At 37.7% G+C, this 139267-nt stretch overlaps 2 protein-coding genes across 3 annotated transcripts; one reads left to right on the top strand and one right to left on the bottom strand.

Moving 5' to 3' along the window:
• Positions 1-35692: 35692 nt before the first annotated feature.
• On the top strand, positions 35693-116279 carry MS3_00006167 (uncharacterized protein; the record flags this gene model as incomplete). Its single annotated transcript, XM_051214282.1, has 5 exons — positions 35693-36187; positions 61957-62047; positions 64728-65157; positions 115015-115086; positions 115990-116279. Exons 1-5 carry the CDS (start codon positions 36027-36029, stop codon positions 116277-116279), a joined length of 1044 nt encoding a protein of 347 aa, XP_051067434.1. The 5' UTR covers positions 35693-36026.
• Positions 116280-127318: 11039 nt separating this feature from the next.
• Positions 127319-132148, bottom strand: FKBP5_1 (FK506-binding protein 5; the record flags this gene model as incomplete). Of its 2 annotated transcripts, XM_035731303.2 has the most annotated exons (7): positions 127319-130708; positions 130742-130918; positions 130950-131186; positions 131215-131301; positions 131334-131653; positions 131687-131824; positions 131858-132122. In XM_035731303.2, the coding sequence occupies 7 exons, from the start codon at positions 132120-132122 to the stop codon at positions 130640-130642; spliced, it is 1293 nt and encodes a 430-aa protein (XP_035587312.1). In that variant the 3' UTR covers positions 127319-130639. The 2 variants fall into 2 exon arrangements, with proteins under 2 accessions (XP_035587312.1, XP_051067433.1); XM_051214281.1 differs by having other exon boundaries at positions 130950-131301; positions 131858-132148.
• Positions 132149-139267: the final 7119 nt, after the last annotated feature.

Raw genomic sequence — 139267 nt, 5'->3', positions numbered from 1 at the left:
AACATAGCATATACTTTGATCAATGTAACCTTCAGAGATTGAAAAGAGTAAATTACAATAAAAATGTCTCATTTCTTTAAAATGGCTCAAAGGTTAAAATAATCATTTTTATCTATAAATGTTCTTGATTGATTTTTAACTTTCAAACAAAATAACTAGGTGTTCAAGATAAATTTTAACATTTTAATGAATCAAACTCAAAGTTAAAATAATATAAAATTAGGTCAATGGTTGAAAAGTGTTCTAATGACATATAGGACATGTTCTTAAGATCTGTTTTATTATTTGGTAATAAAATATTGATTTTTTTATTAGTTGGTTTGAAAGATCCATTCAATTTTGGAGATAACATTGAAACTTTATAACATTAGACAAAAGCGACTATACAAGAAATTAAACTTGAACTAATCATTTGGAAAGTAATGCTTCATAAATCCAACTTCATTCAATTTACGATATATTACAATAATCATCTATTAATGTTGATGTTAACTGTCTCGATCCTGATACTGTTAACGATCCCTAGACTAAAAAAAGAATTAAGTCTCCAATGCTACTCGATTTTTAATGACTAGCCATTGAAGGTCAGTCCACGACCGAAACTGTCTAAGAAATATTTTAATCAGAGAGGGGTTTTGTGGATATTATCTTGATTTAATAGTTGAATTTATGAGTCAAGTGAAGCTAGACAACCATGGAAAAGCCGAAAGCACTGGATAACCGTTTCGTCCCATTGTGGGACTCCTCAGTAGTGCACATCCACGATCTCGCCTCTCGAGACTCGAACCCAGGACTTATCAGTCTCGTGCTCCAGTTTCACCGTCCATTGCTTCCAGGTTTTCCATGGTGGTCTAGCTTCAATCGACTTATGAATCCAACTATTAAATTAAAAGTATTTATTAGAATATTTGATTAAAGAAGCTTAAATACATTATAAATCGTATGTCCTAGATATATAGAATTAATTTTCTCCAAACAAATCTAACTGTTGGAAGGAAGTGTGTTTAGAAATATTTTAAACGTGGAGTAAGTAATAGCACCTATTCTATTCAGAGTTCTATTGAACATTTAAATCCAAAAAATGAACTTCTCGACAACTCATTGAAATAGAAGGTTGTTGTAAAATGATAAAAAAGTATTTACACGTTAGATGGGTACTTCCGAGGATCTTTGCGTTTTCTGAAGCTCATTGGTTTGATTACAAGCAGGAAAATAAGTAGAAAATATCAATAACATAGATGTATATAGTGTAAGCAGTGATAATGATTGGACAGTATGATACATTTACATCTCGCTGATTTTTTTTTGATGCAATCAATTGAATCCTATTTCAGGTCAGCTTCATTTGGTAACAATGTTAGTTACGAGATAAGATTATCAAAACTTGAACACCCAATTTTTTCAAGCTCAAATACATGTCTTCCCAACAAGCACCAGCAGATATATTAAAACCCTAATCTAGAACGTTCCACTGATTGTCTCAATCCTCTTAGCGCATAGGTAAAGATACCAATTTACACACAATCAACACATATCGCAGAAAAAACTTATCAAAACTCAGCAATGACTGTCGAAAACAGAATGATTAAAATCCTTAATGATAATAATACTACAAGCATCAGACCCCATTAAACAAGTTAGTAACTAACTGAATTCAGTAGCTCATTTGATCATCTACTGGCCACTAGAATTGGAAAGTACTGTGTGAGTATCAATAGAGTGAAGTTACATCCAGTTAACTAGTCCTGTATATATATACGAACGAAAGCGCGATTTAGATTCTGTTACTATTCTAAAAATCATCGCTAAACTATTTGATCAGAATATTGTTTACAAAATAAAAAAAACACAGCTTTATTCGATTGATCATCCGTTCCTACTGATTAGATTACGCTATTCACATGTAATCACTGTAGCCGACTGTGGACAGTTTTTTTATTACCTGATCTAATGTTTTGATAAAATATCTTTCAATAGCTTAATAAAAAGACGAAGATTATCAAAACTATGTGATATATTATTGGTAATATAAGCTTATTATCCAGAGTGATGGGGTTCCTTTATTATCCTTGTGTCCTCCTACCTTCTATTTCTAGTCTAATTAACCTTTTATAAATGTTCTTAACAAGTATATTATGTGTGATCAGATTGTTCGTAATGTATTGCTCTAATATATCATCATATAGTTCTGATAATCTTGATCATCTTATTAAAGGGACTAATTGCTTTAAAATTTCTTTTTTAAAATAAATAAACTAAGTAGACAAATCAATAATGAATAAGACGTATATATAACCTTTTTTAGCCTATTTATGTAATTTTATTTAAATTATGCATGGGGTTTTTTAAAATAATTTCAATAGTTGAGATCATGAGTCAAATGAAGCTAGACCACCATGGAAAATCTGGAAGCAGTGAAGGGCCGTTTCGTCCTATTGTGGGACTCCTCAGCAGTGCACATCCACGATCTCGCCTCGCGAGATTCGAACCCAAAAATTAAAAAATTTTTAATGCGTTCTATGACATAATCACAGCGTTTTCAAAATTTTTTAATAATCCTTACATGCCAGAGATGAATAGAAAAAACAAGCAATTTAATTCCAAATGAGAAGAGACAGTGCCTCATAAAAATGCTACTGAAGACGGATATAATGTCAAAGATGCCGCATTTCTTATGGACGTGAATTATTAGGCCAATGGAAATATTAAGAAGAAAAAACAAGGTCATCAAATAAGAGAAGCTGTTAATTTTGTGGAGGAATCAATGGAATTAAATCCACTCCTGACAATCTCACAAATTCGAAACAAAAAAAATACAAAATATATTTCCTATAAATATATTCATTGAATCTATAAGAAGAATCATTTTTAAACTGTAGATTATACTTTACAAAAAAGGTTTGGCGAATGAATTCAATGAATCATTTATAAGTCTCATTACCAAATTCAATAAATGAATTAACCATACAAGATATACATGGTTATTTGAGACATTATACATTGAAATTTTTAAGCAAAGATGGATAGTGACTAGCAGTGAAATCCAATTTGGACGCGCGTTTCGTCCTATTCGGGACTTGTCTTCAGCTGGATGAAACCGCATCCGAGTTGATGTTCACTCTGGGACTCGAACCCAGTACCGTTCGCTTCAAACGCCATCGCGTTATCCACTTAGCTACTGATTCATGATAGCCATTTTCTTGTGGAATAGGGCGAAGTTTAAATTCACTTGATGTTTTTTTAATTGTATCTCCCTATTGAAAATTCAAAAAAAAACCGATTTGAAATACCATATACTTAAACAAATCAAAAATTAAATGTTGAACATTGATTAATAAAGTTAACATGGATACTAATTATTTTTGATATAACATAAAATGATAAATATATATATGGATAAAATCAATATTTGGCAAGCTAATAAAGTGTGAAATATTGATTAGTTAAGTGAAGTAAATCTAAAGGAATACATTTAGAAATTATTATAAATAGATGATTATAGATATATTTGTCTTATATTATTATTGTAAGTGTTCATTATGAAATAGAAGAAATATTAATTGTTCAAGGACTATTCAATAAATAACATATATAATGTATATAGTCGTCTTTCATATCATTTGGCTTACATTTAATATACAAACTTTGTAAAAATTAAAAAAAATAAAAGAAAGGCTGCAATGAAATTTGTTTTGTTGTCTATTGAACATTTGAGATAAGATGGTGGTTGGAGGTAGTCAGTAGGACACCATGGTCTGGGGTTTCGTGCTACTTAGTACTCTTCAGCAAGGTGTTCCTGTAATCTTGAGAGAACTGATGCTCCCTGATGGATTCGATCCTGTGTCACCTAACTTCACAGTCAAAAACTGGTGGCCATATCGCAAATTGGTCGATAGGATTTGATTTGTACTAAAAAAGCACTGATATACATGACATTGATCACCAGGGATCAAGCAACTGTGATTAAACATTTCATATCATTTATGACTGGAAAAAAGAGTCTGGGAGAATGAAATAATTTGGAAGAAATTTCATAGATTAGAAATGTATTTATACTTTAAAGTTGTAATCATTGAACTTTTGAAGTATTGAAAAAAAACTAAGCTGATGAGTAGACTTATTCAATATTAGTGATTTGTCTAATCACTTTAGTTGTAACCCTGGAAATCTGATCAATATAATTGAGAAACTGTTTATAATCCTTCTGGACAAAATCATGAGTGTATATTTTAAACAGTAGTGATAATTTTAAGAATAATAATAAGCCTGTACGGTGTCTGGTTCCTCTGCTAAACGAGGTTGAGCTGTACTGTTTGGGTTTTTACGTGAAAGTCCGGATGGTGTCTGGTTCTCCTGAAAACCAATGTAAAATTACCCTGGCCCACAAGGGTATATTATATAACTGTGAACTGCTTATTCCACAAGTTTATTCGAGTAGCCTTGTTTGTGATTGGTTGTATTTTGGAATTTAATATATGGTTTTGTATTTTTATTCATTTTATATGTGTTCTTTATGAAATTTATATGCATGAACTGAAAGATTAGTTCCTTGTCGATGTATCTATCACCTGGTTTCGGATTACACTTTTAGAAATTCACTGATGTATCTAGAATTCTTATAAACCAGTATTTTTGTATTTTTTCAATCACATACATATCCCTAGTTGCCTACAAACATTTACTTAGGCTTAATTGATAATCTAAGTTCTTATTTAGATTGATGAAAACGACGTCCACTTTGCAAGAAATAATACTTTTACGTAGTTCACGCAGTTTACCTTTTAGGATAATATATGAATAATTAACAGGTGTGCTTGATCTATTTTTGTGAAAGGTTTTCTATTAAGTCATATGAAGTGAATCAGATCGTGAAATTGAGATAACTATGCTTGGTTTCCTGAGGACAACCAATATTCCTTCTAGGTATGTGATACATGTCTTGATGTCAAGTATATCCATTTTTATTAATTCGAATAGTGTACACTGTCATTTACTGGATAACTCGAGTGTTGTGATGAAACTCAGGTTGCGACGCGGTAAAATGGTTACGAACTTAATACGACTTATAACTATTGTCAGTCTGCCTTGTGTTTCATCACATTATCGGTACCAAACCATTGAAAACTGTGGTTTACATCTTCTTAATCTACTCGTAGAGAATTTATGTTTTCAGATAAGATGGAGCAAAAGTTTTTTGATCTTATAAAAATAATTAACCTATAATCAACTGGTTATTATCCAGAACATTTGTTTATTTTCTGAGAATTCTGACGATTAATGTCATGTGCAGCAATACATTAAATAAAATGCTTGTTGTCAGTAAATATTCACCGTTTTTACCTCCAAATGTAGTACCTATTTACATGTACATAACAAATTATATAAATTATGGTAATGAAAACTAATATTCACATTATTTATTTATTTATTTCAATACATAAATATTGGTACAAGAGGGCACCAAAAATAAATGCGCCACACGTTTGTGTGAGGGCTGTGATACTGCCCAAGTGCCCAGACCAAAGCAGGTGGTTTTCTTAGAGGGCCACACCCCGAGCCTTTGACCTAAAGGTCTAACCCACAAGGCAGTGGAGCATCGTGAGGAGATGCAATCCCATGGTAGCCAGTGACCAAAATTTGGTTCATACGCCATTTTTCCCGCAGGATACTGGAGCCCATGTGCACCATTGGTTTGGGATCCGGGTAAAGCACCGGATATTCGCTTTTCGTAAACAACACCCCCGCCACGAGAAGGCAGTGAGGTTATATAGGCTATATATATATATAGGCTATATAGGCATGGCCGTGTGAGAGCGTTTCGAGAGAGAAGGAGGGAGGACCCATTTCACTCTCGGCCATACCAGGGCATTTGGGGGCAATATTCACATTTCTAAGCACATTCCAGAAAAATTGAAACTAAAGGGTCAATACACCTTTAGTAGTGCAATAGCTTGTCATTTACTTAGTAATAGACACGAAGCAGTCTTAAAAATCATCCGAAATTATTCATAAACATACAACTTCTTACTCGTTACGTCTTATCAAAGCCATTGCTATCAAAAGATTTGAATAGGATTTCAGCACATAAAAATGGTATTGTTATCATTCATATCATTCTGATGACTTTAGTTTCCTAGGTATAGTTGAGCAAAGTTTTGTATTTAAAATTATAAATACATCTTCATTCTTTCATATTTCTTATCTAAGCATAAACAAGAGTTTGAATTTACACTTCGTTCATGTTATGGACTGTACTTGATCAGTCCCTATTGATATTCAGTTGACGAATCCCAAAGATGATATATAGATCTTGAACTCTACTATTAGCCATAATTCAAATTCTCATTAACATAGCTTGACTACTATTCAATTTGACTTTTATTGACATACTATTAAACAGCTATTTTTATTTATTCCTACCTCAAGAAGTGCAGTTTGAAACATGTTGCTCGAAGTTAGTTAATACTTCTACTACTTGAGCCGTCTTATTCAAACAACAAAGATGAAATAATATTGAAAACAGGACAATTGTTTAACTGAACGATTTGTGGAGATTAGTAAATCGTAAAGTTTACTTTGATTACACAAAGATAAACTGGACGATCGTTACAAAATATTGACATTTGATTGAAATTAGATATATAAACAGCTGGATTCCAATTCAGTGGTCTGAAGATTTCTTATTCACTATGAGACCTAAATGTATTGGTATAGGTCTCATATCGGATTGTGGGTGTGCACTTCTAAAGCGTTCCAGACTAGGGGCAAATATTCAGGAGTCTATGGTTTCTGATGACTTTCCAGCTCAGTTCAGTCATACTGCTGTGGAGTCCCACAATAGGACGAAACGGCCGTTCAGTGCTTCCAGGTTTTCCATGGTGGTTTAGCTTTAATTGACTCATGATCTCAACTACTGAAATTACTATAATATCCACAAAAACCCCTTCTGATACTAAATATATGTATTTACTGAACGACTTTTTTCTACCTCATCGTTTATTCTGTTCTTATGGATTTTGATTGGCAATTAACAACAATAGTGTTGTTATTGTATGGACATTTATGGTGATTATCTTCTCCTCTGACATAATCCCTGACCTTGCAGTTGTTTTTCATTTTTCTTATTGGCTGATAAAAATACAGCTTGTTTCAAGATGTCTACAGATTGACGAGTGACCTTGTTTTCTTTGGTCGCCATAACCTTTGTTTTGCATAGATTTATTTAGGGTATGTGGGTTACACCTCTACTTGGCGCTCTTAATAGTCTGTTTGCAATCTTGAAAATGTTTGTTACTTTGAGTAGGATTATCTGCTTGTTAATTTCGTTGATTTTAAACTTAGCGATGAATTAGACGCTGGAGGTGAATAGGACATACATTGAAGAAACCACCAAACTGCATCATAAAGCAAGAACTCACTTGGAATTCTCAGAGGAAGTGCAAAAGAGGAAGGCCAAAGAACACACTACATCGGAAATCAGAAGTAGACATCGAAGAGATGATTAGTAACTGGAAAGGATTGCTCAGGACAGAGTTGGTAAGCTCATTTGATTCGTGGGTTGGTATAGCGAAGATAGATAATCCTCTTTAATAAGAGGGACTTTTTGTTTTACAAATATGAATCCCTAGTGCTATTCACCCATATAGTTCACAATACATGAACTTATGTTTTTTTGTATAGTATGCTGTGAATTGACAAAAGCCTTCAAAGTATAAATGTATAAGAACATGGAAACTAAAACGCAGACTAAATGAATCAAATTACAAGAAATCATGTTTTGGTTCTTAAAAATCAATAACTGGTATGGAAAATCGACATGCAGTGTCCAATCTGTCAACAATTTCTGACTTTATTAAAAGAAAGAATCACAGGTAGATCAGAACTTTGAGTTTTTTGCGTAATACTTCAATGACTTAGCTGTAAGTTGCTCTATAAAGTATAATATCCAAACTATGAGATTTCTTTATTACTTATCAACAAATTATACCTACTACCTTTGAAGAGTTCACATTGCCTCATTAATTTGTGTCTGCGTCAGTCCACACTACTGTTATAGCCACTGCCATGATAATTTTCCAATTGTAATTGACTAACAAAGATTATTATGTACAAACTAGTAATAGAATGTTAATCAAAGTTACGTTATCTACTTAGTCATGATCAAATAAAGTCTATAAACTTAAGATGTCACTATTACGCTAAGAAACTTGTAAGTCGTGGTGCAATTTATTCTTATGCAACACGACTAGGTACAAATGAATAATGTAGGCCATAATATTGAGTAGATAGTATGGTTACCCAATTACTGATTAGTATCAATAATTCAGTCCTACAAAAGGTTCCTCTTAGTTCATACATATCATTGCTAGAGTTTACGACAGTGACACCAGGATAGTAACACCAAAACATTTATTCCTTCAATGTCACATATATTCTCTGTTGATAATTGAGAGCCAGCCTGAAACGTTTATCGAAGGAATCTTCTTCTTGAACATCATAATTCAATGGTTAAATCATTAGGTCTTAGGCTCGAAACCTACTCGATCTATTTCAATTTCTTCATCAGAATAGTATCCGCAGTCTTGAAATAAACTAAGGTGTACCACTAAGTTTATTCAATCAATTAACACTAATGAAAATCCAGTACATTATCTAATAACCTCACTTGTTTGCAACATTTTTCACATGTTTAATAAAACACTAAAATCCCTATGGTAATATATGATTTAATCTTTACTTTATATCCATAAACAATCATGTAATTCACTAAGATTCATTATAATCTATAACAGTTATTTATTTATGATTGTAATGTTACATTTCATTTCAGTCTGGTTACTTATATTCTTATTGTAATTGATCGAAATTGTCATAGTCATACTACACAAAACTACTGGAAACATTTAAATTCAACCTATCGATTATTGAACAAAAACAAAACAAATCACACGGTTACTGATATATGTATATACTTACTAATTTAGCCGAATACAATGAGAATTTTTGAACTAGAAAAAAATTGCATAGAAACAATTTACTAAAGGCCTTGTTTGATCTACATTTTGTACTGATTGGATTTAGCCATTATAGTTTGTTAGAAATAATAAAGAGACTATGGCTTTGTTAGAAAAAAAATACTCCATCCCATTTCACTATTCTATCAGTCTATAAGTTAAAGGTCAATGTATCATATAGTCAAAGATCAGGTTACCAGAGGAATTAACGAGAATATAGATGAATATAAAGTTAATTAAGCTTATTATAATAACCAATCACAAACCAGGGCATCAAAAGCACACTGATTTTTAAAAAATATTACGCATATGATATATATCAGAAGTTTTTGTGGATATTCCAGTAATTTCAATAGTTGAGATCATGAGTCAATTGAAGCTAGACAGTCATGGAAAACATGGAAGCACTGAACGGCCGTTTCGTCCTATTTCGGAACTCCTTAGAAGTGCACATCCGCGATCCCGCCTCTCGAGATCCCAACCCAGGATATATCAGTCTCGTGTGCGAGCGCTTAACCACTAGACCACTGCGCCGACCGGCATGCAACGGTGTTAATGTCAATCTTTGACCAATCCACGAAATTGAGCGACACATCCACCATTGTCTTCAGTGAGTTACTATCTCACAACAGACCCTGTTGAACTCGATTGGTCACTGCTTCTCACTAGAACCCCAGGAAATACCTCTTGATGCCAGTCAACATATGATATAGTTCAGAACAATAATTAAGCTATCATTATTAGTTCTTCTAGTTAGAGAATTTAAAGCAAAATAAAAATCCGTTGGTTCTTATTTCTATCCATTCACAGTCATATAAGATAAATATGAAAATATATTTCAAATTTTTTACCTAACTTTAAAACATGATGTTCAACAAAAGGGATCTTCTTTAAACGAATTCTTTATCAAGCTGTACAGTCGTATAACATATATATAGGAGATTAATCATAATCATAATGATTAAATGTGTTCATTTCTATCAATAAAGAGTAGAATATGAAATTTCTCGATTCTTAAGTTCAACAATCCTCACGTTACTAAGCTTACTGTACCGTCTATTAGTTAGTTTATCAACGAGAAAATCGAAATGATTTCTAATTGAAGTAAATCTCATACTCGTTGCAGTAGTGAGTGTCTATCTGAATTTAATTGGATAACCCGATGATATTTGTAGCATATAGAACTAGGTTCGTGTCCCGAAGTGAGTATCAACTCTGAAAAGTTGCTTACGTTTCATTTACAAAATAATAGTACTTGGAAATTTGACTGTGGAATGTCAACAGGTAACAATAGAAGTTGCTAATTTGGATTCCACTGAAATCCAAGTTAGGATAGTGTAATTTCATAAGATATTATCAATCTGTAATGTTGAAGTAATCGATTTATAGCATAGTAATGACAATCCACCCCTGTCTATGCAAATATATAATATTTAATCACAGTTGTGAAAGTCGATGATTGTGTAAGATAACTGTAGTGAACAGAACACGAGTGGGGACAATCGGATGTATTTAACACAAATTACAGGACATGTTAATAAAATCTAACAATCATAAAGTAAATGTTTAATTTGCAAAATGTCCATCGATTGTCTCAAAATAACTCAGACTTCATTGTTCTTGCATTTTCACACAAATTGAATTCTGTTTCCATTCTTCACTGTTTTATCCTCTTGTCTCTTTGCTGTCAGACCTTCTGTTCACGACTGACATCATATACTGCTTATGTCAATATAAGTAGCACACACCACATAACTATTTGACATTCAATGAATCATTCTAGCTGCTGAAACTATATTCATTCACTAATCATTTTTAATGAATATTTTAAAACTAGAAACCATAACCAGTCACAATTAATAAGTCTATTAACAATAGATACTATTGTTAGATTTGAAAAGCTTCATTTTGAACTTATTTTATAGGAACAGCTGATTTCTTATTCTAGGCCAAAGTACAAAAAGATACTTTGTTGTAATTATTAAGAAGGTTAATAATCGGGTTCATGACATGATTTTATCAGATGAGCTAACTGACTTTATACTCTATTGATTAAATCACAACATTCAACTCTTGACTACATCACCGTTTTACTGAAGTCATTAATTTATAATTGTTAAGAGAGTGAAAGATAGTTGATTATTTATACTTGGAATCAAACTGAATGAGATCAGTTTTGCAACTGTGTTATGAATAGTTCGATTCAATAAATCTACTAGAATTTCTAATACTGAATTCTTTTCGTTTTCGAATTAGTCACTAATCCATTTCCCTCATTGGACCATTATCATTTTAATATCCTGTTCGGTGTTGCTGTATATTTCGAACAACATTGTAAACGTATTTATAGATAGTAGTTGTTAGATCATATTTTCACAACGATCTATTCTAACCTGACTTCTGAATTAACTGGTGGCTAATCAAGAAATTAAATAGATTATACTCGTTATTCCAAATCATAAGCATTTCATGCTTATTATCAGATTAACTCATGATGACTTATTCAACTCTTTGATTGGGTCCTAATTAGGAAACGGAGCTAACTAATAACACAATCATAAATGATGTAATATTCTGTTGATAACAAAAGTATGATTAATATAGTGTGATTTAACTGACATACTTGTCTCCTGTAAAACTGAAATCTAAATATTCTTATTCGACCGTAGATTGAAGGTCCTGGATTCATGTCCTATGTGCGAGATCGTGGATGTGGATTGCCGAGGGATCTCATACTATGACGAAACGATCATCCAGTACTTTCAGGTTTTCAGTGGTGGTCTAGCTTAGATTGACTCGTGAATTTAGCAGATATATGTAATAATGTAGAGAGGTCACGTTCTGTACAAATAAATAAATTTGGCAAAAGATTCATCACTATTTATCGACTTCCATCCCATTCGTAGATTAGTTGAAATGAACAATATTTATTTTACGCAGTCAGAATTACAAGGCAAACAAATAAATATGGCATCTTGTAAAAAATATGTTATACTAACTAGTACTGGATAATAGTTGAATCTAATACACGGTTTTGAAATTCTCTCGAAGCATAAGTCTATGTTCTTTTTGTTACTAATTATAATGACATCTGAATTTAACAATCGTTGTTTAGTGTAGTAGATCAGTTTTGTATATTTCTGAGTGCATCTCCAATAATTCAATAATTGTGCATTTTTCAGATTTGTTTGTGTGTATCGGGAACGATTGAGAATATTATCCTCACTTCCTTCTACTGTTAACTCCTATTCGATATGCCTGTATGTTGTCTTGGTACCAACGAAAAATGTTAATTAGCATATATGTGTTACTGTCGCTGTCGTAACATTAATAGATATTAGTATATTCCGAGCAGGCCTAGGAAATACTCATGGATAAGGGGATCACATACTTTTTTACTTGGAGTCAGATATGATTAGTATGGTACCAACAATGTAAATTTCAGACACTTCCAATTATTCTAGTTAGTTGGGATGGATACTTCATGCCCCACAGGTATCAGCTATGCTTTCTTCCTGTTTCAAGATTAGTGAATGACCATAAACTAAATTTTCCGTTGTGTATAAGATTTGAAAAGCTGTATTAAGAGTGCCATACTTTAGAAGAATATTCCTTAGTAAAATCAGTTTTATATTTATTCAGTTAAAAAATAAACTTCATTGGATCTAATCCAACGTGTAGCAACTAACTTTTATCCACCAAAAATGTAGTTGCACTCCTGAAAATGAATAACAACCAATCATTATCATCTACACAGAATAGTTTTTACCCAAACTTTAGATATTCACTTTTCTATTGAAGAACTGATGGGTTTTCACTAGGACAGTGAGAATCGCCTCTCGAAATTAGTCACTGGTAAACTAATCATAAAATGATTCGCGATAGGATATGTCTATGAATTGATAGCGCATCCGTTTCTGAATGTTTAATATGTATGTAGTATCAGGCACTTTAGAGAATTTCTCCGTTTATTCAGTGGGTGAGTGATACAAATAAGAGCATTATTTTGACTGAATATTTCAACTGAACTCTAACTTACACCTTCTTTGCCTTTTATCATCCGCCAAAGTAGTATGCACTACATTGGTGTGCCCATAGAAAACATGCAGATGGTTTTAAATGATTAAAATGCAATCCCCGATGTAAATTATACTCTTTTAGGCTGCACTCATCCTCCAAATGAACGGGAACGTGCTTAAAAGTGCTAGACATTGTAATGTTTTGATACTAAAAAGGGTAGATAACCTTGCGAATAAGATTCTGTTTAAACTACCAAGGTGTACAGCCATTGACCCGTTTTCAATCTAATCACCCAACGTGAAAGTAGGAGCTTGTTAGTTATTTGCCTGAAAATTAATTGAATTTTAATTGTTGACCGAGATCTGAAAAATTTATATGAGCTATCGACTACATATTAAGCAAGGACTAATAGCCTACTAAAAAAATTATCTGCTTGTCAGTATGATTTTCCAATAAAGATTGTTGTCTTGAAAAATGAAGAAAATGGTAACATTTGGTTTTACACTCTCTTGAGGTAGGAAACCAACTAGGAACAAGTGTTTCTCAGATATTCACTCTCAAATAAACTGGAATCAGACAAAGTTGAAAGTGTTTTATTAAATAATTGACATAAAAGAGTATAACTGCATGAACTGATTCACTGTGATCACTAAAATAGAGACATCGTTGAATCAGATTCTTGAAACTGTAAGTATGAAACAGATTCAAGAATTATTTAAGAGCATATAAAATAAGTTGACTTATGTTACGGATGGATGAGTATTTGTGTCAAACTTGTTGGGACTTTGAATATGAAGAAAACATGAAAATAATCTGAACACGTTTATACACAGAGTATTTCTTTTAGTGGACAACTATCCTCTTATTGGTTGTCCATGGAAGGTAAGCTATCATCGTGTCACCAATGATTAGTACATAGGGAAAATAATACACTATGACTAATACAGTTTTGTATTTAAGATAGGTTGTGAAATTATTTGTAATTAGTGTTGAATGTGATCAAGTATAAAACATAGAATGAAGATCAACTCAAGATGAAGTGGTTTGTTTAATCTCGCTGTTGATATTTTTGACAGAAATTTGATCAGTCTTAGTTGTCATATCAGCACATTGTGCTGTGTATATTTATTATGATACAAGTTAATGCAGAATTGATGGAATGAAATTAGCAGTGAGATCCAAAACGCGTATTTCGTCCTATTTGGGACAGACTATATGAATGTATTTGCATCCCAGAGTTGATGCTCACACCGAGACTCGAACCCAATATCGTTTTGTTCAAATATCATCGCGTCATCCACCTAGCTAATGCGTCTAGGTTGGTGAGTCCCGAACTGGACGAAACACACGTCTTGGATTCCACTATTAGTTTCATTCCATCTGTTCTACATCAACTTGTATCATAATAACTATATTGAGGCAATCAGCACTGGATGCCGATATACCGGTTAAGACTGATCAAATTTTAGTTAAATATATCAACAACGAGAAAATCGAAATGATTTCTAATTGAAATAAATCTCATACTCGTTGCAGTAGTGAGTGTCTATCTGAATTTAATTGGATAACCCGATGATATTTGTAGCATATAGAACTAGGTTCGTGTCCCGAAGTGAGTATCAACTCTGAGACGCAGGTACGTCCGGCTGACGAGTACCAAATGGGATGAAACATGCATCCTGGATTACCTTACAAGTTTCATTCCATCTATTATACATCAAGTGAAATGAAGGATATTAGAGCGAATTATTTCGTTTCTCATAAACTAGAGCTGAAACAAATTACCAAACTATTATTGCTAAAAATTTATGATGTACGTTAAACAGTTTGCCAGTGATAAAGTTAGGCTTTTAAATAACTAAAAAAACAGGACTTTTATAACGTGAATAAAAATGACACTGATGAAAATCTCAAACGAAAGTGACGAGCTATAACTAATACAAAACCAACTTCATCCACAGATTGCTGTAGGTTTTCTTCAACCAGCCAACATCGAATCAAATCCCCCTTCACATCGAATCGCTTGACCTAAGTAATCGCTTTGGAACTTGATCAACAGAATGCAATCAGAATTTCCGATTAGGCTTGTTGGGGTGATCTAGAAAACTTCTCGCAAAAGCCAGGGAAGACTCAGTAAACACTAAGAAGCATTTTATCCAATCAGCGTTCAGTAGAAGTTTAGCCAGAAACATCAAGAAAGTGAAGCCACATGCAGAGTTTCTGATTGGATGATTACCATACTGCTACTATGTTTAGTAACCCGAGGACATCTAAAATACTACAAAAACCCTATAATTTTTGTACTAAAACGAACTTTGGAGTAAAGTGCTTCTTGAATTTTTTGCGCCTTTTCTCTCGCGTTCAGGTTGCTGTATAGTTCTAGCTTGGGGGTTACGAGCATAGCTTAGGAACCGAATATAGCGTTCAACTAGTAAGACTTATCAGGTTATATAGCTTGGTTACCAACCAGATACCGGTGTCAACGTTTCAGTCTCATAGGAAGTCAGTTGTGGTCCAAATGGCCAAATGATAACCTCTTTGGCTGTGATTACCAGGAAACAGTTTCTGATGAATAATAAACAGTGTAACCAACACCAAATGGTGTTCCTTGTCTATTACTTATGACCACCTGTCATCGAATTAAGTTGACTAGTCGGCTATAATCAACGTAAGATCAAGTCAAAATGTGGTTATCTCAAGTTGTCATACCACGTGAGTACGACAAGAGGAAATTTTAAAAAATGAGCAGTAAATGAGTCAATATTATGTAATGCAAGTGGTAATACGAAAGGCGAAACATTAAAAACATAGTTCTAAAACTCAGAAGGGAAATGTATGCATGAAGGCATACTGGAACTCATGAATTAGATGAAGATATAGTCGTATCATCTAACTTTTCCAATCACTGCTCATAACTATCATGAGAACTCCAACCAGATAGCTTGCATATACAAACATTGCTGAGACAAACAGTTAATGAATTTATGAACTGATAATGCGTTTTAGACTGGGTGACCATGACGTTTCTACAACTTACTCTTACACTGGCTAACATTGCTCATCGAAGTAAACGATAGTTAGAAATACATGACACGTGTTCCAGACAATTTAGCTAGTGAATATTCACAACTTCATTAATCAATTTGCCATCTTCGCCTAATGCTGAATGCTTAACAACAGTATTATTCAGTTAGTTGTTTCATCATGAGTGAGAAGTGCTTTGTATATACCCATAATCGAAAACCTCCAGCCTACTCTTACCTTCCAACTATCAAATAGAATGTTTTTCAGCTATAGAGTAATAGAGGGAGGACTGATATACACCATACTTTCACTATATTTGACAAAAGGATCTCTGAACTACTCAATAAGTTAAGTAATTTGTCAAAAGTCAGTCGAACTATCTGGATCCGCGCCTTCAAAGCGTGTGCATCTAGATATTCAATCATTTAGTTTAATTAGCTTCACTGCAACCTAATCAATTGAATTCAACCAACACTTTGGACAACACAATATGATATTAGTAACTACTTAGTGACCGGTCATAGTAAATTAATATCTGTTTACTTATTCGGATAATTATTTCATTTTAGTCTGTTAACTAAACAGCCAAATAAAATGATGGTTAAATTAATGGATCAATTTTCATTGTGTTTGTTTGAACATTATTATAATTGCATAACCTATCAGTCAGTTGGTTACTTAATCAATCAATCAGTTAACTGTTTATGTATTCACTTGGCTATTAAATTCCATTTTTAATAAATCAGTAAGTTAGTTGTGTGTTTTTTCTTTCAATTATTAATCAGATCAAATCAATTTACACTGTATAAATCAATAATGATGTATGAAAATTAGTCATATAAACAATAAACATTCATCCTAAGAAACATATTTCATATCAATATTGAATTCAGTTACCAAGTTTATTATTGAAAACAAATAGTAGTTAGACAGTCGAGAATGTTTCTAGTAATTGGAGTGTTTAGTATTATTGTTGTTTTGTATTCTATCTAGTTTCTTATATTGCCTTACAACTAATGAAGTTTCAACTATTTTCTGTGATATTGTCCAAATGAATCACCTACAATGGATGAGATATTGATAATGACGATAGGGTGATAATAATGGATATTATAGCCTCATCGATTATATATACTTATGAAAATTGGGTACAAAAACATCTAACACTTATTTTCATTGGGATATTTCGAATCAATCAAAATAGTCCATATTTTTTTGTTGTCAATAATGAACATGATTTCCAAGTGTTTTTTCTTCTCTTTTTGTAGTCATGGTGATTATCGGTAAGTATTTATTGCAATAAAATAAATAAATAAACAAAAATCAAATAATCACTCAAATAAATGGCATCACGAAATTATACCTACTCATGAGATATCAAGTAACGTATTTAAAGTGACCTTATATTGTTTAAACGAAATATTTTATTCTGTTTGAATCATCTATTTCTTTTCTAACAAAACAAATTATACCATCCCAATGGTTATTGATTGTATCCTTGTTTACTATTATTTGAGAAAATTCTCATATTGTGATTTAGAACTATATATATGCATGTGAATAATATTGTTTTCGATTAGATCCTCATCAGGCTTTATCCTAGTATACAGTAATAAATGATTTTATTTATTATTATTTTCCATACTCTTCCTTCATTGATTTTTCTTCACCCGTCCCACCCTTTTCTTTCTTCAAATATACTCTTCACTCTTCAGTTATATGAACACTTTGTTGTGGTCGGTATTTAATATAATCCTTAAAATTCATATATTGTTCATCCTCATAACCCTTCATTAGATAACGGTGACGCCCCAACGGTGTATTAATCAGAAGGCGAATACGAAGTGTTGATTAAGTTTATTATTGTGCCACGTACAGATCACCGAAAGTACAGGTATGCTAAGCAAGCGTGAAAGAGTAGTGCCGAAAAGCAAATGAGCAAGTGAGTGAGCGTGCGAGCAAGCGAACAGGATTAAAATGTAAGGTGGTGGTTGGAGGTAGTCAACAGGAAACCTTGGACCCGCGTTTCGTGCTACTTGGCACTCGTTAGCAAGGTGTACCTGTAATCTTGAGGGACCTGATGCTCTCTGACGGATTCGATTCCGTGTCAACCAGATTCACAGTCAGAGACGTTACTGGGACGCGACCGACCTCCTGTAGGACTGAGATGTAATCACAATTGATTGATCACTGGGTGGTGATCAATGTCATGTGTGTCAAGTCCTTCTTAGTGCAGATCGAATGCTACCGACGAACTTGCAATGTGGTCACTAGTCCAGGTGACTCGACATTACATGCACTATGTTGAGATAAGATGGTGGCTGGAGGTAGTCAACAGGAAGCCCAGTGATCAGTGAGCTGCTATAACTTCTTATTACGTAATCTTATAATTATTATGAGTGTTATTTCAGTGTCTAAACTTTTCTAATCAATGACCTATTTACCTTCGATAAATCTTGATAATGTAATAAGAAGACGAAGTTTATCTCAACAAGTATATGTGTGATCAGATTGTTCGTAATGTATTGCGCTAATATATCACATAGTTCTGATAATCTTCATCTTCTTATTACATGATCGAAATGACCTATTTCCTATTATGTAACATTGATTCAACCCTTTATTATTCTTATCACAATTAGTACAGTTGTTATCGCACTATTAATTTGTACTTTTTACTTATTATGTTTATTTATGTAATTTATTCCATTGTCATCACTGATTGTCTTGATTGGTTTAATAATTTCGCATATGCATATAAATATTACAGAATATTAGGGTAAAGCCTGATGGAGATGTAATCAAAAACAATATTGTTCGTTTATATCTATGTTGTTATTATTATTTGTAAAATGTATAAAACTGGAATAGAGTATGACATTTCACAGTACTCCATTCAATAATCTTTTATACTCTATCGATTATTGAGCTATGATAGACAAATTCTATTCATTGTTTTTAGTAGAATTTCAATAGCGCCTAAATCAAGAGAACAAAAGAAATGCAATCATTTACATTTCCCTATCCAATCTATTGCTGTATGTTTTTTCCTCTATAGTTCCTAATTCAAATTGAGTGGGTTATGCAATGTTGAGACGAGGTCGTGGATGTGCACTGCTGAGGAGTCCCACAATGAGACGAAACGGCCATCCAGTGCTTCCAGGTTTTCCATGGTGGTCTAGTTTCAACTGACGTATGATCTGAACCATTGAAATGTTGAGACTGTTTGTTGAATAACTTTCAAAGTAAACTGTAATATTCCGAACTAATAACAATGTAGAAACATACCAACAAGATACTTGTAAGAATTAACGAAATTGAAAGTTGTAATCAACAGTATATTGTTGCACCGTTTAATAATCACAAATTAAAACAAATACTGATGAAACTCTTGAAGTGTACATTAATTCAAATACTCATTCACTACCTAGATTCTAATGGTTTTAGAAGGTTCTTGAAATCAAAGGTTCTGCATAAATTAACCTTGTTAGGAACATTGTTTGATAGTCGTTTAATTAAGATAACGGGAATATTTCATGACAAGACGTTTACACAAATAAAGTTTATACATATTTTAAATACTGACAATTAAAAACCATCTAACAGTTTGATTAAAAATCTCTATAGAATAAAATTTATGTTATAGTTAAGAATGAACAAATGAAATCAAACAGTTGTTATTAATCCGGAAATCTTAGTTAAAAGTAGTGACGGATCAAGTTCAGAACTATAGGGAGTAAGATATATATCACCAGTGGGATGGGATAGTAGTTAGACTATATTATGAATTAATCAATATTGGAAACATGGATTGTTTATTGACAGATCAATGATTTAGAGTGTAAGTTTTCATTCACTACGAAACCTGACCATCCTACATTGGATATATTATAAGTTTGTTGGCGTATTCTATTGAAGTGTGTTTTAATAAGATGAAATAGCTGTTAAGTTCCTCTTGGTTCCTCAACTTATGTCAACTCGCGACGAAACTGGTACCATGAATCGGTATTTAGTGAGTGGTAAATCAAAGTGGTTTGCAGTAACTGAAGATATGGTGAATTTTATAGTTGAATTCATGAGTCAATCGAAGCTAGACCACCATAGAAAACATGGAAGCACTGGATGACGGTTTCGTCCTAGTATGGGACTCCTTGTCAGTGCGCATTCACGATCCCGCCATGCGAGATTCGGATCCAAGACCTATCAGTCACGCGCATGAACGCTTAACCTCTAGACCGAGTAATTTCAATCTTAATAACTCTAAATAAACTTTATATATAGATATATTTAAAGTATATATTGCTAATTTTACATACTGTCGCAACCCCCTCTTTTAGTCTGCTTTTTTTTGTAAAATGAGTCTAGATTATTTGGACCGTGTCTTCCTGACTATATTTATCTATCAAAGATGGTTTATAATCATACGATTGTATGAAATTTCTATCAACTTCGTATCCATACGTAATCTCGTGACATATTCATTAACTACTTCAAATAGACCAGTTAAGTGAATAATTATTAATGACTAAAGTTAGTATTATTTCTTCTTTGCTGAATTGTATTCAGTCTGATAATTAATTACATAAAGTTGATACATTGATCACTCAACATGAAAACATAAAGCTTGCGATGTTCAGTAACTTGGACTAGTGGCCATACTGCAATTATATCAACAGAGCTTGATCAACACTTATTGTATTGATAGGGTAAAAACATGGTACGATTCAATTTGATTCAAGGCAACTAGACGTCCGTTGATTTTAACATTCCAAACAATACGTACGCGAAGACTGGAGTTTTATAAAGTAGTGTGAAAAAACAGCAAAATTTATTATGTAGCATAACTGTACATTTAGGTTAATAATAAATTTTGAGCTGTATAAAACTAAGTCAAAATTGAGAAGATATAATAATCAATAAAAGGAGAACAATAGTCATTATATATCTGAAAGTGGACTTCCAACTGATGAATGCGTAAATTTAAATTATGAAACTACAGCTCTTCAATGGATTGCTAATTCATTGAAGTTTTCCCCCGTAGGTTCGAATCCCATCCCCGTCGCCATTGATAAGTCTTGTCGATTGAACGCTTTATTCGTTTCCTAGCTATTCTGGTAACCCGCATGCTAGAACTACACAGCGACCTGAAACACCAGAGAGAAGACGCAAAGTATGAGAGAAATACTTTATTCCAAGGTTCGTTTTTGCACAGAAAACATGGGTATTTATAGATGTTAACGTTTGTTAAATCAACATCATATTTCGGCTAACCCGTTAATGACATATTATGCTACTGACCAATAGTAGCACGGCACGTTGGAATTCTAGAATGCTCCATCATGCTCTGATTGGCTAGGACTCTTCAGCTCCTTTTGGGCCTCTGGAGGCTCCGTTGAAGTTCTCCGAAAGCGGACTCAACAGCATTCTCATTGATCCACAGTTGTAAGGTCTTTAGTAACTAAAAGACTTTGACTAGCATAACGTATGATATTTATCTAACAACCAATAAGCTTTAAAGGAGTCATTCTATTCCCCCTCCCAAAAAAAATTTAAACAGAACCGAACAACAAATTTTATTATTAAGTAGAAAAATGATGTAAAACTAGACAAATACCAATTTCTGTGCATCTTTGTCAATATTCCAAAATGACACATGGTATGTTGACATTCTTATACAACTGTGTTGATGTGTATGCGTTCGAGTGTGTCTACATATTTGTGCATATCTATATCTATACATATATTTGCCCAATGTCGATCCAAGTAACAACAAAAACAAACATAAAGATTGAAAAATAAGGAGAAGAATTAACATAGTTATTTGTTTATCGTATCTTTTTTTTTAGAGAAAAAGGAATTCTTTCCTATTGATTTACTCGATATTTGAACGTGTTTGTGGGAATTAAAATGGAAACATTGTTTATTCGGACAATTATACATATATGATAGTTTAAATGTTATGGCTAAAGTACTTCTTCTTTATGTTATTTCCAGATTTTGTCTTAGTCAAAAGTAAATTTTTAGGTAAGAAAAAAAGAAATATAGATTGATTTTTCTTTGCTTGTAGAAGAAATTATCAGTGATTTTTTCTTAGTGAAATATATTGCAACACTATCATTTCAAAGATGGATGCTGGCTAGCAATATAAATCAGGATGCACGTTTCATCCAATTTCCTAACGTTTCGTGACTTAGTGTAAGCCACTTCTTCGGAGTATAAATAAAAATGAGATATTGAAAGTTAACAGAATCACAGTTATTCATTGTTCGGCTTTTGAGAAGTAGTAGTAAAGACAAATGTTGATAATAACGTAGAATAGTTGTTACTGAGATGAATATATTTGGTGATTCTCTATTCTCCAATTTGATCGAAGATTTTATTGTTTTTCTAGGCAATATTATTGGTGTCTACTTCAGTCAGGATTGGGCATTTTAATATTTTGGATAATGCAATGAGAAGACGAAGATTATCAGAACCATGTCATATATTAGCGCAATAAAGTTCGGACAAACTGATACCACATATAATTGTTAAAAGCATTTATATATAAAAATAAAAGGTCAACTAGACAAATAGAGGGTAAGAGAAAACCAAGACATTTTACATTCCTTCAACACATGCTATCCTTCCATAGACTTCACTTTAGAAAATGATATGTCTCAATGTGTGTGTGATGAGGAGGATTGATGGTTCCTTAAAAAAGTCCATTTACAGAAAACAAACTTGGAACGGCCAGCTGATTAACTTCTATAGCTCAGTTCCATTAGGCAGAAAGAGGAATCTTATTCACTCCTTATCTTACCAAATACATCAGATATGTAGCACTAAATGGATTGGCAAAGAACTCACGCTCCTAAGGAAAACTTTAGACGAAAACGGCTACCCAAACCTCTTCATAGAGAAGAATATGAAAAAAAATTCGGTACAAGGAATTTAGTAATTCCGTCTGAAAGAAATAACTTTATACTAGTCTGGAATTTAAAGGTGACCAAAATTCTGATGTAATTAAAAGTCGGTTGACGGTAGTGATATAACGAACGTTCTATGCACCTACTCAGGATTTTAGTTTACATGGCACACTGACTTTAATTAGATAGTCGATAAAAATTAAGAAGCAATGGTCTGTGTTTCATCCCAGTATAAAACGTTTCAACAATGAACAACTATTTCACTAACAAGGGTCGAACCCATGACTATAAATCTTTATGTAGAGCAATATATCCCTAGACCACTGGACTCACATCCACTAAAAATTAAGATTGGTTAAGATAGTAATATTTTTCAATGGAAGCTCTCCAAGAAAAAAAATTTCTTTGAGTTTTATCTAACGTTTATAATTGAACAAATTCTAAAACCCTTATCAAATGAAGTTACATATAGGTAGTTATCAATATTTGTAAGAAAAATGTAACTGACATTTGATGATTCTCTTCGGATCTGGGTTATAATCACATATACATTTTCCACCGAATAGATTAAAAGTTATAAATGGGAAACCATTGAATGACAACTCAGGTAACATAATAATCGTAGGATCTAAAGTTCCTATATTATATCTGTGGTTGGATTGATGGTACATTCTGGTGAAAAGTTTCAAACGAGAAGCTAAGAGATATTCTATAGTTTCTGGTTTTCAATGGTTGTCGATGTACATTCACCTTGTGATGTATATTATCTTCAAAATGAGTAATCTTAAGAAACTGCATATTATCACTCATAAGATTCAATCCTTTGAAACCGGACTGTAATTATATAGTGATATTCATGATTTAAGTTTAAGAAAAATAGTATGTTTAATGTATGTGTCTCAATAATTAATTTGACATATATGTGTCAAATTATAAAAAGAGAAAGACAGTCAGCCAATTTTTAACATGCTTTTACTCCCTAGATTACATTAGAAATAAACAAATCCTTACTTTAACATCACGATTCCTTATATTCTGTCATAAAACTTTAGGATTTATAAAGTTAGGATAATATAACGACATTTATATACATATATCGATAGATAGAATAAACTTTCTTAATACTATAGTAAGCTAGTTTTTTCAGTATTGGTTTATTGTATATTTCTTTATTTGTCTTATCAAGAATGGACTAACATAGAAAAATCAACGACTTTTGATCTAAACATATCATCCATTGAATTCAGGTTTATCGAAAGTTATCTACGAATGACGAAATCTGTCAGGCTGAAAATATGATCTCCCAACATATATTACAATCTTATAAGTTATCCCAATTTAATCGATAATATCATTGAGTTCTCTGACTTACTTAGTTGTAAACATTTTTTTGGATTATTTCCTTAATCATTCAGTCCTACCCCCATCAATATTCATGAATTTTCAATACTGTTAACTAATTAACTGTTGACTGGTATTGATTTTATCATGAGCTATATATTAGTATAGAACCATGAATAATGAATATACTGTTCATTGTTGAAATGGAAGTTTTAAGTTTATTCCAGTCTGAACAATTAGAAATCTCAGCATCTCATTTCTTTTAAGATTGACTTTTCAGTAGGACTCCGAACATTACAAATAACAAACTTCTATCACAATGAAATAAATCTCCAATAATTCTAATAATGAAGTTTAAATAGAGCAAGAACAAACATTGATGCAGAATAGTATGAATTCATATTATTTCGAGGTTTCTCGTCAGCTGCTTACAAACCAATATTATAATAGAATTCTTTACATGGAGATAGTGTGAAACAATTCTATCATAATATTGGTTTGTAAGCAGCTGACGAGAAACCTCGAAATAATATGAATTCATACTATTCTGCATCAATGTTTGTACTTGCTCTATTTAATTTCATAAAAGGAACCAACTGCATAATGATGAAGTGTCAGAGTTCACCTAAAGAAAGTTTTGCAGACCATTGTTCAAAACATATACAAATTATTATTACCTCATACAAGCTCAATATAATATATTATGCCTTATGTACAATTTCAAAAGCATTTAAACGAATTGGGAATGATCGGACGGCGAAATATTTAGAATGCTTGTTGAAAATATAAAATTCAAGGGAAAAAACCACCAGTTTTTGATAGGTAGGTAATTTGTTGTTATTCATGAAAGCTTTTAAGGATATACATTAGTATTCAGTGAATTTTAGCAAAAAAGAGTCATGAATAAACTAAATTGAGCAGTGATAAACAGAAATTATGAAATATTTGATCTTTCATACAACACTGAACCATATACTATTTAGTGATCCGTCAAAGTTATTTGTTTGGTAGTTCAGTTTAAACAAAGGAACTATAACTCATCGATTTTTACTCTGTTTTCAAGCTGGATCAGAAAGAGTAATTACTCAGTGTCTTTTTTGCTTTCCTACTGTCTTTTTCACAATTTGATAAAAAAGAATAATTTGTACTAATTACAAGTGTTCTGAGCACTTAGAAGAGGTATATAAAGGTTTTTATCATCATGAATGCAATTAGACCAGCTGAAGGAATGATTTTTGTTGAAAAACCATACTACTTGCAAGTAACATAATTAGTAAAATAACAAATCATGTAGAATAAGTGCTTGACGATTTCAGTAATGATCTAGTAGAGTGAATGAGGAAAATAATAATAATTCTTTTACTCAATATTACGTGTCTATAGTACAGCATGGAACTGTTAGCACAAAATTCTTCAAAAAGTTGTTATTATTCTTTGTGGATTTGTAACAGCTAATTCTACTTTATTTCACTCCAATAGATGATATCCTGTTAGAATAGTGTTTAAACAGGCCAGTTCTCCTAATAATACTATGAATTAATTCGAGAATATTCAAAAATCAGAACACCAGTTGTTGGGATAGTGTATTGTTATTAATTGATAAAATCCTCAAGAACACGAAAGGCAGGCACATTCGTAAGCGAGAGAGTGTGTGAGTGTCGAAAATGTCCAAATATATTAATGAGTGTTAACTGATTGTGGGTAAGTTATTGATTGCCTGTGTAAACGAACAATGAAAGGATAAAGATTGATGTGCAGACATTCGTTCAATCAGACTCAGACACACAAGCTTACATAGTGAGTTTGTTATATCCAGAGCTTAGATTTCTAATATACTTCGTATAACTTGAGCACTTCAACGCTAGGACCCTTCCAAGTCGCAAATGAAAAAACAGAAGACAAGTGAAAGGAATGCTATTCCGAACAGTGTCAATTATTGTATAAAATTGTCAAGTATTTGTAGTTCTTAATGAAAACTAAACCATCATTATAGTCCTTTAATCCGCATACAAAGGGTTATTAGCATTTGTCCAATAAGGAAGCTACACGTAGAGATTCTGGTATATTCTTTCAAAAGATGATTGGATGGAATATCTTCGGCTTTTTCTGAGCTTCTTAGAGCTTCCTTGAGTTCACCCGTGAGTCATCCTTACAGAATTAAGTGTTTAAATTACAGCAAGTAAACAAATAATAAAAAATCTTCTACGGGCTTACTATAGATTTCATGAATAAGCCATATGGATTTTTCATAAAAATATTAATCTCATTAGCATACTACTGTAGTAAACAAGAACACCAGTGGGGACAATCGAATGTATTTAACACAAAATTACAGGACATGTTAATAAAATCTAATAATCATAAAGTAAATCCTTCATTTACAAAATGTCCACCAATTGTCTCAAATGACTAATACTTCGTTGTTCTTGCATTTCACACAAATTGCATTCTGTTTCGATTCTTTACTGTTCGATCCTCTTGTCTCCCTGCTGCCAGACTTTCGTTTTACGACTAACATCATCTACTACTTATGTCAATATAAGTAGCACACACCACACTACTGATAAAATGATACACCATCTAAGTTTCAAGAAATATATTTCATTCAATTTTATTCATTTACCAAACAAACGAATTTCCATCGCGAGAAAATAATTTTGGGAATGAAAAACTTTGATTACAAAACCTTGAACAACTTATTCATTGTGTAGAAACTTTCTATAAGTTTCACTGTCCTGATAACAGTTTGTTAACTCAGATAATGGTCATCAAAATTTCAAATTAATTCTTGCATCATTCAAAGCTGATAGTATAGTATAGTTTTACTCATTTGAGAAATTACGTTTTCATGGATGAAAACAAATGATTTTACATGATATTTAACCAGGTTATTCATTATACCAGCATTAGACCAGCTCATATATTTCTTGTTAAGCAATTAATGTAAACTAACATAAAGTTTGAATTATTCAACATCTTACATTAGTTATCATTTTTCGATCTTAACAATGATATCCATTTATAAGATTTTAATTTATATCACATCTATTATCATTGTCATATGTGTTATAACGGATCTTATAATTAATTTTCTTAGTTTTCTAAGAATTCCTAAGTTAAAATGACATTAATTCTAAATTATTTTGTCGTTTAAACTAACAATTTTGAAGTATTTAGTTAGTTAGTCAGTCAGTCAGCTACAACGTGGGACCAGCTACATATGTGCATCGGTTCAAGTTACCATACCTCATCAGCACAACATGATGAATACCAAATTCATATAGTTACTTTAATGATATTAATATATAAAACAAAGATTGTATATAAGGATATAATACAGGGAGAAAGAATTAGTTCGTAGAGAGAAAGGCATAAAGCAATTTTAATCTCATGGTTTAAGACAAGACAAAGAGTGTATACACCTACACCACTGTGGCCGATTCTGAGCCATGTCACCCAGAGTCTCCAACTATTGGTTACGATAGTCACGCGGACCCCAACCAAGTAGTCTGCATCTACCAACATGGCTCAGACCAGAAGTTAGTGACTTTATGGACTGATGCCACGTTTTGGTTTGGCCGCCTCTAAATTTCTTCCATCAGTCTCCAACACTAGTCAGCATTGAGCGTCGTGGTAATCGGTGTTCATGCATACGTAAAACGTGGCCAAACCATCTTAGTCGATGAAGATTCACAACCTCATCAACCGATTTACCATCGTGACTCCCTAACACCCTGCGTCTAACCTCATTATTACCCGGTGATCCCAGCAGATGCAAACAATATTTTAAAGACATCTGTGATCAAATACTAGTAATTTACGAGTATCTTATACTCCTAATGGCCACGTATCGCAGTCGTAGGGTAGAACAGAACGAAATGCTGTGTAGTATACTCTTCCCCTAATTGATAGACGGATATCTCGCCTTCGCCATAGGTGACGTAAGTTGGTAGAAGCCAAACGAGTTTTCTGAATCCGTGCTGAGATTTCGTCAAACACCAACCCATTAGGGTTGATCAGAATTCCAAGATAAGTGAAATTTCTCTGGTTGAAATCCTGAGTCAATTGAAGCTAGACCACCATGGAAAACCTGGAAGCAGTGGACGGCCGTTTCTGATAATAATAATCACCTGCTCACTAGTGACTGACTTCAGGAGATAATCCTGGAGTTCTAGTGAGAAATCGTTACCAGTGGAGTTCAAGCAGGTCTGTTGTGAGATAGGAACTCACTGAAGACAATGGTGTACGGTGGCGCAACTTCGTGGATTGGCTGAAGTTAGACATTAACACCGTTGGATGCCGACCGACTCAGTTGTCTAGTTGGTCGAGCGCCTGGCGTGAGACTGATAGGTCCTGGGTTCGAACCTCGCGGGGGCGGGATCGCAGATGCGCACTGTTGAGGAGTCCCATACTATGACGAGACGGCCGTCCAGTGTTTGCAGGTTTTCTATGGTGATCTATCTTCAAGTGACTCATGATTTCAACCAGTGAAGTTTCTAAAAAAATTTCCACAAAACCCATTCTGATAATAAGTGAAATTGTCGACGCGTTCAATTATTACACTCATTATCCTTAGTTCAGATGTTGACACAGGTCAGTCCTGAAACAACGATTTGCATTTCGAGGAAGTGAAATGCAATCCCGACATCCTGTCATTGTTGTTCAGTGCTATCAAAAGATTCTGAATTTTGTCAGCGTTTTCACTAAACAAGTCTATGAGGTATTTAATATTATTGAAACGGCTCTACTTTATTCAAAAATAATATTTCCTTGGGAATTATATTAAAATAAAATTTGTCTATTCTTCTTTTTGGATAACTTAACAATGAATTCATAAGTGAAAAACTCACGAAATATTTCACCTTATAAATAGTTGATTATTCACTTAATTAGGGTGGAATAAAAAAAAGATTTTAAATCCCTAATATAAGGGTTCCTCATTTAATAATATAAAGCCGATGTTTGTTTATAGGTATTAATTTAGACAATAATCAAATTTCTAAAGTTTACTATGAAAGATATTCAGGTTAAATGATCCGAATATTTTCTATTGACTGATATGTTTACTGAAATCTTGTAAGGTAGTTAGATTTCTTAATGTTTTATTCTAATAAAATTATTTGTCTAAATGGAAATAAGCTCATATCATTGAGATCCATTCCTTACAATGATGTTTCTTGCAGTTCAGAGCATTTTGATATGTTGAAGTTAGTGATTCTTTGATCCCTTTCTAATTGTCTTGCATTGTAGGTTCTTCTTCATTGAATGAATCTTTTAAGGATTGGAACCTATTGTTGGGAGTTATCTTGAATTGGTTGAATTTGTTAGTATATTGAAGGAAGACTGTATTGAATATTTGCACTGCTGTTTCTCCAGCTGTTTCTTTAGCTTGAGTTTCATCTCGGGAACCATCAGGTAGATGATGATCTGAAGCTATGTCAGCTCCTCTCCTAGTTCTCACATCTATTGACTTTTTGAACTTTTTTGCTGATGCAATTATAATCTATCCGACTCTGTGTAGTGTGGTCCGGCGAGACCCAAGTAGCTTTGTGTATGCGTTTGTTTGCAAATACTGTACCACATGTAATCAATTTGCTAAATACACATAGATTTGCAAATCTTTCTTCATTTTTGTTCCTTCCTCATCGTCTGTGTCATCTCATGATATCCGGTGTTGTTAATTCCAACTTTTGCGTTTAGGTCTCCTATCAAGATTGTCAGGTACTTACTTAGACACTTCGCTGTAATCGATTGCAGCCTCTAATAAAACTGATCTTTGTCGCCGTTGTTATCGTTGGTGGGTGCGCAGCACTGGACAACATTCACTGTAATTCCCTCCCTCTTTGTTTTGAATGATGCCTTGATGATTCCCGGTCCGTGAGACTCCTATCCCATAAGTGCATTATGTGCTTATTTAGACAGCATCGGAGCAACTCTCTGAGTGTGTGGAGCATTTTCCTCTTCGTGACCAGAGTACAGCAGCATCTCTACCGTATCTAGTCTTTTCTGTTCAGCTTGAGTTCAATGGGTTTCGCTGATTTCGAGCACTGCCAAATTGTACCTCCTCATTTCCGCTGCTGTTTGACTGGTCCTTCCGGTCTCCCACACTGTTCGGACGTTCCATGTACCTATAGAAATTTTTGCTCTGGTTGTTAAAAGTGGTATTGACCTCGTGACTTCCGAAGAATCTCGGTTTTCATCATGAGGCGCTATAATTCTTTCTTCAAGTGTCAGGGAAGATTCTAAATGGTTTAAATTATTTATTCTCGTTAGCGTTTTTTAGAAAAGTTGTTTTCTATAGGATAGGGTTGCATACCCTATTCGCAACCCTCCTCATTTACCTGAACTTTCAACCGGCAGTAACCCTAGAGGATCTACAGGCGGATATCATATAGGTGTCTGAGGAAACATATATTAGGCTCAAGCTCTAGCATCATTATCAACACTCGAGTCCAGATACATTTGAATAAAGACTATCTAGAAGGAAGAAATGCATTTCCTGGATTTCACTGTTAGCCGTCAAACAAATTTAATAAAAAAATAAAATACCGCAAACATTCTGCATATTATTTTTAAATTATGTGATAAAAATTTATTTGACCCACACAAAATCATTCTTTTCAGAATGCTCTCGAATCTTACATATACAACTCATTTAAGTACTGTGAAATTTTTCTCGATTCATTTCAAAAGAGGCATATTCATTGATTGAAGTCAAATATATACACCATTCGATACCAGTTTAGTGGTCTAGAATGTGAGTATTCACACTCGAGAATGAAGCTCCTGGGTCCGGTTAAAATTAAGGTTTTTGGATGTATACTATTGAGGACTCTCATACTAAGATGTAACAACTGACCAGTGCTATCTGGCTTTCATTGATGACATAAATAAAATCAGTTCACGATTTCATCCATGAAATTGGTATCCGGTTGTCTTTATCCTTTGTTACATATTTAATTAGTGAATATTGTGTAACAATAGTTCACCTGTTATTGCATATCAATTCTTTCAACTAATTAGCCTTATAAATATCAAGTCAAATGATTTTATCATTACAATATGTTTCATTTTGTGGAAATTAATATAAGTAATTCATTGTTTGTAATAATATTATTACGAAGAGTTTATACCTGTTACCACCCTTATTCAATTAAGTACGTTTTTAAAAAGATAGGGTGTGTTTTATTTGTTCTCATGATCTTTTTGTTTACATTTATTACTTTATTTATATTGATAATTCCATGGTAATGTGATAACTTTTTACTTGCATATTCAATGTCTTGATGACATGTTTGCATGACAGCATACCATTATATATATATAGACTACATATAATCGATTCTTCTATTTATAAAGATGATGACATTACTTTTTATTTCACCTTTTGTCATTTAATAATTTCTTGGTCCAAAATACAGATATATCGAAGAATTTCGGAGAATTTCTTCTGAGTAAATTATGTTGTAAACCATAGTAGACCAATGAAGTTATCGGTTTCATAATGTGATTCAGAATGTTTAGTCTTAGAATTTTCCTTCAAAATCTATGCTTTAAATCTGTTTTGTATTACAAACCTGAGACTATTCCTAATTTCAAATCATAATTGGCCATAGAATACTCTATTTGCTGAAATTAAACTTATATATATTTCACTTATATTACATGACCTATATGTGGAATTTTATGTTAGTGATAACCACTTTTAATCTGTTTACCTTAATGATAAGAAATGATTTGCAATCCATAGAATCCTCCAAATAATCATTTCCTTTTCTAAACAAAATTTGTCACATTATTATCGATTTAGCAAGTATATAAAATGCTAATAGTTGAGATTATGAGTCAGTTGAAGCTAGACCACTATGGATAACCTGAAAGCACTGGATAGCCGTCTAGGATGGTCTAGCTTCAATTGATTCATGATCTCAACTATTAAAATTACTGTAATATCCACAAAACCCCTTTTAATGTATAAGGCTGTTAAACGTATAATTTAATAAATATATATCGATGACTATGTAGTCTTTTCAATCAACTGTTTGTAAATGAATTCATATTTGTTGAAATACAAGAAAATGTTTAGCATTAAATTCATTCGGTATTGTTTGTTTGAGTCTTCCCATTAATGTTTAGGACTGCAATTGTTCAGCTTCTTGATAATGTATGTGCATTCTGTGTAGATTGTCTCGAACACAGGCATCATCGTGGTACCAATATGATGATTAGAAGTATTCAAATTAATATACGAACTAGGAATTCTTGAAATAGTGTGATTTATAGCAAGATTCAAACAAACAATATCAAATGAATTTTAACTTTACCCCATTGCTCAAGCAAGTGGCTATCAGGACTCAGTAGTTAAGTGGATAACGTGATGGCGTTTGAGACGAACGGTACTTGATTCGTGTCTTGGGGTGAACATCAACTCTGGGATTCAGGTACATTCAGCCGACAAGTCCCAAATAGGATGAAATGAGCATCCTGGATTCCAGTGTTAGTCACTATCCATCTTTGCTTGTAATGCTTAGTGTTAAAGAAAATGTCAATAAAATGAATTCATGTATTGAAAAATATGAACTTACTTGTGCCTCTTACCCCTCGCAGAGGAGTATAGGCATAGCATAGAAGAAATTAATTAGAAATTTCCAAGTATTGTTTGATTTTACTGCATGATTCTTATTTGTAATCCGTTCTAAGTGATTATTCACCAAGAATCAATTTTGAAAAAGCGACTTGAATACTCAAACAGAAACATTTACTAATCAATAAAAGTGACAACGAACGTGCAAAAAACACTAGTTTCATTTTGATAAACAGAAGACGGAATACTTTACTGTTTTAGTCAATTTCTATGATCAAAAATAAATCATATGAGTCACATGACAACTGTCGATGCGTTTAGTTAGAATGTAGACACTAATAATGTCTATTAATTTACGAAAAGTGGTTTATATTGTTATAGTTACTTTGTACGGAGATTCATTCTGTCTTATGATCCGACAGTATCTCAGCAAATATCAAAAAGCCGGGAGCGATGAATAAATTAATCGTTTTAATTTTTTTACAACTCAGCAATGAACATTCACGAACTAATAGGCAATCGAATTTACAAATTTCAGGTTTCGACTGATATCACTAAATAAAAATTTATTGATTCATATTCCCAGTTATCACTGGCTTCTTTATTAAGTCTCCACCTGATTTTTAGTCCACATAGAGAAATTAAATTATTCTGTACAAACCATCATACGGAGTTCTTATGATGGATTAAACTGCAAAATTGTGCATGGAGGACAGTTGACCAAATCGTTCGAAGTAAAGACCGCTGTATGGCAAGGTTGCCTGCTCTCACAACTTTTACTTTCTCCTGGTGATCGGCTGGATCAGGAAGACGTCAACATCTGAGGGGAAGCATGGGACACAGTGGATATCTAGGACAAACCTGGACGATCTAGACATTGCAGGTGATCTGGCTCTCCTATCGCACACCCGAAAACAAATGCAGGAGAAGACGACCAGTGTAGCAGCAGTCTCAGCAGCAGTAGGTCTCAATATACACAAAGGGAGAAACAGGATTCTCCGATACAACACACCATACACCAATCCAATCACAACTGACGGAGAAGATTTGGCAGATGTAAGTACCTTTACATATTTGGGCAGCATCATTGATGAACACGGTGGATCTGATTCAGATGTGGAGGCGCGGATCGGCAGAGCAAGAGCAGCATATTTACAACTGAGGAACATCTGGAACTCAAAAGGACTGTCTGTCAACCAACACCAAGATCAGGATTTTCAATACAAATGTCAAGACAGTTCTACTGTATGGGACAGAAACCTGGAGAACTACGAAAGACATCATCCAGAAAATACAGGTGTTTATTAACAATTGTCTACGCAAAATACTTCAGATCCATTGGCCGGACACTATTATCAACAACGTACTGTGGGAGAGAACAAACCAGATCCCAGTGGAGGAAGAAATCAGGAAGAAGCGTTGGAAGTGGATAGGACACACATTGAGGAAAGCACCCAACTGCGTCACAAGACAAGCCCTCACATGGAATCCTGAAGGTCAAAGGAGAAGAGGAAGACCAAAGAACACATTACGCCGGGAAATGGAAATAGACATGAGGAAAATGAACAAGAATTGGATGGAACTAGAAAAGTAGGCACAGGACAGAGTGGGTTGGAGAATGCTGGTCAGCGGCCTATGCTCCATCAGGAGTAACAGGCGTAAGTAAGTAAGTATGGAAGTTACAAACCATGTGAATAATAATTATGTACCTACTGATAAGTAACGTAATAGTAAGTTTTCAAGATTTATTCATTCATAATATAATCAGCCATCTTGTTTTACTTCATAAACTACATAAGTTACTAGAAATTCTGTAAACCAACTGGCGAGACTATAATTTATGGACGACCTTTGAACGAATCTTAAGCCAGCTTGAGAAATATTAGCCAGTCAGCGAAAAGCCAGTATAGAGTAGAAATATATTATACAAAACCAAAGAAATAAAGTAGATACACTTCTTTTACGTGGTTCAAAAACTTGTCAAGGTTAAAAAGAGGTTCAGAGGTTCTAAAATCGTAATGCATACAGTAGAGGAAATCATCCATACGGCTACAGAATAGTCGGCCTCTGGAGCCATGATAGTCTCAAATACTCTTTCAGCCTCGACCACATAGCTTCAATATTGCTTATGTGCACTCCCGTTGTTGAGTGCACAAAATGATACTTGTGGATAACGACACGATGCACATAACCAAGCCTATGTAGGAGTCTGTACGCTCTCCAAACACCCGTATATATTATAATACCTGGCTGCAGCCAGTGTTACTGGTGCTTTTATTATCCAGTTCGCGATAATTGTCATAATTTGCCTTAGTTAGGAATTATATATGGGGTTTTCATCACGAACTGACATCAGCTCTAATGCCAGAAATTTATTTAGCCAAATGGATGAAAATCCGAGATCTATTATCTTATACCCGATTGTTTCGCCCATAAGTTATAGTCACGCCGTTTTATTTGTTATAGCCGCTCAATTATAACGTTTTGTACAAAATTCCCTGTGAAACGATCGTACGTTAGCACTAAGCACTGAAGTTGGTGCCATAACCTTGAAATCTCTAAAACGCCTCTGATTGGCTCATCCATAAATTAGAGTCTCACCAACTAACTTTTAATCTAATCACCAGTATAAACATACAATTCACATGATTCATGTGTAAAGACAGTTATTATCAAGGACTATTAGATAAAGTTACAATTCCTTAATTTCTATGTATCATTTCGAAAACATCATTCTACTGAATTAGAATTTAAATAAACGAGTATATTAAAATCACTTTTTAAAAACAAAAACGAAACATTCAGATTGGTTCAATTTAATTTAGAACATAATAAAATCAACTTAAGTTTTCTTATTGGCTAATATATAGATTGAGTTTTATTCATTGAAAGTCATTCTACAATAGATTCTATTATCTAAGTGCTAACAGGAGATATCTCTTAGTCTCCAAGAAAAAGAAGAGGTGATCAAATGAAACTTTAGAATTGTTATATAATAACTGTAGTGTATGGTTAAAATTATTGACAGAAGATAAATGAAAAAAGCAAACAAACAACATTCCAGTGAACTCATTTGATTGTTTTTGATGATAAACAAATATATATATTATTATTGTTTCTTAATCATCAATTGAAATGAATTCCTGGTATACTATTGAGACAGAATTTATGAAATTTAATAAAAAATATATTTTATGGATTTTATTATTAATGATTAGTAAATTTACTCATTTCCCATTTATTGAATGTAATGCATTTCAAAGTCATTTAATTTATTGGGATCCAGATAATATTGTGTAAGTGTATTTTTTTTGAATTTATGTATAATATTCATAATTTAATATATATTGATGATGAAACTACAATTTATGGACGAAACAATCAGGTATAAGGATTTTAGTGTGAAATTCACTCATACATTTGCTTAAATAGAGATTCGGGATTATAATTAATGTTAGTTCGTGATGTAAACTCTAAATTTAATTCTTAACCTTAACCATCAATTGTAAATTATAACCCTTGTTTAGTCCTAGTTATTAGGTGGACACTCCCAAGGTTAGTTTAGTGTCACTCAAAGATCTTCCATAAATCATAGTCTCATCATATTGATTATAATATTCAACTGCGTTAAGAATACAAGTATGTAAATATAAGTAGTATAAACAGTGTTAAATGATGGTCGCACAATTTTGTGAATTGGTTGAAGTTAGACATTAACACCGTTGGATGCCGACCGGCTCTGTGGTCTAGAGGTTAAGTGTTCACGCACGAGACCTAAGGTTCTGAGTTTGAATCGTACGTGCGAGGTCGTGGATGCACACTGTCGAAGAGTCCCATACTAGTACGAAACGGCTATCCAGTGCTCCCAGGTTTTCACTAGTGGTCTAACATTCAACGATTCATGATCTCAATCGGAAAATTGTTAAATGGAATCAATTCTTTTTATTTCATGTGAAGTTACAAAATATATTTCCGTAGTAACAAATACACTCTATAATTTTACAACTTTTACTTATTTAGAAACAGAAAAACTTTAAAAAAATGGTTTGTGACATGGTTAATTACAGTGGACATATGTGTTGCCGATCAGACCAAAGAAATGAAGAAATTGATGTCAATTGTTGAAATAATTATAGCCGAGTTATAATGATAGTGACTGTGATAATGCTAATGAATAGTAATTGTTCAAAGCAATATGAAAATGTAAAGAAATGGCGATGGTTTAGATGATTAAGCAATGGTATCATATACATGTAAACATAAGTAAATAACGAATGTGCTATTACAATAATATACCAGAGAGAATAGGACATGAATAGAAAGTATGTATTGACAATATTTAAAAACTAACGTAAGATAACCATAACGAGAGGCATGTTTACCACATACATTTTCTAAAAGCATAGGTTCGATTTAGAAACACAAACCATCTCTAATACTGCTAAACGTAATAGTCTGTTATTGTCCCGTTTGGTGATGATCTGAAATTCTGTATCTGGTTCAAAATTTATACCAGTGTATGTAGTATCTCTGTTGTTTGTAATAATGAGTTATATTTACTAGCTGCTAAACTCATTGACTCATGTTCAGATATTCTTTTAGATGAAACCATTTTCATTCCTCCAACTTTTATGTTGAATAACTCTTATTGCCTCTAAAAACTATTGAGCGACAATAGATGTTGGAATTGCTACTCATCAAGATTATGTTTGTGTGCAAATATTTACTGGGTAGGAGATTTTCTGTAACAAAAGTTGTCATCCTCTTCAGAAGAATTTGATTTTCTGGCGAACATTAATATCACTGTTATCAATGACTGAATAATAGTTATTCAATCAAAGTTCAAAGTAAAGTTTAAGGAGAATATATATCATGCAAAAAGTGAAACATTATCCATTCAGATTAGTTTAACTATCCGGTCTGTTCATGTATAAAAGTTATGAGCTCAAATCTTAACTGATTTCAAAAATTCCCTAGAATTATAATGACGCGAATTCAACTGTTGAAGACTAACAAATGATTCCCTTTTTGGTTAGACTTATTCTTATCTAACAATTTTACATCGTTCTGTTCAGTTATTACGGAATTAATTTAAAAAATCAGGTTGTTTTAAAACTTAACTGAGTGGAATTATCCTTATTTTGTAGTAAACATCTCTGAGTTTTCTACTTGTTCATTACTGACTTACTTAGGCCTATTACCATTCGTAAAGGAGCATAGGCTGCCCATCAGCATTCTCCATTCAACTCTATCCTTGTCAATCCTTTCTAGTTGTTTCCAGTTACTATTCCTTCTTTCGGTATCTGCTTTCAGTTCTCAATGCAGTGTGTTCTTTGGTCTTCCTTTTTTCCACCTGAAGCTCTTCTAAAGTTACTGCTAATCTCAAGCCCATACAAAAAAGAAGGATTAAACATGGGAATAGCATTCCCATCTTGTAGATAACAATCATGCTTTGAAAAAAAAACACTAACCAGAATAAACAAAATTATTTGTTCATAATTATTGTAAATCTTTTAATACTGTAACTTACTGGTAAAATAATTATGAATTTATCATCTTTTCTATCATACAAATTCCTGTCACTAAGATAAACAGATAACTTCAATATTATATGGTATCTAGTCTAAGTGATGTATCCCACAGTTTATACGTTTGATATTTATTTATTTGTATTATAAAATTAACAAATTTACATGTCAACTGTTAGGGAAGTTAAAGAAAAGATATCGAATAGATATATATATGTGAACTTATCTAGCTAGTTCAAACATAATATGATTGATCAAGGACACTTTTTAATAATATTGGAAATTCAGTCAAGAATTCATGTCTAAAATGAAGGATTTCTTTATGGAATATACTTTACTTCAGACTTTGTTTTTGTTTTTCTTTCTTTTAAATTATAAGTATGTGAATGTTCTTTTAGAGTGAAAGTAACAAAATATAGACCATCAAATAAAATGAGTTAACAGTTTAGGCGTTGTGGAGATTGTTAAGTTTTTGATTGAAATCATGAGTCAGTTGAAGCTAGACCACCATGGAAAATCTGGAACTACTGGACAGCCGTTTCGTCCTAGTGGTGTTAATGTCTAACCTCAACCAGTCTACGAAATTGCGCGACCATTTTACCATGTGCTCACTAATGACTAGCTTCGTGAGAAAATTCTTGGAGTTCTGGTGAGAAGCCTTGACCAGTGGAGCTAGTCCGTTTCGCGTAGAAACAGGTGTCTACCTCAGTACAATTGAAGATGGTGGCGTAATTTCGTGGATTGATTGAGGTTAGATATTAACACCGCTGGATGCCGGCCCAGTGGTCTAGTTGGTTAAGTGCCTGGCGTGAGACTGATAGGTCCTGGGTCCGGATCTCGCAGGGTACGGGATCGTGGGTGCGCACTGCTGTGGAGTCCAGTACTAGGACGAAATGGCCTACCAGTACTCCCAGGTTTTCCATGGTAATCTAGCTTCAATTGACTCATGATTTCAATCAAAAATGAGTTAAAACCGTTATTACAGTGTATAATATATAAAGTATTCTAATATCATTATTGATAAGATTTAAATTATTCTATTTTTTGATGTGCTGAACAGAATTTTTATCAGTCTTTGTTGGTATATTTGTACTCCTTATGGATTACTTCGAAAATACAATAGAATAGTTGGATAGTAACTAAGAGGAATCGTTTATCAGTTAGATGTCTTTATATACCAGTGTTTATGTTGACACATTGACTTGAATTCACTACTGCATTTGACCATCAGTGTGAACATGAACACTAAGATGAAGGTATATTCAACTGACGAGTCCCTAATGAAATGGAATATCAATCCTGGATTTCATTGCTAGCCATATTCCATCCATTCTATACAGCTAGTTATTGATTAGGGAACTGATAAACAACCTTTTAAATTCTGTATGAAATATGCTAAAATACTGGATCCACAAATCCAATCATTTCGTTAACTGGAGTCAGTTTTTAGAGATGAAGAACTTAGTTTTAATCAGTATCATTATGTATGTGTTTATAGGCAGTTCGTTTCAGTTACATAATAAACACTCTCTATACGTATTTCACTACTTTTCGTATGTTTATTGATCAGTAACACTATGAATAAATATAAACAGATCACAAAAAACAAATGGAAATGCTGAAGGAACATTAAAAAATAGGAAGCATTATACTTTGTTTCATTAAAGTTTCCACAGAGATGATCCCACCAAAGAAAAAAACACAGTAGTTCAAAGTTTTTTGGGAAACACGGTGCTTTCAAACCACGGAACAATAGTATCCCAGTCAAAATTCGCTCAAATCGCTGTACAGATCAAGGAAAGCCCAGTTTCTTTGATGTTACTTACATCATTTCCTTCACAGTTGAACTACACCAATCACTGATTCTCAGCAGAAATTTAGGAATTATTTTCTAACTTAGTTACTAGTAGACACATGACTACTTCATAGGACATGGGTCATTTTTATGTTTTTCTTTATCACGTTTAAAAGAAGTCACCGAAATTTTAACTACCAGATTCGAATTAAACAAAATCTGAACTAACCACGTATCTATAAAATGAATCATATTCAACCAAACTATAACTTACAAAGACTTTTAAAGCAACATTTTGAAGAGTTTGTAGAGGCTAATTTCTCCTATATCTGATTCCAATAAATAGTATCCCGTTAACTGAGTATTAAATGCAAGCTAAATCTTCTAGTAGGATTATTGATTTACTCGAGATTATTCAAAAGCCTGAACACCAGTTATAGAGATAGTTTATTGTTAAAGATTGGTAAAATCCGCAAGCATACACGAAGCAAGCACACATGGAAACCAAGAGTGTGTGTGTCTGTTAAAGACTCATATATATTTTTGAGTGTTAATCAAGTATGGATAAATTATTGATTGTTTGTATATTACAACCAATGGGAGAATAGATTAAAATTGATGTGCAGACATGTATTCAATCATACTCACACAGAAATTTACATAGTGGATTAAGTGTCTAAATTACAGTGAGATTAATAATACAATAGTTGAATAAGCTTACAACAAGTTCATGGCAAAATTGGAAAATAACCAACTCAGTTCGATTATTAGTCGGTTTCATCTATACGTAAGATACATGGACGACACATTTGTCGTTTGTGATGACAATTAGAAGAAGATATCTTACACTTCTTCAACACTTGCCACCCTTCCATAGACTTCATGTTAGGAAGTAAGCGAAACCAGTCAATCCCTTTTCTTGATGTACGTCTGATAAGAAGGAGTAACGGTTCCTTAAAAATATCCATATTTAGAAGACAAACATGGAATGGCCAGCTGACCAACTTCTATAGCTGGGTTCCTTTAAGCAGAAAGAGAGACTTCATTCACCCGTTATGTCATCGAACACATCGGATATGTAGCACAGAATGCACTGACGAAGAACTCGGATTCCTCAGGAAAACACTGAAGAAAAATGGCTATCCAGATCTCTTCATATATAAGAATCTGAAAAGAAGTAGTTGTGACAAGAAATCTGATCGTTCCGTTCCAAAGAAAAACCTCTATATAAGTTTGGAATTTAAAGGTGATCGAACTTCTGATGTAATCATAAATCGTTTAACGACAGCGATTAAAAAAACATTCAATGCGGCAAAACTGCGAGTAACGTTCAGTAGTAGGAACTTATTTTCTGCATCCATAAAAGATAAGCTTCCCCGTCTGGTCGCCTCCATGTGCATCTACCAGCTCACCTGCTCTTGTGGAGCATGGCACATTGTCCGTAACTAGCAATTGCTTTCAACTTGAATACGAAAACACGTCCCAGTTTGGTTCTACAAGGATGATAGGAACGCAGTTAGGAGTTCTATACTTAAACACTTAATCGACTGTAATCATTCTACAGATCCACAGTTTAATTTTAAGGTTGTATATACGATTCGTTCAAATCTACCTAAATTTCTTCGTATCCAACTCCTGAAAATTAGTCTAAGATCCCACCATCCATGAGCTCAAGCCAGAACTATACATACAAAGGAAGTACGTCCTATCGTTATCGTTACCTTGGCCTTAATTATTATTATTATTACTGCGTTCCTCCTTTATTTATGTCTCATATTCTCATTGTTTTATTCATAAGTACTCATAATATAACTTTATTTATCCTTTTTACACCTCTACGACCCATAATTATTGTAACGAAAACATTTTAGTCATTTCACTACACTCATGTTATAATTCGTTACCAATTTACTAAGTCTATTGTTATTATTCATATTACGTAATCTAGTATTATAATCTTTCTATTAAGTCATCTTAGTTATTCCTTGTTCACATTTTCTCACGGAACTAGTACTTTAACAAAAAACTTTTAATGATTGAGATCATGAGTCAATTGAAACTAAACCATCATGGAAAACCTAGAACAAATGGACGGCCGTTTCATCCTATTGTAGGACTCTTCAGCAATGAAGCTTTTACAGCTTGATAATAAATTCATTGAAAAAGAGTTCCCTTCACTGAACTTCATATTTTAAAGAAGTTCAATTTAAATGAATCTAATGTAAATCATGACATTATAAAATAACTAAATATATATGTTTCTATATGGAAATTATTTATATCCATATTGTTTAACAATGAATTACATATTAACTAATTAATAAATAACATATGATCAATTACCTTGAATGATTGTAGGGTATCCACCTGATGTCCTGTATCAAGGAGATGTTTGGTGAGTGCACTATTTAGAGTTTTACTTTCTCTTGTCCTGATCAATTAACAATAATTAATTAATCTAAACAAAACAACCTTATTCCCTAAAGAAAAAATTTTAAACGAATTATTCAATGATCAATTAACTCAAAAATTTCAGTTCTTTTTCCTTTTTTTTATGAGTTGGATCATTTATCTTCTTTATGGATTAAAATATGTGGGCAAAATTTAAACAAAAATCAAAAGAATTTTGAAAGAAAAAAAACAAACCAACAAAAAAATATTCTAAGCTATTTAATGCTGTCGTTATAGAGTTTATTGTTTAACTATGTATTCTAATGAATAGCTTCATAGTAACAGGATAGACTATGAAGCTGAATCATATAGATTCGAATTTCATAGAAAGTATACATTTCGTTGTGATTGTAGGTATATTTAAATGATAACTACTACAAAACTTAAAACTTGAGCTTCTTGTCAGATACCTACCACAATTGAATAATACTACTATGGTAAATAACACCGTAAATAGTATCATAAGAAGTGGCAAATATTCAACCAATATGTTTTGAACGCTTAGATCATATGTTCTTTTATAAGGGTATTTATGAAAGAAAATTGAAAATATGAATGATCAACACATATCACGATGAAATATAAATTGCATAACTCTGGATACTAAATAAGGTTCCAGATTATCAAGATGAGTATGATAAAAGTAAAAGTAAATTTTAAGTTGTTTTTAAAGCTACAGCTTCAAGGAACCTAAATATTTGATGACTTCTATACAATAAAACAAGAGCTGTGTTAAATCATTTCTAGTGTAGGTTTGCCAACTTTGTCTTTGACAGTTGAATTCATGAGTCGATCTAAGCTAGACCACTATTGAAAACTTGTAAGCACTGGACGACCGTTTCCTCCTAGTATGAGACTCTTTGGCAGTGCACGTCCACGATCACACACATGGGACTCGGACAAAAGACCTTCAGTCGCGCGCGCGAACACCCCAGCTCTAACGCATTACTGAAGTTCCATATTAGGATGAAACGACTATCCAGTGCTTCCAGGTTTTTAATGATGGTCTAGCTTAGATCGACTAATGAATTCAATTGTTAAAATTACAATAATCTCTACAAAACCCTATTCTATTAGTGATTTAAATTTGTCAAATGAACTAAATGTTTTAAATTGAGCAGTTTTAAGTTAATTTCATCTTACCGATACACATTTTCATCATAATAGTAATAAAAGCATACACAGCAAATATTTACTTAATCAACACAGTAAAAGATATTTTAAATAGAATTAATTGTAACCATAGAACTCTGTTTGCTGCTTCTTACTAAATAGTTTTAGTTAGTAGTGAAATATGTTTCTTAATTAATCACATCTTTACAATCTTTCAAGGTAAATAATTCTATTACTTAGCAATGACTTCATTTGAAAGGATCTTGTAGAGTCTTAGTGGAAAGATGTAGTCCGTTGGGCCGACTATATTGTAATTAAAGCAAGTTTGCATTAAGTATGCGATAGGATGATTATTTTATTAAATATACACGAGAATAGACATTTGCATATCATGTTTTCTTTGCTCCAGAATCTGAATGTTCCATGTTTTATTAAGTAAACCCATAATACTAAAGAGCTTTAAACTTAAATGAAACATAGTTAGAGAGCATTCGAGTTCATAATGTCTTCTTATATAACACTATTCCATCTATCTCCCAATTGAAAATTTTACTGAAACCGCCTTATAGTTCGATATAAATGAGACAACGGATGGTGAATGCAAATAGTATGATCAATGAACTAAAGTGTATAGTATTATTTACAAGGTTATATAACATTTCAAGTAAATATACTTCATTATTCCATAACGTAAACTTCTAGATTCGGTAAACTTGCCCATTCAGAACATTGACATTGTTTAAATTAAATATCGTACAATAGTAGTTAATTTTTATACCATCTGAATGAAAACTGTCCAGTTACCACACAACATTCATTCAGTCAAATTAAGTATATGTGACGAGAAAATGAAAGTAAGTTTCTATAACATTTAGCCAAAATATAAAACAAATTCGGGGTGAAAATAACCAAAAATCATAGCTGATCAAAACTAGAGGTAGGAATCCAATAAAGAAATAGAGAACAGAATGATTGATTTTAATTTAACAGAAGTTCAGATTGTGTAAAATGAAAGATGATATATTAGTGAAAAAACATTGTTTTAAGTAGTTTGGCATTCTCAGCTGAACTTGAACGACTGTTGTAAACTGGAAAGTAAGAAACAGTCATTTTGTCCTACTATGGTATTCCTAGGCAGTGATATTCACATCTCAATAAGGATGGAACTCAGGATATTCAGGCCTTATAGAGAGTGTTTAATATTCAAACCACTGAACTGACATTCAATGATTTACATCTGAACCGTCAGTTGTCCTGTACTTTCTTGTTTGTAACAGCTGTCTAACTTAGGTCAGTACACGATGTTAGAATACAAAATTCAACAACTATGATGTTATAATAAGGTTATTTGAAAAATGAGTGAGAAAAATTACAAAGTTTGCTTTGTAAATGATAAGTGACTACGTGTTCATAAGATCTAAAATAGTCGGAAAATTAAGATATGAAAGTGTTAGATTCGAAACAGCCATAACACATTTGAATGCGCTGACAATGAGTCGACCAAAATAATGTTTAAAACACCAACTGAAGAATATGCACCAGATATGTTAGAAACTTGGTAGTTTGACGGTTACATGCGAGAGAATGAAGTGCAAATAGCAAGGACTGTGTATTTATTGAGTGATAGTCAGTATGAAAGATCAATTTCCATAACGTAGTTAATGTATCAGTGTAAGTTACATCTTTCAGTTAATAACAATAATTCTGTAGACTCAATAAATTTGTGGAAGATATAAATGATAGCGAAATTTATTCACAAATGGAGTCTAAATTACCAGTCTCAATCAACTTTAGATCAATCAAGGCAATTTTTTAATCAGTAAAAACAGTAATATAGATTATATAACTAATAATGATAATCAAGGCAAATGTTTAATATTCTGGTTGCCAATAGTGGACTCAGTAGCTAAGTAGATAACGCGATGGAGTTTGGAAAGAACGGCACAGGGTTCGAGTCCTGGAGTGAACATCAACTCGGAGATGCAGGTACAGGTACTGATTACCGATAGAATAATATAAATGACGTTAACTAAACTTGTTAGCTAACGCTTACGTGGTTTTTTCTAATAAAATTTCCAAATTAAGGCATTACGGTTCATCATAGAAGTTGAAGTCATTATTTTCTTTTAATTAGTTGAATTAATATTTTTGTTATTTGGACAAATGGTACAACATTAATAAGGTAATGCAGTATGAAAATAATTAAAGCGGTGGTCGGTATTTAAATATTAATGTAGTGAACGATAATTCAGGTGGGAAAGATCAATTTATTGTTTAATGCAAAATTGCAGTTTCTTCGTAAAATATGAAAACCATATATTAAATACATAATTTGCACATCTTCCATCAGTTGTCCTTGATGTGCTGTCTGATTCTTTCTGTTCTGTTATTATTACGATTACTTGAGGTCCCTTTTTGTTATCTTCAATTGGATCTTCTGAACCTTCTGTATGCATGAGTTCGACCCCGATTAGTGCTACATACTACTTATATTTGTCAAGATAAATAGTATAAACCACACTAAATGAATTATCAGTAACCAATCTGTAATTTTATCATAAATAACATTGAGTTAGGAGTTCAGTCATTGAACTTTTAATGATCAAATCAATTTTAAGTTCAACGTTCCTCTCTTAAATTTAATTACCATACCTCTCTCTTACCTAATGAATTATTCTCAAATTTTATAAGTGTAACATAGAGTAAGTGGATTTCATTTGACATTTACATTCACCCGTAATATTTCTTGCTCTTCTGTACTTAAGCGGTCTGTTTGACATAATTAAGATTGTATGAATAAAGAAATATTCCAAACCGATTATTAAGGAAAGTAAAAATAAATTGACTCTCTGGTTTACATTTCGATATTTCCAACTACTGTTCTAATGATTTGGCTAATTTCATTAGCTTCTTATTCTTAATTTTGGTGAAATTTCATCAGTTTTTACATTTATTTACATTGGTTTGAGAATTACGAAACAAACGTCAAGGTATCTTTTATTACGTGTCAATACTGTTGATTTATCGGAAGGAATTATCGAAATCTCAGAATAGTAAAATAACTGATGTTGGTATAAGATGGTGGTTGGAGGTAGTCAACAGGGAACACTGGATCTAGGTTTCATGCTACTGAACTGATGGATTCAATCCCGTGTCATCCATCTTCCTAGTCAGAGACGTTACCACTGAGCTATCCTGGCCGCAACTGACCGAATCCACCAGGGAGCATCAGCTCCCTCAAGATTACAGGTACATCTTGCTGACGAGTGCCAAGTAGCACGAGACCCACGTCCAGGGTTTCCTGTTGACTACCTCTAACCACCATCTTATCTCAACATAGTGTACGCAATGTCGAGTCACCTAGACTTGTGACCATAGCATTCGATCTGCACTAAGAAGGACTTGACACACATGACATTGATCATCACCCAGTGATCAATCAATTGTAATTACTGTTGGTATTTATCAGTAAGATTTATATGCAACGGCGAGAAGTACTGTGTTCCCTATAAGATTTAAATCCAATCTATCCGATGTAGTAATCAGAAACACTGACACTGATCTGTTTTAATGTATGTGCATTGCGATATTAAATGAAATATCAACATGACTGTATTCCAAACCTGTTTGATATAATTTGTGTACCGTATAGGATAAGAAAACATAACATTGGTTGTTATTCCAATTAATTATTGTATAATCCATCACTAGATTATCGTTAACTTAAAATCAAAGAATAATAAATATAAAATTTAAGATTTCAGTACAAAAATCCAAATCTTAGTGTATTTACATTTAGAGCCAGCTTCAATAGTTTTATATTACTCTTGAACATCACTTCTACCTGAAGTTTGTGTTGATGATGTCGTTCAGAATAACGATAAAACCTCAACGACTAAACTATCCAACTCAAAGAACAAAACTCCACCAAAATCACCCACTTGAGCTACAAATCTTCTTCACCACCTCAACATCACTAAATACTCAAATGTTAATAATAATTCTGATTTCATGAATTAATAATAATTGTATCCGAAGTTAACAATATATCAGTTTATAAAATGTTACTAGCTTTGCTCCACAAAGATAACACATTTATGAGCTTCTTACAGGTTCTGAATAATGAACAACTTTTCATGTCATATCACAAGTAATGCACATATTTGAAAGAAAATGACAGAAATGAGAAACCTAAATAGTTTACATTTATTTATTTAAACACACAAACACTGGTATAAGGAAGGACCAAACAGATATGCGCCACACAAGTCACTTGATTTGCGTATGGCTTGGGATACTGCCCCAGATGCCCAAACCGGAACAAGTGATTTTCTTAGAGGGCCACATCCCGAAACTTCGACCTAGACGTCTGATCCACAAGGCAATCGAGCAACGTTACGAGATGCAGTCTCATGGTAGTCGGTGACCAACAATTGGTTCACACACCATTTGTTCGCTCAGGATCTTCGAGCTCATGTACACCATTGGTTTGGGACCAGGATTTTTCAACTCCTCTAGATGGACTCTCCGTGTCTACCAACCGGGTTAATGTCCCGGACATTCGCTTTTCGTCCTCTGAATTTCGTAAATAACAGTAATGCCATGAGAAGACAGTGAGTAGGACTTCCTCGATAGTGGTTGTATGCACGTGGCCATGTGAGAGCATTTGGAGAGGGAGAGAGAACTCTCTCTACTCTCGCCCGTACCAGGGCATTTTGAGGAGAGTTTACATTTAAAAAATATAAATAAATAAAATTCCACAAACTAACTTCCAAATATTTATTTCTTATTTAATTGTCTGAGGTCATGAAAGCTTCATTGCATAGATGATTGAAATCAAAGAAATATGATATAAATATACATAAGAAATAGGTTATATATCTTTTTAAAGTAAATAAGCGAAATCAACAAAACAAGAAAAGGAAGTTTTATTTTGTAAAAATGCATAAAAGTAACAAAGAAATAATAGAGCAGAAATCGATTTTCGGAAAATGAAAAAAAAACAACAGTTCTTCATTTTAATAATTAGTTCGTTAGTAGCTGGTATTAGAATTTCGAATGTGAGATTCATTCTGTTTGAATCACGTCAGCTGGATGTACTTTCAAGTTCTCAATCAATAACTTAACAATCTCCACAACCCTATACTGATATTTACCATGTGCTCATCAGTGACTAACTTCATGAGGAGATTCTCGGAGTTCTAGTGAGAAGCCGTGACCAGTGGGGTTATTCCGTGTCGGATAGAGACAGGTATTTACCTCAGTACAAATGAGGATGGTGGCGCAACTTCGTGGATTGATTGAGGTTAGACATTAACACCGTTGGATACTCACCGAATCAGTCGTCAAGTAGGTTAAGCGTTCGCGTGTGAGACTGACGGCCCTGAGTTCGAATCCCGCGAGCGAGATCGTAGATTCACACTGCTGAGCAGTCCCACAGTAGGACGAAACGGCGGTCCAGTGCTTCCAGGTTTTCAATGATGGTTTAACATCAATCGGTTCAAGATCTCAATCAATAAAATAATTTTATAATCGGTGTTCACTCTTCCTTGGTAGGAAATTGTATTTTATTAATTATTAGGTAACATATGATTTTAATTATATAGCCATTCTTAGAAGAGTTCCTCACTGATATGTCTAAATACAGAGAGACGAAAATCTGCCATCGATTTTTGAATTTCATAATGACCATGATGCATAGTTACGGCAGATGTTTTTTGTAATATTGCGTTCTCTGACTGAGCTGTTCGATCTGAAGCTTTTATAGTCATTTCAGACATCTTAAAAGTTCATTTAATGTACATGTGAACATATCTCTTATTGCATGTGACTTAATCCAGCATACTTTGATAAATTTGGTCGTGGCTGCTGTTTCTCGTGAGTTTCATTGCTTTTCTGTGTCATTACGTTCATGATGACTATTTAGTGCATTTGAATTTGATGAAACTAGGTCTCTTAAGTTAAATAATTTCATTTTTAGGATTTCACTCTTTTTAAGTAACACTGAAGCAAGCTTTGAAAAAACGCTACAGAAATTATCGGCCTGAGGTAATAGTATTTGTTGCCATGTGTTTAAATAACCCCCGCGTGGTTGATCAAAGCTTTTAGTGTGGATTAATAAGCTGGATCCATATCAGTATGCTTACCGATCTTACATTGATCTTAATGTCGTAGTTACAGAAGTTCCACACCACTCCTATAATTTCCTCCATTCAGAATTTTGATGTTCCCGAAATCTAATTTGTGCTTGTAATCTCTTCATGAGTCAACGTAAGCTATACATGTACATTTATGTAATGAGAAGACCTATTTTGTCCAATGTAGTGCCTTTTTTAGTTAAGAGAGTTTATTCGGTAGATAATGTTAAATTTACCTCCCTTCTCTGTTTCTTTTCTAACTCTATAAAATGAAATGCAGTGATTTTGTTAGCTTATGAACAAAGATCATTTCGATAGCCTTTGAAAATTCTTTGATAATTCCTGAACTGTTCTTTAAACATGGTTAAACGATCTATCTTCTGGTTTACAAAGTGAATTCACGATGGTATGGCAACCTTCCAGACATTTGGTGAAGTTGGGAAGGTAATTATTTGTACGAGAGAGGAAGAGAAAATGGGTTTTCTTAATTATACGTTTTGACATTTTTGCTTAGTGTCAGTATAAAACTTGATTGGTGTTTTTTTTTATTATTCGGACTCCATATAAACAGCGTTGCCATCAAACCTCTGCCTACACATCCTATCCTATTGTATCAACTAGGAGTACCAATTTTTTCTACGTGTTTTCGGTTTGAAGCTCAAATGCAATAAACGTTGTTAAATACCTTATTAGCTAACCATAGAATGTATATTTATGTCCGCCTGGAGTCCCTCCGGAGGCTACTGCCGGTCCCAAGCCCGGATAAAGGAGGAGGGTTAGGCATGGGGTTAGCGACCCCATCCCGTGGAAAACTAACTCGCTAAAAAAACGCTAACCAGAAAAAATTATTCAAACCTTTTAAACTCTGCCCTGGGAGTCAGAAGATCTTCATTTAGAAGAATTATGACGCCTCATGATGAAAGCCGAATTCCTTCGGAAGTTATGAGGCCGATGCCCCTTCTGACAACCAGAGCGACCATTTATTTAGGTACATGGAATGTTCGTACAATGTGGGACACCGGAAGAGCCTTCCAGATTGCTGCGGAAATGAGAAGATACAACCTAGAGGTACTTGGGATCAGTGAAACACATTGGACACAAGTTGGACAACAACGACTAGCTTCAGGGGAGCTTCTGTTATACTCCGGCCATGATGAAGAAGATGCTCCACGTACACAAGGAGTTGCATTGATGCTGTCCAAACAAGCGCAAAAGGCACTTATAGGATGGGAATCTCATGGACCAAGGATCATCAAAGCCTCCTTCAAAACAAAGAAAGAGGGCATTTCAATGAACATCATCCAATGCTATGCGCCTACCAACGACTACAATGAAGACGCTAAAGATCAATTCTACAATAGGCTGCAGTCAATCGTCGAGAAGTGCCCAACAAAGGACCTGACCATTCTGATGGGAGATTTCAACGCCAAGGTTGGAACGGACAACACTGGATATGAAAACATCATGGGACGACACGGACTGGGAGAAAGGAACGAAAATGGTGAGAGATTTGCAAATCTATGTGCCTTCAATAAACTGGTCATAGGCGGCACCATATTCCCACATAAACGCATACACAAAACCACATGGACTTCACTGGATCACTCTACACAAAACCAAATTGACCATATTTGCATCAACAAAACGTTCAGGAGGACTATAGAGGACGTGAGAACCAAGAGAGGAGCTGATATAGAATCAGATCATCACTTACTGGTCGCCAAGATGAGATTGAAATTCAAGAAGCACTGGACAACGGGGCAGACAGTATCCCAAAAGTTCAATACGGCCTTTCTTCAGGATACTAACAAACTCAACGAATTCAAGATAGTCCTCAGCAATAAGTTCCAGGCCTTTCATGATCTACTCAATGGAGAAGGAACTACTATGGAGAGCAACTGGAAGGGGATCAAAGAGGCAATCACTTCAACATGTCATGAAGTCCTGGGTCACAAGAAGCACCACCACAAGGAATGGATCACTGTCGATACACTGGATAAGATTCAAGAAAGGAGGAACAAGAAGGCAGCGATCAATACCAGCCGAACAAGAGCAGAAAGAGCCAAGGCACAAGCTGAATACACGGAAATAAACAAACAAGTGAAGAGGAGCATCAGAACCGACAAACGTAAATATGTGGAAGATTTAGCAACGACGACGGAAAAGGCTGCAAGAGAAGGAAACATGAGACAATTGTATGACACGACAAAGAAACTCTGGAAATCGCCGCAAACCAGAACGACCAGTGAAAAGCAAGGAAGGCGAGGTAATCATCAACATTGAAGAGCAACAAAACAGGTGGGTAGAACACTTCAAAGAACTCTTGAATCGACCAGCCCCACTGAACCCACTCAACATCGAAGCAGCACCCACGGACCTCCCAATCAATGTTGGCCCACCAACAATTGAAGAAATCAGCATGGCCATCAGACAAATCAAGAGTGGCAAAGCAGCAGGACCAGACAACATCCCAGCAGAGGCACTAAAAGCAGACGTAGCGGCAACTGCAAGGATACTCCACATTCTCTTCAATAAGATTTGGGATGAGGAACAAGTACCAACAGACTGGAAAGGACTCCTGATCAAAATACCGAAGAAAGGCGATCTCAGCAACTGTGATAACTACAGGGGCATCACTCTTCTCTCAATACCGGGAAAAGTCTTCAACAGGGTATTGTTAAACAGGATGAAGGACTGTGTAGACGCCCAACTTCGTGACCAACAGGCAGGATTCCGTAAGGATAGATCGTGTACAAACCAAATCGCAACACCACGGATCATTGTGGAACAATCAATTGAATGGAATTCATCACTCTACATCAACTTCATTGGCTACGAAAAGGCATTTGATAGCGTGGACAGAACAACATTATGGAAACTTCTTCGACACCACGGCGTGCCTCAGAAGATAGTCAGTATCATACAGAACTCATATGATGGATTACACTGCAAAATCGTGCATGGAGGACAGTTGACAAAGTCGTTCAAAGTGAAGAACGGTGTTAGGCAAGGTTGCTTACTCTCACCCTTTCTCTTTCTCCTGGTGATCGACTGGATCATGAAGACGTCAACGTCTGAGGGGAAGCGCGGGATACAATGGACATCTAAGATGCAGTTGGATGATCTAGACTTCGCAGATGATCTGGCCCTTCTATCCCAAACGCAACAACAGATGCAGGAGAAGACAAACAGTGTGGCAGCAGCCTCAGCAGCAATAGGTCTCAATATACACAAAGGGAGAAACAGGATTCTCCGATACAACACACCATACACCAATCCAATCACAACTGACGGAGAAGATTTGGCAGATGTAAGTACCTTTACATATTTGGGCAGCATCATTGATGAACACGGTGGATCTGATGCAGATGTGGAGGCGCGGATCGGCAGAGCAAGAGCAGCATATTTACAACTGAGGAACATCTGGAACTCAAAAGGACTGTCTGTCAACCAACACCAAGATCAGGATTTTCAATACAAATGTCAAGACAGTTCTACTGTATGGGACAGAAACCTGGAGAACTACGAAAGACATCATCCAGAAGATACAAGTGTTTATTAAAAATTGTCTACGCAAAATACTTCAGATCCATTGGCCGGACACTATTATCAACAACGTACTGTGGGAGAGAACAAACCAGATCCCAGTGGAGGAAGAAATCAGGAAGAAGCGTTGGAAGTGGATAGGACACACATTGAGGAAAGCACCCAACTGCGTCACAAGACAAGCCCTCACATGGAATCCTGAAGGTCAAAGGAGGAGAAGAAGACCAAAGAGCACATTATGCTGGGAAATGGAAATAGACATGAGGAAAATGAACAAGAATTGGATGGAACTAGAAAAGAAGGCACAGGACAGAGTGGGTTGGAGAATGCTGGTCAGCGGCCTATGCTCCATCAGGAGTAACAGGCGTAAGTAAGTAAGTAAGTAAGTAAGTCACAAATTAATAACGTTTAATTAGCTTTGTTTCAGAATTCGTAACCAGTTTATTTATTTCAGTAGTTGAGATCATGAGTCATTTGAAGCTAGACCACCATGGAAAACCTGGAAGCGCTGAACGGCCGTTTCGTCCTATTGTGAGACTCCTCAGCAGTATGCATCCACGACCCCGTCGGTCTAGCTTCAATTGACTCATGATCTCAACTATTAAAATTACTACTATCTCCACAAAACCCCCACTGATACCAGTTTATTGATCTTGGAAATACTGATTAGATTTCATTTATGACCCTATTCCAAGTCAGTTAATGATCATGCAATTCTTTCTAAAGAGGATATTTACAATGTGACTAGTATATGTACAAATATATTTACTCATATATGCACAATTTATCAAGGTTAAATGTTTGTTTGCTCCTTTTTTGTACAAAGATTTATTTCAGTGATATATATGATCAATGTTTTATCTGAAAGTTTATCTGAATAAGAAAAGATTGAGACCTGAATATCAATTAATTGTCAGTTAACATTACTGAACTCATAAAATGTTGATTGAATAAAATATAATAGATTCATAGTGAATAAGAAATATGAATGTTTGTTATAATGAAATCTTTGTTACAGTGTAGAAGATTTGTAGTTTAGGTAGATGATTTTGATGGAATTTAGTTTTTCTCTGAGCTCAGTAAATAAAACTTCTTCAAAATCTTTGTTACTTTTTTGCTTTAGTATTTAAAGAGTAATTTCAATACATACAAAGCACAATTAGAAACTTCATTATTTTCTGAATAGATCAACCATATCAATGGTCAATTTAATTCAGAAAGATTTTGGCAAATAATATTTTATATTGATTTATTTATGTATTCGAATATTGCTAGGAAGGGGCACCAAATACATATGCGCCACACAAGTCACTTGATTTGCGTATGGCTTGGGATACTGCCCCAGATGCCCAAACCGGAACAAGTGATTTTCTTAGAGGGCCACATCCCGAAACTTCGACCTAGACGTCTGATCCACAAGGCAATCGAGCAACGTTACGAGATGCAGTCTCATGGTAGTCGGTGACCAACAATTGGTTCACGCACCATTTGTTCGCTCAGGATCTTCGAGCTCATGTACACCATTGGTTTGGGACCAGGATTTTTCAACTCCTCTAGATGGACTCACTGTGTCTACCAACCGGGTTAATGTCCCGGATATTCGATTTTTGTCTTCTCAATCTCGTAAATAACAGTTATGCCGTGGGAAGGCAGTGAGTAGGACTTCCCTGACAGTGGTTGTATGCACGTGGCCATGTGAGAGCATTTGGAGAGGGAGAGAGAACTCTCCCTACCCTTGGCCGTATTAGGGCATTTGGTGGTTAAATGATATTTTACAACCACTGTACCCATCCGATCAAATAGGGTAAAATACCTCTTCAGCTTATTATGTAGTATATAACTATCTAATAATATAGCTTGCGGGAGTTTTGTAGAGATCAGCCTAATTTATAGGTAATGTTCATTTTAGATTGATTCGAGGTTGAGATGCTATTAAGAATCAGGAAGGACTAAACAATTGTTTCATTTTAGTATTGAACTCCTCTGCAGTCTTTACAAACAGCTTCGTCAAAATACGAACACAAAACCTTTAGGTCTCCTATCCTAGTATCTAATGAAACGATTCCAACTACAGCTAACTCATCATATATCACAAAGACCATCTAATATCATTATTGATGACTGTTTTACTTCCGATATCTACTAATCACAACTTTTCATTAAAACCTCAAGAATATCATCATAAAGTAAAAATTCTGAAAGATCTTTTTTCAAACGACTTCAAGTTTTTTAGTTAGGATCTGTTTATGAAAAGAGAAAAATGACTATTTCCCTGAATATGATATTTTATTTTCATTAACTATTCATACAATACTAGTTTATTTAAAAATTCCGGTTTATTTTTAAATAATAAAAATTATAAAAAAAATTGATGTCAAGTAAAATGTTTTGTCGTTGATGTTTTGAGTTTGCTCTTTTCTTAACCTATCGAATTCATTAATAAAAAATTAAAACAATGACATTTCAACCAAAGTTCAATACTCAATCATAGTTCAATCTTGATATGTAGGTTTTCTTTTATTTGAACATTATAGTTTGAAAACTATCTATGAATGATGCAGTTGAGTATTGTCATTCTATTTTTTGAAGGAAAAAAAAAGGAAATTTTAGTAAACTAGTGAAAAAAGTAACTGCTAGGCTTACAGATGATTTTTGTTTTATTTCAATGCTGTTTATGTTAAAAGAAATATGAAAGAATAGAGACATATCATAAGGGGTTTTATGGATATTATAGTAATGTTAATAGTTGAGATCATGAGTCGATTGAAGCTAGACTACCATGGAAAATCTAAAAGCACTGGATGGCTGGTTCGTTCTATTTTGGGATTCCTCAACAGTGCACATCCATGATCCCGTATCGCGAGATTCAAACCCAAGATCTAACAGTCTCGCGAGCAAGCGCTTAATCAGGTTTTTCATGGTGCTCTAGCTTCCATTGATTCATGATTTCGAATATTGAAATTACTATAATATTCACAAAACCTCTTCTGATACTAATCAACATATGCTCACTAGTGATTGACTTCAACAGGTATTTCCTGGAGTTCTAGTGGGAAACAGTGACCAGTGGAGTTCATCCAGGTCTGTTGTGAGATAGTGACTCATTGAAGACAATGGTGAATGTGTCGCTCAATTTCGTGGATTAGTTGAAGTTAGGTATTAACACCGTTCGATGCCGGTCGGCTCAGTGGTCTAGTGTTTAGGCGTTCGCGCGCGAGACCGATATGTCCTGGGTTGGAATCTCGCAATGCGGGATCGTGGATGCGACCGCTGAGGAGTTCCGAAATAGGACGAAACGGACGTTCAGTGATTCCAGGTTTTCCATGGTAGTCTAGCTTCGATTGACTCATGATCTAAACTATTAAAATTAATGTAGATTCGATTGGAATAAATTTTGTACTAAAAAAATAAGCACCGGTTTAACTTTGATGTTTTCAAAACCTTTAGATAGAACAATTTTGAAGATTATTTCTAAGTTAATGTTCATATTCCTCTGTATCTATAAATAATTCAGTCAAGAAGAACAATAACAATTTAGTGGTCTAGAAATTATATAAACGTTTTCTCTAAACTCATCTATTTAAACTACATTTCAATTTTGTATTCCAAACAATTTACTTTCTCTGATGAACAATTCAATCTTTACTTTGCTAGTTCACTAAAATTAAGCTTATAAGTCTGTTAGTAATTAAGTATAAAACAACAAAATCCATAATAAACTCGACAAGCATGGATATTCTCGCTTTTTTCAAATATTTAGTCAGAAATGTTAAAAAGTTCTAGGTTCGACTTCCTCTTATTATAGATATTGTAAGATTTGTTTAAGATAGCGTTCTTGTTGAAGTGAGTAGAGTTTAGTTTGATGAAATCAGTGAATTAAATATTCATTGATAGATAATGCCTATTATTACAATAGGGGCAATTAGTAATTGTCAGTGACAACTAATTATCGATGTAAGTCTTTTAATGAGCTGTTATTAAATCCAGAACGACAGATTAACAAACATTTATATACTAAAAGCGAAGCATAAAACACCGTCACTAGAAGTTACTTGAAATATGAATGATTGGAAGATGTGGATTTCATATGTTACCCAATTTCTAATAATTAAAACATAGTGCATGCAATGTCAAGTCATCTAACCTGGTGGCCACATCGCAACTTGGTCGATAGGATTCGACCTGTACTAGGAAGGAACTGGCATACATGACATTGATCACCACCCAGTGATCAATCAATTATCTCGGTTCTACAGGAGATCAATTGTGGCCAGGATAACTCAGTGGTAACGTCTTTGACTATGAAGATGGATGACACATGGATCAAATCCATTGGGGAGCATCAGTTCGCTCAAGATTACAGGCACACCTTGCTGACTAGTGTCATGTAACAAGAAATCTAGGTCCAGGATTTCTTGTTGACTACCACCATCTTATCTCAACTATTCATTTAACCAATTTTATTATTCACTATTCAAAAACTGTAAATAATTCTTATCATTCAAAATAATTAAACATTAATCATTGTCATGTTTAAGTATCATGAACAGAATAGTGTTTCGTTTGAATATTCAATCTACAGAATAACATCTCATTTTCATTCACATTCATATTATTTTTCCTTCTCCCGTTTATTGCTTATTCCTTTAGTTGTGTAATTTTCCTTTTTTTAATTATTACACATTGTATATGTGTAGACTTAATAAACTCTAATACCGAACATCATAAATACCCTCTTCAGTTTGCCTATTTATTTACCATCACTAAACATTATATCAAAATATATATGTAGTTGTGTTATTATTTTTTTAAGAATAATAATAAATTACATTTACAAAAATCAAATATATAAATCACAATAAGTAAGAACTAGTGTGAGTAAATTGTTGACTTACTCTTCCTCGATCTCTCAATGTCTTTCACTCCCCCCTACCCTCTGTCTCTCGCTCTCTCACACTCATCATGTCTATATGTTTTATGTTCTCTATCAGTTTGTTCTCTATTCTTTTGTATATTTCACCAACTGTTTTCTTTTAAATTTTTTTTGTCTACTTTTCTTTTCATTAATTGTTTTGTTTCAATAAACAAAAAATAGTATATTCCTTCCTACATTATTTGTGTTACTTTTTTTAAAGAAAAAAATTAAATGTTCAATACACGCTAATCTGGTGTTTATCAATTATTGTTTCATTATATTCTCCTTAGTTCATAAATAAGTTTGTTTATTTTTTATTCTCAACGCTCCCTCTCACACACACACTCTCTCGCGCCCTCTTCTGCAATAGTAGTTATGCAACACCAGTTTCAACATTTAATTTTCTCCACTTTTTAAAAAATAAAAAATGAAATAACAACTTTTGAAAATATTCAAATTTAGTGATGGTTAGTTGATCATGAAAGAATTTGGTGAGGTATACGTTGGGAATAAATAATAATAATAATAATAATAAAGCAACACTAGTAACATTACAAGAACTCGGAATGTTTGTTGTTGTGAGTTGGGTTTTTTCATTTCAAGGGGGAAAAGTTTTATTTTACTTTGACATTTTAGCTATTTTTTTTATTATAATAATAAAAACATCAATGGGAGTAGTATTAGTATTACTGGTAGTAACAATAGTAATCGTAACGATAATAATAATAGTAGTTCTATATATGCAACATATAGAAACCTACAAATAATGACAATTATATTTATTTTAAATGTAATTTAAATAATGCATCTTTTGCGTGTCATCTTAATATGACTTAAAACAAGGATTACATATGATAAGAACAGATTGTATTTAATTTTTATAAAGAGAACTTCAATTCTAATGTTAAGCAAATTTGGATTCAATTTGAGTATAATAAAATATTATTGAAAGAATAGTACTAAGTATCTTTCTATCATATAGACACATTTATAAATATTTGGTTCATATAATCTTACGAAACAAAAGTTAAGATACATAATTTAATACTTTCATCACAAATAGTTTTAATTCGTTCAAATACACTTGTCTATATTGTTTCATTGTTTACAACAACTTCAGAAGTCATACGTTTTATTCTTGTTGTTGTTTCATTTTTTATCGCCTTACATAACAGTTTTGCATTTTTAGAACATATCTAAATAAGAGGTATTTATATCCGGTGAATAGGTTGAGAGTTCGAGCTATAACTTACTTACATACTTACTTACGCCTGTTACTCCTAATGGGGCATAGGCCGCCGACCAGCATTCTCCAACCCACTCTGTCCTGTGCCTTCTTTTCTAGTTCCATCCAATTCTTGTTCATTTTCCTCATGTCTATTTCCATTTCCCAGCATAATGTGCTCTTTGGTCTTCTTCTCCTCCTTTGACCTTCAGGATTCCATGTGAGGGCTTGTCTTGTGACGCAGTTGGGTGCTTTCCTCAATGTGTGTCCTATCCACTTCCAACGCTTCTTCCTGATTTCTTCCTCCACTGGGATCTGGTTTGTTCTCTCCCACAGTACGTTGTTGATAATAGTGTCCGGCCAATGGATCTGAAGTATTTTGCGTAGACAATTTTTAATAAACACTTGTATCTTCTGGATGATGTCTTTCGTAGTTCTCCAGGTTTCTGCCCCACACAGTAGAACTGTTTAGATATTTGTATTGAAAATCCTGATCTTGGTGTTGGTTGACAGACAGTCCTTTTGAGTTCCAGATGTTCTTCAGTCGTAAATATGATGCCCTTGCTCTGCCGATCCGCGCCTCCACATCTGCATCAGATCCACCGTGTTCATCAATGATGCTGCCCAAATATGTAAAGGTTTTTACATCTTCCAAATCTTCTCCGTCAGTTGTGATTGGATTGGTGTATGGTGTGTTGTATCGGAGAATCTTGCTTTTCATTTTGTGTATATTGAGACATACTGCTGCCACACTGTTCGTCTTCTCCTGCATTTGTTTTCGGGTGTACGATAGAAGAGCCAGACCATTTGCGAAGTCTTGATCGTCCAGCTGCATCTTAGATGTCTATTGTATCCCGTGCTTCCCTTCAGACGTTGACGTCTTCATGATCCAGTCGATCACCAGGAGAAAGAGAAAGGGTGAGAGTAAGCAACCTTGCCTAACACCGTTCTTCACTTTGAACGACTTTGTCAACTGTCCTCCATGCACGATTTTGCAGTGTAATCCATCATATGAGTTCTGTATGATATTGACTATCTTCTGAGGCACGCCGTGGTGTCGAAGAAGTTTCCATAATGTTGTTCTGTCCACGCTATCAAATGCCTTTTCGTAGCCAATGAAGTTGATGTAGAGTGATGAATTCCATTCAATTGATTGTTCCACAATGATCCGTGGTGTTGCGATTTGGTTTGTACACGATCGATCCTTACGGAATCTTGCCTGTTGGTCTCAAAGTTGGGTGTCTATGTAAGCTATAAACTTCATGACAATTATGCTGAAAAACCTCTATAGCTCAGTTAGCATATACATTAGACTAAAATGATGCATTTAGTAATGGTTATTTGTTTATTTATAAGATTACTTGCAAGGGTTTGTATTTTTCAGTTCTTGGTATTAAGGGCTGTAAATAACCACTATCTATTGGTATTTCAGCATATTAGTCGGTTTGTCTAGACATAATCGTTTAGCTACAAGTTTTAACACATTTAGATTCTGGTTATCAGTAGACCCAAGGTCAAGCACCCAGCCCTATCTAGAACACCTTACGCGGATATATTTAGATCTCTATGTTAATGCTCATACTGATAATCGAACCTGGCACCTATTACTTTGAATATCAACGCTCTATACAATATGACCTTGATTCTGTAAAACAACTAACTTCCTCAGCTTGCATTAAATTATCTGTAAGTCTGCATTTTCCGGTATTTCACAATGACGATAACTTGGCAGCGTTTGAAGTGATTGGTACTAGTATACATTCTCAGTATGAGTATCAACAATTAGATTCAAATACACCGAGTTGACTAGTCCTAGATAGGAAGAAACGCGCCTCCTGGATCCTACTACTAGATATATTCTAAATATCATAGTTTGTTTTGTTAAAATCAAATTTCATGAAAAAAACTGAGTACTTTAACTAGTACAAAGAAGCATGATTTATCGATAAATCTTATTTACTTTTAATGTATAATTAATGAAAGGAAAAAGGTGTCTTGGCCAATTGATCAAAAAGATTAACTTTAATGACTAAAAATTTATAAGGCTGTACGATATTCGGTGTTTACCCACGGAAATGAAAAAACCTATTCTATGATATTATGGTGTATGATACTTATAAAAACATATGTGTCGAGAGTTGGAAGATTTTTACTGACAGAAGAGGAACATGAGACGAAGAAAGAGAAAAGTAAAAACAGTTAGAGTACCAACAAGAATGAGAGAACGATGGAGTTTGTAAAAGACGATTCAAGGAAGATGTACAAATGGTGTATTCATTGTGTTGTTTTCATATTTTACAAATGTTGTGTATAATTTTCCTTCAATTATTAGTATGCATATTTTCTATTATTTAGATTTCAAACAAAACCTGTACCACTTCTTCGAGTAAAACCAAAAGATGAAATTATTTTTGTTTGTGCCCAAGAATCACTTTACATATTATGGGTAAGTTAATTTTGTGTCATTTGAATTGTAATAAAAATCCTTAATAATTTTGTGTTGTGTATTAGATGTTTAGTCAATATCTTCAGCATTAGAAAGGGTTTTTGGAGATTGTAGTAATTTCAACAGTTGAGATCATGAGTCAATTGGAGCTAGACTACCATGGAAAACCTGAAAGCACTGAACGGCCGTTTCGTCCTATTGTGGGAATCCTCAGAAGTGAGCAACCACGACCCCGCCCCTCAGGATTCGAACCTAGGATCTATCAGTCTCTTCAGTATTACCTAGAGGAAATCACAAGTTGAAATCAATCAATATTGACTTTATATAAACTGTAGAAAATATAAAAAAGATTAAACATTGAGAAGGGTTATAGTTTTATGTTAACTCGTCAAGGCAGTATTACGTGAACTATAAAACTGTTTTTGAAATTACACATTACATTTTAAACAATGAATCACTACTGTTTCTGCAGAGTGGGATAATTTGTCATTGATCTGTTTAGAACTATTCAAGAAAATACTCATTAAAATGTACAGTAAGAAGAGTATCGTTGATTCAACTAATAACGGATGTAGTGAACAAGAACACCAGTGGGGACAACCGAATATATATGATACAAAATTGCAGAACTTGTTAATAAAATCCAACAACCATATAGTAAATGCTCAATTTGCAAAACTACCACCAGTTGTCCCAAAATGGCCCAATTTTCATTGTTCTTGTATTTCCACACAAATTGCATTCTGTTTCCATTCTTTACTGTTCAGTCTTCTTGTCTGTCTGCTGCCAGACCTTCTGTTCACGACTAAAACCATATACTGCTTATGTCAATATAAGTAGCACACACCACACGGAGACTGGTTTACTGTCATTACGTAGTCTACTAGAACGAAAATCTACTGAACATAGTCAAGAAACGTTGGACAGCTGTTTTTTTCAGAAATTTAAAGATGTACTTCAGTGATTGTATTCAACAAACAACTTTGTTTTCTATGTTACTGAATTCATTCCATTTAATAATGAGAAATATCTTCTTAAACAGAGGTAACTTAGCCATTGAAGAATAAACAAAACAATGCAGTGAAGAAAATTTTCAGACAGACGGTACCATTCATTTGAGACCTAGATTACATCAGTGTACAACAATAAATTTGCTTGTTCTTGTATCCAAAGTTATATTGGGTGCACGAACCCAACGCTCTCTAATTATATCTTGGAACATTAATAAGAGCAATTTTTTTAAAAAAAAAGAATGAAAATCAATCATCAACTCAATATAATAACATCTCATCAATTCCAGTGACGTCTCTGAATTAGCATTATCTTTCAAAATCATCTCTGCAGTTAAATGGGTTGGTCTAAAATGAATCACATAAAAACTTTGGTAATCCAAACGTTCAAACGTGAACTCTGTTTGTAAAAGTAGTATAGGTAATCTTTCATTTTACCATATTCCGAACATTCCTATTAATTTTACTTACTCAATAGTCAGTTGTTATTACCCTCTTTTGATTTTCCATAATTATTATTCAGTCTTTATTATCACCACGTTTGCCATTACTTCCTTATATCTATCAGGTGTATGATTATTTCTCATAGTTTGTTCCGTAAATTATTTTTTTATTTTACTATTTTTTTGTACGTTAGAATCTTACATAACTTTCTTGTGATACATGACGTTTCCGAACACTAAACGATACAGTCATTTTTTAGTAGAGTGTTATGCTTGTTGAATAACTACAAATATGGTCATACAGACCCAGTTGATAATATCGCAAAAACTTCGACTTTCTTGAGTGAATTGTTCTTATTTCTTCTTTAACGAAGACCTATTTATGTAATGTGGGTTTTGTAGTAAATGGATTATCCATCTAACCTATCCGCTATTTATTTGTCTTGAACTAATGGTGATAACTCCTAGCTTTGTTTCGATATCTAAATACTGAAATTCCTATTTCGTTTCTAGCAGCAGTTATATGTACAATGATCTTGGAATTAGGTCTTAAAAAAGCAACACGCTTGAAGAACCGTGGACTAATAAGAAAGAAGCTTCCTCAAACACAGTAAAACTAAGTTATAGCTTCTGTGGGGAATTTCGGTACGAAAAATGTTAAGCCAAATTTACGAGATAATCAATAGATGGTTTTTTGGGGAATGTAACAACCTTTACAACTATGCAGTGTTATCATCCTTAATGGGATGAAGGTTTATAGAGAATATATGACTAGAAATTTGTTATATTTGGCTGACAACCATTCGAAAACAAATGAAAAATACAAACTTAACAAGTTCCACCCAATCCCATTTTAATAATGAGAGTGTAGTCACAAGTAACTAACATGGACGTTGGTACTGGTACGAAATGGCGACCCTGTAGTGGCAACTACATGTGGAATGATACTTTTGGATGACCGAAGTTGGAAATATAGGATACCGTATTCCAAATCAATTACTCCAGGCTACTACCACAAGATTTTAATAGCCTGAGTTTCATCGCAGATAGAACCGTAGTTATATACTGATGAAGAAACCTAAACTAAAACGATCTATTCGATACTCTTTGATCTATGATACTTCATAAGTTTCTTTGCTTTTCACAATAAAGTATAATTTTCTTTGAAATAAACTCTAAAGATTTAAGTTCCCGTAAATGTTTTATTATTTTTTCTTGTCTTCATAGACTTATGAATTCAAAGTATTTGAATCATGTTCAATGTGGTTAAATGATAATCTAATGGTTAATCTTTTATTAAGATGTCCAGATAAATCAAATCGAAAATTACAAATGCGTCAAAGTACTAATAACATTCCAAAAGATAAATTAAACTTGAAATATTCCCAGAATTCATTCATTAAAAACCAATCAAGTTTAATGGGAAATAGTTCAATAGTTGAAAATAACTATATAAAATCTAAAAAATATTCTAAACGTTCTACAAAAATATTCAATAAACGATCGTCATCATCAACATCTTTGAAGTCATTAATTTCACATTCTCCATTAATTGATCGTAAAAAACATCCATCACAATTTACGTTATTAGTAGAAGAATTTGCATGGGCTAATGGAAATCCAAGTTTTCCTGTTAATCGTCCAGTTTATTTTCTTGGTAAGTATTTACATTTTCAACCTCATTAATACTATTTCACTATTTTATTCTTTATTTTGTCATTACATAGTAGTAGTAATAGTCAATATCATTTTATCAAAAGGGGATTTTGTAGAGATTTTAGAAATTTCACAGATTGAAATCATGAGCCAATTGAAGCTAGACTACCATGAAAAACTTGGGAGCACTGGACGGCCGTTTCGCCCCAGTATGGGACTCCCCAGCGGTGCGCATCCACGAACCCGCATCGCGGGACTCGAACCCAGGACTTATCAGTCACGAAGTTGCGCCAACGTACACCATTGTCTTCAGTGAGTTGATATCTCACAACAGACCTGGTTGAACTCCACTAGTAACGGCTTCTCACTAGAACTCCAGGAGTATCTCTTGAAGTCAGTCACTAGTGAACAGATGAATGCTATCAGAAGCGGTTTTTGTGGAGATTCTAGAAAGTTCATTTTTGTCTAGACTTTAACATTGATCAAATTCTATCAATCAAGTTATCATGTGGTTATATCAGTTTATGTCATTCAACATTGTGTAATGTTAAGTGATTAAAGGAGATCGAAATGAATCACTAAACCTTTATTTCATGTAATTTAGCACTCACTAGCAGGACACATCAATTCTCTTACAATTTTACATACACTTGATAAAATCTAGTTTGATGAGTGAAAGCAGAATGAATATGTAGGTCAACTGAGTGTTATTAAAGTCAGAAAATCAATAATAATAAGATTGAAGTTAAGAATTCATAATCTGTTCATAGCTTAACACCATTATCATAATTTTTCGTTGAATTACAAATGAAGAATTGTTAAAAATTCTAAAGATTTTGAATGACTGGAATATTTCATACAATTTGTATTAGCTAAACTAGACTGATCCATAAATTGACTATATTCACATTCACACTAATAATAAGTAATATTCGTTTTAGATATTTTGTTAAATATTTCATTTTCAATAAAATTATTTATCATTATCCAGGAAAAGCTTTTGTTTGCATATCCTAAAGTTAACTAGCAAAATATGCCTCATGCTAACAACATAACTTTGTCAATATAATCTCTAGGATCACGTGTACAAACCACACTAAATTGTCTTCTATATAACTTATATATTATAATTTAGTGAGTTGTAGATTTGTAGAAGTAGGCAGTTTAGCTGAAGAATCCCATTAGGAGATTTAATTTGATCGCAAAAGGAAATTATTCAACGTCTAAATGACCTTTTTAAGTAACGATGGATAGTGGCTAGCAGTGGAATCCAGTTTAGACGCGCGTTTCGTTCTATTTGGGACTCGTCAGCTGGATGTATCGGCATTCTGGAGTTGATGTTCACTCTGGGACTCGAGCCCAGTACCATTCACTTCAAACACCATCGTGTTATTCACTTAGCTACTGAGTTCTAGTAGCCACTTGCTTGAGCAATGAGGTGACGTTTAAATCCACTTGGTGTTGTTTTACTTGTATCTTCCCATTGTTATTTAAGACTGCTATTGGTCAGTCTCATGTTGACATATGTGCATCCATCTTTGCTTAAAAAGCTTGTGACTTAAGGCTCTATCGAGACAATCCACTCAGGATGCATATATTCCAACATGAGACAGATCAATCGCAGTCGTAAATAACAATGAGAAGAAATAAGTAAAACAACACCATGTGAGTTTAAATGACCTGTCAATAGAATGGGATTCACAGGATATTGCGGTCCGATTACAGTAAAAGTCATTTTTAGCTCCATTTTTCGATAGATAATCCTAAAATATAATTTAGCAATAGATTATATTTGCTGGTCAATTTATTAGTATTTTGGAGAGAGCGGACTTGATTTTAAGACTGTTTCTACACAATTCAAACTATTCGTCCAAAAAATAATAAAATTAAGAATTCAGTGTTGAGGTTGTCAAGATTGCTGTATTTCATTGAGATCACTAACCAATCGAAGGTTAACAACCACTGAAAACTTCGAAACACTGGATAGCTATTTTGGTTCATTATAGATGGTCATCCACCATTCTGCCACCGAAGGTCAAACACAAGAACTTCAGTATCACACCTGAATTTTAACCTCTGGATCACTGATTTAGTGGTGATCCAGTATTGTATTAATCTATAGCATCTGAGTTTTCAACGGTTGTCTTACTTAAATAGATTTGTGATCTCAATAAAGTTGATGGGATTCTAATATTTACAAAATATTTCATGATAATAGGCAAACTTGAAATGATTATGTTCCAGACAACAATCTTAGCCAAAGTTACATCCGGTTATGTTACTTCAGTGTAATCATTTATATGGCCTTATAGCTCATTTAAGGATATATTGGCTTATATTCATTGTTAAAAGCGAGTTTTTCTCGTTACAACACTGAATAAGCGTTCTAAAGTTAATTTTTGAAGACAAACAGAAACCTGAAACTTTTACTTGACAGCTACACATAATTGGCTGTATATAACGTAACTTAAATTTATCGGTAAGATGGTTTGCATAACAAACTGAATTCAACTATAAAACCACTAAAAACCAAAGAACAATTGGTAGTCATTTCAATTCATCTTGGAACATCTCAACTATAAACATTTATAACCTTACCAAAGGCTAAGCCTAAGATCTTCATATCATATTAGGAAGTATATAATATTTTAACCTGTTCAGTCAGAGTTCATTGGTCCATATTTCTAATTCCATTCAATTCCCAATATTACCCAATTCAAACTAAGATAAAGTAACTCTCTACTTATAATTTATTCTTTATAGTTATCTAGTTGAGGTCAGTTTAGTTTATAAACTATCTTTAAGTTTCACAATACTCTACAAACATCCAATTTAACTGTAATAAGAATTTTTTTTTTAACCCAAGTCTTGAAAATTCTATTCAACAAACGAATATAATGTGAAACATCTTGTCATTTAATAAAATATGACCTTAATAGTAAAATTTATTCACTTGATAGATTGACCTTTACTATTCTGATAGTTCCATGTCATAACTTTTAAGATGAATAATTATTTCCAATTGCTTTCACATAGTTTGTTTTCTCTAAACTTCTATAAATTCATTCACACTAGAATTCAGCTGAAGCATATAACTAAAAGAACAAACAAACAAAAAAGAAGAAGTCATAGTTTAACTGAATTAAATGAATCTAATATTTTAAGTAAACTTCAGTGAAAACTAATTAATTAAACATTAAGTAATTTTAATAGTTGAAATCATGAGTCAATTGAAGCTAGACTACCATGAAAAATCTGAAAGCACTGGATGGCCGTTTCATCCTATTGTTGGACTCCTCAACAGTGCACATCCACGATCCCGCCTCGCGGGATTCGAACCAAGGACCTGCCAGTCTCGGACGTGAGCGCCTAACAATTAGTCCACAGAGCCCATCAGCATCCAACGGTGTTAATGTCCAAACTCACTGAAGACAATGGTGAATGTGGCGCTCAATTTCGTGGATTGGTTGAAGTTAGACATTAACACCGTTGGATGCTGAGGGCACTGTGGTCTAATGGTTAAGCGCTCACGTCCGAGACTGGTAGGTCCTTGGTTCGAAACTCGAGATGAAGGATAGCGAATGTCATGATCTCAATTATTAAACTTACTACATTATCCAAAAAACTCATTCTGAGACTAATAATTAATTATAGATTCATTTAATTGGAAAACCTAATACCTTATGTATTCAAACAAAAGAATAACCATGAAGCATAAATGAAGACAACATAATTCATCATACCTTAAAACACTTGAGGACGAACAGGTAATTTGCAGTGGTTGACGTTGGTGGAGCACACTGTGGGCTGACAGGTGACCAGGATGGTGGGATTAAAAGCCGACCCCGACGGGACTCGAACCCGCAATCTTCTGATCCGAAGTCAGATGCCTTATCCATTAGGCCACGGAGCCCACGACTTGCCACCCATCGTCTCATCTCACACCAACCGTCCACATCAATTCACCTCACACACACACAAACGTACAAACACACACACACACATTCATGCACAATCGCTCATCAGTCACCACTCACTGTCTCAACCAAACACTCAATACTGCTCAACAACACCCTAACAAACTTACTTTCGTCACATCCAACTACACGCATATGCAAACATCCATGCATATTCACCTCCGAATATATGTATATATATATATATATATTTATATAGGGATATATATATATATATATATATATATATTTTACATAATTATATTCATATTAATATAATTGTTCGTGGAAACTTCATCGTTCAGCTTCAGTCACTCGTGTCTTGTGTGCGGTGAGCCAAACACCACTGAGATCGGTCGAATGCATAGCTCGTGACTCATACTGACACGGACTATCCACTGGAGATGAAGTCGATGCGGCGAGACTATAATTGGTGGACGAACCAATCCGATTTAAGACTTCAGGTCTTGGATTTCAGCACGAAATTCATTCATCCACATGTCTAAACTGCATTATACCACACGAACTGATGTCAGTTCGTGATGAAAAGCCTGACTCTAATTCCCAACCCTACTGCCCAAATGTAAATCCTAATCCTAATTCTTCACACTAATCTACAAACCCCATTCAACCCTAGTAAGTAGGTGGACATTCTCAAGTTCACTTGAGCATCGTTTAAGGGTCGTCCATGCATCACAGTGCTACTGTCGATCGGAGTAGTGTCAGCGTCGACACACCAACTCGACCAGTGGTGACGTGTTTTCTGACAAGTATCATGTTAAAGAAAGACTGACTGGTGGAGAGGTGTCAGATGCAACGTGTGTGTGCGTGTGTGAGATTGTGTGCATGAAATTATGCATGAGTGAGTGATGTCTTCGACAGGTGGTGCTGGACTGAGACGACGATTGCTCGGGTGTGGTCGGACGACACCAGCGACATCTGCGATGTGTTGGTCGTGGAGTGTTGAGTGTGTGTGAGGAGAATGTTGTGGTTGTGGAGTGGAGGGAGAGAGGTAATTTGCAGTGGTTGACGTTGGTGGAGCACACTGTGGGCTGACAGGTGACCAGGATGGTGGGATTAAAAGCCGACCCCGACGGGACTCGAACCCGCAATCTTCTGATCCGAAGTCAGATGCCTTATCCATTAGGCCACGGAGCCCACGACTTGCCACCCATCGTCTCATCTCACACCAACCGTCCACATCAATTCACCTCACACACACACAAACGTACAAACACACACACACACATTCATGCACAATCGCTCATCAGTCACCACTCACTGTCTCAACCAAACACTCAATACTGCTCAACAACACCCTAACAAACTTACTTTCGTCACATCCAACTACACGCATATGCAAACATCCATGCATATTCACCTCCGAATATATGTATATATATATATATATATATTTATATAGGGATATATATATATATATATATATATTTTTACATCATTATATTCATATTAATATAATTGTTCGTGGAAACTTCATCGTTCAGCTTCGGTCACTCGTGTCTTGTGTGCGGTGAGCCAAACACCACTGAGATCGGTCGAATGCATAGCTCGTGACTCATACTGACACGGACTATCCACTGGAGATGAAGTCGATGCGGCGAGACTATAATTGGTGGACGAACCAATCCGATTTAAGACTTCAGGTCTTGGATTTCAGCACGAAATTCATTCATCCACATGTCTAAACTGCAGTATACCACACGAACTGATGTCAGTTCGTGATGAAAAGCCTGACTCTAATTCCCAACCCTACTGCCCAAATGTAAATCCTAATCCTAATTCTTCACACTAATCTACAAACCCCATTCAACCCTAGTAAGTAGGTGGACATTCTCAAGTTCACTTGAGCATCGTTTAAGGGTCGTCCATGCATCACAGTGCTACTGTCGATCGGAGTAGTGTCAGCGTCGACACACCAACTCGACCAGTGGTGACGTGTTTTCTGACAAGTATCATGTTAAAGAAAGACTGACTGGTGGAGAGGTGTCAGATGCATCGTGTGTGTGCGTGTGTGTGTATGTGTGTGAGATTGTGTGCATGAAATTATGCATGAGTGAGTGATGTCTTCGGCAGGTGGTGCTGGACTGAGACGACGATTGCTCGGGTGTGGTCGGACGACACCAGCGACATCTGCGATGTGTTGGTCGTGGAGTGTTGAGTGTGTGTGAGGAGAATGTTGTGGTTGTGGAGTGGAGGGAGAGAGGTAATTTGCAGTGGTTGACGTTGGTGGAGCACACTGTGGGCTGACAGGTGACCAGGATGGTGGGATTAAAAGCCGACCCCGACGGGACTCGAACCCGCAATCTTCTGATCCGAAGTCAGATGCCTTATCCATTAGGCCACGGAGCCCACGACTTGCCACCCATCGTCTCATCTCACACCAACCGTCCACATCAATTCACCTCACACACACACAAACGTACAAACACACACACACACATTCATGCACAATCGCTCATCAGTCACCACTCACTGTCTCAACCAAACACTCAATACTGCTCAACAACACCCTAACAAACTTACTTTCGTCACATCCAACTACACGCATATGCAAACATCCATGCATATTCACCTCCGAATATATGTATATATATATATATATATTTATATATTTATAGAGGGATATATATATATATAAATATTTTTTTACATCATTATATTCATATTAATATAATTGTTCGTGGAAACTTCATCGTTCAGCTTCGGTCACTCGTGTCTTGTGTGCGGTGAGCCAAACACCACTGAGATCGGTCGAATGCATAGCTCGTGACTCATACTGACACGGACTATCCACTGGAGATGAAGTCGATGCGGCGAGACTATAATTGGTGGACGAACCAATCCGATTTAAGACTTCAGGTCTTGGATTTCAGCACGAAATTCATTCATCCACATGTCTAAACTGCATTATACCACACGAACTGATGTCAGTTCGTGATGAAAAGCCTGACTCTAATTCCCAACCCTACTGCCCAAATGTAAATCCTAATCCTAATTCTTCACACTAATCTACAAACCCCATTCAACCCTAGTAAGTAGGTGGACATTCTCAAGTTCACTTGAGCATCGTTTAAGGGTCGTCCATGCATCACAGTGCTACTGTCGATCGGAGTAGTGTCAGCGTCGACACACCAACTCGACCAGTGGTGACGTGTTTTCTGACAAGTATCATGTTAAAGAAAGACTGACTGGTGGAGAGGTGTCAGATGCATCGTGTGTGTGCGTGTGTGTGTATGTGTGTGAGATTGTGTGCATGAAATTATGCATGAGTGAGTGATGTCTTCGGCAGGTGGTGCTGGACTGAGACGACGATTGCTCGGGTGTGGTCGGACGACACCAGCGACATCTGCGATGTGTTGGTCGTGGAGTGTTGAGTGTGTGTGAGGAGAATGTTGTGGTTGTGGAGTGGAGGGAGAGAGGTAATTTGCAGTGGTTGACGTTGGTGGAGCACACTGTGGGCTGACAGGTGACCAGGATGGTGGGATTAAAAGCCGACCCCGACGGGACTCGAACCCGCAATCTTCTGATCCGAAGTCAGATGCCTTATCCATTAGGCCACGGAGCCCACGACTTGCCACCCATCGTCTCATCTCACACCAACCGTCCACATCAATTCACCTCACACACACACAAACGTACAAACACACACACACATTCATGCACAATCGCTCATCAGTCACCACTCACTGTCTCAACCAAACACTCAATACTGCTCAACAACACCCTAACAAACTTACTTTCGTCACATCCAACTACACGCATATGCAAACATCCATGCATATTCACCTCCGAATATATGTATATATATATATATATATATTTATATATGGATATATATATATATATTTTTTTTTTAAATCAATGTATTCATATTAATATAATTGTTCGTGGAAACTTCATCGTTCAGCTTCGGTCACTCGTGTCTTGTGTGCGGTGAGCCAAACACCACTGAGATCGGTCGAATGCATAGCTCGTGACTCATACTGACACGGACTATCCACTGGAGATGAAGTCGATGCGGCGAGACTATAATTGGTGGACGAACCAATCCGATTTAAGACTTCAGGTCTTGGATTTCAGCACGAAATTCATTCATCCACATGTCTAAACTGCATTATACCACACGAACTGATGTCAGTTCGTGATGAAAAGCCTGACTCTAATTCCCAACCCTACTGCCCAAATGTAAATCCTAATCCTAATTCTTCACACTAATCTACAAACCCCATTCAACCCTAGTAAGTAGGTGGACATTCTCAAGTTCACTTGAGCATCGTTTAAGGGTCGTCCATGCATCACAGTGCTACTGTCGATCGGAGTAGTGTCAGCGTCGACACACCAACTCGACCAGTGGTGACGTGTTTTCTGACAAGTATCATGTTAAAGAAAGACTGACTGGTGGAGAGGTGTCAGATGCATCGTGTGTGTGCGTGTGTGTATGTGTGTGAGATTGTGTGCATGAAATTATGCATGAGTGAGTGATGTCTTCGGCAGGTGGTGCTGGACTGAGACGACGATTGCTCGGGTGTGGTCGGACGACACCAGCGACATCTGCGATGTGTTGGTCGTGGAGTGTTGAGTGTGTGTGAGGAGAATGTTGTGGTTGTGGAGTGGAGGGAGAGAGGTAATTTGCAGTGGTTGACGTTGGTGGAGCACACTGTGGGCTGACAGGTGACCAGGATGGTGGGATTAAAAGCCGACCCCGACGGGACTCGAACCCGCAATCTTCTGATCCGAAGTCAGATGCCTTATCCATTAGGCCACGGAGCCCACGACTTGCCACCCATCGTCTCATCTCACACCAACCGTCCACATCAATTCACCTCACACACACACAAACGTACAAACACACACACACACATTCATGCACAATCGCTCATCAGTCACCACTCACTGTCTCAACCAAACACTCAATACTGCTCAACAACACCCTAACAAACTTACTTTCGTCACATCCAACTACACGCATATGCAAACATCCATGCATATTCACCTCCGAATATATGTATATATATATATATATATTTATATATTTATAGAGGGATATATATATATATAAATATTTTTTTTTACATAATTATATTCATATTAATATAATTGTTCGTGGAAACTTCATCGTTCAGCTTCGGTCACTCGTGTCTTGTGTGCGGTGAGCCAAACACCACTGAGATCGGTCGAATGCATAGCTCGTGACTCATACTGACACGGACTATCCACTGGAGATGAAGTCGATGCGGCGAGACTATAATTGGTGGACGAACCAATCCGATTTAAGACTTCAGGTCTTGGATTTCAGCACGAAATTCATTCATCCACATGTCTAAACTGCATTATACCACACGAACTGATGTCAGTTCGTGATGAAAAGCCTGACTCTAATTCCCAACCCTACTGCCCAAATGTAAATCCTAATCCTAATTCTTCACACTAATCTACAAACCCCATTCAACCCTAGTAAGTAGGTGGACATTCTCAAGTTCACTTGAGCATCGTTTAAGGGTCGTCCATGCATCACAGTGCTACTGTCGATCGGAGTAGTGTCAGCGTCGACACACCAACTCGACCAGTGGTGACGTGTTTTCTGACAAGTATCATGTTAAAGAAAGACTGACTGGTGGAGAGGTGTCAGATGCATCGTGTGTGTGCGTGTGTGTGTATGTGTGTGAGATTGTGTGCATGAAATTATGCATGAGTGAGTGATGTCTTCGGCAGGTGGTGCTGGACTGAGACGACGATTGCTCGGGTGTGGTCGGACGACACCAGCGACATCTGCGATGTGTTGGTCGTGGAGTGTTGAGTGTGTGTGAGGAGAATGTTGTGGTTGTGGAGTGGAGGGAGAGAGGTAATTTGCAGTGGTTGACGTTGGTGGAGCACACTGTGGGCTGACAGGTGACCAGGATGGTGGGATTAAAAGCCGACCCCGACGGGACTCGAACCCGCAATCTTCTGATCCGAAGTCAGATGCCTTATCCATTAGGCCACGGAGCCCACGACTTGCCACCCATCGTCTCATCTCACACCAACCGTCCACATCAATTCACCTCACACACACACAAACGTACAAACACACACACACATTCATGCACAATCGCTCATCAGTCACCACTCACTGTCTCAACCAAACACTCAATACTGCTCAACAACACCCTAACAAACTTACTTTCGTCACATCCAACTACACGCATATGCAAACATCCATGCATATTCACCTCCGAATATATGTATATATATATATATATATTTATATAGGGATATATATATATATATATATATATTTTTACATCATTATATTCATATTAATATAATTGTTCGTGGAAACTTCATCGTTCAGCTTCGGTCACTCGTGTCTTGTGTGCGGTGAGCCAAACACCACTGAGATCGGTCGAATGCATAGCTCGTGACTCATACTGACACGGACTATCCACTGGAGATGAAGTCGATGCGGCGAGACTATAATTGGTGGACGAACCAATCCGATTTAAGACTTCAGGTCTTGGATTTCAGCACGAAATTCATTCATCCACATGTCTAAACTGCATTATACCACACGAACTGATGTCAGTTCGTGATGAAAAGCCTGACTCTAATTCCCAACCCTACTGCCCAAATGTAAATCCTAATCCTAATTCTTCACACTAATCTACAAACCCCATTCAACCCTAGTAAGTAGGTGGACATTCTCAAGTTCACTTGAGCATCGTTTAAGGGTCGTCCATGCATCACAGTGCTACTGTCGATCGGAGTAGTGTCAGCGTCGACACACCAACTCGACCAGTGGTGACGTGTTTTCTGACAAGTATCATGTTAAAGAAAGACTGACTGGTGGAGAGGTGTCAGATGCATCGTGTGTGTGCGTGTGTGTGTATGTGTGTGAGATTGTGTGCATGAAATTATGCATGAGTGAGTGATGTCTTCGGCAGGTGGTGCTGGACTGAGACGACGATTGCTCGGGTGTGGTCGGACGACACCAGCGACATCTGCGATGTGTTGGTCGTGGAGTGTTGAGTGTGTGTGAGGAGAATGTTGTGGTTGTGGAGTGGAGGGAGAGAGGTAATTTGCAGTGGTTGACGTTGGTGGAGCACACTGTGGGCTGACAGGTGACCAGGATGGTGGGATTAAAAGCCGACCCCGACGGGACTCGAACCCGCAATCTTCTGATCCGAAGTCAGATGCCTTATCCATTAGGCCACGGAGCCCACGACTTGCCACCCATCGTCTCATCTCACACCAACCGTCCACATCAATTCACCTCACACACACACAAACGTACAAACACACACACACACATTCATGCACAATCGCTCATCAGTCACCACTCACTGTCTCAACCAAACACTCAATACTGCTCAACAACACCCTAACAAACTTACTTTCGTCACATCCAACTACACGCATATGCAAACATCCATGCATATTCACCTCCGAATATATGTATATATATATATATATTTATATAGGGATATATATATATATATATATATATATATATTTACATAATTATATTCATATTAATATAATTGTTCGTGGAAACTTCATCGTTCAGCTTCAGTCACTCGTGTCTTGTGTGCGGTGAGCCAAACACCACTGAGATCGGTCGAATGCATAGCTCGTGACTCATACTGACACGGACTATCCACTGGAGATGAAGTCGATGCGGCGAGACTATAATTGGTGGACGAACCAATCCGATTTAAGACTTCAGGTCTTGGATTTCAGCACGAAATTCATTCATCCACATGTCTAAACTGCATTATACCACACGAACTGATGTCAGTTCGTGATGAAAAGCCTGACTCTAATTCCCAACCCTACTGCCCAAATGTAAATCCTAATCCTAATTCTTCACACTAATCTACAAACCCCATTCAACCCTAGTAAGTAGGTGGACATTCTCAAGTTCACTTGAGCATCGTTTAAGGGTCGTCCATGCATCACAGTGCTACTGTCGATCGGAGTAGTGTCAGCGTCGACACACCAACTCGACCAGTGGTGACGTGTTTTCTGACAAGTATCATGTTAAAGAAAGACTGACTGGTGGAGAGGTGTCAGATGCATCGTGTGTGTGCGTGTGTGTGTATGTGTGTGAGATTGTGTGCATGAAATTATGCATGAGTGAGTGATGTCTTCGGCAGGTGGTGCTGGACTGAGACGACGATTGCTCGGGTGTGGTCGGACGACACCAGCGACATCTGCGATGTGTTGGTCGTGGAGTGTTGAGTGTGTGTGAGGAGAATGTTGTGGTTGTGGAGTGGAGGGAGAGAGGTAATTTGCAGTGGTTGACGTTGGTGGAGCACACTGTGGGCTGACAGGTGACCAGGATGGTGGGATTAAAAGCCGACCCCGACGGGACTCGAACCCGCAATCTTCTGATCCGAAGTCAGATGCCTTATCCATTAGGCCACGGAGCCCACGACTTGCCACCCATCGTCTCATCTCACACCAACCGTCCACATCAATTCACCTCACACACACACAAACGTACAAACACACACACACACATTCATGCACAATCGCTCATCAGTCACCACTCACTGTCTCAACCAAACACTCAATACTGCTCAACAACACCCTAACAAACTTACTTTCGTCACATCCAACTACACGCATATGCAAACATCCATGCATATCCACCTCTGAATATATGTATATATATATATATTTATTGATATAGGGATATATATATATATATATATATTTTACGTAATTATATTCATATTAATATAATTGTTCGTGGAAACTTCATCGTTCAGCTTCGGTCACTCGTGTCTTGTGTGCGGTGAGCCAAACACCACTGAGATCGGTCGAATGCATAGCTCGTGACTCATACTGACACGGACTATCCACTGGAGATGAAGTCGATGCGGCGAGACTATAATTGGTGGACGAACCAATCCGATTTAAGACTTCAGGTCTTGGATTTCAGCACGAAATTCATTCATCCACATGTCTAAACTGCATTATACCACACGAACTGATGTCAGTTCGTGATGAAAAGCCTGACTCTAATTCCCAACCCTACTGCCCAAATGTAAATCCTAATCCTAATTCTTCACACTAATCTACAAACCCCATTCAACCCTAGTAAGTAGGTGGACATTCTCAAGTTCACTTGAGCATCGTTTAAGGGTCGTCCATGCATCACAGTGCTACTGTCGATCGGAGTAGTGTCAGCGTCGACACACCAACTCGACCAGTGGTGACGTGTTTTCTGACAAGTATCATGTTAAAGAAAGACTGACTGGTGGAGAGGTGTCAGATGCATCGTGTGTGTGCGTGTGTGTGTATGTGTGTGAGATTGTGTGCATGAAATTATGCATGAGTGAGTGATGTCTTCGGCAGGTGGTGCTGGACTGAGACGACGATTGCTCGGGTGTGGTCGGACGACACCAGCGACATCTGCGATGTGTTGATCGTGGAGTGTTGAGTGTGTGTGAGGAGAATGTTGTGGTTGTGGAGTGGAGGGAGAGAGGTAATTTGCAGTGGTTGACGTTGGTGGAGCACACTGTGGGCTGACAGGTGACCAGGATGGTGGGATTAAAAGCCGACCCCGACGGGACTCGAACCCGCAATCTTCTGATCCGAAGTCAGATGCCTTATCCATTAGGCCACGGAGCCCACGACTTGCCACCCATCGTCTCATCTCACACCAACCGTCCACATCAATTCACCTCACACACACACAAACGTACAAACACACACACACATTCATGCACAATCGCTCATCAGTCACCACTCACTGTCTCAACCAAACACTCAATACTGCTCAACAACACCCTAACAAACTTACTTTCGTCACATCCAACTACACGCATATGCAAACATCCATGCATATTCACCTCCGAATATATGTATATATATATATATATATATTATATAGGGATATATATATATATATATATATATTTTACATAATTATATTCATATTAATATAATTGTTCGTGGAAACTTCATCGTTCAGCTTCGGTCACTCGTGTCTTGTGTGCGGTGAGCCAAACACCACTGAGATCGGTCGAATGCATAGCTCGTGACTCATACTGACACGGACTATCCACTGGAGATGAAGTCGATGCGGCGAGACTATAATTGGTGGACGAACCAATCCGATTTAAGACTTCAGGTCTTGGATTTCAGCACGAAATTCATTCATCCACATGTCTAAACTGCATTATACCACACGAACTGATGTCAGTTCGTGATGAAAAGCCTGACTCTAATTCCCAACCCTACTGCCCAAATGTAAATCCTAATCCTAATTCTTCACACTAATCTACAAACCCCATTCAACCCTAGTAAGTAGGTGGACATTCTCAAGTTCACTTGAGCATCGTTTAAGGGTCGTCCATGCATCACAGTGCTACTGTCGATCGGAGTAGTGTCAGCGTCGACACACCAACTCGACCAGTGGTGACGTGTTTTCTGACAAGTATCATGTTAAAGAAAGACTGACTGGTGGAGAGGTGTCAGATGCATCGTGTGTGTGCGTGTGTGTGTATGTGTGTGAGATTGTGTGCATGAAATTATGCATGAGTGAGTGATGTCTTCGGCAGGTGGTGCTGGACTGAGACGACGATTGCTCGGGTGTGGTCGGACGACACCAGCGACATCTGCGATGTGTTGGTCGTGGAGTGTTGAGTGTGTGTGAGGAGAATGTTGTGGTTGTGGAGTGGAGGGAGAGAGGTAATTTGCAGTGGTTGACGTTGGTGGAGCACACTGTGGGCTGACAGGTGACCAGGATGGTGGGATTAAAAGCCGACCCCGACGGGACTCGAACCCGCAATCTTCTGATCCGAAGTCAGATGCCTTATCCATTAGGCCACGGAGCCCACGACTTGCCACCCATCGTCTCATCTCACACCAACCGTCCACATCAATTCACCTCACACACACACAAACGTACAAACACACACACACACATTCATGCACAATCGCTCATCAGTCACCACTCACTGTCTCAACCAAACACTCAATACTGCTCAACAACACCCTAACAAACTTACTTTCGTCACATCCAACTACACGCATATGCAAACATCCATGCATATTCACCTCCGAATATATGTATATATATATATATATATTTATATAGGGATATATATATATATATATATATATTTTTACATAATTATATTCATATTAATATAATTGTTCGTGGAAACTTCATCGTTCAGCTTCGGTCACTCGTGTCTTGTGTGCGGTGAGCCAAACACCACTGAGATCGGTCGAATGCATAGCTCGTGACTCATACTGACACGGACTATCCACTGGAGATGAAGTCGATGCGGCGAGACTATAATTGGTGGACGAACCAATCCGATTTAAGACTTCAGGTCTTGGATTTCAGCACGAAATTCATTCATCCACATGTCTAAACTGCATTATACCACACGAACTGATGTCAGTTCGTGATGAAAAGCCTGACTCTAATTCCCAACCCTACTGCCCAAATGTAAATCCTAATCCTAATTCTTCACACTAATCTACAAACCCCATTCAACCCTAGTAAGTAGGTGGACATTCTCAAGTTCACTTGAGCATCGTTTAAGGGTCGTCCATGCATCACAGTGCTACTGTCGATCGGAGTAGTGTCAGCGTCGACACACCAACTCGACCAGTGGTGACGTGTTTTCTGACAAGTATCATGTTAAAGAAAGACTGACTGGTGGAGAGGTGTCAGATGCATCGTGTGTGTGCGTGTGTGTGTATGTGTGTGAGATTGTGTGCATGAAATTATGCATGAGTGAGTGATGTCTTCGGCAGGTGGTGCTGGACTGAGACGACGATTGCTCGGGTGTGGTCGGACGACACCAGCGACATCTGCGATGTGTTGGTCGTGGAGTGTTGAGTGTGTGTGAGGAGAATGTTGTGGTTGTGGAGTGGAGGGAGAGAGGTAATTTGCAGTGGTTGACGTTGGTGGAGCACACTGTGGGCTGACAGGTGACCAGGATGGTGGGATTAAAAGCCGACCCCGACGGGACTCGAACCCGCAATCTTCTGATCCGAAGTCAGATGCCTTATCCATTAGGCCACGGAGCCCACGACTTGCCACCCATCGTCTCATCTCACACCAACCGTCCACATCAATTCACCTCACACACACACAAACGTACAAACACACACACACACATTCATGCACAATCGCTCATCAGTCACCACTCACTGTCTCAACCAAACACTCAATACTGCTCAACAACACCCTAACAAACTTACTTTCGTCACATCCAACTACACGCATATGCAAACATCCATGCATATCCACCTCCGAATATATGTATATATATATATATATATTTATATAGGGATATATATATATATATATATATATTTTACATAATTATATTCATATTAATATAATTGTTCGTGGAAACTTCATCGTTCAGCTTCGGTCACTCGTGTCTTGTGTGCGGTGAGCCAAACACCACTGAGATCGGTCGAATGCATAGCTCGTGACTCATACTGACACGGACTATCCACTGGAGATGAAGTCGATGCGGCGAGACTATAATTGGTGGACGAACCAATCCGATTTAAGACTTCAGGTCTTGGATTTCAGCACGAAATTCATTCATCCACATGTCTAAACTGCATTATACCACACGAACTGATGTCAGTTCGTGATGAAAAGCCTGACTCTAATTCCCAACCCTACTGCCCAAATGTAAATCCTAATCCTAATTCTTCACACTAATCTACAAACCCCATTCAACCCTAGTAAGTAGGTGGACATTCTCAAGTTCACTTGAGCATCGTTTAAGGGTCGTCCATGCATCACAGTGCTACTGTCGATCGGAGTAGTGTCAGCGTCGACACACCAACTCGACCAGTGGTGACGTGTTTTCTGACAAGTATCATGTTAAAGAAAGACTGACTGGTGGAGAGGTGTCAGATGCATCGTGTGTGTGCGTGTGTGTGTATGTGTGTGAGATTGTGTGCATGAAATTATGCATGAGTGAGTGATGTCTTCGGCAGGTGGTGCTGGACTGAGACGACGATTGCTCGGGTGTGGTCGGACGACACCAGCGACATCTGCGATGTGTTGGTCGTGGAGTGTTGAGTGTGTGTGAGGAGAATGTTGTGGTTGTGGAGTGGAGGGAGAGAGGTAATTTGCAGTGGTTGACGTTGGTGGAGCACACTGTGGGCTGACAGGTGACCAGGATGGTGGGATTAAAAGCCGACCCCGACGGGACTCGAACCCGCAATCTTCTGATCCGAAGTCAGATGCCTTATCCATTAGGCCACGGAGCCCACGACTTGCCACCCATCGTCTCATCTCACACCAACCGTCCACATCAATTCACCTCACACACACACAAACGTACAAACACACACACACACATTCATGCACAATCGCTCATCAGTCACCACTCACTGTCTCAACCAAACACTCAATACTGCTCAACAACACCCTAACAAACTTACTTTCGTCACATCCAACTACACGCATATGCAAACATCCATGCATATTCACCTCCGAATATATGTATATATATATATATATTTATATAGGGATATATATATATATATATATATTTTACATAATTATATTCATATTAATATAATTGTTCGTGGAAACTTCATCGTTCAGCTTCGGTCACTCGTGTCTTGTGTGCGGTGAGCCAAACACCACTGAGATCGGTCGAATGCATAGCTCGTGACTCATACTGACACGGACTATCCACTGGAGATGAAGTCGATGCGGCGAGACTATAATTGGTGGACGAACCAATCCGATTTAAGACTTCAGGTCTTGGATTTCAGCACGAAATTCATTCATCCACATGTCTAAACTGCATTATACCACACGAACTGATGTCAGTTCGTGATGAAAAGCCTGACTCTAATTCCCAACCCTACTGCCCAAATGTAAATCCTAATCCTAATTCTTCACACTAATCTACAAACCCCATTCAACCCTAGTAAGTAGGTGGACATTCTCAAGTTCACTTGAGCATCGTTTAAGGGTCGTCCATGCATCACAGTGCTACTGTCGATCGGAGTAGTGTCAGCGTCGACACACCAACTCGACCAGTGGTGACGTGTTTTCTGACAAGTATCATGTTAAAGAAAGACTGACTGGTGGAGAGGTGTCAGATGCATCGTGTGTGTGCGTGTGTGTGTATGTGTGTGAGATTGTGTGCATGAAATTATGCATGAGTGAGTGATGTCTTCGGCAGGTGGTGCTGGACTGAGACGACGATTGCTCGGGTGTGGTCGGACGACACCAGCGACATCTGCGATGTGTTGGTCGTGGAGTGTTGAGTGTGTGTGAGGAGAATGTTGTGGTTGTGGAGTGGAGGGAGAGAGGTAATTTGCAGTGGTTGACGTTGGTGGAGCACACTGTGGGCTGACAGGTGACCAGGATGGTGGGATTAAAAGCCGACCCCGACGGGACTCGAACCCGCAATCTTCTGATCCGAAGTCAGATGCCTTATCCATTAGGCCACGGAGCCCACGACTTGCCACCCATCGTCTCATCTCACACCAACCGTCCACATCAATTCACCTCACACACACACAAACGTACAAACACACACACACACATTCATGCACAATCGCTCATCAGTCACCACTCACTGTCTCAACCAAACACTCAATACTGCTCAACAACACCCTAACAAACTTACTTTCGTCACATCCAACTACACGCATATGCAAACATCCATGCATATTCACCTCCGAATATATGTATATATATATATATATATATTTATATAGGATATATATATATATATATATTTTTACATAATTATATTCATATTAATATAATTGTTCGTGGAAACTTCATCGTTCAGCTTCGGTCACTCGTGTCTTGTGTGCGGTGAGCCAAACACCACTGAGATCGGTCGAATGCATAGCTCGTGACTCATACTGACACGGACTATCCACTGGAGATGAAGTCGATGCGGCGAGACTATAATTGGTGGACGAACCAATCCGATTTAAGACTTCAGGTCTTGGATTTCAGCACGAAATTCATTCATCCACATGTCTAAACTGCATTATACCACACGAACTGATGTCAGTTCGTGATGAAAAGCCTGACTCTAATTCCCAACCCTACTGCCCAAATGTAAATCCTAATCCTAATTCTTCACACTAATCTACAAACCCCATTCAACCCTAGTAAGTAGGTGGACATTCTCAAGTTCACTTGAGCATCGTTTAAGGGTCGTCCATGCATCACAGTGCTACTGTCGATCGGAGTAGTGTCAGCGTCGACACACCAACTCGACCAGTGGTGACGTGTTTTCTGACAAGTATCATGTTAAAGAAAGACTGACTGGTGGAGAGGTGTCAGATGCATCGTGTGTGTGCGTGTGTGTGTATGTGTGTGAGATTGTGTGCATGAAATTATGCATGAGTGAGTGATGTCTTCGGCAGGTGGTGCTGGACTGAGACGACGATTGCTCGGGTGTGGTCGGACGACACCAGCGACATCTGCGATGTGTTGGTCGTGGAGTGTTGAGTGTGTGTGAGGAGAATGTTGTGGTTGTGGAGTGGAGGGAGAGAGGTAATTTGCAGTGGTTGACGTTGGTGGAGCACACTGTGGGCTGACAGGTGACCAGGATGGTGGGATTAAAAGCCGACCCCGACGGGACTCGAACCCGCAATCTTCTGATCCGAAGTCAGATGCCTTATCCATTAGGCCACGGAGCCCACGACTTGCCACCCATCGTCTCATCTCACACCAACCGTCCACATCAATTCACCTCACACACACACAAACGTACAAACACACACACACACATTCATGCACAATCGCTCATCAGTCACCACTCACTGTCTCAACCAAACACTCAATACTGCTCAACAACACCCTAACAAACTTACTTTCGTCACATCCAACTACACGCATATGCAAACATCCATGCATATTCACCTCCGAATATATGTATATATATATATATATTATATTTATATAGGGATATATATATATATTTTACATAATTATATTCATATTAATATAATTGTTCGTGGAAACTTCATCGTTCAGCTTCGGTCACTCGTGTCTTGTGTGCGGTGAGCCAAACACCACTGAGATCGGTCGAATGCATAGCTCGTGACTCATACTGACACGGACTATCCACTGGAGATGAAGTCGATGCGGCGAGACTATAATTGGTGGACGAACCAATCCGATTTAAGACTTCAGGTCTTGGATTTCAGCACGAAATTCATTCATCCACATGTCTAAACTGCATTATACCACACGAACTGATGTCAGTTCGTGATGAAAAGCCTGACTCTAATTCCCAACCCTACTGCCCAAATGTAAATCCTAATCCTAATTCTTCACACTAATCTACAAACCCCATTCAACCCTAGTAAGTAGGTGGACATTCTCAAGTTCACTTGAGCATCGTTTAAGGGTCGTCCATGCATCACAGTGCTACTGTCGATCGGAGTAGTGTCAGCGTCGACACACCAACTCGACCAGTGGTGACGTGTTTTCTGACAAGTATCATGTTAAAGAAAGACTGACTGGTGGAGAGGTGTCAGATGCATCGTGTGTGTGCGTGTGTGTGTATGTGTGTGAGATTGTGTGCATGAAATTATGCATGAGTGAGTGATGTCTTCGGCAGGTGGTGCTGGACTGAGACGACGATTGCTCGGGTGTGGTCGGACGACACCAGCGACATCTGCGATGTGTTGGTCGTGGAGTGTTGAGTGTGTGTGAGGAGAATGTTGTGGTTGTGGAGTGGAGGGAGAGAGGTAATTTGCAGTGGTTGACGTTGGTGGAGCACACTGTGGGCTGACAGGTGACCAGGATGGTGGGATTAAAAGCCGACCCCGACGGGACTCGAACCCGCAATCTTCTGATCCGAAGTCAGATGCCTTATCCATTAGGCCACGGAGCCCACGACTTGCCACCCATCGTCTCATCTCACACCAACCGTCCACATCAATTCACCTCACACACACACAAACGTACAAACACACACACACACATTCATGCACAATCGCTCATCAGTCACCACTCACTGTCTCAACCAAACACTCAATACTGCTCAACAACACCCTAACAAACTTACTTTCGTCACATCCAACTACACGCATATGCAAACATCCATGCATATTCACCTCCGAATATATGTATATATATATATATATATTATATATATTTATATGGATATATATATATATTTTACATAATTATATTCATATTAATATAATTGTTCGTGGAAACTTCATCGTTCAGCTTCGGTCACTCGTGTCTTGTGTGCGGTGAGCCAAACACCACTGAGATCGGTCGAATGCATAGCTCGTGACTCATACTGACACGGACTATCCACTGGAGATGAAGTCGATGCGGCGAGACTATAATTGGTGGACGAACCAATCCGATTTAAGACTTCAGGTCTTGGATTTCAGCACGAAATTCATTCATCCACATGTCTAAACTGCATTATACCACACGAACTGATGTCAGTTCGTGATGAAAAGCCTGACTCTAATTCCCAACCCTACTGCCCAAATGTAAATCCTAATCCTAATTCTTCACACTAATCTACAAACCCCATTCAACCCTAGTAAGTAGGTGGACATTCTCAAGTTCACTTGAGCATCGTTTAAGGGTCGTCCATGCATCACAGTGCTACTGTCGATCGGAGTAGTGTCAGCGTCGACACACCAACTCGACCAGTGGTGACGTGTTTTCTGACAAGTATCATGTTAAAGAAAGACTGACTGGTGGAGAGGTGTCAGATGCATCGTGTGTGTGCGTGTGTGTGTATGTGTGTGAGATTGTGTGCATGAAATTATGCATGAGTGAGTGATGTCTTCGGCAGGTGGTGCTGGACTGAGACGACGATTGCTCGGGTGTGGTCGGACGACACCAGCGACATCTGCGATGTGTTGGTCGTGGAGTGTTGAGTGTGTGTGAGGAGAATGTTGTGGTTGTGGAGTGGAGGGAGAGAGGTAATTTGCAGTGGTTGACGTTGGTGGAGCACACTGTGGGCTGACAGGTGACCAGGATGGTGGGATTAAAAGCCGACCCCGACGGGACTCGAACCCGCAATCTTCTGATCCGAAGTCAGATGCCTTATCCATTAGGCCACGGAGCCCACGACTTGCCACCCATCGTCTCATCTCACACCAACCGTCCACATCAATTCACCTCACACACACACAAACGTACAAACACACACACACACATTCATGCACAATCGCTCATCAGTCACCACTCACTGTCTCAACCAAACACTCAATACTGCTCAACAACACCCTAACAAACTTACTTTCGTCACATCCAACTACACGCATATGCAAACATCCATGCATATTCACCTCCGAATATATGTATATATATATATATATATTATATATGGATATATATATATATTTTACATAATTATATTCATATTAATATAATTGTTCGTGGAAACTTCATCGTTCAGCTTCGGTCACTCGTGTCTTGTGTGCGGTGAGCCAAACACCACTGAGATCGGTCGAATGCATAGCTCGTGACTCATACTGACACGGACTATCCACTGGAGATGAAGTCGATGCGGCGAGACTATAATTGGTGGACGAACCAATCCGATTTAAGACTTCAGGTCTTGGATTTCAGCACGAAATTCATTCATCCACATGTCTAAACTGCATTATACCACACGAACTGATGTCAGTTCGTGATGAAAAGCCTGACTCTAATTCCCAACCCTACTGCCCAAATGTAAATCCTAATCCTAATTCTTCACACTAATCTACAAACCCCATTCAACCCTAGTAAGTAGGTGGACATTCTCAAGTTCACTTGAGCATCGTTTAAGGGTCGTCCATGCATCACAGTGCTACTGTCGATCGGAGTAGTGTCAGCGTCGACACACCAACTCGACCAGTGGTGACGTGTTTTCTGACAAGTATCATGTTAAAGAAAGACTGACTGGTGGAGAGGTGTCAGATGCATCGTGTGTGTGCGTGTGTGTGTGTGTGTGAGATTGTGTGCATGAAATTATGCATGAGTGAGTGATGTCTTCGGCAGGTGGTGCTGGACTGAGACGACGATTGCTCGGGTGTGGTCGGACGACACCAGCGACATCTGCGATGTGTTGGTCGTGGAGTGTTGAGTGTGTGTGAGGAGAATGTTGTGGTTGTGGAGTGGAGGGAGAGAGGTAATTTGCAGTGGTTGACGTTGGTGGAGCACACTGTGGGCTGACAGGTGACCAGGATGGTGGGATTAAAAGCCGACCCCGACGGGACTCGAACCCGCAATCTTCTGATCCGAAGTCAGATGCCTTATCCATTAGGCCACGGAGCCCACGACTTGCCACCCATCGTCTCATCTCACACCAACCGTCCACATCAATTCACCTCACACACACACAAACGTACAAACACACACACACACATTCATGCACAATCGCTCATCAGTCACCACTCACTGTCTCAACCAAACACTCAATACTGCTCAACAACACCCTAACAAACTTACTTTCGTCACATCCAACTACACGCATATGCAAACATCCATGCATATTCACCTCCGAATATATGTATATATATATATATATTTATATAGGGATATATATATATATTTTACATAATTATATTCATATTAATATAATTGTTCGTGGAAACTTCATCGTTCAGCTTCGGTCACTCGTGTCTTGTGTGCGGTGAGCCAAACACCACTGAGATCGGTCGAATGCATAGCTCGTGACTCATACTGACACGGACTATCCACTGGAGATGAAGTCGATGCGGCGAGACTATAATTGGTGGACGAACCAATCCGATTTAAGACTTCAGGTCTTGGATTTCAGCACGAAATTCATTCATCCACATGTCTAAACTGCATTATACCACACGAACTGATGTCAGTTCGTGATGAAAAGCCTGACTCTAATTCCCAACCCTACTGCCCAAATGTAAATCCTAATCCTAATTCTTCACACTAATCTACAAACCCCATTCAACCCTAGTAAGTAGGTGGACATTCTCAAGTTCACTTGAGCATCGTTTAAGGGTCGTCCATGCATCACAGTGCTACTGTCGATCGGAGTAGTGTCAGCGTCGACACACCAACTCGACCAGTGGTGACGTGTTTTCTGACAAGTATCATGTTAAAGAAAGACTGACTGGTGGAGAGGTGTCAGATGCATCGTGTGTGCGTGTGTGTGTATGTGTGTGAGATTGTGTGCATGAAATTATGCATGAGTGAGTGATGTCTTCGGCAGGTGGTGCTGGACTGAGACGACGATTGCTCGGGTGTGGTCGGACGACACCAGCGACATCTGCGATGTGTTGGTCGTGGAGTGTTGAGTGTGTGTGAGGAGAATGTTGTGGTTGTGGAGTGGAGGGAGAGAGGTAATTTGCAGTGGTTGACGTTGGTGGAGCACACTGTGGGCTGACAGGTGACCAGGATGGTGGGATTAAAAGCCGACCCCGACGGGACTCGAACCCGCAATCTTCTGATCCGAAGTCAGATGCCTTATCCATTAGGCCACGGAGCCCACGACTTGCCACCCATCGTCTCATCTCACACCAACCGTCCACATCAATTCACCTCACACACACACAAACGTACAAACACACACACACACATTCATGCACAATCGCTCATCAGTCACCACTCACTGTCTCAACCAAACACTCAATACTGCTCAACAACACCCTAACAAACTTACTTTCGTCACATCCAACTACACGCATATGCAAACATCCATGCATATTCACCTCCGAATATATGTATATATATATATATATATATTTATATAGGGATATATATATATATTTTTACATAATTATATTCATATTAATATAATTGTTCGTGGAAACTTCATCGTTCAGCTTCGGTCACTCGTGTCTTGTGTGCGGTGAGCCAAACACCACTGAGATCGGTCGAATGCATAGCTCGTGACTCATACTGACACGGACTATCCACTGGAGATGAAGTCGATGCGGCGAGACTATAATTGGTGGACGAACCAATCCGATTTAAGACTTCAGGTCTTGGATTTCAGCACGAAATTCATTCATCCACATGTCTAAACTGCATTATACCACACGAACTGATGTCAGTTCGTGATGAAAAGCCTGACTCTAATTCCCAACCCTACTGCCCAAATGTAAATCCTAATCCTAATTCTTCACACTAATCTACAAACCCCATTCAACCCTAGTAAGTAGGTGGACATTCTCAAGTTCACTTGAGCATCGTTTAAGGGTCGTCCATGCATCACAGTGCTACTGTCGATCGGAGTAGTGTCAGCGTCGACACACCAACTCGACCAGTGGTGACGTGTTTTCTGACAAGTATCATGTTAAAGAAAGACTGACTGGTGGAGAGGTGTCAGATGCATCGTGTGTGTGCGTGTGTGTGTATGTGTGTGAGATTGTGTGCATGAAATTATGCATGAGTGAGTGATGTCTTCGGCAGGTGGTGCTGGACTGAGACGACGATTGCTCGGGTGTGGTCGGACGACACCAGCGACATCTGCGATGTGTTGGTCGTGGAGTGTTGAGTGTGTGTGAGGAGAATGTTGTGGTTGTGGAGTGGAGGGAGAGAGGTAATTTGCAGTGGTTGACGTTGGTGGAGCACACTGTGGGCTGACAGGTGACCAGGATGGTGGGATTAAAAGCCGACCCCGACGGGACTCGAACCCGCAATCTTCTGATCCGAAGTCAGATGCCTTATCCATTAGGCCACGGAGCCCACGACTTGCCACCCATCGTCTCATCTCACACCAACCGTCCACATCAATTCACCTCACACACACACAAACGTACAAACACACACACACACATTCATGCACAATCGCTCATCAGTCACCACTCACTGTCTCAACCAAACACTCAATACTGCTCAACAACACCCTAACAAACTTACTTTCGTCACATCCAACTACACGCATATGCAAACATCCATGCATATTCACCTCCGAATATATGTATATATATATATATATATTTATATAGGGATATATATATATATTTTACATAATTATATTCATATTAATATAATTGTTCGTGGAAACTTCATCGTTCAGCTTCGGTCACTCGTGTCTTGTGTGCGGTGAGCCAAACACCACTGAGATCGGTCGAATGCATAGCTCGTGACTCATACTGACACGGACTATCCACTGGAGATGAAGTCGATGCGGCGAGACTATAATTGGTGGACGAACCAATCCGATTTAAGACTTCAGGTCTTGGATTTCAGCACGAAATTCATTCATCCACATGTCTAAACTGCATTATACCACACGAACTGATGTCAGTTCGTGATGAAAAGCCTGACTCTAATTCCCAACCCTACTGCCCAAATGTAAATCCTAATCCTAATTCTTCACACTAATCTACAAACCCCATTCAACCCTAGTAAGTAGGTGGACATTCTCAAGTTCACTTGAGCATCGTTTAAGGGTCGTCCATGCATCACAGTGCTACTGTCGATCGGAGTAGTGTCAGCGTCGACACACCAACTCGACCAGTGGTGACGTGTTTTCTGACAAGTATCATGTTAAAGAAAGACTGACTGGTGGAGAGGTGTCAGATGCATCGTGTGTGTGCGTGTGTGTGTATGTGTGTGAGATTGTGTGCATGAAATTATGCATGAGTGAGTGATGTCTTCGGCAGGTGGTGCTGGACTGAGACGACGATTGCTCGGGTGTGGTCGGACGACACCAGCGACATCTGCGATGTGTTGGTCGTGGAGTGTTGAGTGTGTGTGAGGAGAATGTTGTGGTTGTGGAGTGGAGGGAGAGAGGTAATTTGCAGTGGTTGACGTTGGTGGAGCACACTGTGGGCTGACAGGTGACCAGGATGGTGGGATTAAAAGCCGACCCCGACGGGACTCGAACCCGCAATCTTCTGATCCGAAGTCAGATGCCTTATCCATTAGGCCACGGAGCCCACGACTTGCCACCCATCGTCTCATCTCACACCAACCGTCCACATCAATTCACCTCACACACACACAAACGTACAAACACACACACACACATTCATGCACAATCGCTCATCAGTCACCACTCACTGTCTCAACCAAACACTCAATACTGCTCAACAACACCCTAACAAACTTACTTTCGTCACATCCAACTACACGCATATGCAAACATCCATGCATATTCACCTCCGAATATATGTATATATATATATATATATTATATAGGGATATATATATATATTTTACATAATTATATTCATATTAATATAATTGTTCGTGGAAACTTCATCGTTCAGCTTCGGTCACTCGTGTCTTGTGTGCGGTGAGCCAAACACCACTGAGATCGGTCGAATGCATAGCTCGTGACTCATACTGACACGGACTATCCACTGGAGATGAAGTCGATGCGGCGAGACTATAATTGGTGGACGAACCAATCCGATTTAAGACTTCAGGTCTTGGATTTCAGCACGAAATTCATTCATCCACATGTCTAAACTGCATTATACCACACGAACTGATGTCAGTTCGTGATGAAAAGCCTGACTCTAATTCCCAACCCTACTGCCCAAATGTAAATCCTAATCCTAATTCTTCACACTAATCTACAAACCCCATTCAACCCTAGTAAGTAGGTGGACATTCTCAAGTTCACTTGAGCATCGTTTAAGGGTCGTCCATGCATCACAGTGCTACTGTCGATCGGAGTAGTGTCAGCGTCGACACACCAACTCGACCAGTGGTGACGTGTTTTCTGACAAGTATCATGTTAAAGAAAGACTGACTGGTGGAGAGGTGTCAGATGCATCGTGTGTGTGCGTGTGTGTGTATGTGTGTGAGATTGTGTGCATGAAATTATGCATGAGTGAGTGATGTCTTCGGCAGGTGGTGCTGGACTGAGACGACGATTGCTCGGGTGTGGTCGGACGACACCAGCGACATCTGCGATGTGTTGGTCGTGGAGTGTTGAGTGTGTGTGAGGAGAATGTTGTGGTTGTGGAGTGGAGGGAGAGAGGTAATTTGCAGTGGTTGACGTTGGTGGAGCACACTGTGGGCTGACAGGTGACCAGGATGGTGGGATTAAAAGCCGACCCCGACGGGACTCGAACCCGCAATCTTCTGATCCGAAGTCAGATGCCTTATCCATTAGGCCACGGAGCCCACGACTTGCCACCCATCGTCTCATCTCACACCAACCGTCCACATCAATTCACCTCACACACACACAAACGTACAAACACACACACACACATTCATGCACAATCGCTCATCAGTCACCACTCACTGTCTCAACCAAACACTCAATACTGCTCAACAACACCCTAACAAACTTACTTTCGTCACATCCAACTACACGCATATGCAAACATCCATGCATATCCACCTCCGAATATATGTATATATATATATATATTTATATAGGGATATATATATATATTTTACATAATTATATTCATATTAATATAATTGTTCGTGGAAACTTCATCGTTCAGCTTCGGTCACTCGTGTCTTGTGTGCGGTGAGCCAAACACCACTGAGATCGGTCGAATGCATAGCTCGTGACTCATACTGACACGGACTATCCACTGGAGATGAAGTCGATGCGGCGAGACTATAATTGGTGGACGAACCAATCCGATTTAAGACTTCAGGTCTTGGATTTCAGCACGAAATTCATTCATCCACATGTCTAAACTGCATTATACCACACGAACTGATGTCAGTTCGTGATGAAAAGCCTGACTCTAATTCCCAACCCTACTGCCCAAATGTAAATCCTAATCCTAATTCTTCACACTAATCTACAAACCCCATTCAACCCTAGTAAGTAGGTGGACATTCTCAAGTTCACTTGAGCATCGTTTAAGGGTCGTCCATGCATCACAGTGCTACTGTCGATCGGAGTAGTGTCAGCGTCGACACACCAACTCGACCAGTGGTGACGTGTTTTCTGACAAGTATCATGTTAAAGAAAGACTGACTGGTGGAGAGGTGTCAGATGCATCGTGTGTGTGCGTGTGTGTGTATGTGTGTGAGATTGTGTGCATGAAATTATGCATGAGTGAGTGATGTCTTCGGCAGGTGGTGCTGGACTGAGACGACGATTGCTCGGGTGTGGTCGGACGACACCAGCGACATCTGCGATGTGTTGGTCGTGGAGTGTTGAGTGTGTGTGAGGAGAATGTTGTGGTTGTGGAGTGGAGGGAGAGAGGTAATTTGCAGTGGTTGACGTTGGTGGAGCACACTGTGGGCTGACAGGTGACCAGGATGGTGGGATTAAAAGCCGACCCCGACGGGACTCGAACCCGCAATCTTCTGATCCGAAGTCAGATGCCTTATCCATTAGGCCACGGAGCCCACGACTTGCCACCCATCGTCTCATCTCACACCAACCGTCCACATCAATTCACCTCACACACACACAAACGTACAAACACACACACACACATTCATGCACAATCGCTCATCAGTCACCACTCACTGTCTCAACCAAACACTCAATACTGCTCAACAACACCCTAACAAACTTACTTTCGTCACATCCAACTACACGCATATGCAAACATCCATGCATATTCACCTCCGAATATATGTATATATATATATATATATTATATAGGGATATATATATATATTTTACATAATTATATTCATATTAATATAATTGTTCGTGGAAACTTCATCGTTCAGCTTCGGTCACTCGTGTCTTGTGTGCGGTGAGCCAAACACCACTGAGATCGGTCGAATGCATAGCTCGTGACTCATACTGACACGGACTATCCACTGGAGATGAAGTCGATGCGGCGAGACTATAATTGGTGGACGAACCAATCCGATTTAAGACTTCAGGTCTTGGATTTCAGCACGAAATTCATTCATCCACATGTCTAAACTGCATTATACCACACGAACTGATGTCAGTTCGTGATGAAAAGCCTGACTCTAATTCCCAACCCTACTGCCCAAATGTAAATCCTAATCCTAATTCTTCACACTAATCTACAAACCCCATTCAACCCTAGTAAGTAGGTGGACATTCTCAAGTTCACTTGAGCATCGTTTAAGGGTCGTCCATGCATCACAGTGCTACTGTCGATCGGAGTAGTGTCAGCGTCGACACACCAACTCGACCAGTGGTGACGTGTTTTCTGACAAGTATCATGTTAAAGAAAGACTGACTGGTGGAGAGGTGTCAGATGCATCGTGTGTGTGCGTGTGTGTGTATGTGTGTGAGATTGTGTGCATGAAATTATGCATGAGTGAGTGATGTCTTCGGCAGGTGGTGCTGGACTGAGACGACGATTGCTCGGGTGTGGTCGGACGACACCAGCGACATCTGCGATGTGTTGGTCGTGGAGTGTTGAGTGTGTGTGAGGAGAATGTTGTGGTTGTGGAGTGGAGGGAGAGAGGTAATTTGCAGTGGTTGACGTTGGTGGAGCACACTGTGGGCTGACAGGTGACCAGGATGGTGGGATTAAAAGCCGACCCCGACGGGACTCGAACCCGCAATCTTCTGATCCGAAGTCAGATGCCTTATCCATTAGGCCACGGAGCCCACGACTTGCCACCCATCGTCTCATCTCACACCAACCGTCCACATCAATTCACCTCACACACACACAAACGTACAAACACACACACACACATTCATGCACAATCGCTCATCAGTCACCACTCACTGTCTCAACCAAACACTCAATACTGCTCAACAACACCCTAACAAACTTACTTTCGTCACATCCAACTACACGCATATGCAAACATCCATGCATATTCACCTCCGAATATATGTATATATATATATATATATTTATATAGGGATATATATATATATTTTACATAATTATATTCATATTAATATAATTGTTCGTGGAAACTTCATCGTTCAGCTTCGGTCACTCGTGTCTTGTGTGCGGTGAGCCAAACACCACTGAGATCGGTCGAATGCATAGCTCGTGACTCATACTGACACGGACTATCCACTGGAGATGAAGTCGATGCGGCGAGACTATAATTGGTGGACGAACCAATCCGATTTAAGACTTCAGGTCTTGGATTTCAGCACGAAATTCATTCATCCACATGTCTAAACTGCATTATACCACACGAACTGATGTCAGTTCGTGATGAAAAGCCTGACTCTAATTCCCAACCCTACTGCCCAAATGTAAATCCTAATCCTAATTCTTCACACTAATCTACAAACCCCATTCAACCCTAGTAAGTAGGTGGACATTCTCAAGTTCACTTGAGCATCGTTTAAGGGTCGTCCATGCATCACAGTGCTACTGTCGATCGGAGTAGTGTCAGCGTCGACACACCAACTCGACCAGTGGTGACGTGTTTTCTGACAAGTATCATGTTAAAGAAAGACTGACTGGTGGAGAGGTGTCAGATGCATCGTGTGTGTGCGTGTGTGTGTATGTGTGTGAGATTGTGTGCATGAAATTATGCATGAGTGAGTGATGTCTTCGGCAGGTGGTGCTGGACTGAGACGACGATTGCTCGGGTGTGGTCGGACGACACCAGCGACATCTGCGATGTGTTGGTCGTGGAGTGTTGAGTGTGTGTGAGGAGAATGTTGTGGTTGTGGAGTGGAGGGAGAGAGGTAATTTGCAGTGGTTGACGTTGGTGGAGCACACTGTGGGCTGACAGGTGACCAGGATGGTGGGATTAAAAGCCGACCCCGACGGGACTCGAACCCGCAATCTTCTGATCCGAAGTCAGATGCCTTATCCATTAGGCCACGGAGCCCACGACTTGCCACCCATCGTCTCATCTCACACCAACCGTCCACATCAATTCACCTCACACACACACAAACGTACAAACACACACACACACATTCATGCACAATCGCTCATCAGTCACCACTCACTGTCTCAACCAAACACTCAATACTGCTCAACAACACCCTAACAAACTTACTTTCGTCACATCCAACTACACGCATATGCAAACATCCATGCATATTCACCTCCGAATATATGTATATATATATATATATTTATATGGGGATATATATATATATTTTACATAATTATATTCATATTAATATAATTGTTCGTGGAAACTTCATCGTTCAGCTTCGGTCACTCGTGTCTTGTGTGCGGTGAGCCAAACACCACTGAGATCGGTCGAATGCATAGCTCGTGACTCATACTGACACGGACTATCCACTGGAGATGAAGTCGATGCGGCGAGACTATAATTGGTGGACGAACCAATCCGATTTAAGACTTCAGGTCTTGGATTTCAGCACGAAATTCATTCATCCACATGTCTAAACTGCATTATACCACACGAACTGATGTCAGTTCGTGATGAAAAGCCTGACTCTAATTCCCAACCCTACTGCCCAAATGTAAATCCTAATCCTAATTCTTCACACTAATCTACAAACCCCATTCAACCCTAGTAAGTAGGTGGACATTCTCAAGTTCACTTGAGCATCGTTTAAGGGTCGTCCATGCATCACAGTGCTACTGTCGATCGGAGTAGTGTCAGCGTCGACACACCAACTCGACCAGTGGTGACGTGTTTTCTGACAAGTATCATGTTAAAGAAAGACTGACTGGTGGAGAGGTGTCAGATGCATCGTGTGTGTGCGTGTGTGTGTATGTGTGTGAGATTGTGTGCATGAAATTATGCATGAGTGAGTGATGTCTTCGGCAGGTGGTGCTGGACTGAGACGACGATTGCTCGGGTGTGGTCGGACGACACCAGCGACATCTGCGATGTGTTGGTCGTGGAGTGTTGAGTGTGTGTGAGGAGAATGTTGTGGTTGTGGAGTGGAGGGAGAGAGGTAATTTGCAGTGGTTGACGTTGGTGGAGCACACTGTGGGCTGACAGGTGACCAGGATGGTGGGATTAAAAGCCGACCCCGACGGGACTCGAACCCGCAATCTTCTGATCCGAAGTCAGATGCCTTATCCATTAGGCCACGGAGCCCACGACTTGCCACCCATCGTCTCATCTCACACCAACCGTCCACATCAATTCACCTCACACACACACAAACGTACAAACACACACACACACATTCATGCACAATCGCTCATCAGTCACCACTCACTGTCTCAACCAAACACTCAATACTGCTCAACAACACCCTAACAAACTTACTTTCGTCACATCCAACTACACGCATATGCAAACATCCATGCATATTCACCTCCGAATATATATATATATATATATATATATATATATTTATATAGGGATATATATATATATATATATATTTTTACATAATTATATTCATATTAATATAATTGTTCGTGGAAACTTCATCGTTCAGCTTCGGTCACTCGTGTCTTGTGTGCGGTGAGCCAAACACCACTGAGATCGGTCGAATGCATAGCTCGTGACTCATACTGACACGGACTATCCACTGGAGATGAAGTCGATGCGGCGAGACTATAATTGGTGGACGAACCAATCCGATTTAAGACTTCAGGTCTTGGATTTCAGCACGAAATTCATTCATCCACATGTCTAAACTGCATTATACCACACGAACTGATGTCAGTTCGTGATGAAAAGCCTGACTCTAATTCCCAACCCTACTGCCCAAATGTAAATCCTAATCCTAATTCTTCACACTAATCTACAAACCCCATTCAACCCTAGTAAGTAGGTGGACATTCTCAAGTTCACTTGAGCATCGTTTAAGGGTCGTCCATGCATCACAGTGCTACTGTCGATCGGAGTAGTGTCAGCGTCGACACACCAACTCGACCAGTGGTGACGTGTTTTCTGACAAGTATCATGTTAAAGAAAGACTGACTGGTGGAGAGGTGTCAGATGCATCGTGTGTGTGCGTGTGTGTGTATGTGTGTGAGATTGTGTGCATGAAATTATGCATGAGTGAGTGATGTCTTCGGCAGGTGGTGCTGGACTGAGACGACGATTGCTCGGGTGTGGTCGGACGACACCAGCGACATCTGCGATGTGTTGGTCGTGGAGTGTTGAGTGTGTGTGAGGAGAATGTTGTGGTTGTGGAGTGGAGGGAGAGAGGTAATTTGCAGTGGTTGACGTTGGTGGAGCACACTGTGGGCTGACAGGTGACCAGGATGGTGGGATTAAAAGCCGACCCCGACGGGACTCGAACCCGCAATCTTCTGATCCGAAGTCAGATGCCTTATCCATTAGGCCACGGAGCCCACGACTTGCCACCCATCGTCTCATCTCACACCAACCGTCCACATCAATTCACCTCACACACACACAAACGTACAAACACACACACACACATTCATGCACAATCGCTCATCAGTCACCACTCACTGTCTCAACCAAACACTCAATACTGCTCAACAACACCCTAACAAACTTACTTTCGTCACATCCAACTACACGCATATGCAAACATCCATGCATATTCACCTCCGAATATATATATATATATATATATATATTTATATAGGGATATATATATATATATATATATTTTACATAATTATATTCATATTAATATAATTGTTCGTGGAAACTTCATCGTTCAGCTTCGGTCACTCGTGTCTTGTGTGCGGTGAGCCAAACACCACTGAGATCGGTCGAATGCATAGCTCGTGACTCATACTGACACGGACTATCCACTGGAGATGAAGTCGATGCGGCGAGACTATAATTGGTGGACGAACCAATCCGATTTAAGACTTCAGGTCTTGGATTTCAGCACGAAATTCATTCATCCACATGTCTAAACTGCATTATACCACACGAACTGATGTCAGTTCGTGATGAAAAGCCTGACTCTAATTCCCAACCCTACTGCCCAAATGTAAATCCTAATCCTAATTCTTCACACTAATCTACAAACCCCATTCAACCCTAGTAAGTAGGTGGACATTCTCAAGTTCACTTGAGCATCGTTTAAGGGTCGTCCATGCATCACAGTGCTACTGTCGATCGGAGTAGTGTCAGCGTCGACACACCAACTCGACCAGTGGTGACGTGTTTTCTGACAAGTATCATGTTAAAGAAAGACTGACTGGTGGAGAGGTGTCAGATGCATCGTGTGTGTGCGTGTGTGTGTATGTGTGTGAGATTGTGTGCATGAAATTATGCATGAGTGAGTGATGTCTTCGGCAGGTGGTGCTGGACTGAGACGACGATTGCTCGGGTGTGGTCGGACGACACCAGCGACATCTGCGATGTGTTGGTCGTGGAGTGTTGAGTGTGTGTGAGGAGAATGTTGTGGTTGTGGAGTGGAGGGAGAGAGGTAATTTGCAGTGGTTGACGTTGGTGGAGCACACTGTGGGCTGACAGGTGACCAGGATGGTGGGATTAAAAGCCGACCCCGACGGGACTCGAACCCGCAATCTTCTGATCCGAAGTCAGATGCCTTATCCATTAGGCCACGGAGCCCACGACTTGCCACCCATCGTCTCATCTCACACCAACCGTCCACATCAATTCACCTCACACACACACAAACGTACAAACACACACACACACATTCATGCACAATCGCTCATCAGTCACCACTCACTGTCTCAACCAAACACTCAATACTGCTCAACAACACCCTAACAAACTTACTTTCGTCACATCCAACTACACGCATATGCAAACATCCATGCATATTCACCTCCGAATATATGTATATATATATATATATTTATATAGGGATATATATATATATATATATATTTTTACATAATTATATTCATATTAATATAATTGTTCGTGGAAACTTCATCGTTCAGCTTCGGTCACTCGTGTCTTGTGTGCGGTGAGCCAAACACCACTGAGATCGGTCGAATGCATAGCTCGTGACTCATACTGACACGGACTATCCACTGGAGATGAAGTCGATGCGGCGAGACTATAATTGGTGGACGAACCAATCCGATTTAAGACTTCAGGTCTTGGATTTCAGCACGAAATTCATTCATCCACATGTCTAAACTGCATTATACCACACGAACTGATGTCAGTTCGTGATGAAAAGCCTGACTCTAATTCCCAACCCTACTGCCCAAATGTAAATCCTAATCCTAATTCTTCACACTAATCTACAAACCCCATTCAACCCTAGTAAGTAGGTGGACATTCTCAAGTTCACTTGAGCATCGTTTAAGGGTCGTCCATGCATCACAGTGCTACTGTCGATCGGAGTAGTGTCAGCGTCGACACACCAACTCGACCAGTGGTGACGTGTTTTCTGACAAGTATCATGTTAAAGAAAGACTGACTGGTGGAGAGGTGTCAGATGCATCGTGTGTGTGCGTGTGTGTGTATGTGTGTGAGATTGTGTGCATGAAATTATGCATGAGTGAGTGATGTCTTCGGCAGGTGGTGCTGGACTGAGACGACGATTGCTCGGGTGTGGTCGGACGACACCAGCGACATCTGCGATGTGTTGGTCGTGGAGTGTTGAGTGTGTGTGAGGAGAATGTTGTGGTTGTGGAGTGGAGGGAGAGAGGTAATTTGCAGTGGTTGACGTTGGTGGAGCACACTGTGGGCTGACAGGTGACCAGGATGGTGGGATTAAAAGCCGACCCCGACGGGACTCGAACCCGCAATCTTCTGATCCGAAGTCAGATGCCTTATCCATTAGGCCACGGAGCCCACGACTTGCCACCCATCGTCTCATCTCACACCAACCGTCCACATCAATTCACCTCACACACACACAAACGTACAAACACACACACACACATTCATGCACAATCGCTCATCAGTCACCACTCACTGTCTCAACCAAACACTCAATACTGCTCAACAACACCCTAACAAACTTACTTTCGTCACATCCAACTACACGCATATGCAAACATCCATGCATATTCACCTCCGAATATATATATATATATATATATATATATATATATATATATAGGGATATATATATATATATATATATTTTTACATAATTATATTCATATTAATATAATTGTTCGTGGAAACTTCATCGTTCAGCTTCGGTCACTCGTGTCTTGTGTGCGGTGAGCCAAACACCACTGAGATCGGTCGAATGCATAGCTCGTGACTCATACTGACACGGACTATCCACTGGAGATGAAGTCGATGCGGCGAGACTATAATTGGTGGACGAACCAATCCGATTTAAGACTTCAGGTCTTGGATTTCAGCACGAAATTCATTCATCCACATGTCTAAACTGCATTATACCACACGAACTGATGTCAGTTCGTGATGAAAAGCCTGACTCTAATTCCCAACCCTACTGCCCAAATGTAAATCCTAATCCTAATTCTTCACACTAATCTACAAACCCCATTCAACCCTAGTAAGTAGGTGGACATTCTCAAGTTCACTTGAGCATCGTTTAAGGGTCGTCCATGCATCACAGTGCTACTGTCGATCGGAGTAGTGTCAGCGTCGACACACCAACTCGACCAGTGGTGACGTGTTTTCTGACAAGTATCATGTTAAAGAAAGACTGACTGGTGGAGAGGTGTCAGATGCATCGTGTGTGTGCGTGTGTGTGTATGTGTGTGAGATTGTGTGCATGAAATTATGCATGAGTGAGTGATGTCTTCGGCAGGTGGTGCTGGACTGAGACGACGATTGCTCGGGTGTGGTCGGACGACACCAGCGACATCTGCGATGTGTTGGTCGTGGAGTGTTGAGTGTGTGTGAGGAGAATGTTGTGGTTGTGGAGTGGAGGGAGAGAGGTAATTTGCAGTGGTTGACGTTGGTGGAGCACACTGTGGGCTGACAGGTGACCAGGATGGTGGGATTAAAAGCCGACCCCGACGGGACTCGAACCCGCAATCTTCTGATCCGAAGTCAGATGCCTTATCCATTAGGCCACGGAGCCCACGACTTGCCACCCATCGTCTCATCTCACACCAACCGTCCACATCAATTCACCTCACACACACACAAACGTACAAACACACACACACACATTCATGCACAATCGCTCATCAGTCACCACTCACTGTCTCAACCAAACACTCAATACTGCTCAACAACACCCTAACAAACTTACTTTCGTCACATCCAACTACACGCATATGCAAACATCCATGCATATTCACCTCCGAATATATGTATATATATATATATATATTATATAGGGATATATATATATATTATTTTTAACATAATTATATTCATATTAATATAATTGTTCGTGGAAACTTCATCGTTCAGCTTCGGTCACTCGTGTCTTGTGTGCGGTGAGCCAAACACCACTGAGATCGGTCGAATGCATAGCTCGTGACTCATACTGACACGGACTATCCACTGGAGATGAAGTCGATGCGGCGAGACTATAATTGGTGGACGAACCAATCCGATTTAAGACTTCAGGTCTTGGATTTCAGCACGAAATTCATTCATCCACATGTCTAAACTGCATTATACCACACGAACTGATGTCAGTTCGTGATGAAAAGCCTGACTCTAATTCCCAACCCTACTGCCCAAATGTAAATCCTAATCCTAATTCTTCACACTAATCTACAAACCCCATTCAACCCTAGTAAGTAGGTGGACATTCTCAAGTTCACTTGAGCATCGTTTAAGGGTCGTCCATGCATCACAGTGCTACTGTCGATCGGAGTAGTGTCAGCGTCGACACACCAACTCGACCAGTGGTGACGTGTTTTCTGACAAGTATCATGTTAAAGAAAGACTGACTGGTGGAGAGGTGTCAGATGCATCGTGTGTGTGTGTTGTGTGTGAGATTGTGTGCATGAAATTATGCATGAGTGAGTGATGTCTTCGGCAGGTGGTGCTGGACTGAGACGACGATTGCTCGGGTGTGGTCGGACGACACCAGCGACATCTGCGATGTGTTGGTCGTGGAGTGTTGAGTGTGTGTGAGGAGAATGTTGTGGTTGTGGAGTGGAGGGAGAGAGGTAATTTGCAGTGGTTGACGTTGGTGGAGCACACTGTGGGCTGACAGGTGACCAGGATGGTGGGATTAAAAGCCGACCCCGACGGGACTCGAACCCGCAATCTTCTGATCCGAAGTCAGATGCCTTATCCATTAGGCCACGGAGCCCACGACTTGCCACCCATCGTCTCATCTCACACCAACCGTCCACATCAATTCACCTCACACACACACAAACGTACAAACACACACACACACATTCATGCACAATCGCTCATCAGTCACCACTCACTGTCTCAACCAAACACTCAATACTGCTCAACAACACCCTAACAAACTTACTTTCGTCACATCCAACTACACGCATATGCAAACATCCATGCATATTCACCTCCGAATATATGTATATATATATATATATTTATATAGGGATATATATATATATATATATATATATATTTTTAACATAATTATATTCATATTAATATAATTGTTCGTGGAAACTTCATCGTTCAGCTTCGGTCACTCGTGTCTTGTGTGCGGTGAGCCAAACACCACTGAGATCGGTCGAATGCATAGCTCGTGACTCATACTGACACGGACTATCCACTGGAGATGAAGTCGATGCGGCGAGACTATAATTGGTGGACGAACCAATCCGATTTAAGACTTCAGGTCTTGGATTTCAGCACGAAATTCATTCATCCACATGTCTAAACTGCATTATACCACACGAACTGATGTCAGTTCGTGATGAAAAGCCTGACTCTAATTCCCAACCCTACTGCCCAAATGTAAATCCTAATCCTAATTCTTCACACTAATCTACAAACCCCATTCAACCCTAGTAAGTAGGTGGACATTCTCAAGTTCACTTGAGCATCGTTTAAGGGTCGTCCATGCATCACAGTGCTACTGTCGATCGGAGTAGTGTCAGCGTCGACACACCAACTCGACCAGTGGTGACGTGTTTTCTGACAAGTATCATGTTAAAGAAAGACTGACTGGTGGAGAGGTGTCAGATGCATCGTGTGTGTGTATGTGTGTGAGATTGTGTGCATGAAATTATGCATGAGTGAGTGATGTCTTCGGCAGGTGGTGCTGGACTGAGACGACGATTGCTCGGGTGTGGTCGGACGACACCAGCGACATCTGCGATGTGTTGGTCGTGGAGTGTTGAGTGTGTGTGAGGAGAATGTTGTGGTTGTGGAGTGGAGGGAGAGAGGTAATTTGCAGTGGTTGACGTTGGTGGAGCACACTGTGGGCTGACAGGTGACCAGGATGGTGGGATTAAAAGCCGACCCCGACGGGACTCGAACCCGCAATCTTCTGATCCGAAGTCAGATGCCTTATCCATTAGGCCACGGAGCCCACGACTTGCCACCCATCGTCTCATCTCACACCAACCGTCCACATCAATTCACCTCACACACACACAAACGTACAAACACACACACACACATTCATGCACAATCGCTCATCAGTCACCACTCACTGTCTCAACCAAACACTCAATACTGCTCAACAACACCCTAACAAACTTACTTTCGTCACATCCAACTACACGCATATGCAAACATCCATGCATATTCACCTCCGAATATATGTATATATATATATATATTTATATAGGGATATATATATATATATATATTTTTAACATAATTATATTCATATTAATATAATTGTTCGTGGAAACTTCATCGTTCAGCTTCGGTCACTCGTGTCTTGTGTGCGGTGAGCCAAACACCACTGAGATCGGTCGAATGCATAGCTCGTGACTCATACTGACACGGACTATCCACTGGAGATGAAGTCGATGCGGCGAGACTATAATTGGTGGACGAACCAATCCGATTTAAGACTTCAGGTCTTGGATTTCAGCACGAAATTCATTCATCCACATGTCTAAACTGCATTATACCACACGAACTGATGTCAGTTCGTGATGAAAAGCCTGACTCTAATTCCCAACCCTACTGCCCAAATGTAAATCCTAATCCTAATTCTTCACACTAATCTACAAACCCCATTCAACCCTAGTAAGTAGGTGGACATTCTCAAGTTCACTTGAGCATCGTTTAAGGGTCGTCCATGCATCACAGTGCTACTGTCGATCGGAGTAGTGTCAGCGTCGACACACCAACTCGACCAGTGGTGACGTGTTTTCTGACAAGTATCATGTTAAAGAAAGACTGACTGGTGGAGAGGTGTCAGATGCATCGTGTGTGTGCGTGTGTGTGTATGTGTGTGAGATTGTGTGCATGAAATTATGCATGAGTGAGTGATGTCTTCGGCAGGTGGTGCTGGACTGAGACGACGATTGCTCGGGTGTGGTCGGACGACACCAGCGACATCTGCGATGTGTTGGTCGTGGAGTGTTGAGTGTGTGTGAGGAGAATGTTGTGGTTGTGGAGTGGAGGGAGAGAGGTAATTTGCAGTGGTTGACGTTGGTGGAGCACACTGTGGGCTGACAGGTGACCAGGATGGTGGGATTAAAAGCCGACCCCGACGGGACTCGAACCCGCAATCTTCTGATCCGAAGTCAGATGCCTTATCCATTAGGCCACGGAGCCCACGACTTGCCACCCATCGTCTCATCTCACACCAACCGTCCACATCAATTCACCTCACACACACACAAACGTACAAACACACACACACACATTCATGCACAATCGCTCATCAGTCACCACTCACTGTCTCAACCAAACACTCAATACTGCTCAACAACACCCTAACAAACTTACTTTCGTCACATCCAACTACACGCATATGCAAACATCCATGCATATTCACCTCCGAATATATGTATATATATATATATATATTTATATAGGGATATATATATATATATATATATATATATTTTACATAATTATATTCATATTAATATAATTGTTCGTGGAAACTTCATCGTTCAGCTTCGGTCACTCGTGTCTTGTGTGCGGTGAGCCAAACACCACTGAGATCGGTCGAATGCATAGCTCGTGACTCATACTGACACGGACTATCCACTGGAGATGAAGTCGATGCGGCGAGACTATAATTGGTGGACGAACCAATCCGATTTAAGACTTCAGGTCTTGGATTTCAGCACGAAATTCATTCATCCACATGTCTAAACTGCATTATACCACACGAACTGATGTCAGTTCGTGATGAAAAGCCTGACTCTAATTCCCAACCCTACTGCCCAAATGTAAATCCTAATCCTAATTCTTCACACTAATCTACAAACCCCATTCAACCCTAGTAAGTAGGTGGACATTCTCAAGTTCACTTGAGCATCGTTTAAGGGTCGTCCATGCATCACAGTGCTACTGTCGATCGGAGTAGTGTCAGCGTCGACACACCAACTCGACCAGTGGTGACGTGTTTTCTGACAAGTATCATGTTAAAGAAAGACTGACTGGTGGAGAGGTGTCAGATGCATCGTGTGTGTGTATGTGTGTGAGATTGTGTGCATGAAATTATGCATGAGTGAGTGATGTCTTCGGCAGGTGGTGCTGGACTGAGACGACGATTGCTCGGGTGTGGTCGGACGACACCAGCGACATCTGCGATGTGTTGGTCGTGGAGTGTTGAGTGTGTGTGAGGAGAATGTTGTGGTTGTGGAGTGGAGGGAGAGAGGTAATTTGCAGTGGTTGACGTTGGTGGAGCACACTGTGGGCTGACAGGTGACCAGGATGGTGGGATTAAAAGCCGACCCCGACGGGACTCGAACCCGCAATCTTCTGATCCGAAGTCAGATGCCTTATCCATTAGGCCACGGAGCCCACGACTTGCCACCCATCGTCTCATCTCACACCAACCGTCCACATCAATTCACCTCACACACACACAAACGTACAAACACACACACACACATTCATGCACAATCGCTCATCAGTCACCACTCACTGTCTCAACCAAACACTCAATACTGCTCAACAACACCCTAACAAACTTACTTTCGTCACATCCAACTACACGCATATGCAACCATCCATGCATATTCACCTCCGAATATATGTATATATATATATATATTTATATAGGGATATATATATATATATATATTTTTAACATAATTATATTCATATTAATATAATTGTTCGTGGAAACTTCATCGTTCAGCTTCGGTCACTCGTGTCTTGTGTGCGGTGAGCCAAACACCACTGAGATCGGTCGAATGCATAGCTCGTGACTCATACTGACACGGACTATCCACTGGAGATGAAGTCGATGCGGCGAGACTATAATTGGTGGACGAACCAATCCGATTTAAGACTTCAGGTCTTGGATTTCAGCACGAAATTCATTCATCCACATGTCTAAACTGCATTATACCACACGAACTGATGTCAGTTCGTGATGAAAAGCCTGACTCTAATTCCCAACCCTACTGCCCAAATGTAAATCCTAATCCTAATTCTTCACACTAATCTACAAACCCCATTCAACCCTAGTAAGTAGGTGGACATTCTCAAGTTCACTTGAGCATCGTTTAAGGGTCGTCCATGCATCACAGTGCTACTGTCGATCGGAGTAGTGTCAGCGTCGACACACCAACTCGACCAGTGGTGACGTGTTTTCTGACAAGTATCATGTTAAAGAAAGACTGACTGGTGGAGAGGTGTCAGATGCATCGTGTGTGTGCGTGTGTGTGTATGTGTGTGAGATTGTGTGCATGAAATTATGCATGAGTGAGTGATGTCTTCGGCAGGTGGTGCTGGACTGAGACGACGATTGCTCGGGTGTGGTCGGACGACACCAGCGACATCTGCGATGTGTTGGTCGTGGAGTGTTGAGTGTGTGTGAGGAGAATGTTGTGGTTGTGGAGTGGAGGGAGAGAGGTAATTTGCAGTGGTTGACGTTGGTGGAGCACACTGTGGGCTGACAGGTGACCAGGATGGTGGGATTAAAAGCCGACCCCGACGGGACTCGAACCCGCAATCTTCTGATCCGAAGTCAGATGCCTTATCCATTAGGCCACGGAGCCCACGACTTGCCACCCATCGTCTCATCTCACACCAACCGTCCACATCAATTCACCTCACACACACACAAACGTACAAACACACACACACATTCATGCACAATCGCTCATCAGTCACCACTCACTGTCTCAACCAAACACTCAATACTGCTCAACAACACCCTAACAAACTTACTTTCGTCACATCCAACTACACGCATATGCAAACATCCATGCATATTCACCTCCGAATATATGTATATATATATATATATATATATTTATATAGGGATATATATATATATATATATATATATATTTTACATCATTATATTCATATTAATATAATTGTTCGTGGAAACTTCATCGTTCAGCTTCGGTCACTCGTGTCTTGTGTGCGGTGAGCCAAACACCACTGAGATCGGTCGAATGCATAGCTCGTGACTCATACTGACACGGACTATCCACTGGAGATGAAGTCGATGCGGCGAGACTATAATTGGTGGACGAACCAATCCGATTTAAGACTTCAGGTCTTGGATTTCAGCACGAAATTCATTCATCCACATGTCTAAACTGCATTATACCACACGAACTGATGTCAGTTCGTGATGAAAAGCCTGACTCTAATTCCCAACCCTACTGCCCAAATGTAAATCCTAATCCTAATTCTTCACACTAATCTACAAACCCCATTCAACCCTAGTAAGTAGGTGGACATTCTCAAGTTCACTTGAGCATCGTTTAAGGGTCGTCCATGCATCACAGTGCTACTGTCGATCGGAGTAGTGTCAGCGTCGACACACCAACTCGACCAGTGGTGACGTGTTTTCTGACAAGTATCATGTTAAAGAAAGACTGACTGGTGGAGAGGTGTCAGATGCATCGTGTGTGTGCGTGTGTGTGTATGTGTGTGAGATTGTGTGCATGAAATTATGCATGAGTGAGTGATGTCTTCGGCAGGTGGTGCTGGACTGAGACGACGATTGCTCGGGTGTGGTCGGACGACACCAGCGACATCTGCGATGTGTTGGTCGTGGAGTGTTGAGTGTGTGTGAGGAGAATGTTGTGGTTGTGGAGTGGAGGGAGAGAGGTAATTTGCAGTGGTTGACGTTGGTGGAGCACACTGTGGGCTGACAGGTGACCAGGATGGTGGGATTAAAAGCCGACCCCGACGGGACTCGAACCCGCAATCTTCTGATCCGAAGTCAGATGCCTTATCCATTAGGCCACGGAGCCCACGACTTGCCACCCATCGTCTCATCTCACACCAACCGTCCACATCAATTCACCTCACACACACACAAACGTACAAACACACACACACACACATTCATGCACAATCGCTCATCAGTCACCACTCACTGTCTCAACCAAACACTCAATACTGCTCAACAACACCCTAACAAACTTACTTTCGTCACATCCAACTACACGCATATGCAAACATCCATGCATATTCACCTCCGAATATATATATATATATATATATATATATATATATATATATATATGGATATATATATATATATTTTTTTTACATAATTATATTCATATTAATATAATTGTTCGTGGAAACTTCATCGTTCAGCTTCGGTCACTCGTGTCTTGTGTGCGGTGAGCCAAACACCACTGAGATCGGTCGAATGCATAGCTCGTGACTCATACTGACACGGACTATCCACTGGAGATGAAGTCGATGCGGCGAGACTATAATTGGTGGACGAACCAATCCGATTTAAGACTTCAGGTCTTGGATTTCAGCACGAAATTCATTCATCCACATGTCTAAACTGCATTATACCACACGAACTGATGTCAGTTCGTGATGAAAAGCCTGACTCTAATTCCCAACCCTACTGCCCAAATGTAAATCCTAATCCTAATTCTTCACACTAATCTACAAACCCCATTCAACCCTAGTAAGTAGGTGGACATTCTCAAGTTCACTTGAGCATCGTTTAAGGGTCGTCCATGCATCACAGTGCTACTGTCGATCGGAGTAGTGTCAGCGTCGACACACCAACTCGACCAGTGGTGACGTGTTTTCTGACAAGTATCATGTTAAAGAAAGACTGACTGGTGGAGAGGTGTCAGATGCATCGTGTGTGTGCGTGTGTGTGTATGTGTGTGAGATTGTGTGCATGAAATTATGCATGAGTGAGTGATGTCTTCGGCAGGTGGTGCTGGACTGAGACGACGATTGCTCGGGTGTGGTCGGACGACACCAGCGACATCTGCGATGTGTTGGTCGTGGAGTGTTGAGTGTGTGTGAGGAGAATGTTGTGGTTGTGGAGTGGAGGGAGAGAGGTAATTTGCAGTGGTTGACGTTGGTGGAGCACACTGTGGGCTGACAGGTGACCAGGATGGTGGGATTAAAAGCCGACCCCGACGGGACTCGAACCCGCAATCTTCTGATCCGAAGTCAGATGCCTTATCCATTAGGCCACGGAGCCCACGACTTGCCACCCATCGTCTCATCTCACACCAACCGTCCACATCAATTCACCTCACACACACACAAACGTACAAACACACACACACATTCATGCACAATCGCTCATCAGTCACCACTCACTGTCTCAACCAAACACTCAATACTGCTCAACAACACCCTAACAAACTTACTTTCGTCACATCCAACTACACGCATATGCAAACATCCATGCATATTCACCTCCGAATATATGTATATATATATATATATATTTATATAGGGATATATATATATATATATATATATATATATTTTACATCATTATATTCATATTAATATAATTGTTCGTGGAAACTTCATCGTTCAGCTTCGGTCACTCGTGTCTTGTGTGCGGTGAGCCAAACACCACTGAGATCGGTCGAATGCATAGCTCGTGACTCATACTGACACGGACTATCCACTGGAGATGAAATCGATGCGGCGAGACTATAATTGGTGGACGAACCAATCCGATTTAAGACTTCAGGTCTTGGATTTCAGCACGAAATTCATTCATCCACATGTCTAAACTGCATTATACCACACGAACTGATGTCAGTTCGTGATGAAAAGCCTGACTCTAATTCCCAACCCTACTGCCCAAATGTAAATCCTAATCCTAATTCTTCACACTAATCTACAAACCCCATTCAACCCTAGTAAGTAGGTGGACATTCTCAAGTTCACTTGAGCATCGTTTAAGGGTCGTCCATGCATCACAGTGCTACTGTCGATCGGAGTAGTGTCAGCGTCGACACACCAACTCGACCAGTGGTGACGTGTTTTCTGACAAGTATCATGTTAAAGAAAGACTGACTGGTGGAGAGGTGTCAGATGCATCGTGTGTGTGCGTGTGTGTGTATGTGTGTGAGATTGTGTGCATGAAATTATGCATGAGTGAGTGATGTCTTCGGCAGGTGGTGCTGAACTGAGACGACGATTGCTCGGGTGTGGTCGGACGACACCGGCGGCATCTTCGTTACTAATCTAATATTTCATGATGGTCGTACTAAATTGTAGGTTTTAATGTTTGGGTAACTGACGGAATTAACCAATACAGACTTTAAGTCCGGTTTATTGTCATGTAATTTATTCGTCAATCGAAATACAACGTGCTCTTGTACTGTACTAAACCAATGACATTCGACCGGTCTGATCAGCCTAGCGTGCTTGTTGGTCCTGCTTCCTGTCTAGCCCAGCCAGTTGAGTTCAGAACATCAATAACAGCTTCCACAATGCGAATCATTTATTTCAGACATACTTCGTTTATATACCAGCCAAACAGACTGCATCACACCATAAAATAAGAAATAACATTTATACAAAATAAAGTCAAAAGTAGCTATGAACGTGAGAGACTATAATCAATAAACTGAACAGTAAATCGTATAATAATAATCTATAAGTCAAAATGAAGCTTATAGTAAGATGAATATAGATATACATAAACTAATTATTGAATAGTTATACCATAAGAATATATAGAAAATATTAGTCCATTCATAGTTCTCAGAAGTTACTCGTAATTTAATCTTCGCTAGGATATATCAATAAGATTTATAATGAACCATTCTTAACATAATATATATTACTTAACCTTGATAATATCATTGTTAATATGGTTACTTGTAAAAGTCCGCTTTTAGTCATTATCTTTTACCACTAAATAATCCTTCCTTCCTCTCCCTCTCTCTCTCTCTCTCTCTCTCTCTATATATATATATATATATATATAGAGAGAGAGAGAGAGAGAGGGATGGAGGGAGAGTTAGTTAGATAGATATGATCAAATTATGTTACACAGAAATGTTTACTTTCATTAAATCATGTAAACTAATTACATAATAGTTAACTCCTAAAATCTAACCTACTTCTATTTGATTATGTCTAATCTTTATTATCTATTATTAAAATTATGTTTTTCTTTGTTATTTAATATTTAAATTAACAAACTGTTGTTTTGGCCCTTTTTTCCTTCTGTATGAAAATGAAACTGATTTATTTATTTTGCCATTAATATAAAATAGGAATTTACCTTGATCCTATGGATAACTTAATAATGTTTTTTTCACTTCTCTCTCTTTCTCTCTACATATACCTTAACCTGAAATAGAAAATGAGGCGACTAGTATTATTCTCTGTGTTGTGTATATTTTATTATGGGTTATTAAGATTGAATATTATTGCTTCTCTGTATCTTAATATATTCTTTTTTACCTTTTTCTTTAAACTCTTTCTTGCATTTATTACATCATTGAGTTTTATTTCAACTATCCTTCCAAATTAATAATCTTGTTTTATCAACTGAACTCTACTCATTTTATTCCGATCAGCGTTTGCTCATTATGTAATCACTTGTTTCTAGTTGTTTGAACTGTTGTCACAATCAATGTTGTAGAGTGTTCTTTTACATAAGGTATATATTTACGATATTCAGTTTATTAAATTTATTTACACCCTTGCTATACTATACGAATATGTTTTCAATATAACTTCCAACTAAACCCTCTCATGTAAGTAATTTAAACCCATTATGTAATTATGATTTCAAATATCACAGGTTGTAAGCAACTGACGAGAACCAACGAAATAAAAATGAATTCATGCTATTCTACTAGAATGTTTGTTCTTGCTCTTTTCAAAATGATAAAGGGAACTATGTGTATGAATATGTTCCGTTGAAAATAAGGAATAAAACTTGACAAAGTTATACTAATTTTGAATCATCTAAGTAATGTATCTACAGATCAATAAGTTTGAACTGAAATATGTCAATGATTTTTTGGTTGATATTAATTGATGATGAAAATCATCTTGAACAGTAATTGTATGCTTAATGGAAACTGATATTAAGATGAATTGCTGAAGTTCTTAGTAAGAAGTCATGATTAGTGTTATTTAAACATGTTGAAAGTGAAATAAATATCTACCGATAAGATTGAGTAATGTTTCGCTCTATGAAATCATTTATGTAATACATTGGAGTAAAACTCATATATCTGAATACTATTGATTAAATGCCAGCAATGGTCATGGATGTACTCCACTGAGATGTCCCATACTAAGGTGAACTAGCTGTTCAGTGATTCCTGATTTTCACTGGTCCCTCACTTTGATGATAATTATTAACGAAAAGCAAATTAAGCTTAAATTTGTACAATCTTCTCAAATAAAGATTTGAATATTATCTAGGAGGATCTAATCAGATAGATTTCTACGTCTTTTACTAGAGTTTATGTTTCTACAGAGACTTAAATCAAGTAATTGTAGATGTGTTAAGTCCGAAGACAGGTTTCCTTACAAAGCGACACTAACTGGAGAAATAATATAAATCAGGAAGTGCTATATGATAGTATGTTATATTTCTGCTGAAGTCTAAATTAAGGGAAGACATTGTACTTAGTATTATGCAACAATAAAATGAGTTATGAAAGCTAAGTGGGTATCAGTTGTTAGTGTTGAAACATTTATGTCATTGTGTCAATAGATCAGAAGGATTATATAATTCTGTTCGGAGTTGAAATGTAAACTCTCAAACTCTGAATACAAGAGAGCTTTCTTATTATGAACGCTATTACTGAATCAATTCATTAGGAAGAAAAGCTGTTTGGGAATTAATTAATGATGTAATCAAGAAACTATTGACATTAACGACAAAAATATCATATTAATAAACGGGATATCATAACTTGATGAATGCTTTTTCAATTAGTTATTTTGTTTTCTTTCCTAGCTCAACCTAGTGTCTGCCATTCAAGAAACATGCGATTGGGAATCGTGAATGGAGATTTCACTGGATTGCTATGTAAGTTTTTCATCTGATTTTTTCTGAGAATTCAGATTAAGTGTATGGCTTCATCACAAGTATTTAGAAAACGTAGCATGTTTAATACTTTTTCGTTTAGTTTGTTTTTCTCTCAGCTACTATAACTAAAATAATTCTCTGCTTTTTTGAGACTTTGTGTTAATGACAATCGAAAATAAGCCATGGGTCTGAATCTTGTGCTACTTAGCACTTGTCAGTAAGATGTATCTGCAACTTTGAGGGAACTGATTTATTCAACGTTGCAGTTCGAACCGCAACCACTGAGCTATTTGAACTATAACCGACTGCATGTAGGTGCGAAACATGAACACTGACTGATCACTGAGAATCTGTAGCTGAAGAAGCTCAAACACATCTATAGTTCCTCATTAATAAATTTTGTGCTGTGTAGTGAATTTGAACCACTGGTCTGAAAGTTACGCTCATGTTGTTGAACTTGAAAGTTCCTGATTAGATATCAGATCTCTGTTCTGTCTATGAAAAATTAGCTATTTAGTGCTCTCCTCTTCTTACCAGTTCACTAACTAACATTAGTTTGTAAAGGGAGTCATCTGTAAACTAAACTAACTTCCACAAACCTCTTGATCTGGAAAAAATTGTTTAAGTAGATAACAATGAATTCATTTCAGAAATTATCTAACAATTAAAGAAAACACGAATGATTACTTTGAATATATACGTGGGGATATTTCTAAACTGAATGAAACATGCATTTTATCATATAGTATTAACGATTATTTATTGACTGAAGATGACAAACTGGAGAAAATGTTTCCCCATCGTACTCATAATCCAAACAAATAATAATATTCTTTTAACTGTTACTTTTTTAATAGTAGGTGTTATCTTGACTATTTTCTTTCTTTCTTTAAAAAAATACAGCTGATCCATATGTTAATCGATTTCAAACATTTTGGTTCACAAATAATTCTGGTCTTATCCCATCACTAAAACAAAATTCATCATTTTTATCAAAATCAGATCCAAATAATTATGATCCAAGTATACAAAAGAATATTTTATCGAATGACAAACAAGGTTTATGCTCAGCTGCTTCAACCTCATCATCATCTTTGTCTATTGTAAATGGTTACTTTAAAGACTTATTAAAGATTCTACTTGTTATGAATTTTATTATTCCAATCATAATATTTTACATTTGTTTAAATTAAATGGAATTGTACATTTATTCCATTCTTTTAGTTTTTTTGATAACTGTAGAGAAGGTTTGTCTGTATAATATACATTTAAGTATTCTAACCTAAAAAATCGTATGATTCATAAAACTTTAGTGGGTCCCCTTATCTTGACGTCAATTAAATCGGACGATGTTATCGGTGGGCTCATCACTTTATTGGCCATATATCTGGCTCCAATTAGATGATATGAATGATTGTTGTCAAAATATACATTCCAGCTGTCCTCGTATATAATTGTCAACTTAACACGCGTTAGTGAATAACGGAATTAAAATAAGTCAAATACGAGAACGTATTTCGAATACGTATATTTTGTACAATTAGATGGTGGTTGGAGGTAGTCGACAGGAAACCCTGGACCCGGGTTTTGTGCTACTTGGCTCTCGTCAGCAAGGTGTACCTGTAATCTTGAGGGAACTGGTGCTCCCTGGTGGCTCCCTGTCGAGTCACCTAGACTGGTGGAAACATTGCAACATGGTCGATAGCATTCGATCTGCACTAAATAAGTGCTTGACACACATGACATTGATCACCACCCAGTGATCAATCAATTGTGATCTTATACAATCATTGATCGGAACAGGCAACCAGAGAGTCGTAGCAAAAGAAGTAAAGAAGAGAGAACGAAGCGAAATGACGCACATTCGAGAAGGCATGTGAGTCAACTCGACTTAACCAAGCGTGAATCGATATTTATTGTCGAACAAAAATAAGCTACAGACATGCGATGAATAGGATAAGAAATGTACACACATATGCTCATATAAAAAGTCAATTTTGATAAGGGAATAATTAACAAGGTCAAAATGTGATTTGAGAAGAATGAACAAATTGGATTGTCCAGAAGCTAGAATAAGCTGTATGGGCTTAATATAGCAACCAACAATACAAAACTTTAAATTCACAAGACGAGTAGTGTCTGAAACTGAAAATAATCTGAATAACAAAGACTGAAGAAACCGTCTATGATTCAATTGAACAGTTTAATAAAAAGTAAAAAGAAGAAAGTATAAACTTGGATGCGAACAACATTATAACATTTACTATCAATAGAGAATATTAAACTGTAGCGTCAAACAAGTAATAGCAATTAACGAAAGTGAATGAACCTTTGGTTAGGCAAGCTGTTCAATACAAATAGTCTCACGAATTGATACTAAACAGCATAAAAAGATTTTGAAAATGTCATCACAATTAAGAAAACGACCTAAAATAAATAAATGACACAACAAGCTCACTGTAACCAGGAAATATGTCCGATAAATGTTTGCACATAACATACACTACTGAATACTAATAAGTAAGATAATGTATCACACAAAACATAAGACATGGTCCAATATTTAAACAGCTTGGAGAATCTTTTTTCAATCCACTCTCAGCTATGTCTCACTGATCATTGGATCAGTATGATTTGATACATCTACAGAAGAATGATCAAAAGTTAAGGATACTCTCAAATCACTTAACCAACATAATCAAACTTAATAATAAACATATTTTTTGTAATATCCCACTGAGTAGAAAAATTGTATTCATGACGTTTCGTAACTTTGATGCAAGCCACTTCTTAAGAGTAAATATATTTGTTTGAACTAATCAAACTTCATTTATAAGTATGCTGTTTTATCCGTATTAATAAATTCATACATAATGTATAAAAACCAAAATTCTTTGAAGGCTTAACATCTACACATTCATGAGTTTTACGTAATACCATCTAATGTAAGACATAAACAATGAAAATAACTTTGTTCTTCAGTGCTATACATAGATATAATTAAACATATCCGAGTTTAAGAATCGAAAATTAAGAAATCTGAAAATGATTTTAATTATTCTATCCTGTAAAGCAATGAATAAAGGATAATAGTCTGTATTTTGTTTGAAAAACTCCAGAGATTCTCTCTAACATACACTTATGACCTCTTGCTCTATTATTTCCAAGAATTCCCGTTCACTAAACGAACACAAAATCATTTATCTTCTGTTCCTGTTTCTCAGTAAGTTTGATCAATAAATGGTTAACAAATCCGAAAATTCACTATTGTTGTTACTTTGTGCACTGTGCAGTCGATTAGACTACATGATCTTTGGAATAAAAAAAAAGAAAATTGCTTAAGTTACATAAAAAATGGAAAGATTATTAGTTAGTAAACACCTTTGTGTAAACAGAATCTATTAGGAAATAGCCTCAAATTAATTCAAAATTGTGATAAGAAGAAAATCCTTACCCCATCAAATAAATATCTAGAAGACTTCACTCGCAGGCCCTAAGTTACCGTTTTTAGTATTATCATCGACTGAGTTATCGTAGTAGACAAGTCCGATCACCATCTCAAAATAGCAGCCACAATAATAATTCCTTGGTCACCAATAAAATCATTCGTTATCAATCAGTGAATTAATTCATTAGCATTTTTAATTATTAACTTCCTCTTATTTGCTAATTAACAATTAAATTTTTCTTTATGTTCATTAATCTGATGAACAGATTGAAACAATTTCTCCCCAATTATTGTCTCTTTATATTTTTCGCATTCATTTATAAAAAGTATTTCTCTAGTGGAAGACCAAAAATAATCCCTGTTCTCTCTAATATTACCTCTGACTTTATTATCAATATCTTCTTCTTTAGTAATTTTATTTTAAGAATTACTAGTACTATATGTTAGACCAGCATTGGAAACCTGGAAGCATTCGACGGTCGTTTCTGTTATATCTGGTCGTCGCTGATTGCTGTGCCGGAACAACGGTGATCACTTATACTCGGAACGAGGGACCTCGACAATTCCCACGATGCGAAAGTAAGAACACAAGACTGGTATAAGTGAAGATAAATTAGCCCAAACACTATGATAACGACGAAACATAATAGTCTAAAATACACCGGTTTATATATTGATTGTACACCCATTTTGATTAATAATTAGGATTAAATCACATACTCAGTTATAACAAATCACTTACTGAGCATAGTTCATGTCAAGTGAATACAAGAATATCGTATATTATACAGAAGAAAAGTATCATACCGGAAAAACAATCAAATACTTCACTGAATGATCGTCACATTGAATCAAAACGGATGTATTATTGAATAAAACTCATAGTGAGTAATTCAATCGAAAATTGAATTTTCTTTCCATCATATCAAGCAATAATTAATCTACTGGGTATAACTCGGGTCCTAACACTTTCATCCTATCGCGAAACTCCTCAGCAGTGCATCTAAGGTCCCGCTCGCAGGATTCGAAACCAGGGCCTTCACTCACGCGCGTGAACACTTGACCTCCAGACCACTGAGCCGGCATCCAGCGGTGGTAATTGTTATGATTTTATGTCCATCTTCTTATCACGTGATTTATCCACCAATCAAAATACGACTTATACAATCTTAGCACTGTGCCAAACTAATGACGTTCGACCGGTATGAGCAGCCTAGCGTCCTTATTGGTCCTATATCCGCATAGCCTGTCCACTTGAGTCCAGAACACCAATACCAGCTCCCACTATGCGAATCGAATCATTTATTTCAGACATACTGGGTTTATATATCAATCAAACAGACCGAAACGCACCATAAAGTAGAAAATAACATTTGTACACAATAAAGCCAAAAGGTAGCTGTGAATGTGGGAGGCAGTAGTCAATAAACTGAACATAGCTTAAGAACAGTAAATCGTACAATAATAAATTATAGGTCAAAATGAAGATTATAATAAGAGGACTATAAATATACACAATCTAATTATTGAATAGTTACACCATAAGAATGTATAGATACTATTAGTCAATTAATATGTCTCAGAAGTTACTCATGATTTAATCTTCGCTCGGATATAACAGGTTTTCTTGTGGAATAAACCGGTCAAGTTAGTAAATTAACGTTAGGCAGTTTTAGGGTTGGGAGCTATGTTCGAGGGGTTTTAGAGTTAAGAGTTGGGCTTCAAATGATGTAGAGCTAGCAATTAGAGTCTAGCTTGATTACAGAACTATGATCAACAGCTCTAACTGTTGGTATTTAACACCAAACTGTTCATAGATGTTATCTCAGAAGTTACTCGTGATTTAATCTTCGCTCGGATATAACAGTAATGTCTAACCTTAACCAATCCACGAAATTGCCCAAACATTTTCCATTGTACTGCGGTAGATACTTGTCTCTACTCGACACGGATTAGCTCCACTGGTCACGGCTTCTCACTAGAACTCCGAGAATTCCCTCACGAAGCTAAAATCAATCCATTCATGATATTAATAATCTCCACAACCCTATACTGATAATACTATATGTTCAATATCTTCACGTCTTTATTATTTCCGTCACGGCCCTTTTATGTGCTACTCCATACTGTTTAATACTATTCAGTAGTTTATATTATACCTAATCATTTTCCAACCATAAACACTTGCATAGTCAATTATTAATATTCAAAATACTTAGTTCATTATCATTCGATATTTTCCTTTATCAAATCTTATTCATTTCTTTTAAATCATATTCCTAACAGCTGATTAAATGTATAAAATTGTATTCAATGATCGCCTGAATCATTCTAAATAGACTAGTCTTATGATGACTATTAACGAATCAAGACTTTTAACTCAAAAATTCTGGTGAATGAACAACACCGATGTTATAATTCTCTCTTATTACAACCGAGTTATTCCTATTGTTTGATATTCTTGAACACCAATTCACTCAAAAAATCCCCAAATCATAACATAGTTGAACAGGAAAGAAATTATATTCCGAATAACAAGGGTAGTTGGAAGTAAGAAGCACAATAAGAAAAACGTTAGTATATTTATAGTTTTTACATGAAAAGATTCTAGAGTGTTCACCAAGTATCGGCTCGCGCTGATTGGTTAAAAAATAGCCAATCAGAGTGCGTCAACGCAACCGTGCATGGAGCATGCTTTAACCCAAGCTATGTCTCGCTAACAACGGAACATAATGACTGGTCATAAAAATATGATATGATATCCAGGAGAACTATGCACTCAAGTGTAAAATATTTTACATGAATGAAATTCCTTTGGAAATTTAACCAGTATTAGATATGAGTGTCGGTAGTCATTCGTGAATCATTAAGATTAAAATCTATTTACCATTCTAAACTTTTGCCCCATTATATCACATTGCCTAAAAAATTCTGTGGAGTTAATATAGAAAAAATTCAATAACTTTCCATCGCTTTTGAATATTTTTTTTTCAGTTAAATCCATATTTCTGAAACTAAGTTGGTTTCTGTATGTGTCGATAACGGACACTATAATGTAAAATTTGAGGTTCTTTTCATTAATCACATACAGCCTATGTAGATTAATAGATTCCATTACGTTTCTATCCCTTATTCTTCATTCTGGATAAAATAAGCTCTTAAAACTACTGAAGTGTAGTTGATTATTACATTGGTATTGATTCTGACAGCTTTTGTTAATACAGCAAGCTATTATTTCTGTAGAGGATTGATGGACTTTTTAATAGGATATTCTGTATTGCATTACTCTGAGGTTATGAAACAATTTATAAAATTAGAACCAAATTTACTCATAAATATAGTCTGTTGAACGGGCTGAGAAATCCGATTTGCTCATTGAGTTTTTTACACCATGATTTGAAAAGCTTACTAAGAGATTTCTAGTACGTCTATTGAGTACATCCCTGAATATAACTTAAAACGTTCAACCCTTGTACACTTTCAATTTTTATATGTATGTTTCAGAATTGATTGAGAACATTCTGTTGTAGTAAGCTCATTCAACTAAATACTGTATTATTTGTATGCTCATTGTAATTTAGACACCTAATCCAATATGTACAATTGCGTGAGTTTGACCGAGCACGTGTCTGCACATTGATCTTTAATCTATTCTTCCATTGGTTGTAATACACACAATCAATAATTTATCCATAACCAATTAACACTCATAAATATATATGGACTTTTAACACACACACTGGTTTCCCTATGTGCTTACCTCCTGTACTATTTCTATAACTGGTATTCAGGTTTTTGAATAATCTCGAGTAAATCCATAATTCTACTAGGAGATTTAGCCTGGATACTATTTATTGGAATCGGATATAGAGGAAATTAACCTCTACACTGTGCATACCTTGTAATTGTTGTACTTTCTCACTCTGTTCAAGTTTGATCTGTTACTAACGTCTGCTAGAAATCAATCCACTCAATATCTCGTTTATTTAGTCTTTTTACAATGAGCCGTCTATTGCTATTGAACTAGCGACGATACCAACTTTATTTACAAGTTAGATCCACCACAGAAGCTCCCTAAAATATTGACTGATCTCTATTTGATCAGAGATCTGTTTTTTTTTATTCTGTTATAAGTTGCTATGGTTATATCACTACCACTGTCAATTATTTATGAGCGAACTTCAGAATTTTATCTCTTAAGCAAATTTTTGTAATACATCGATGGATTTTGATTTTCTGTGATTGAAAAATTGATTTCAACTTGTCAACCGAAATTAATATTATTCTATCATACTAATATCAACTACTGCTTATTATAATTGGCAAAATACTATGTGAATATATATTGATTACGATTATGTGGCCGACTGATGACTGCTCAGAATAGTTGGATCAACTGACAGAACTGGTAAATAAAGCACGATTCCTTTTATACGAGAAAGTCACATACTTTTTAATGGCCCGTGGATCTGACTCCAATTAGATCGTATGAATGTTTGTTATCGCCTATCCTCGTATATAATCATCGACTTAAATCGCGTTAGTCAATGACGGAATTAAATAAGTCCACTAACGAGAATGGGCTTGTGAATACATATATTTTGTATATAAAGTGAATAGGATAAAGAGAAGAGAAACGACGCAGAGTGGAGATGGCTGGTAAGCCAACACCCCTTTAACCAAGCATTAATTAATATTTATAGTTAAACAAAAATAAGTTACAGACATGTGATGAGTAATGGGATAAGAAATTTACACACACATACGCGCTCATATAAAAACAGTCAAGATTGATAAGCGAATAATTAACAAGGTCAGAATGTGACTCAAGTAGAATGAATAGAATGGGCTGTCCGAAAGCTAGAATAAGATATATGGGCTTAACATAATAACCGACACTACAACTTGTGTAAAAAGCATTCAACGCAATAGAAACATTCACAAGTAGTTGGAAAGTTATTGTGGAAATAAGTTTAATGTGTAGGTAATATTCGTTATGGAAGGGTTTCATTTATGGTACTGTAGTGAACGAGATCTCATACGGAGAAAACCAAGTTATTGTTTTTATGCGAAATTACAGTGCTTTGGTAAAAATATGAAAATATATTATTTGCACATCCTTCAATTGTCCACTACATACCTTATGATTTTTCTAATTCAGTCGTTATTCTAATTACTCTCTTTCTCCTTTCCTTTTCCCTTGAATCCGATCTTATTCTGGCAGGCCCTTCGTTTCCAATAGCATAAGTAGCATACACCACAGTACCACCAAGAACCAGGGGTCACTGAACAGGTACTTTATTCAAGTATGATAGATCTTAGTTATGCGTACTCACTCATCCCATCAGTAGTTAAACTCAGAACTCTTAATCGTTAAAACTGTTGGACAGGCTTCCAGTGGTACAGTTCCAACTTCAAACATTCTGGGAGTGAGATATTTACCCCAAATGTCATTGAATAACTGTTACACTACATTGCAAACCCACTCAAGTTTGAGATGTGTCACTGGACGCCAAACCCGTGACCCTAACGACTAAGCGTTCACCTACAGATCTTGAGGGTCCCGAGTTCGATCCTTTGTGGGGTTACCTAGTTTGCATTGTTGAGGAATTCAGTAATGGGATGAAACACCTGTCTAGTGATTCCTAGCTCTCAATGGTAGCACACATGAGATCACCAATTAGTAACGAATCATAGTCAGAAATTAATGAATATCACTTGAATAATAAATGATTATTCATTATTGAGACTACAAAAATTATAGTCCCAATGTCAAACTTACTTATTCACCACTATAGCAGAATTTGATAGTTCTGACTATTTACCATAACGAATGTTACTATTTCCTGACATTTACTCTTCATCTAATTAATTTTCTTTCTAGATATATTAATATGGTGTGTAGCAACTTGAAATGATACACACCAACACATGGTTTTACTTTGTCTATGAGTGACTCACATCATAGCTTATGCGACTGGACGAATATATATATATATATAAGCTAGTTTCATTAGAATAAGTTGTTCGTTCTTCTATGGTACAGTGTCAATAACAGACACAGTTTTCAACGTTTGTTATTGTTTTGTTGTTATTGTGTCTATCAATATTGAATAATACTTCATCAATAGTATTGGACCTATAGAAAATAACAAGTATATAATTGATTATCTATCGATCAATTTAATAAATCACTGATTTTAAACTGTTTATCAAATAAACATTTACAGGTATAACATTAACACATTGTTATTATACTGATTAGACTCAATTTGTGACATTAAGTGTTTTCAAAACAAGATGTTGTAGTAGCTTCTCTTTTATGCTGTTTATGTGATCTATTTTAACATTGGGATAGGAAAATTATTCTAATCTTTATAGTGCACTTATATTTGTTATTATCAAATATTCATACAGTGGTCTAGTGGTTAAGTGCTCGCGCGCGAAACCAGTAGGTCCTGAGTTCAAATCTCGCAGGGGGCGAAGTCGTGGACGCGCACTGCTGAGGAGTCCCATACTAGGACGAAGCGGCCGTCCAGTGCTCTTAGGTTTTCCATGGTGGTCTAGCTTCAATTGACTCATGATTTCAACCAGTGAAATTTCTAAAATCTCCACAAAACCACTTCTGAAAATATTCATACGTTAACATTGAACATTTTCTACACGTTTGTATATATATATATATATATATATATATATATATATATATATATATATAGTAATGAACCATTAGCACATGTTAATACAACGTTAAATCAAAATGTTGAAATAAGAAATGTAATAAAGATACGTTTATTTCATGTATTCAATTATAAGCAGATAATTATGTAAGCGAATGACAGGTAGATGTAGCACGAAGTTGGGATAGTAGCCTAGTCATTATTATTTAGGATACATTGTATACATAAAAAACTGTGTCAACCAAGCGGACTATAAATAAAGATAAGCATACGCACACACATAAGCATATGGAAAAAAAGATGTTCAAGTATAACGTGAAAATATTTGTCAAGGACAAATACGGGTGAACAGAATAACCGGAAAGATTAGATTATTTTTTCCATCCCAAAGTTAAGATAAATCACACGGACGCCATAATGCACGTGGTAAAAGTTACATAATGTCCGATTGAACAAGACAATGAGCAGAACGATAAATACATGTGAAGGAAGCAGAACCTGATATCAACCAGTCCTAACCCGGGTCATCATAAGGACTTGATTTACCATTAGTATGACAACTAAACCACTGTTTCTATTTGAGAGAGTAAAATCATACTATACCGACGACCTTAAGCAACTTTAGGGATGGCCCTGAGGTTAACCAATCAGGATGAACTATTTTTATAAGAGCTCTACATTATAGAAAAGTGATAAATTTACCGCGGGTTGGAAGCCTTAACAACATCTATGAACAGTTTGGTGTTAAATACCAACAGTTAGAGCTGTTGATCATAGTTCTGTAATCAAGCTAGACTCTAATTGCTAGCTCTACATCATTTGAAGCCCAACTCTTAACTCTAAAACCCCTCGAACATAGCTCCCAACCCTAAAACTGCCTAACGTTAATTTACTAACTTGACCGGTTTATTCCACAAGAAAACCTGTTATATCCGAGCGAAGATTAAATCATGAGTAACTTCTGAGACATATTAATTGACTAATAGTATCTATACATTCTTATGGTGTAACTATTCAATAATTAGATTGTGTATATTTATAGTCCTCTTATTATAATCTTCATTTTGACCTATAATTTATTATTGTACGATTTACTGTTCTTAAGCTATGTTCAGTTTATTGACTACTGCCTCCCACATTCACAGCTACCTTTTGGCTTTATTGTGTACAAATGTTATTTTCTACTTTATGGTGCGTTTCGGTCTGTTTGATTGATATATAAACCCAGTATGTCTGAAATAAATGATTCGATTCGCATAGTGGGAGCTGGTATTGGTGTTCTGGACTCAAGTGGACAGGCTATGCGGATATAGGACCAATAAGGACGCTAGGCTGCTCATACCGGTCGAACGTCATTAGTTTGGCACAGTGTTAAGATTGTATAAGTCGTATTTTGATTGGTGGATAAATCACGTGATAAGAAGATGGACATAAAATCATAACAAAACCACCATTTAGTCGCTGCGAATTACGAAATATAATGAAAATCATGAGTTTTAGTAACAAGCTATCCGCAACAGCGTTTTGTATTCCCATATCGGCTAGCTGAATTTTAATTGATCGCTCAATGGCGCGGTATATTCTTATTTTTGAAGTAGGCTCTGTCGAAGATTGAGACAGAAACGAAAGTTGCGCAGTCAAACCATCCAGTAGAGTAAACACAAAAACCCCAAAAGCATTTCAAAACAATTTCTGATAACATTTGCTTGCATCTCTTGCCTCTCTATCATCTAATAAACTTCATTGTTCGTCATTCAGAAAATTATATATATAATGCACTGAAAATCATTTAGATGAATTCAATTTCCTAGCTGTGCATTTGTAAACAAGTACGAGAATGGGAGAAATGTTCGAGAAATTTTCTGCCGAATGTCAAAGTTCATAATGTATTGGGAATAGGTTCGCTGTTTATGAAATAACTACTTAATACAAATAAGTGTATAGTTAGTAAACAAAAGAATCAAATTAAGATAAAATTATTCTGACATATACCGACAGTTATGCGACAATTAAGTAATGATAATAATATTAATATGATAAACATCTTGAAAATAATTACTGAATGCACATTAACTTACAGTCATGATCAGAATGTTAAAATAAGGGGTGAAGTAATTTAAAACAAAATAACGGCACATTATTTGAGATTTGATTCATCAAAAGCCTTAATTGAACATCTATCGCGAAGATTTTATTAATGTAAAGCAGGAGAAATAATTAATCACAGATGATAGAACCTTACAGTACAGCGCTGCTATCGGAGCATACAATACAATAATCATCAGAGTCGTCTTTATTAAGTAGCGCAAAAGTAACGTAAGTACGCTAAAGAAATGGTATAGCTACAACTCCATGAGCGTTCCGGAATCATAGGCATTGTATAGGACACAGCGGTCAGGAACCAATATTCTCTTGGTAGGAGGATCGGGGCATCATTTCCGTAAAAAAATAGTATAGCGCACGGTTAATAGTAGAGATAGAAAAAGTATCAGGAGGTGGAGAAAAGATATACTCGTGAACAAAGTGATCCCATCAAGTGTGCAAGTGATTGATACTTACTAGTTGCTCACATCGTATAACTATGCTCCTTTTCAAAAGACGTTAAAGAGGAACCAAGAGGCAACTGTCTGGAACAAGTCACATATGGTACTTTTGCGAGTAGTTCTTGATGTTATCTCCGTACTTCAAAGGCCTTACTAACGGTGACAGAAATCCATGACATAAGGCAAGGTTTAGTATTTTTAGAGTCAATATTTCCTAACTCTTTTTCCACATTTAACTGCATGTTATCAATACATGTGACTGGGGCTTTAATGGTATAAGTGACCAACGGTTTGTAAGCTGATACTTTTCTCACTTCAGAGGAAGCTCATTATTATCGTATAAGATTTGAAGCAACTTCAGTTTAAAAAATCTAGACTCTTAACATATGCAAATATCTTATCTACATTTGGCATGGATTTTCAAGTTAAAATTGGGCCTGTTATTTATTTAAATATATATTGGTACAGAAAAGCACCAAAACAGGTATGTGCCAAGCAAATTAGTTATCATTAAATTTGTGTAAGTCGGGATACTACAGGGTGCCCAAACCGAAGTAGGTGGTTTTCTTAAGGCAGACCCCACCCCACCCTTAGACATACCATTTGGAGGCAAAAATTAGGCCTACCCTATCCCTATCTAGAGTTCCCTAAAAAGGGTTAATTTGACTTTCTAGCCTACTTTGCCTTGTGATCCTTCGATAGGCATTAATGAAAAAAAATATCTAGGGGATGTTTTAATTAGATAAGTAATGAACACAATGAAAACTCATGGGTTTCCAATCGCTGCGAAATGCACATAGCTAGTTAATATTACCTAAATTATACACAATGAATAAGAGCTTTGGAAATGTGTCAATCTATAAGTTATCGCACGAAGTATTAATTATAACCAGTGCTTTGATTGTTAAACTAAGACCGTATGAAACAAAACACTGTGGGGAAATAACAATTATTCATGAGATTAGATTTACTTCTTTGATATATTTATTGTTAGTTACTTGAACAAACGACACTAAAAGAGCGTGAAACGATTTCGTGCTTAGATGTCTGATAGGATAAAGCACAAAACATAAGATAAAAATCATGCAAAATTAACAATTATCAAATACGTGTCCAGAAATAATTACAACCTAATACTCTGAAACCTAAAATATATAAACCCGAGTTTCTGAGTCCTGACCAACCTCCACTAATAAACATTACCCATGAACAACAAACATGAACTTAGCGACCCCATCCAGGTATTTGTAGTGCTAAAGTGTAGTATTCTTTACGCTTTGAGCAACAGACTGAGGATGATAGGGATCACTTTTCCTAAATACGAAATGCCACTTCGGAAATGGTCAGCATGTGCCTATTCTGGCCATAGTGAATGAAATCGGGCACGTTGACTGTTCCACCTGTCTTGAGGTTTCATTACACTTGGTGGTTTGCAGGTTATTATCAAAATCATCTCACCGGTTCCAACTATAAAGCGAGTATGCCGCTTACCTTACGAAATGGTGGTCGAAATGTTTTGGAGGAAGACAGGGACCATCCCTCCGCAACCAATACATCAAATAGACCCGCGAGTTAATCAACGGTTTATACGAGCCAAGCTGGTAGGTACTAAATACCTACTTGGATGGACGACACGGTAGTAGAGCGGCTGCTCACATGTCATTGTAGTGGCTGGTACTACGTCCAGCCCTCACGGGTTGCCCTACCTTCTGGACAGACCAACTTATCCACCCCTCTGAGAACAAAACTTCATCAAGATCACCCACCCAAGCTACAGATAACCATTTTTGAAGCTACACTTCGACCTTGTTGATTATCCGCTCGTTGACCCTGAATGTTTCCATATGACCTCTCAACATATTCATTACGCGTCTGTAACTTATTTGTCTGAGTACAAATATTGAGTCACACTCGGCCGAGACCAGTTGGCTCGCTCGCCTCTGTTGTGTACCCCTTCCATTCGCTCCCTTTCTTTCCGATGTCTGTTTGCATCAATGTGTACAAAGTATGCAAATCCAAAACACATCCTCAAACTTGGATTACTTCATTCCGTTGATCACCAACGCGAATTAAGTCAATAACAATACACGAAAGCTGGTAGCATACATGTTTTGACGGCAATCAGCGTACGACTTAACTGGGATCAGATAAAGACCCACTAAAACATAATAGGAAGCCTGTCTCAATGACCCAGATGAACGCACCAACTTCCTCCCCCGAAACCGGTCGAAGTTGTTCATACTTCAGACATCCACTCCCACTTTTCGATACGCAGTCTTGGTTGGATTCATTATGCTACCACGCAGCACCAAGTGATCCATGCAACAAATGTCATACGGATAAGCTTACGACGGCCCCAACAATCCCTCTCGCCTGTTGACCAGGGGATAACAGGGACGGCACTGGAGCATATCGATGACTCAGTCAGTACTGGAGCGAGGGTACTTTACGCCGCTAAAAAGTGATTTGCACTGCCATAGTTGCTACCTGGAGCTACGATAGTCTAGACCCCCCCCCCGACACAGTATGTTGTACTCCTAGCTGGAGTTGGGCGTTATTATTTGCGGTTACATCCGTTCATCGTACATTAAGATAGCTAGAAGCACGGTCAGAGGCATTCAAAACAAAAAGCGAGCCAATTCATAAACAACCGATTACTGGGTAATTATCTGACCATGAAGTCAACAATGCTAAGCAGACTAGCAACAATTTAGAATTTCTATAGGGTATGAACTCTAAGGTAACCATGTGCTGCTATTAATCATTAGAGAATACAAATCTAGGTTCAATGATTTATTCACAACTTTGAAACTGGTAACAATTATGGGGAACATTTACAAAATCACGGATCGCTCATTTAGATTACATTAAGGAGCAGACTTTTACAATGCAGACTTCTCGCCATTCAACGTGACTCCGTCTTTGTGTTCTTCAACACCATCCAATCCAGACTACAAGAGCAATTACAATCAATTCCGACTTACGTCTTTACAGCGCTCGAAAATGCTCCGGAACCTTTTCTTTGCCATATCTTGAGCCTTTCTAATCTCTTCCTCGCACATATGCAACTGCTTTACAGCAGACGCATTGTTGGGATTGCTTTCTACAATTTTCTTGAAGTAAACTGACGCCTCCTCGTGGTCTTTACGCAGCAGATGCGCCTGGAAATATAATTTTGTGTATTTAATTTACCTGACCTATCCTGAATAACGCTTTTTCGTTGTTACCAAAAACGTCCAATACTTTCTTGCAGAACTCAATACATTTATCTGGTTTACACTGCTTCAGGTAACTCAAAGCTAAATTAAGTCGGACGGCTACAATAACCGCGGATAATTCCTTCTGCTCTGTAGGGCCATTAGCCGCTATATACTGCAACTCGTCATCTAAACGTTTGTACAATTCAATAGCAGAATCAAATTTAGAGTCCTGACATAATGACTAAACGGCGACAAACCTTTAGAAAGTTGTTGGCTTTTTCTTTCAGTACATTTGCATACGCCATCTGCTCTGAGAATGATGAGATACCAGATAGATGTTTAGTCTAATAATAACGAGAAATAGGTCTTTGATTACCTTTTCAAAAGACTTCAGCGTTAATTCATAAACTACCCGATGTCCGTCTGCACCCTCAGTTGCTGAATTCTTATCTTTGTATACCACAACACGACTAAATTCATCTGTATTCATATGACGAACACACAGATCCAACTCTTCTGGCACAGTTAACGGGGGATCACCGACGCAATATGTCACCTCCACATTCTCTGCTGAATCCGTCAAATTACGGAAGACAATTGTGGCCTCAGCACCAGCAACAGGATTATAGATATCCTTCCCTTTCCTAATAGTTGATTTACGAATACTTCCATCCTTGTTTCTGCTGACATCAGCGCCTGATCTGTTTATTGTGATATATTAAACATTACCCAAGGTTTCGAAAAGCTCCACTTCGAACTTTAGAGTTTTACCATCTTTGTAGGCATAATCAGGAGACGCGATTAGTTCACAAATTTCTCCCAACTTCATTGTAGCGACACCGACATCCCAAGCCCTAATTACACTACCTGAAAGAGTAATCAGGATGGGTATACACTTACCATTTCCAATAGTAAATTCAAACTTCTCATCCCGTGCCCTACTTGAGTCAAAGACTTCACCGTGTTTTTCCCCACCATAGTTAGTCCCGACATAATGTACAACCACAGTGTCGCCATCACATGGCTTGACGTCAGAGTAGCCTTCTCGCAATACTTTTTTGAGGATACCACGATCACCACATGGGCTTAAATCCATAAAATCCTTTAGATATTCATCTTCGACCCGTTGCTGGGCATCAGAACCATGAGCATCATTATCGGACATTTCGCTGACGCTTCCAGAATTCTAGTAAATGTCACTGATGCAGCTAAACAAATAGAGCAGGCCATGATGTTCAATAGGACTACAGCAAGACAGCTTTTGTGTTTTACTTTAAATCATGAAATTGGAGTATAGCTGTAGCTTTGAGATATCAGGTCCATTCTGTATGACAGGGTCTATCTTACTTATATTAGGTGGTCTTTCAGATTTGTGTAGTAAGGACAGAAGGCCTACGGCCTATGTTATTCCTTTTCTAGTATGCTTCTGTGAGTGTCCAGTCTCCTCTTGAAAGATTTAATTGAAGGTGCGGACACCACTGTTTTGAGCAGCAGGTTCCAAGTATTGATGACTCGGTATGAAATCCTGTATGCCACGGATATTTTGTTCGTTCTTGGCTTTTCTACTCGCCTGCTATGTCCTCTGAGATGTCTCGATCTAGTGGAAAGAAAAAGAGAGAAAACGTTAGGTCCAGAATAATTTCTCAGTATTCTGTACATCGAAATCAGATCTCCCCTTAACCTGCGATAGGACAGAGTAAAGAGGTCCAGCTTTTCAAGCCGCTCTTTGTATGGTGAACCCCGGAGTTCTGAAATTGCACGGGTAGCTACCCTCTGTACTTTTTCTAGGATATCCGCGTCACCTTTTGAACAGGGGCATGCAGCCTGAACGCAGTTCTCAAGCTTACATCTCACTACGGATGTGTATACTGTGGTGAACATTTTAGTATCTAACTTAGTGAATGTCCGTTTTAAAGCCCAGAGAGTTCGAAACCCCCTAGCTGCGACCTCCCAGCAATGAGCCGTCGTCTTAAGATCACGACTCACTGTCATCCCTAGATCCTTATGAGACCGGACTACCGGTAATGGCACTTCTCCTATGTTGTACGTATTAACCTTTGAATCCCCAAAGTGCATGTAGACACACTTTGTCGCGTTGATAGACATCAGCCACTCTTTAGACCAATTAATCATATTATTTAAGTCTGCCTGAAGAGCACATGCGTCTGTGTCTCCAGTTATTACTCGCCAAATTTTTACATCGTCAGCGTATATTAACATTGGGGACTGCACTGTATTTGCGAGATAATTAACATACATTATAAAGAGCAAAGGACCTAGGATGGAACCTTGGGGTACTCCACTAAGTACTGGTCTCCAGATGGAGCACTTGGAATTTATTCTTACTTTTTGTCTAAGACCTACTAGGAAATCTTTAATCCATTTTAAAAGAGGTCCGAAAATACCAAGGTTTTCCAACTTCCATAGCAGTCTATTAGTTGGCACCTTGTCAAAAGCCTTACTGAAATCTATGTAGACATCCACTGAGTTTCCGTTGTCTAGCGCATTAATCCAGAACTCCCTAGCTATAAGGAGGTTCGTTGTACAGGGTAGACCCTTTCTAAAACCATGTTGTGCCATGTTCAACAAGTTATTGGTTTACATAAATGCCGTTATGGTCCGTTTGATTATTCTTTCCAGTATTTTAACTACAACATTGGTGAGGCTTACGGGTCTGTAATTCGATGGAACTTGTCGTGGACCTGTTTTATGTATGGGAGTGACGATCGCGTCCTTCCAGTCCATAGGTAACACACCTTGGTCAAGTGACATATTGAATATCACAGTCAGTGGGGTCGCGATATATTGGGCAATATGTCTCAAGATTTGGGGTGTAGTTCATCTGGTCCTGTTGACTTCTCCATGTTTAGGGTGCTAAGAGCCTTAAGCACATCGTTTTGGTCAAAGTCCACGGTGAGCAGCTGGTTTGTTGACTCTGTATTTGGGTCTGGTTCTCTCTCTAGAGGAGGTTGCTGAGTGAAAACTGCCCCAAAATAGTCAGCCATAGCCTCTGCTTTTTCCTGATCTTTCCCTATCATTTTGGATTCACTTCCTACCTTAATTAAGTTGGGAATCCAATGATGCATTCTTGTTCTGTAGTTTATGTACGAGAATATTCTATTGGGCTCCTTGAGTGCAGATTGTGCCAGCTGCATTTCATATTTTCTTTGAGCTTCCCGAATTTTAGTTATACACTCGTTTCTTATCGATCTGTAGCGTTCCATCGTACCTGATGTGCCAAGGCGGATGGCAACATCCCAGCATTTCTTCATTTGTCTTAGTAAACGTCGAATATCCCGCCCTATCCAGGGATGTCCGTGCTTCTTTTTCTTTGGGACAGTCCAGGGTATGTACGGTTGAGTTACCCGATTGTATAATTGCCTGAATAGAGTCCATGCCTCTTGTACTGATGCATTTGAGTCGATTTCCCAGTTTTCAGCCGATGCTGCGGAGTTAATTGCCTGCATATCTGCCTTCCATATGTTAGGACGGACCGGCGCAACTGTTTGACGAGCAATCTCAGCCATGAATTTGAATAAGATGACTGCATGGTCACTTCTCCCAAGTGGTGGGAGAAAAGCCATTTGACCAACGTCATCACCGTGTGTGAAGACTAAATCTAAAAGAGAAGAAGAGTTTCTTAAGTCATATCTTGTTGGGTTTCTAATGTGTTGGAATAAAGCTAATCTAATCGATGTTTCTAACAGCTTGCATTCGAATGACGTTACCGATGACCCTACTTCTCAGTTAACCCAATTTATATGCGGTGCAAGGCTTTTACCCTTGTTACACCAGAACTTAAGTTTACTTAGGATAAAATCATCTGCTACACATTCTGGACTGCGATATACTGCAACTAATACAGTGTCTTGCCGTCTACATTTCAGCTTACATCTCACTAGTTCACCTGTCCCTGAAACATGTGCTACTGTCTCAGCTATTCTTATGGTCAGGGTACTTTTCGTGTACAGAATAACCCCCCCCCCTTTGGTTTAATCTATCAGCCCTACTGGTTATGAAACCAGTAAACTGGATTTCACTATCTAATACTTCTGACGTTAACCAAGTTTCCGAGACAGCAATAACGTCCGGTTTTTATTTATCAACCACTGACTTGAGCTCCGCCATTTTATTTAGAAGGCTGCAAGCATTTGTGTAGCATACCTTTAAGTCTGTGGAGAGCTTTCCCTTGCCACCCAGAGTGGCTTGGGGATCGTTTTGCTCCGAATTTTTACAACTTGAAAACCTTTAAGAACAAGGTTTCGTTCCCCGTTTTGGTGACGTTCATTTATTTCCGCTTCTGCAGCTCGTCTCTTAATACGATCAGCTAGGCTGAGATCCTCACAGACATATATTCCGGATCCAATCAGTTTACGTGAATTACTTAAAATCAGGTTCCTTTCTTCAACCGTGGCAAATGTAACCTTCAAGAGGCGGCTTGTACTACACTGACACATACTTTACCGTCAGTGCTCGTGTTATCAGTTTAACCGCCATCGTTTTTCTAACAGGCCAAAGCCAATAGGCTCATAGCCTTCTGAATTAGTGACTTTTTGTTTGTACAGCATTCCTTCCTCAACGAGGAACAAGCAGTTTGGTTGTCCACATTTATGAGTCTTAATAACCGTTGTAATTTGATTAAAAAGGTTTAAAACACAATATGATCACAATGTGAACACGAGTGTCAGTCAACGAGTAAAAAAAGTACCAAAGGACAAAGTTTAGCAAAAGTTTCAAACCTTAACCAAAGTACTTTTAGTTAAAGTATACCAAGAATGCTTTTTGGTGTAACAAGTACGAAAATCTCTGCCCTTTTTGGACTAAATTCCGTCATCAGACGTCAAAACTTTATCGAACAGACTTGAAATGGGTCATAGGGCCAATGAAATGTCTTTGATTCCTATCCATGAACTGTTACATGCAGCGGTGGCTGTAATATATACTTTTCTAGCGTTAACGTTTTTTGGTCAGATCGTTTTTCTACTCAGTTATCAAAGTAGCTGTAGTACCTGGTTACTCCATGTCAGGTATGAATCACAATGTGTTACTTCGACATAGGCTGGGGGGCACACCACCCACATCCAACTCGAGAAGGCCCTGTGGCGAAATATGCTGACGGAGAGGCAAAATAGATCAAAGTATAAAAATGTCAAGTTGCCACAAGTCTTCGGAGCGTGACATTCTTAACCAGTAACACCTGTTATTATCGAAACATGCCAATCCACTTAAATCAGCAGTCAGAAGTAGAGGTTCAAAGATATATTTGACAGGCTATCAATATATCAGAAAGCAACTAATCTAAGCCGGTTAGTGGTTGTAGGAAATGTTGAGCACGGCGTTCCCAATCGTGATCTGGTGCGGAAGCATGACCGAGCGCCCTCGGCCAGGTGAGTCCATTAAGAATAGTGTGGTCAGCGTCAAATGTTGAAGACTTACAGAGCCATTGGTTTTGGGGATTTATTTATCACTACAAATGTTACGTTAATTCATAAACTCAAAATTTTATCAAGTCTACGGTCTTTTTTCGTATGGATTTAAATATGTGTGTTTGTTTAGGAAAACTCCTTCATATGTACATTGTATATAACAATAACTTTTTGCCTCACCCTCAAAGGAAAATTTGTTTTCTGATACCTTCAGTTGCATAAACCACTGGTCCTGCCTACATACAAAACGACTGCTATCTATTTGCACTGCAACTTCGGTTTTTAATGTTTCACCTAAGTTACGTGGCTTTTACGGGGAAGGTAAATGTATTTTTTTATTTGACTCCAAACTTTGGTGGCTGAAATCTTCAGTTTTCCTGCTTTAGACGCTCATTGGTGAATTGGTTGCCTGGATCCATCCAGGGAGATGATGATGTTATTTCTCGATCAAGGGGAAGCATTTTCCTCTATTACGTAAATAATCTATTTACCCAATGTCCTCCGCATTGACTGTTTAATCCTGTTTAGCAACTTTGCTGGCCGTATGTTCTAGTAGTTATGTTTGTGTGAGTAGTTCGTTGCGGTTAAGATTTATGAGTTGCTTGATCTAACCACTATGTTTTGAATACACCTGTGTGAAAAGATTTAGTATCTACAGTTTCAGTAAAGGCTATGTAGAATCCGAGCTATGCTAGGTTGGGTATTACATTGTGAGTTTGATTATTTACAAACAAGATATATATGGAGAAATAATAATTAATTAAGGTTGGAAGAGTTGGTAATATAAAATTTTGAAGTCGAGATTAACTGTAATCCAAAGGATCATGGAAACAGAAGTACATCGCGCAAACACGAGATAGTAGGAAAGATAATATCCTTGAAAAAGTGGGGAACCAAGACCGTAGTTGGAGTTGAATAGCCACTTTAAATTCTTCTGGAACCTCATTCTTCACAGATTCTCACCATGATAATGCGCTGTTCGCTCTCAGTTGCATCCCACGATCAGTCAGAACGTCAACTACTTGATCTCTTACTATACAACTAATTCCAATTTTTTCCAGTTTTGATGCAACTCATGTGTAAGACCAAACTCAAATAGGTAAAAGTAACATATACTGGAGCATATCTCCCAGATATACCCTTGTAATTATAAGATTTCTCAAAAATGCTCGATGAGACTATCATTTACAGATGATATTTGAGCAACGCCAAAATGACCTTTGAATGTCCACCTACTTACAAAATGAGGGTTATATATTCGTGTGAGGAATTAGGATTAGGGTTAATAGTTGAATATTAGGGTTAGAAATTAGATTAAGGGTTTTCATCACGAGATGACATCAGTTGAAATACCAAAATTCCATTTAGCCAAATGAGTAAATCAATTTCTAGCCAAAATCCAAGATCTGTCACCTTAAAGTTTATTGGTTCATCTGTGGAATTATGGTCTACTATGGTATTAGTACTGCTCTAATAATAGACCTAATCCTAAAATTGTAGATTTGTCATGATATAACTGCCTAATCTATAAGATCTTACGTGGAAGTCACATCATCGTCTACACCAACTCATTGTATCGTAACAAATGCCAATACATGATGGAGAACAAGCTTAGGCTACAGAAAGAATAATATATTTAATATGGGTAAAAGATATAAGGTAATATTCAGCAGGGACCACGCCTGCATGGCCGAGCCATGCCGTTCGATCAACTCTAATTCATTCAATTCCTTGTTCGCACCTTCTTCACTGTCAGGTATTTCTCCGCGTTAAATATTGAATATCTATTTTCCGAGTTGTCTCATGTTCAGCTTTGAGGATTGTGTGGTTATGGTCCAATGCCACTACACATCCATAAATTATGATCTTGTCGCGTAAGTAATGATTTCTACTAGTTTGCTCACTATACGAGTTAGGTTAACTGAGTGATAATTACTGATCAGATATTTACCTTCGGATTTATGGACCAGGTTAGTTGTTGAACATGTCTATTATCAGAGATATATTAAACAGTATTCTCAGTCGTCCACCTGATATGTTTTTCGGAGCTCACGTGATTCGAAGATGAATATCATCAAGGATGCGGGAGTAGTCGTAGGTAACTGTTACTGAAGGATTCAACGAAAACACGAGTAAGGAACAGTTGAGTTACGACAGCATGTAAATTCTCAATAAGCCATTAAAACAAAACGAAATCACTTGTTGGAAAATTTGACCCTTTAATAGAGACATTGAAATGCCGTCAAGAGGTCCGTAATCAGTTCAGATGAACGTTAATGCTATTGACAGACTAAAAATCAAAATAACGAAGTAATCAATCAAAACAATGGACTCACATACGTCGATTGACTTCTTATTTAGCCACAGTAGGAACACGAAAGTTGAAGGAGAGGAATTCAACACAGCTAGACAAGATCAGTATGTCGTTGGCACGTAACATACAACAGTATTTTAAATAAGTACCGGATCATTCAACTATACACCAATGTTAATAGTGGTGACTGTCCTTTCACCCTCGTCCGAGGAATCACCGTACTGAAAAACTTTATTGGGCATTTGGTTTTACTAACCAATGAAGGTGGGCTTATTTTTGAGCGGAAGCGGGACGGTTCCGTCAGTTCTCTGCGGTTGTCCATTTAATTAGAAGAGAAACCTTATGAAATTCTTTTAAAAACTTTAGACTGAACTTTTCTCGTAAAATTATCAGGTTTTACTTATCGACACTCCGCGTATTTTCCTAGTCGTACAGTGTGTGGATCTGAACAGTTCGGATCCTTTAGGTACGAATGTATGCTAACATATCTTTATACTTCTAATAGATTTTGAATCTCCTTTGTTACTCTTGCGTGACTGTTATTAGGTCCACGTGGTTTTATGAATAATA

The sequence above is a fragment of the Schistosoma haematobium genome, chromosome 2, assembly GCF_000699445.3.
Source record: "Schistosoma haematobium chromosome 2, whole genome shotgun sequence".
Lineage (NCBI taxonomy): Eukaryota > Metazoa > Platyhelminthes > Trematoda > Strigeidida > Schistosomatidae > Schistosoma > Schistosoma haematobium.
The sequence above is the reverse complement of the archived record's forward strand: the minus strand, read 5'-3'. Positions and strand labels throughout refer to the sequence as shown.